Source organism: Trichosurus vulpecula, chromosome 5, assembly GCF_011100635.1.
Source record: "Trichosurus vulpecula isolate mTriVul1 chromosome 5, mTriVul1.pri, whole genome shotgun sequence".
Taxonomy (NCBI): Eukaryota; Metazoa; Chordata; class Mammalia; order Diprotodontia; family Phalangeridae; genus Trichosurus; species Trichosurus vulpecula.
The window spans coordinates 265,946,944-266,090,195 of NC_050577.1; the positions used below are offsets into that span (position 1 = coordinate 265,946,944).

The 143,252-nt window shown below is 43.2% G+C and overlaps 3 protein-coding genes, 2 non-coding genes and 1 pseudogene across 9 annotated transcripts; 4 read left to right on the forward strand and 2 right to left on the reverse strand.

Annotated features, from left to right (window-relative positions):
* Positions 1 to 2,479: 2,479 nt before the first annotated feature.
* Positions 2,480 to 3,772, reverse strand: LOC118851284 (annotated as a pseudogene).
* A 10,326-nt stretch (positions 3,773 to 14,098) lies between these two features.
* On the forward strand, positions 14,099 to 20,224 carry ATP5F1B (ATP synthase F1 subunit beta). The gene is made up of 10 exons (XM_036759816.1): positions 14,099 to 14,305; positions 14,758 to 14,940; positions 15,243 to 15,417; positions 15,906 to 16,027; positions 16,651 to 16,835; positions 17,472 to 17,630; positions 17,759 to 17,881; positions 18,549 to 18,761; positions 18,996 to 19,197; positions 19,997 to 20,224. Exons 1-10 carry the CDS (start codon positions 14,179 to 14,181, stop codon positions 20,092 to 20,094), a joined length of 1,587 nt encoding a protein of 528 aa, XP_036615711.1. The 5' UTR covers positions 14,099 to 14,178; the 3' UTR covers positions 20,095 to 20,224.
* On the forward strand, positions 15,038 to 15,114 carry LOC118852478. Its single transcript, XR_005010555.1, has one exon. It is a non-coding gene; the product is annotated as a small nucleolar RNA SNORD59 (small nucleolar RNA).
* Positions 16,473 to 16,545, forward strand: LOC118852477. Its single transcript, XR_005010554.1, has one exon. It is a non-coding gene; the product is annotated as a small nucleolar RNA SNORD59 (small nucleolar RNA).
* Positions 20,225 to 23,279: 3,055 nt separating the features above from the next.
* Positions 23,280 to 57,639, forward strand: BAZ2A (bromodomain adjacent to zinc finger domain 2A). 3 transcript variants are annotated; one of them, XM_036759710.1, is made up of 30 exons: positions 23,280 to 23,392; positions 27,629 to 27,713; positions 37,552 to 37,689; positions 39,503 to 40,096; positions 40,997 to 41,182; positions 41,817 to 42,035; positions 42,475 to 42,678; positions 43,184 to 43,244; positions 44,306 to 44,414; positions 44,644 to 44,745; positions 44,917 to 45,127; positions 46,327 to 46,388; positions 46,760 to 46,825; positions 47,794 to 48,009; positions 49,081 to 49,335; positions 49,436 to 49,650; positions 49,912 to 49,986; positions 50,164 to 50,350; positions 50,480 to 50,539; positions 50,660 to 50,804; positions 51,043 to 51,683; positions 51,942 to 52,164; positions 52,250 to 52,405; positions 52,532 to 52,686; positions 52,928 to 53,214; positions 53,419 to 53,551; positions 53,658 to 53,804; positions 54,202 to 54,431; positions 54,774 to 54,917; positions 55,005 to 57,639. In XM_036759710.1, exons 3-30 carry the CDS (start codon positions 37,554 to 37,556, stop codon positions 55,168 to 55,170), a joined length of 5,385 nt encoding a protein of 1,794 aa, XP_036615605.1. In that variant the 5' UTR covers positions 23,280 to 23,392; positions 27,629 to 27,713; positions 37,552 to 37,553; the 3' UTR covers positions 55,171 to 57,639. The 3 variants fall into 3 exon arrangements, with proteins under 3 accessions (XP_036615605.1, XP_036615607.1, XP_036615606.1); XM_036759712.1 differs by having other exon boundaries at positions 23,302 to 23,392; positions 27,561 to 27,713; XM_036759711.1 differs by lacking the exons at positions 23,280 to 23,392; positions 27,629 to 27,713 and adding an exon at positions 28,249 to 28,404.
* Positions 57,640 to 57,884: 245 nt separating this feature from the next.
* RBMS2 (RNA binding motif single stranded interacting protein 2) lies at positions 57,885 to 103,437 on the reverse strand. 3 transcript variants are annotated; one of them, XM_036760039.1, is made up of 15 exons: positions 103,288 to 103,437; positions 103,106 to 103,168; positions 78,962 to 79,128; positions 73,274 to 73,332; positions 72,346 to 72,437; positions 70,878 to 71,035; positions 69,519 to 69,598; positions 69,282 to 69,391; positions 67,893 to 67,939; positions 64,742 to 64,838; positions 64,486 to 64,536; positions 64,045 to 64,155; positions 63,432 to 63,512; positions 63,120 to 63,206; positions 57,885 to 62,843 (listed from the first exon to the last, which is right to left on the reverse strand). In XM_036760039.1, the coding sequence occupies exons 3-14, from the start codon at positions 79,102 to 79,104 to the stop codon at positions 63,126 to 63,128; spliced, it is 1,110 nt and encodes a 369-aa protein (XP_036615934.1). In that variant the 5' UTR covers positions 79,105 to 79,128; positions 103,106 to 103,168; positions 103,288 to 103,437; the 3' UTR covers positions 57,885 to 62,843; positions 63,120 to 63,125. The 3 variants fall into 3 exon arrangements, with proteins under 3 accessions (XP_036615934.1, XP_036615935.1, XP_036615933.1); XM_036760040.1 differs by having other exon boundaries at positions 73,249 to 73,332; XM_036760038.1 differs by lacking the exons at positions 103,106 to 103,168; positions 103,288 to 103,437 and adding an exon at positions 101,931 to 102,076.
* Between the last annotated feature and the right edge of the window lie 39,815 nt (positions 103,438 to 143,252).

Genomic DNA, 143,252 nt, shown 5'->3' on the forward strand with positions numbered 1-143,252 from the left:
TTTTTTTTATCATAGCTTTCAGATGGTCTGATTATTCTTATGTTTTCTCTTATTGATCTTTTCTCTAGATTAGTTGTTTTTCTTATGAGATGTTTCACATCCTCTTCTATTTTTCTATTCTTTTTTATTTTGTTTCATTATTTCTTGGTATCTTATAGTGTCATTCACTTCCCCTTGCCCAATTCTAGTTTTTAAGGAGTCTTTTTCTTCCTTAAGATTCTGGATCTCCTTTTCCAGCTGGTTGACTTTTTCATTTGTAATTTTCTTGGTTTTCTTGGATTGTTCATATTTTTTTTCCCAATTTTTCCTCAATCTCTCTTGATTTTTTAAGTCCTTTTTAAGTTCTTCCAAGAACTCTTTTTGGACAGATGACCATTTGACATTACTCTTGGGGTAGGAGAGGCTTTTTTTGCTTCAGTATCCTCCTCTGAAAATGAACCCCGGTCTTCTCTATTCCCATGGCAGCTGTCTATGATTAGGTTCTTTCTCCTTTGCTTGCTCATTTTTTGTTTTATTTTGTGATTTTTAAAAAAGAATTTTTAGCAGCTTGTAATAATGACTTCTAGTCCTGGGATGTGGAGGAATGGTGCCTTTGGCTTCAGGCCCTTCTTACTGTTAGTTTTTGAGCTTCGTCCAGGGCCCAACCTCTGCACTCCTTTCCCCCCTCCAAGCCACATCTAGGACCCTCAGGCACACTATGTTGGAAATGCTCTTGCTCCCTGAGCACTCTCCAGTGACTGTAACCTTCATTTCTCCCCTCTGGCGTGGAACCAAAACCATTGCTTCTGCACCTGTGCCTTCTCACCTTCAGCCACAGCCTGGGATCGCACCTGGACAGCACAGTTGGCCCTGGTGTCCCTCAGCAGCAGAGGGTCCTCCAGTCTTCCCCTGTTCAAATGTCTGACCCCCCCACATTCTCTGTGAGGTGAGAATTCCTGTGGCTGTGACTGAGGCTGAGGCTACCTCCCAACCCAGCTGCCCGGGGCTTGTTATTTGTTCTTTCAGCGATACAGCCTAGAGGAGTTTTTACTTCATTCAGGCCCAAACCTCCTTCCCGGGCTCTTTCCTCTAGTCTTCTCAGGTGTCCCAGGAGGACCACTGCTCTGCAGAACTCTTGTTTATTTTTGCCATTCTACCTTCACTCTGAGGTGCTATTTTGTCTTGTTTGTGGGGGAAATCTGGAGAGCTTGGAATTTTCTGACCTACTCCAACATCTTCCCAGAATCTCCTCCCCATAAGTCCCCCTGCCTAGTGCAGTTTCATAAATGTTAAGTTTGAGATACTGGTAGGACAACTTGGTGGAGATATACAACAGGTAATAGCAAATGCAGGCCTAGAGTTGGGGGGAGAGAGGAGGGAAATACGGGCAAAAAAGAAACAAGCAGGACAGCTTTGAAAATTTCATGTGAAAGGATAATATACTTAAAAGGAAAAGCATGCTGTACAGAGTCTTAGAGTTTCATGTTTCATCTTCTCCTCTTGTAAATGAAAATACTAATTGTGTTTGGTGCTTGTTAAACCCAGAATTATTTCTTTTTTTAAGTTAGGGCTAGGTTTATGAATTTGGAAGTCCTTTGGCAGATGTTCACTGAAGTCATGCGAGTTTGATAAGATAACCAAAGAAAATCATAATTAAGGGAGAAGTCTGCAGGGCTTTAGTGTACATCTATGCCTAAGGAAGAGTAGGAGTCCCTTCTAGGATTATACTCAGCTTTATATGGTAAGTTATTTTTGGTTGTAAACATATCTCCTTTGCCTTTTGGAATATTGTAATCCAAGATTTCTTCTTATAGAGAGTAAAAACTGCTAGGTCTTGTGTGATCCTGACTTGTTCCTGAGTACTTAAACTCCTTTTTTACTACTTGTAGCAAGAAATTGGAAAAAATGGAAGACATAGAAGTTTTGGATTTTGACTGTGACCTTCCTGTAAGTTTCTTTATAAGATTTCTTTCAAGAAGCCTTGTTGGACAAGAGGTTTTTTTCAAGAGGTTTCTTTATTCACTTTGTCCTCTGGATCTAATAGATCTGGGTAGCTTTTATTTATGACTTCTTGAAAACTGTTGTTCAGAGTTGTTGTTTTTTTTTAATGATGATTTTCAGGGAGTCCAATGATTCTTTTTTTTAAAGATATTTATTCAGTATCATGATCAGGCTATAATATTTAGCAAACAACAGCAAGAATATAAGAAAAATCTACATTGAAACCCTTTGTTGAATGCTTTGCACTTTTCACAAAACAGAAACTAAAATAACTTGTTACACACTTAGTCACAAATATAATCTTTTTTTTTTTGGCCTAAACAAAAAGAGTGTTATCTAAAGCATGTCTTCTTAAAGCAATTGGGCCTTGCCACCACTGTATTTGACTTCATTCACAAATTTCTTGTGATCTGCATCTTTCCTGTCCCATCTCTAGTGTTCCTCTACTGTCTACTAACAGTAATTAAAATCTTGTGTTACTGCTGTAAAACTACTGCAACTACTGGAACCCCGTAGCCACTTTGGTCATGTGGTTGGCAAAATACTGGCCCCCACCATAAGGGCTGGAAGTCTTTCTTACAAAATTTTCTTTCATGGCACCAAAGGTTGAAGACTATCGTAGTTACCAAAGTCATTATAGCTTCCAAAGATACTTCTATCATTGGCAAAACCATTGTAGCCAACTCCACACTTTTGCCATATTTTCCACCATGACTGCCACCACCTTCTATCATGGCCGAAGTTATTTTTACCAAAGCCACTTCTGTGGCCACCACCAAAGTTCTTTTGACCTCTCTGACTGGAAGAATCCCTGGCCATTTCTTGCTTAGAAAAAGCTTGCCCTACTTCACAGTTATGGCTACTCACAGTTTGGTAATTTTGAAAGACAATCTTATCCACAGAGTCATGGTCATCAGAAGTTATGAAAAAGGCCCCTCTTTTTGCTGCTGCTCCAGTCAGTCATGATTTAAATCATTTCAATTTTTCCGTATTGTCCAAAATTGTCTTTTAAGTGTTATTCCTCGATGACTTGTTTAATGCCATCCGCAAAGATTTTTTTCACAGTTAAGTGGGCACCTGGTCTTTGAGGGTCCTTAATGGAAACTGCTCTCTTTGGTTCAACAACAGGCAATAAAAATTAAGCACCTACTATGTGCCAGGCGCTGTGCTAAGTGCTAGGAATACAAATAAGAAAAAAGAAAGTCCCTGTCCTTAAGGAGCTTATAATCTAATTAGAGAAGACAAAACACAAAAGGAAGCTGAAAAGGGGAGGGAGGGGAAAGGGAGACACCTGATATAAGTTAGAAAAGTCAGTCAGAGAAGTCCCAAAGTAGAACAACCAGGTGAGAAATAAGAAGATAAGTTGAACTCTCTTCTTAAATGGAAGTTTAGAGTTCATGGCCCCACTCTCCAATCAGAGAGGTAGAGGGTAGGGATGAGGCAGAGTACTAAAGCTGACGGGATCTTATAAGTGATGAAGTTATCCCAATAATGAGCTTCTTGGACGGTAGAGAAGTCAGTCAGAGAAGTCCCAAAGTGATACAGGCGGGTAAGAAACAATTCCCCCATCAACTTAGTGAGGTCTTAACATTCATGGCTGCATCTACCTCTTCCACTGTAGCATTGGTAACAAAACCAAATGCCTGGTATCTGCATCTTTAATTACCATACAGCAAGAACGCCGATGCTCAAAAGGACTAGTTAGACTTTCATCTGTCCTCTTGAAGCTCAAGCCTCCAGTGAAAAGCTTTCACAGATGCTCAGGCTCCTTGAGGGATTCCTACTTTGACATGGCAAAAAAGGTGGTAGATACTTCAGCAATCCTTCAGTAGCATCAAGAACAGAAAGCTTGTCCAGTGATTCTTAATTTATTTCTCCTTGTTTTCTAGGTGAGTTGTTTTTATATAAAATATTTTACATCTTCTTATATTTTTTCAATCTTTTGATTTTGTTCAAATATTTCTTACTCTTTCATGGAGATATTTATTCCTAATTTTCAATTAGAAATTAAATTCTAATTAGAATCCTAATTTTCAGAATATGGGGATAAAGTTTTCCACTTTCTCATCTAAACTATTTATTCGCCTTTCAATCCTTTCTTCCATAGCTCTTATTTAATTTGTTATGTCTTATTTCATTTTTTCTAGGTATTCGCATAGTCCTTATAAAAGATCCATTGTTTTCCTTTCAAGTCTTTGCTTGCTGTTATGGTTTTACTCTCTTCTAGTTGGATTTTTAGTTATTTCTGGATTTATAATAATTCTAATAATGGAGGTAGCTAGTGGTGCTGTAGATAGAGTACTAGGCCTGGAATTGGGAAGACCTAAGTTCAGATTTGCCTCAGACATTTTAGCTGTGCAACCCTGTGTAACTCACTTAATCCTCTGTATTCCTCAGTTTCCTCAACTGTAAAATGGGGATCATACTAGCACCTACCTCCCAAACTTGTTGTGAAGATCAATGATATAATGATGATATGATACAATATTTGTAGCATAGTGCTTGGCACAGAGTAATCACTATATACACATTTATTTCCTTTCTCCCCTCAATTTATTTCCTTCCCCCAGCTTTCTTTGAGTCCTAATTAAAATCCTTTCTTTTTCAGGAGGCTTCTCCCAATTAATTCTAGTGCCCTCCCTTTATGAATTATTTTCCTTTTGTCCTGTAAGTTGCTTGTTTGGATGTATTTGTTTGCATATCATCTCCTTTCCTTAGGTTGTGAGCTCCTTGAGGGCAAGGACTGTCTTTTGCCTCTTTTTGCATCCACAGTGCGTGGCACACGCTAAGTGCTTAATAAATGTTGATTGATTAAATTCTTCATGGTGGTCAGTGTCTTCTTTAGTTTACTCATCTCTGCAGGCTTAGTTACTGAACTGTGTGCCATAGCCAGGCTCTGCCTTTTACCATACGTTTGAATGGGGGTGGTCCTGACCCAGGTGACCTGGGTTCCTGTTCTGACCTCCACCTCCCCGGGTTAGATCCCCTTGGATCTTTGAAGTTCAGGTTTGCTGGATCTTCAAGGAGCTGTATGGTAGATCAGAACAGAGGGCTAGGGAATTTGAAGTCCTCAGGTGTCCTAGATCACATGTTCTTGCACTCACACTGATCACTGCCACTCCTGGTGACTTTCAAGGTCCAATTTCTAGGTCTCTGACCACCTTAGGGCTTTCTCAGGGGAGCCCTCTGTTCATTCTGTCTCTGGACATAGAGCCCTGTACACTACATTTGTCTCTGGCCTCTTTCTGGTCACTCTGGAATAATACTATCTTGTCCATCTGCTGGTGCTTCATTTTTTATTGGCCTCTGTTCTCTTGCCCATTGGTTTCTGGCTGACTTTTTGTATAATTCTGGGGCAGATGAGGTCTTTTACTATAATTGCTCATTGGAATTCTTGATTATTATTTGATCTTGTGCAGTTTGTAGATTTTTTACTGGAACAAAAACCATGAGAGCTCTGTTGATTGTCTCCATTTGGAGAGGCAGAGCCAAGATGGTGGAGTGATTGTCTCCATTCAAGCAGCCATCTTGGCCAGATGCCTCCAGTTTCCCCATTTTATAGTTCAGGAAACTAAGTGTTAGAGAAGTTAAGTGAGTTGCTAAGGGCCAAACTATTCATAAAGTGTCAGAAGCAGGATTTAAACCCAAGCCTTCTCGATTCCAGGGCCTTCATTCTTGCCACTTTGCTGCCACTCTGTGCCAAGGACTTGAGATAGGGTGGTAGGTGTGTATGTAGAAAGAAAGGAATGGATGTGAAAGATATTGTAGAAGTAGAACCATAATTGTCAGTTGATTGGATATGTAGAGTGATGAAAAAAGAAGTATTGAAGATGCCTCCAAGGGGATGGTTTCTAAAGTAAGACAGAAAGTCTTTTCTATTTGGAAAGTTCATAAGCAACTTGTCAGTCTTCACGACAAGACATTTCATCTTTGTGCCTTTGCACAGAATGTCTCCCCGCTCCTGGAATGTATTCATGCATTACCTTTACTTCAGAGCATCCCTGGCTTCCTTCAAGGCTCAATTAAAGTGTCATCTCTTACATAAGAATTTTCCTCATCACCTTAGTTACTAGTGTCTCCCCACCCCCCGCCTCCATATTACTTCGTATTTATCTTGTACATGTTTTGTATTTACTTGTTTATGTTGTTTCTTCCCTCCAATAGAATGGAAATTCCTTGAGGAAGAGGAATTTTCATTTTTGTCATTGTAACTCTTAACACACCTAGCACAGTGCCTGTAATAGTAGGCACCTAATAATTTGATAAGTAGGCTTATCAAATGAATGAATTCTCTAATAGATAAGTGGGTATGAATAGTTTCTCTCTTTTTTCTTTTTTAATTAATTTAGTTTAAACTTAAATACTAGCACTTAAATACAAAATAAGAAAAGAAAAAGAAACATTATAAATTTGAATAAAAAATTAAGGGGAAAAAAAGCATTGCCATGTGCACAGCAGAACATAAAAAAGGATTCAAAATATACAGCAATAAATTTCTATTTCAAGAAAGTCTATATTATAATTACTATGCATTGTGTTCAGAGCTGTCCATCTTTTCTTTGCTTCCTTGTAAGTTTTCTTTTGTTCTCTGCTGTTCTTTTTTCCCCCTTCTCCCCCACAAGAAGACTACAATTAAGGGCAGATATGTATGTATGTATGTAATATATACAAACACATACACGTATAGAAACGCATATACATATACAAACATACATGTATACACATAAAGATATATACATGCATATACACATACATACAGACACTTACATATACATATACTTAGATATCTATAATCATACTCATATATAGATATATACATTCATGTGCATCGATGAAAGACTGTACTGTATTGATTTGTCCTCTGTTTCTCTGAGAGTACATAACCTCTTTCTTCATAAGTCCAAGTCTTTCTGTAGTTTTCTAAGCCTATCCACTCATCATTTCCTACACCACAGAAATATTCCAACCTCATGCTGTCTAGTTATTTCAAATAGTCTAAGGTTATGAATAGCTTCAAAAGAAGAATTTCAAAAGTTTCAATAACCACATGAAAAATACTCAAAATCATTAATAATAAAGCGTATACAAATTAAAACAACTCTGAGTTTTCATCTCTTACCCATCAAATTGGCAGAGGTGATATTTATTTTGCTCCTTTTGTCCCAAATTGTGATTTCCTCTCTACTGGAAAGACTTGCCAATGGTTACACTGGGCAAAGATGATAAATGACAAAAAAAAAAGAAAAAAGTATATGGAGGGACATGGGAAAACTTGTGCAATAATATGCTGTTGGTGAGTTGTAAACTGGTTCAACCATTCTGGAAAGTAATTTGGAATTAGTGGAGAAGAGTCTTTAAATTATTCATAACTTTTGAGTCAGAGCTTCCACTACTGGGTATATATTCCTAGGAATTCAAAGTCAAAAAGAAAGATCCCATATATACCAAAAACATTCAGAGTAGCACTTTCTTGTAGTAGCCAAAAAAAAAAAAAGGAAACATTGCAGTTGCCCATCAGTTGGAGAATGGTTAGATGAATTGTGGTATATGAATATAATATTATTGAGTCTTAAGAAATGAAAAATATGAGGAATAGAGAAGCAAGGTAAAACCCATATGAACTGATGCAGAGTGAGGTAAGTAGAACCAGGAGAATAATATATAGAAAGATTATAATAAAGTAAATGTTAAAACAATGCTAAAAGGCAGCAGAACTCTTCTGATTGATTAAAATGTTCAATCATGGCCCCAAGAACAGAGAATGAAATATACTTCTCTTTCCCATCCTCTCAATTGAGAAGTGGGAGATTGCACGTGGGAAACAGAGCTTATCCCGTCAGATTATGTTGGTTTTGCTTAACTTTTTTTTATGTTACAAGGGAGGGTTCACTGGTAGGGGTTGTTCCAGGAAAGGACTTTGACCTAACAATAAAAGGTTATTAATAAATCATTTTCATAAGAGTGAATAACCAGAGAGGAAGTGGAAGTGGTGAATGTCAAGGACTTTTTCTCTGAATTTAGTTATGAAGAAAGATATTTGCTGGCAATGCGAAAGGACTCCAAGTCAAGGGAAGGTTTTTAAAGAATTGAGAAGACTAGCTACAAATAGTGGTACATGCCTATAATCCCTGTCACCAGCGAATCTCAGGGGCTTATGGATCACTTGAGCTCCAGAATTCTCACCTTCAGTAAGCTAAATTGATTGGGTGGTTTTATTGTTCTGTTATTTCTGTTAGAAAAGAATGACTAGAGGGTGGCGAGGGTAAGGGAAAGAAAGGTTGGGGAAAATTATCTCACATAATGAGGGTGCACAAGTAGACATCTTGAACTTGGATCTCCTCTGCACTGGTCAAAAGAAGGAAGAATACAACCATACACACACAGAGAGATACATTTCACACAACAAGGAAATCGGAGGGAAAGGGAAGAAGTAGAGAGGGGGGATTTGAGGAGAGGCAGTTTAAGGGAGAGATTATTTCTAATCAAAACACACTCTAAGAATACATAAAAATATTTGTAGCTCTTTGAGGTGGCAAAGAATGGGAATCTTTGCCAAAGAAGGGGTACTCATAAACTAGGAAATGGATGAACAAGTTGTAGTATATAAATGTGGTGGAATACTACTTTGCTGATCTCTTATCAGCATGATTAATGACAATTCCAGAGAACTAATGACGAAATATGCTACCTACCTCATGATAGAGGCGTGAAGGACTCAGAATGCAGAATGAAACATTTTGTTACTGGGTTATGTCAGTCGTGTTTGTGACCCTTTTTGGGATTTTCTTGGCAAAGACACTGGAATGGTTTGCCATTTCCTTCTCCGTTCATTTTACAGATGAGAACTGAGACAAAGAGGGTTAAGTGACTTCCCCAAGGTCACACAACTGGTATCTGAGGTTGGATTTGAATTCATGAAGATGAGTCTTCCTGATTCTAAGCCTAGTGCTCTATCCGCTGCGCTATCTGTAGAAATTTGTGACATATACATATATATATAATGAATTTTGTTTTTCTTGTATTCTTAGTTGGGAGTAGGGGCGAGTGGGTGTGTGGGTGAGAAAGGAGATTTTGGCTGATTAGAATCTCTTATACCTCTTTTACCATTTAGCCAATTCTGATTTTTAGGGAGTTTTTATCTTCAGTATTGTTTGTACCTCTTTTACCGAATTGTTAATTCTCATTTCATAATCTTCTTGCATAGCTCTCATTTATTTTTCTAACTTATCCTTTATTACTCTTATTTGACTTTTTAAACTTTTTTTAAAGCTTTAAAAAAAAAAATTCTTCTTGGAATTCTTGTTGGTCTTATATCCAATCTGTATTTTTCTTTGTAGGTACTTTTAAGTCACTATCTTATTTAGTCTTCCCTATCACCATAGTACACTTCAAGTTCCTAACCCAGGTTTGAGTCTGATGGCTTGTGTGTGGTTGAGTTTCCTTAGAATGCTACTGGTCTCAGTCACAGTTAGCATGCTAGGAAGTTCTGCAGGTTCAGAGTAACTGAACTGTTGACTTCTCCTTGGTTTTAGTTTCCTGCCCTGGTTTATTCCACTTCAGTCTTATGTGTGGGACTAAAAGTTAGAACTAAGTACCCCATCTGCTCTTGAGTTCAGAGACACACAGTTATGTTTTAGAACTTGTTCCTTGCTCCTTACCCAGGTAGGGCCCGACTCCTCTCTGTCCCTGGAACTGTAATCGTTAGCTGGGTACCAAGCAACAAAATTGCTAGATGGTTACTTGTTCCTGCTCCCAATATTAGTACAGGAGTCCTCTGGGAGCTCTTTTCTGCCCAGGCGTTTAGTCTCCTTACTGTCCCTGGATGCTAAGCTGCTCTCTGCTGCCATAACTTGGAGCTGCTTCCACTTTGATGGGTACCTGACCAGCTTCCACCCCAATGTCCAAAAACCTCTCTGTCTGTCTTTCTAAGCTGCCCAGGGCTGAAAAATGACCCACTGTAGCTTTTTCTTGGCTTTCCCCATCAGAATTTGGTTTGGCACATTTTCTAGGTCATTGTGGAGAGAGTGTGTTGGAAGAGCTAGGCAAAAATGTTATCTTTCACTCTACCTCAAAAATATGTTTATTTATTTTTAAGGAAGAGTAAGGAATAGGGGGATATGGAAGGAAACTGATCACAGAAATAAATTTCAGAGTTCAAAGTAGAAAAATGGATTTTTGCTCATAGATCATTGAGTAGGTATCCTGTAAAGTGTATTCAGGGATGTGCTGGAGCCAGTTCAAAAATAAGGAAAGACAACTGTTAAATTTTCATTGTGAACATTTATACTTCCCAAAATGGCAAATGCCACAAATCAGAGTGTAATTTATTGTTTTTATTGATTGTCTAGACTTTAAAAAGTGGTTGAGAAAATGTTAATAATGCAGATTAAGCTTAAACATGGGTACAATTTTTTCCCCCAGAGAGCTGGCTGTTGAGTATTTGCTAACATATCCCTGGGTATGAACATCCCTATAAGTGACTGAGTTGAGACAGAGCTCATGGAAATTGATGAAGCTGATGAACAGAGAGGCCAGCAAATTAAAGTTCTAAGATCTACTTTCTCCTTGGGAATCTATTTACTGAAATGTTCATCTGTTAGCCAAAGTTGTGATCTTTTTTTTCTTTTTCAAAGTTTTCTTTTCTTTTCCTTACTCTCTAAAGTAGGGATGGTCACCTAGCTTTGAGGTGACAGCAACTTCACCTGGTAAGTGATGGGAATCTCAGGATCTTTATGGATCAATATGATTTGAACTAATAATGAAACACAGAGGAGAATACTTAGATGGACCTACTGCAAATAATAATAATCAGGCCCCATTATTATCTTACAGTTTTCCAGATCCTAACAAAGATCCCAAACAGAAGCAGATTCAAGCCTAGACTTGAAGTAAAAAGGTAAAGAGACTTCCTGGCAAGGTCACAAAACAAGTCAGTAGAAACATTATTTGGGAACCTATTCTTCTTACTTTCCAGCTCTATTGTCCCCTTCAACACTCAACTTTGCTGCTTTCCTTTCCTAATGACTAACTGAAAGGAAGAAGAAATTGTTTTTCAAGAGTTAGAGAGGTATGTTAATACTTGAGACTGACAATATGGTAAGACTGGTATCTATTGACTTGCCTTGTATGTTCACAGTTCAATTAATTAATTTTAATATAATTTGTTATTTTGATATATGCATATAATGCATATATGCATTTGATATATGCATTGATATATGCATGTGATGTATATGATATATGCATTTGATATCTAGTATTTAATTGGTTATCTTGACCTAACATTTGTTTCGAACCTCTCTTACTTGGATGGATAACCCACAGAACTCATTCATCAGTAAGCATATTTTTGACAGACATTGTAGACAAATAATGTGCTAGGCCCAGAATGGAATAGGAGGAGGAGATCAAATTGGATTGCCTTTGGGAAATTATGCAATGATTTTAATGACCTCAATCTTTTCCCTGAAAAAAATGACCTATCTTTTAAAAAATGTTTTATTACTTTTTTTAAACATAATTGTCACTTTGCCCCTTATCCCAATAAAGTCCTCCCTCAGAACAAATAAATACATATCAATTTGGGAAGTCCAAGGGTCAGGAAGCCCATTTTAAGATGAATATTCTTTTGGTGATGCTCTGTGACTGCCAGTTATGAAATACCACAATCTCCAAAGAGTTACATTTGTGGGTCACCCAAAATACAATGGAGAGGAATATGGTGGGCAATTTTAAACTGAAATCTATTGCCAGCAAAGGATTATGTGGGAGAAATAGCGCAAAGGATATCATCAAAGTAACATATGACCAGAAAAGGAGTCAAGTCTTTCACAGACTAAAAGTGAAGCATACCTGATAGATCACAGGGGTCCATCCAAGATTCTTAGGGCCTTCCATTGGATTTCATGAAATGTCAGCTCTTGAGCAAGGCCCCCAGTATGGTAAATGAAGCTCTGTGAAAGATTTATGGGAAGTCATGGACACATCATATGGGATAAAAAGGCACAGATGGGTTATGATCATTGGAGGGAGCAACCACATGAATGAGATCACAAATAATAATAATATATGATATATAATTCTTTTTTTGTTTGTTGTTTTTTTTTGGAGGGAGGAAGGTAGGACAATTGGGGTTAAGTGACTTCCCCAAGGTCACACAGCTAGTAAGTGTGTCAAGTGTCTGAGGTCACATTTAAACTCACGTCCTCCTGACTGCAGGGCCGGTGTTCTACTCACTGCCGTCACCTAGCTGCCCTTCAATGATACATAATTCTTTACAATGTACAAAGCATTTTACATAGATTATCTCATGTGAGCCTACCACCTAATTTATGAAGTAGGGACTACATGTGTTCTTTCTCTATTTTATGGATGAAGAAGTCGAGGTTCAGAGCAGGGGTGTGTTGGGGTCAGATCTAAACAGTGGAGAGCAGCAATGGTAAAATTTTCAGTGAGGACATTTACACCTTCCAAATAGGCAAAAACTACAAGTTAGGGCTTGATTTATTGTTTTGTTGCTTGTCTAGACTTAAGAAAGTGGTAGAGAAAATGTTAACAATGCAGATTAAATTTAAAACTGTGTAGTATGCATTTCCCTCCCCCCTTCTCCCACCCACCAGTTGATTAAATATTTACCAGCATACCACTTACCCATAGGATACATAGGCAGTATGTGAACCCAGGTATTCCTGACTTTCTATCCCACTGCCTCTTTCTAGATCTATGGAAGTGTAAAGTTAACTCAGTTACTATTCAGTATTGTATATTGTTTTTGTTTGTCTTTGTGACATATCCCTAGATACTACCTAAATTTTAATGTCCTCACATCATGGCTAAATGAATCAATTAATTTACTAATGTGTTTTATTTATTTTATTTTTAACATAGATTATATAAATTGCTATTGTATTTATTTACATGTTATTTAAAAATAAATAAATACATTTGGATAAATTTATGAACAGGAATTGGCATAAAGGCTATTAATGAGGAAATGTAAGATCTGCCACCCTGGTGCGGATGGGTTCCCCTGCCTCAAGTCTCTGCCTACCCCAGTCCACTCAGCAGCCAAAGCCATGTTCCTAAAGAACTGGTCTCACCATATCACTCCTTGCTCAATAAACTCCAGGGGCTCCTATTTTCTCTTGGAGTAAAAAATAAAATCCCTTGTTTGGCTTTTAAAAGCCCTTCATACCCTGGCCCCTTCCAACCTCTGCAGTCCTTATGCTTTACCACCCCCTACAAAGACTCAAAGATCCTGCTACACTGGCCTTCAGCGCACTCCCATCTTCTGACTTCTTTCACTGGCTGTTTTCCTCGTACCCTCAGCCCGGGCCCTTCCTCGCCCCCCCACTTTTATTCCCCTTCCCCAATGGTGTCTCCCCCATTAGAACGTGAACTTCTTGAGGGCAGAGACTTTTTTTTTTCATTTCTTTGTATCTCCTGAGCCTGGCTCTGTACCTGGAACACAGTAAATGCTTAGTCTTCATTGACTTGAAGGAAGAAGAAATTGAGGCGGGAGTTCTCGGAGCAACGAGATTACAAAACCCCTGAAATATATATACACGAGTGTGGCCACAGCTCTAAAGGCTGCCCTGTCAAGAGTCAGTCCAGCAACACTCTCTTATTAATTGTGCTTTTTAAAATTACGTAGCAGGCACTGTGATAAGGTTGGGGATACAAGGAAAGGCCAATGGGTTGCGATTACTTTTTTCTAACGTCATTACAAAGACAGACTAACAGCCAAGGAGGGCTCAGGGACGTAACCAAGGTCAGCCTGACTACCGTCTTACTATACAATCTTATTTCAAGGGCCAAATACCCTAAGAGGGAAAGTCTCGTGAGGGCCCAAGGTCCAAAGACAACCCACGTGTTTCCCAGAGTTCTTCCTCTTTAAGGGTGGTCCCGCCCACTCCTAACCTCAACTGACACTCATCTGGACCAATTACTTTCTAATTCTCCGAGAGTTAAAGCCAAATTGCAGGCATTATCCAATGAAAATTAAGTATATGAGAGTGGCAACGGCTCTGACCAACGGGAGAAGGGCTGATAGAACTTGTCCTATGGAAACTTGGCTTAGAGTGAAGAGCACGGAACTAAGCCAATGCTAGCGCCGGACCCTGTTGGAGTTCCGCCCCGCCGCTGTAGAGTCGGCAGCTGCGGAAGGTTGCGGCGCTCAGTCTCTACCCAGACTCCGCCATGTTGGGGTTGTTGGGCCGCGCTGCCTCGGCCTCGGCCTCGGGCGCCCTTCGGGGCCTCGGCGCTTCGGCACCGTTGCCCCAAGCCCAGACCTTGTTGCGGGCGGTCCCAGCCGCGCTCCAGCCGGGTAAGTAAATATCTTTGGGGGTTGGGCCCGTCCCGTCAGTCCGTGACCTTGAGTCGCGTCGGGCCTGCTGGCTGGAGCCCGAGCCCGAGGGAAAGGAGGGCGGGAGATGAGGGGATGGCAGCGGGACCGGGGCCGTGCCCTGCCCTCCCCTGTGTGAAGGGCATTGGGTGTGGGGAGAAACAGAGATGGCCCCCGGCCCCGCGTCCTTCATCTCCGGGGCCTAAGCCGTGGGCGCCGCAGTGACCTTCCCTCTCCACGCTGGAAGCATGGCTCCACGGAAAGCGGGCTTACCGGTGTGGGAGTGGGGGTGGGAGAAGCCCAGGCCCGGATGAACAGTGCGGGGCTGCCAAGCCACGGGCCTGCAGGAGGCCCGACCCCGTCCCACCGGCCGCCGCTTGGTCGGGGCCGGGACCCCCGGTGACCTCTAAACGACGTCCTCTTCCCTTCCGCAGCCCGCGACTATGCGGCCATGACCTCCCCCGCCTCCAAGAGCGGGGCTGCCAGCGGGCGCATCGTGGCGGTCATCGGGGCCGTGGTGGACGTGCAGTTTGATGAGGGACTCCCTCCCATCCTCAATGCCCTCGAAGTGCAGGACAGGGAAACCAGGCTGGTTCTGGAGGTCGCCCAACATCTGGGTAAGTACAAATCTCTCCTGGGTTCAAGGTTACTTCGGGCCGGGAAAGACTTGATATTGACATTATATAGACCGCAGCCCGTGCCCTAATAAACCTCTCTTCGGTGATGATTTTTTACTTGATGACTTTCGTTCTTCTGAGTTTGCTGAAGCCACAATTAGAATCTGAGCAAGAGAGTTCAACCTGGCCTGGTATGGGTTATTCACTTATTTATTAGGTTTTTTTGGTATGCTCTTGACAGAAAGTATCAAGTAATAGGATTAGATGCATCTATGAAACTGTTTTCTGTCCTCCACTAACAGGTGAGAGCACAGTCCGCACCATTGCTATGGATGGTACTGAAGGATTGGTCAGAGGGCAGAAGGTCCTGGATTCTGGTGCCCCAATCAAAATCCCTGTGGGGCCTGAGACCCTAGGAAGAATCATGAATGTGATTGGAGAGCCTATCGATGAAAGGGGTCCAATCAAAACCAAACAGTGAGTTCCAGTAGCTTCAGCTTTCCACCAAGAGTTGTTGCTGTAGTACTTACCTATCTACACAAATTATATCTTAATGCAAGCTATTAGTGTGATGACTCCTTCCTCTATGACACTTAACAATTGCTCCATGAAGAATATTTGTTTAAAATGTATGAATGTAATATAAAGTAAGCAATTGATTTTTAACACAATTGACAATTGAGTACGATAAGATTGAGAGATAAAGGTATGGAAACCTGAAGAACATATGCATTTAAGATGTGATTTTTTTTTTCTCCTATTTGGGGGTTTAAGTATGATGATGAGTTTGCATTATTTATCCTAAATTCTCAGAACTTTAGTCCATCCTCCTAGGTTTTTTTCCTCCATGAAAGGGAAAACTGGTATACAGGGGCATTTGTTGATGTGTGCCAGAGAATCCCTTAGCTAGGAGGTTATCGCTAGAGAGAACAAACTGATTGCTTTCTGGATCTTCTTCTGCACAGGTTTGCTGCTATTCATGCTGAGGCTCCTGAATTCATAGAGATGAGTGTAGAACAAGAAATCCTGGTCACTGGCATCAAAGTTGTGGATCTTTTGGCGCCATATGCGAAGGGTGGCAAAATTGGTATGTTAGATGTGGGAGGCATTTCAGTGTTTATCTGACAATTACATGGCATGGACAGTGTGGTAGGGGAGTAAAAAGAGACGCAGATTCTAATTCTGACTTTGCCACTAGTTAATGTATTGATCTTTGCAAGTCCTGTTACTTGTCTAAACTTCAGTGAACTTGGGTGTTAAAAAAAAAAAGTCGAAAGTCACATTTTAAAGTGATTTTAAATGTGGTAACCAGTTACAATGATGACGATTTCAGTGACAAGCATTTTCTCAGCCTTAACTTATGACTCACATTTAAGCAGTGTTTGATTTGATCAGGGATGATGTGGAGAGCTTTAGGTCAGATTCCATTAAGGTGAAATTGCTTTAGTTAGGCAGATCTTCTGTGTAGCTCCTCTTTCTCTTTATTTATGTTAGGTGTTATATTTTGGAGCAGCACCAGACTTGTTAGCCATCCTTCACTGATGAGTAGCTATCTGACTTTCGTTCTTCTGATTTTGCTGAAGCCAGATGCCACTTCTGAGGAGGAAAACCAAGAATAATTTAGTGTTAACTGTTATCCCTTCTTTTTAAATTGGAGGTTATGATTCTTGGAATTTAAGAATTATTTGAGTGTTCGTCTTCTTTCCACAGGTCTGTTTGGTGGTGCTGGTGTGGGAAAGACAGTATTGATTATGGAACTAATCAACAATGTTGCCAAGGCCCATGGTGGTTATTCTGTGTTTGCTGGTGTTGGTGAACGGACTCGAGAAGGCAATGACTTGTACCACGAGATGATTGAGTCTGGTGTCATCAATCTGAAGGACACCACTTCCAAGGTGATCCAGATGTTGCTTCTATAACCTGGGCCCCTTTTTTTTTTCTTGGAGGGGGAAAGGCAGGGCAGTTGGGGTTAAGTGACTTACCCAAGGTCACATAGCTAATATGTCACGTGTCTTGAGGCCTGATTTGAACTCCTGACTCCAGGACCAGTGCTGTACTCACTGCGCCACCTAGCTGCCCCAACCCAGGCTCTTCTAAGAGTCCATTATGGACTTCTGTTTTATTTGTAACTATCTCATCTTTAGAGTCTTCCATGTTTAGTCTTTATATCAAAATTATTGGTACTTAGTTGTGATGTGCCCATTCTTTTCTGTGACTTCTGGTAACATTTTACAGACCTTACTTATCTTTTGCAATTTGGAAGCTTCAGATTACTCATTTTTATAAGTTTTCTTAGAGGGATTTGGTTTGGATCATATAAAGACGCACTTTGTTTTGACTTTTCCAGTATCTTTAGTAAGAGGCAGGTACAGGTTGAAAAGTAATAGCATCTCATTCTCATAACTAATACTCAGGATTCTATACCATACACAGCTTTTGTTGACTTGTTCTTGGACAAGAGGCTCTGGACTATTATAGGTTAGAATCAAGGTAGTTTTTTTCTGCTTTCCTGAGTTTTATGTCCCCCACAGGTAGCGTTGGTATATGGTCAAATGAATGAACCACCTGGCGCTCGGGCTCGGGTAGCCTTGACTGGCCTCACTGTGGCTGAATACTTCAGAGACCAAGAGGGTCAAGATGTACTGCTTTTCATTGATAACATCTTCCGATTTACTCAGGCTGGCTCAGAGGTAAGAGGGATGAGAGGGATGAGTAATGAGAGATTGGAGGGTGGGGAAGGGGAAAGCTAACAGGGTGAACTAAATGAAGCTACAGGTGTTTTAACATCCTTGGTTCTCTCTCCCTTCTTTCCTCCCAGGTGTCTGCTTTACTAGGCAGAATCCCCTCTGCTGTCGGTTACCAGCCCACCTTGGCCACTGATATGGGCACCATGCAGGAAAGAATTACCACAACCAAGAAGGGTTCTATCACCTCTGTGCAAGTAAGAGAATTTTAAAGTCTGTTACATATGCTGTTACCCAACTCCTACTCCTCCATTAGAATGTTAGAATTGGAATTGAGGTATTCTTTTTTTAAAAGTTATATAAACATCTAATTACATTTTTGAGTAATTTCAAGCTTGAAGGACCTTAAAGGATCTAATCCACCCTTAAACTAATGGATGAGAAAATAGATCCAGAGAGGCTGAATGACTTAACCTGGATTAACCTTGGGCCTCAGGGCCAGGATTTCACAGCAGAACCTGTGGTGCCAAATCTGGTGCTTTTCCATAATACTATGCTACACCCACAAAATTTTAGATACCTGCAAATGTGTGACTCTGTATGTAGGGTTTTATCACCTAAAGCACAACAGGGAAGTACACACTGTATCTAGCTAGGTCACATTCTGTGGTGCATAAAAGTGAAGAGGAAAGCAAAAGGAATAGTCTCTAGGGTAGCCATTGGTTCCTTATCAGGATGAGCCTCTTGAAATCCTAAGTTCTCTAGGCTTGGGCTCTGCCATAATCAGCTCATTGAAGTATTATCTATAAAGTAAAGGAGGTGACTAGATCTCCATCTTTGAAATAATATTAGAAGAACTTGAATTCTTCTGGGTTTGAAAAAAGATATTGTGCTTCTTAACGATGTTTAATTGCTCCAAATTAGGCCATCTATGTGCCTGCTGATGACTTGACTGATCCGGCTCCTGCCACCACCTTTGCCCACTTGGATGCTACCACTGTGCTGTCCCGGGCCATTGCTGAGCTGGGCATTTACCCTGCAGTGGATCCTCTGGACTCCACTTCCCGGATCATGGACCCCAACATTGTTGGCAATGAGCACTATGATGTTGCTCGAGGTGTGCAAAAGATTCTGCAGGTGAGCATCCCTGGAAGGGAGGAAGGGTAAAAATTTGCATCAGTAGAAATAGGGATTGAGTGTCAAAACCATTAATGCTGCAATATTGGGATAGGAATGAAGTATTAATAATGCTTTGAAAGATCTAAAAATATGTAAGTGTAAAGTTCTAGGACCCTTGAGGATCCTTTCTAAATGAAAGGAATTCATGTATCCCTTTGCTGGACCAAGCTTAAATTGACATTTCTCCCCTAGGACTATAAGTCCCTCCAAGACATCATTGCTATCCTTGGTATGGACGAGTTGTCTGAAGAAGACAAGTTGACAGTGTCTCGGGCCCGGAAAATCCAGCGTTTCTTGTCGCAGCCATTCCAGGTTGCTGAGGTTTTCACAGGACATATGGGGAAGTTGGTGCCGCTGAAAGAAACCATTAAGGGATTCCAGCAAATCTTGGCAGGTAAGAAAGCTGTTGAGTTGGATGTTCTTTGTATACCGAGGCATCTTACAAAGATAACTGGCTTCTAGAATGTATGCACAATTTTCCCATTTAACTCTGTGAAATGATCCTTTCACTTTTAACCTTTATGATTCTTTAGTACTTTGGTTTTAATTTGCTTTTTTTTTGTTAATATCTTTCACACCCTCTTCTATTCTTGATGCTACCATCCTTACTGAGATCTACTGTAACATTCGTTCTAGACTGCCTATCTTCCTCCAGTCCCTCTCCTTTTTTTTGTTTTTAAGTTACAGGTGACTCCCCTCGCCTCCCCCCCCAAAAAAAAACCCCAAATTTTCTAATGTTCAGATCTGATCAGCTTTAGAAACTTGTAGTGGCATCTTCTTGCCCATCAGCTAAGTACTTTTCTCATATCATACCCTTGATCACAGGCCCTCACTAACAATCCAATCTACTTTTTTCAGCCTTATTTCACATTATCAACAATGTTCCCATACGTTGTTGTGTTTCCTGCCACCATGTATTCACATGCAGCTCTTCTTCAACTTTTGTCCTAGTACTTTCTTATTTATATAATTTATTATCTTCTTAGTCTTTATATCATTTATTACCTGAATGTTAGGCATCTCTTCTCCCCTTGCCCCCACTATCTGTTAATTAAGATCTGTAATTTTTTAACTCCATGTACTTAGCATAATTATTTCCACTTAGTGGATGTTTTAATAAAACTTTCAATTTGTTGCCCTAAAAGATGAGGATCTTTTTTTTCTCTCACTTTTGTTTTCTTTACCCGTACCAGGTCAGTATGACCATCTCCCAGAGCAGGCCTTCTATATGGTTGGACCCATTGAAGAAGCTGTGACAAAAGCTGAAAAGCTGGCTGAAGAGCACTCATGAAGGGTCACCTTCATCTGCTACACATCCATCAGTTTCAGTTGTCTGAGCAAGCTACACAAGAACTTTGGTTGGAAAAGCTATGTACTGTCTGAAGAATATTTAAACTTTTGAATAAAATGTACATCTCACAGCCCGTTTTATGTGTCTGGGGAGAGAGTCCTAAAAGGGTGGAGTGGATGTTAGGATTGTATGAGATGAGTTAATCATCATGTTCACTTTTCTGGTTTTCCTATCCCTATCCTTCTCTAAGGCAAGATGAATATACTTCATGCCTAGGCAAGGTTTTCAGGGCAAAGCATTAAAGTACTAAGGTGGGTCACTACATTTGGCTCAAGATTCTTTCTTATATCTACAAGAGGGGATGAAGAAGAGAGTCCTGTGAAGTGGGGGAAGTTTGGCCTTATGCCTTCCTAAGCTAGAAACTGCCCTGAGTAGCTAAGGTTGCTAATGAAACCCAGATGGGTTGAGTGACTTCAAAATCGCAAAGGATGTTAGTGGCAAAGTCAGGAAGCTCCATTTTCCATTATTTCCTTTAATAAAGGTTTTTAATAAATAATGCTTTTATTAAGTCCCTCAAAAACTGACACCTCTAAACCCCTAATTAAAATTTTACTTTTAAGCACACACCATCGCAGCTAATTACTAAATAAAATCCCTTTCATTTGTTTAGACCCTAAGTTAGAATCCTGCTTCACTTAGTTGTATGACCTGCTCAGCCTCAAGTTTCCTAACCTTTAAATATGAATGATAACAATCCAGTACTTTCCAGGAATGGGAGGTTTATGTGGGAACATAAAATCATAAGATGAACAAAGCACTATGTAAATGATAGCCTGCATTATTTTAAGGGGTTTCTGTTCAAATGGGAATTTTTCCTGCGTAAACCTCTGTAGGAAAAGAAAATTAAAGGGTAGGGCAATAGGCTGGCCTTGGGAGCCTGGAACCTGTGCACCGAAGCCCCTTAATGATCTGGGTGGTACTGATCAACCTTTTGTTCCCCTGGCGGTTGATCTTTGACATTTCCACAGGTTTGGGGAAAGGTGAACTGTAAGTGCACTGGTGATGTCATATCTATAAGCCTCAGCCTCTCCCTCAGGAAGGCTATAACTACTTTGTAATGATAAGACCAAAGGAGAGGCCCACAGCTGCTCAGGCTGCAGTCTTGTCAGCTCCACCGTTCACCATTTTGAAATCCTGAAAGAGCCATTTGCTGGGCTCAGGCTAATGATTGTTTACAAACCAGATGGGGCTTTTGTCCTGAGGAGGAGCCTGGTGGCTGCAGACTCCACCCCCTGAGCCGGATGGTAGGAAAGGGAGGAAGTGAGGAAGAAAGGGCTGGGCTGACATTAACTCCTTTCTAGTCCTTTGAGGCCGGGGGTGGGATGGTGAGGGCTGCCAAGGAGAGGAGCTAGGAGTGCTGAGGGGACCCAGTGAGGTTCCTTTCCTATGTTCCATTGACATTCCCAGTGTATGTATCTTGTATTTGTATTTAGGACTGAAGGTGGAGCCCCAGAGCTGTGCCAGCCAGCCTGCTCCCATAAAATGTGAATATGGGGAGTTTGTGGGAGGATCTTATTTCCCTTTGGTTCCTACCTAACATGACTCCTCCAGAGAGGGCAATTTTCTAAAGTGCTGGTCTCCGGGTTTCGTTATTCCAAGTGACCTGAATGCTGAGCTGGTCCCTTAAAATTCAACAAGCATCCCCCTTCCCCTTTCCACAACTAACCTTCCCTCCCACTACGCCTCTGGAGTTTCACCACAAATCTTACCCTTTTCTTAGTTGCACCCAGAGCAAACCCCTCCCCCAATATGTCATTGAGGGACATCGCCCTCTAGGAGTTCCTTCTGAAAAAGGTTCTCAGCCCGCTGGCTTTCTGAATCTTTCACTTGTTAGCTCAAAGTCTGAGCCCTCTACCAGTAAAGGGAGGGAGAGGAGGGGGGCTTAGAGGAAACACTGTAGTGGGCAGCTCTGTAGTCCCAATATGACAGCCAACCCGACCTGAATGAATATGCAGAACAGGCCCTGGGGCAGAGCTTCAGGATGCCTAAAGGCATAGGACCAGAGTAACTCCCTAGGCTGACTCAGCAAGGGTGGGGCCCAACCTTTGCTCGGTTTGGGAATGGGGGAAGGTGGAGAAGTGAGATCTGGGATAGCTGGTCCCATGCTATGTAACTGCCAGCTTTAGGGAAGGGATAGCCTTCGAAAACCATGGTTGTTTATTGAAAAGAACCAGAAAGTGTTGGTTCTGGATTTTCTTAAACATCCCTCTGTGAGTTGAATGCAGCCAAGATCTTAAAACGGTTTATCATTGCTTCCTTTGCCTGCCAGTTCTTTAAGGAGGACCTTACTTTTGGCTAAATTTCTCCTAGGGTCCTTTAGGTTGTCCCCAAATTCCGGCAGGCTTTGGGGCTGGCATATATCGCTCATCTCTTGGAGGTAAGTTGCAAAAGGGCGGCCTGTGGTTAGGGGGAAACCAAGAGCTGGGAAGAAGCCCATTTTCAAGGTCCATCGGCTCTACCCCATTTGCCCTCTTCCTCTCCCGAGGGCTTTGAGGTCACTGGGTGAGACGCAGGGTTGCGGCTGGGAGGACTGAGAGAACTTTGACCTTTGAGTTTCCTGATTCCAACGCGTTTTAAATCCGGTCTCATTAGCAGGGTTCGGAAAAGAAGGAAGGGCAAGGATGGGGGTCCTCGCTCATCCTATGACCCCCCCCCCAGTTGTTAATGCCCCCTCCAGGGCCTCGCTTAGACTCCACCCCATGACAAAGGTCCCACGTATTCCCAGGACCTTGGGGTTTGCTGGGTTCCATAAAACACTCCTTTTTCCCTTATCCAGTCCAGGGGCCGAGGCCTTCGGGTCCTGGGGGACAGAGGAGAGTAGGATGGGGGGCCCGGAAGGAGGATAAGGGCCCTCGAGCCGCTCGGGGATCATTTCTCAGTCTCTCCCCTAACCTTCCCACCCCCTTGCTCGACCACAAATCCCCTCTCCCGTTCCCCTGCTGGCGTCCATCCCTGCCCCATCTTCATTCCCTGGCTCTTCCATCTTCCCCGTTCCCCCCCCGCCCCCCGCTGGGTACTTTACCCGACTGCCCCCTCCCCCCACCCGGTCCCCGCCACGAGGCTCCTGCCCCTTTAAGCGCCACCCCCCATCCCCTGTTCCTTCTCTCCTCGTTGCTGCTTCTGCCGCCGCCGCCGCCGCCGCCGGCCCGGGGCTGAGGGAGGAGGAGGCGCTACCACCGCCGCCGTCGCCGTCGCCCGGCTCCGCTCAGCCACCTGCGCCTGCCGGGCCCCTTTCCAGGTGAGACCCGGGACCTCCCCCTCATCCCTCCCCGACCCGCCGCAAGCCCCAGAACCCAGAGGTTGGGGCGCCCCTTGCTTGGTTCGGGGATTCCCTGCCCCGGGGTCTCCTCCGAGCCGCCGGAAATCTAGAGTCTACTCTCCACCCCCGCGGGATCGGCTCCCGGGGTCTCCCCTCCACTCTCCGGAGTCTTCCCAGCGTATAGTCCAGGACTCTTCCCCCTCCCCCACGCACGAACATGGACCAGCACACACGCACGCACACATACACACACTTTTCCCACTAGCACCAGGAGATCTCCGAGGGTTGGGGATTCACCTCCCCCTCTCCCTTTAACCGGGATCAGCGCTTCACTCCCAAGCTCTTTCCCACGCGAACCCGCTCCCCTCCTTTCGCCCCCCACTCCTCCCGGTGCCGAGGATAACTCGCATCCCACCCGGCTAAGCGCTTTCTCCCGGGTGCGGGAAGCCCTCCTTCCCCCCCCCTCCGCCCCCATCTCTCCCTTACCCCGCTCCCCCAAACCTTTCTTCCTGGGACTTCGTTTCTAGAGTTCTACGTAGCCTCGCTTAACAACCCCCCTCCCCTGATGCCATGATCAAGACCCTTTGTGAAAGGGAGGTTCCGAACTCAGCACCTGCCCTGGATCTGAACTCCGTGAGCGTAATGACCCACTCGTTAGTCCGAGAAAGGGCTTCTGCTTTTTCCTAAGGGGATTTACCCAGGGGAAGGCCTAAGACCCAGCTTGACCGCCCTCAGGTGCCGTGGGTTTTCGGAACCGTTTAACCGAGCGGGGTGTTCGGGTTGTCAGTTCCTTTTGAAGCTAGAAGTTGGAAACCAGATATTCTGGTGGAGAGAATGGGAGGGGGAGGTAACTTCCCCCATAACTTTAGGGGCTTGGGAGCTCAGTGATATTCAGAAGCAAAGTGAGACCCCTTCACCCCCACCCCCCCACCCCAGTCTTCTGTTGTATCGCTGTCAAGGCTGGGGCAACGGAGAAAAGGGAAGAATTGTAGATCTCTGGATGTGCTGGTGAGTCGAACACCCCTTTCTCCGCGCCTCCCCCACCCTCACAAGAAAAAACCCAAAACAACCCAGACTGTTGTCTTGGCTTGGTGAATGCGTCTTTGGAGAGGTTTAGGAGAGGAGACTTTTCTCCCCGGGACTGGCAGTAACCCCGGGCGTAGCTTGAACTATTCTCTCCGTACCTGGGGAGGGAAAAGGTGGAGGAGGTCTTCTTTTACAAATTATTTGACCTCCATTACAGATTTCCACCCCCACCCCAAGTTCAGCGGTTCTCCAGCTCAGGCCCCTCTTTTTCTCCTCCGGCTTTCTTCTCACCCCTCCCCCTCCAAGGTTGGGAGTGGGGGTGCTGGGAGCAGGCTTCAGCCTGCTCTTCTGAGTCATGAACTACCAGAGCAGCCAGGGAGCTGAGCCGGGCTGGGGTGGGGGCGGGGGTGTCTACTGCTGTGTTTGGGGCTGGATGCCAGAGGAACCTCTACAGTGATGGTGGACAAAGGGGGAGGCGAGAGGGTTTGGGAATGGGGGAAGCTGTGCCTCTCTCCCAGCCCCAGCCATCTGGCTCCAAACTGGAGCCATTTCACAATGGCAGCTGACCCCAGAGTTGGGTGATGCAGCAATAACATGGTGGCAGGGCTGGGGCTGGAAGGAAAGAGCAGGTGCTAATCTTCTTCCATGCCCTCCCCTTCTCCCACTCCCCCCCCCCATCAGTTCTTACCAACTCACTGCCTGGGCTTGGGGCAGGGAGTGGTTCATTCTGTACCCAGGCCTCCAAAGTACGTACTGCAATCTCCTTTCTCCACCTGCACCCTAATTTTTCTGGCTTCTTAGGTACCAGTTTAGTAGAGAAGGAATGGGGGGGGGGATGAGTGTCTGGTAGTCACACCTGGGTCAATGGAGGGGAGTGTCTTGGAAATCTGGGATTTCTATCCCAATCTAGATGGAGGGGAGGCAAAACTGCTGTCCTGGTTAGCTAGTGGCAGGTAGGAATGAGACACCCAGCTGTGAGCTGGGCAGATGGCTTTGCTTCTCCCCCGCACCCACATCCATCTTTCCTCAAGGAGATAGATATGGCTCCAAGTGAGAATCCCCTGTGGGTGGATGTGACGATTGTGGTCAGGTCTCTATCTGAGATGGAAGATCTCCAGGATCAGCTACTGGCCCATTTTCTTGTCTAACCCTAGGAAGACCTCATCCACTCTAGAGAAGCAGCCCCATGCTCCTTCCAGTCAGTGTACTTAGTGGTGGTGGGGTGTTGTCAGTGGACGGGAATAACACGAGGGGGGGTCAGGCTGGAGACAAAGCCTAGGACCTGGAGAGGGTGGGGGCTGCCTGGTTTCCAGGGCTCCGAGTCTGACTTGGGCTCAACCTGCTCGGCCTGCATTCAGGTAGGTGTGTATGTGTGGGTGGGTGGGTGGTTATGGTGGTGGTGGTGGTGGTGGTGGGAGGGGTGTGGCTATGCCCTGTCTGATAGTCACAACCTCCACCCAGTGTTCCCTAGGCCTGTCGGGAGTTCTGCCCCCAGAAGCCAAGCGTCTGTCTGAGTCCTATCCTTGTGTCTAGTCCTAGATGGTAGGAATTTGAAGGGCAAATTCTGCTTAGCCCTACCTTGTATTCCTGTGAGGACTGGGGTGGAGAGGAGGAAGTATCGATGGCCCTGGGGAAATGGGAGGAGAAGGCTGAAAAGTTTTCTGTCTCTTCCCCTGCTGTCCATGTTTAGGATTCTAACTACATAATCTTTCACCTGCCATTTTTTGGTGTTTTTTTTTTCTAGCCTTGGGGGAGGAGGGGTGAGGTAGGTCGAAGGATTATGATCATACCCCTTACAGCAGAGGGGCTGAAAAAGCTTTTTCTAGAGCAGAGTTTTTTTTTTTTAATTTTAATTTATTTTTGACATTCATTTAAAAATTCTTTTTGAGTTTCAAATTCTCCCCCTCCTTCCCAATGCTCTCCCATTGAAAAGGTGACAATATGATATCAATTGTACATTTGAAGCCACAGAAAGGGGTTTTTAACCTTTTTATGTGTCATGGACACCTGATAGTCTAGTTAAGCCTATAGAATCCTCAGCATCAGGTCTGTAAATGTATAAAATAAATCCAACACATAGGATTACAATGGAAACTAATTGAGTGGAAATACATAATTTTTTTTTCAAAAAAAAATTCAGAAACCCTAGGTTAAGAATCCCCGAGACTAGATAGATGCCCCTCTACCCCCAGGTTAAGGTCCCAGAGCTGTTTGGGACTGAGGATCGGAAAAGTCTTGGGATGATCCCACAGATTTACCTGGGAAAGGAGAAAAATTAAATTTTCTTAATGTCTTCCTCCTACTCCCCCTCCCCCACATTTCATTAGGCCCTTATCAGCCTCCCTGGCTCTTCCTCAAGTTCCCAGAGGAGTTGAGGTGGGTGGGGGTTTACTCCCTTAGAAGTTTGAGAGATTACTGTTTCTGGTTGAGGAGAACGTAGCTTTAGATGGCTTCTACCATCCCTTCTAGCTCTTAAGTCTGATCCTAATCAAAGTCTAGTCTTCCTCCACTTCCCCCTGTCTATGGAAAGAGGAAGGTAGAGAAAGGGGTGGTGGGGGGGGTTGGGGGACACCGGTCTCGGTCTGCTTGAGCCACATAGCCTCTTGGGGCCTCCTGCTGCCTTGACTTCCTCATCCACATCCTACCTCTTTAGAGTATTGGAAATTTAACCTTGTGCAAGGGAGGTAGGTTAGGTGTGTAAAAAGCAACGCATTGGGAGGTGGGAGACCTAGATTCCAGTGCTGGCCACTAACTGTGGCCTTGGTTAAGCCTGTGCTTTTTCTGTAGAAAAGTAAGGTGTGGAGTTTGACTAGCTAATATTAATAAGTTCATTTGGAGCTCTCAGATTCTGCGATATTGGACCTACTCAAAAATTTAAGGAAGGGAAGCAAACTGTAAGCCCCTGAAGGCTGACCAGTTTGTGTGATCATGTGTATGTGTGAGGGGGAGGGGAGAAGATGGACTTGCACAGTTCTATAACCTTGTTAGAGAAAGCTCCAGAGCCCTTGACGCCCAAAGAGAGGATGGATATGCGGCGTTTTTTTGTTTCATTTTTTGGGGGGGGAATCTCGCTCGCTAACGTCAAGATACACCCAAGTTTTTCCCTGGCTGCTCTCCCCAGTGACAGCCCTGAATAGGACGGACGCTGGGCTCAGGTGCTACAACCAAACCTACTTTCCCCATACACAGGAAGCATCTCGACTCCCGGGGTTCTGCTGATGTCATCCGGACAGTGGTTAGCCAGGAAGGGCTAGTCTGCCCACACCGGACCTAGGTAAGCGCGTTAGACAGACCTCCTCCCTCCTTTTCCTTCCCCCAAGCCTTGCTGGGAGAGACCTGCTCACCTTTTACTGCTCCTCTCCCTTCCCTCCCCCCCACCCCACCTGCCCCTTTGTGAAATTTGGTGAAAGCTTTTTGGGTGGTGAAGCGGCTGCCTCTGCCTTCTTTTATGAGTCTGGGGTAAGAAATTGGCCTCGGGCGAATGGGCTCCGCGGCGTTCCCAGTTTGGAGGACACCGGGTAGGGCAGGGCGGGGGCTGGGAGTAGCTCGCGGCGCTAGGACCCAGCGGCGAGGCGGAGGGGGCGGGGGCCGAGGCCGGTTCTCCGCGGTGGGAGGGGGCGGCGCTAGGACCCGGGGTGAACTGAGGCCCCGGCGGCGGGCGGTCCCCTCCTAGACGCGGCGGTGCCGGCGGCTCCTCCCTGCCCCCTCCCTCTCCCCCTCTTCTCTCTGCCCCCTCCCTCCCTCCCTCCTTCTCTCCGCCTCCTTCCGCGGCTCCTCGGGCTCTCCCCCGCCGGCCATGTTGGCTCCGCTCGGGCCCCGCGGTTAAGCCGCGTCCCCGCCCCTGCCGTCCCTTCCCCTGGAGAGCGGCCCCAGTGCCCGTCGTCCGGCCATGTGAACGCCCGTCCCCGGCCCTCCGGGGAGACGCGAGCCGGGCGCCCGGCCGGAGGACCCCGCCGCAGCCTCAGGTACGGAGGGGAGGAGCGCTCTGGGCGGAGGGGGCACCGCCACCCCCCCCCCCCGCCCGGGCCAGCCGCGCGCTCCCGGGGTGCGGCGTGTGTGGGGGGCACAGCTCCCTCACGGCCGGGGTCCCCGGGCGCCCCCAGCCCCCCCGGAGCTCCGGGCCGGGGCTTTCCAGGAGATTTCCACTTGATTCTCGGGGATCCGAGTGGGTTTCCCGCCCCGCCCCCCATGGGGAATCCCTGAGTATTTGCTGGGGGGGGGGGAGAGAGCGCGCGCGAGAGGGGGATTCCCCGGGAGGGGGGGGGAAGGGAAGGACTCCTCTTTGAGGGTGTTCCCCAGAATGGGGCAGGGAGCAGAGTGGGGCTGGGAGGGTACCCCCTTTAACTTGGGTGGGTCTTTGTGTGCCGGTTGGTATCAGCCAGGAATCCCCTGTCCCGGGAGCGGGGAGGGTGGAATTGAGACTGGGCTTTCTTGGGGGTGGGGGGGGCGCCTAGAGAGAATTAAGTAGTGATCTCTCCAACCACGTAAGGTATCCCCAGTATACCTGGTAGTAGCAAAGGGTGACCCTGTTTCTCGAAGAGTCTAGATTTCTAGAGAGCTCATGCTATTGGGGGGGGCGGGGGTGTGTGTGTGGGGTGGTCTTCTACTCTGGGAATTTGTTGGGTTGGGGGGGGTGATGAGTAGCTGCCACCTCCCTCTGTATACAAACAGCCCCTCCCCCAGCCTCCTGGCAGGAAGTGCTCGGGAAATGGCAGCTGTGCATTAGGTTGCTTCGTCTCTTGTTTTGAAATGTCCTTTTTAATCAGATTTGGTTTCATTTTCTGGGGCCTCCTAAGCAGGCCCAGGCCCTGTCCATCCCACCATGTGGCCTAAGAGTCCTTGCCACTGACTTTTGCCTTTCTTCCTTCAGCTCGGGCTCCCCCGCCCCCGGTTCCGCAGTTGGCTCATCCGTCTCTGGTTTCCCCTCTTCGGAACATTTCTGTTAACTGCCTTTCAAATTATTTTCTTTTTCTTTTTTTCTTTTTGGACGAGTTTGGGATGTGAAAAAAGCCGACTCGGTCATCCCCTGATGGGAGCTTCCTGTACTTTCATCATGACTGATAATAGTCTTCATATTTAGGGCATTTGAGCATCTTCCCTTTTCTCCCTTTTGATCTTCTGGACCCCAAGGGGGAGAGGGTCTGGAATGGACTCCCCGCGGTGAGGTGGGGGTGCAGGATGAGAAGTTTTCTGCTGGAGTTAAAAATTTAGGAACTTAATTTTGAACGGGATTTATTTCTTTGGGGAAAGGAGTATTTAAGAATCTTGGAAAGTCGGGCTTTGATCTTCGCAGGCTTCATCCAAACCTGAGGTCAGTCTGTTGGTGCCAGTTAGATATCTTAGACGGGAGGAGAGAAGGGAGCCATTTTCACCCTTCTGCAAACCTAACTAATTAGGATTACAAAGGCAAGTATCATATGACACTCCTTCCCCTAAAGGACATCTTTCCTCGTGTCTCTCTTGGATTGCAATAAGTTGTTCTTGTTTTTTTGGCAAGCCATGTGCCCTGGTACCTTTGCTTAGTCAGGAAATAGCTAAAAAATAGGTTGGTCCCAAGATCCTCAGATGGGTAGGATCTGGTGATGAGGAGAATTAGGCTCCAGAACTCTGGTAGATCTTGCAAGCTGCTTCTTCTGGTGTTTAAGACATCATTCCAGTCTTTTCTTTCCTCAACCTCCCCACATAGAGGCAGGTACCCAGATCAAATGTCCAGGAGATAGTAATGAATGAAAATAAAAATGTTGGCTTGGAGTGGGGGGGTGGGGTGGGATGGAGTGGGTGTACGTTTGTCTGGCAAGCACCATAACTAATTCCTGTAAAATAACATCCCAATTGACATTAGACTGCTTTGATTTCTGACATTCTGGGAACTATACAATCAGTCTTTCTTGAGCTGTTTTCTTCTTTCAGATACCTGCCCTTTTGCTTGACTATTCCCCCCCGTTTTTTACGTGCATTACTAGGGAATTCCTTCTCAATGCCTTCGTTGTGATTATTGCTTTATTCAGTGTTAATTATTGTTTCCCCTTTCTTGGTCTTAAGCCCTTCTCTCCTCGGTTCATGCTGGGATTCCTAGGTTGGTACTTGATTGGTTAGGAACCTCTTTATTAGAGGGTGTTTTTTTGGTGGGGGGAGGAATTGTTGATGGTTTTCTGAGGTTTTTCTATAGGAGTAGAGATGGAAAAGAAATACTTTTTTTTCTGTGAACTCTTTAGAAAAGCTAGAAGCTGATGTTGGTAAAGTAGATACAGATTCCGTATGAGATTGTATTAGCCAAGAGTGAAGCAGGAAAAGGGTCAGTCTCCATACTCAGAACTTCTGAGTCTTGGGATTTATAGAAATGGGGAGCTCTCCATTTTCAGTGGTTTTCTTAGCGTTCCAGAGGTCTTTGATTTGGACCTCAGAACTCATCTGATCCAACCCAGAGCTGAATAGGAGTCTCTCCTGTGATGTTCCTGCGGGTCATCCAGTGGAGACTGAATGTTCCTTCACTCAGGAGGGGCCAACCTCTGAAAGCAGTTGATTTCACTTTAGGACGGCCCTCCTTGCTAGAGATGTGGAGTCAAGGCATTGTATTATAGCGAAAACAAGACTGGATCTGGAGTGGATCCGGCTGGCATCTGCATCTTTACTGCACGTGTCATCTTGGGCAAGTCATTGAACATTTCTGGGTCTCAGTTTCCTTTTCCGTAAAATAATAGAGATGGTCTTTCTAGCTCTGAATCTGTAATCTCATGAGCCTAGTAAAAATCTGCATCTTTCTGGCTTCTACCTATTGTTCCAGCTCTGCCCTGGGGACTGAATAGAGTGGACTTTATTCCTCTTCTAAATACTTGAAGACAACTATATTATCTTAAGACTTCCCTTCTCTATTCCAAACATTTGCTGTTGTTGAGTTATTTCAGTTGTGTCTGACTCTGTGACCCCATTTGGGGTTTTCTTGGCAAAGGTACTAGAGTGGTTTGCCATTGCCTTCTCCAGCTCATTGTACAGAGGAGGAAATTAGGGCAAACAGGGCTAATTAACTTGCCCAGGGTCACACAGCTAGTAAGTGTCCAAGGCCACATTTTAACTCAGGTCCTCCTGACTCCAGACCTGGTGCTCTATCCGCTGCACCCCTTAACTGCCTCTATCCTAGCAGATTCACAGTATGATGTAGTTCCCATCCTCTCCTTAATTTTAAACAGTTTTAAATTATTTTGAATCTCTCCTCAAGGGAGAGGTTGAAATTGGGCACAAAGGTACTAAATTGGCCTGAGAGTCAGGTGGGAAACTAGAGTACCCTGGCTTGTTTTGTCCTGTGGTCCCGTGGTGAGTTGTAGACTATAGAGATACAAAAAGCATCAGTGTCTCTGGTTTTGTATCACCGATTTGTGATCATTGTAATTCCTAAGCAGTTTGGAAGACCCGGCTTTGAAGAGAGAATATTGCCATCTGTCTTATTATCTTGGGAAGAGTGTATTGAGCCCAGGCTGGAGACTCGGGGGTTGATCCCTGTTTTATCACTCGCCTTGGAACTTGGTCAGGTCACTTAACCTTTTGTATTTTCCTGCCCAAAAAGTCTGTGGTTCTATGACGTGGAGATGAAATCCCCAATTCCAAGTTGTCCTCCCCAGCCTGCCCATGCATATAACCTTGGTTAAGTCATTGAACCTTTTTGGACCTTGATTTCTTCATGTGTAAAATGAAAGGGTTGCTCTCAGACCCCTTCTGGCTCTCAATCTGTAATCCTTTGTTCATATGTCCTCAATTCATAGCCTAGGATATAGTGCAGGAAAGGGCTTTTTAAAAAAAATCTCCATCAGTGTATAAATAGTTGTAATTCTTTATGTTTTATGTTTATATATAGACAGCAGAACCTATAGGAGACCAGATACTAAAACAACAGAAACCTTTTCCTAGAAGAGGACAGCTGAAGTTTAGTCTAATCACTTGACAGTAAAAACCTGCATTGGGTTAGTTTTATTCATTCCCTGCAGTTTGGGGGAATAACGACTAGAAATGGTTTTTTTAGTCAAAAGATGATTCGACCTTAACCTCAGACTTATCAGAAGACAGCAGTGGGATGTGGGTTGTGCGGCTCTGGTGGTGGAAAGCAGAGAGAAGCAGAAGCATTTGAGTCTAAATCCCAGCTCTGCTCTGTCCATTTGGCAGGTCCATCTCTGGGCATCTGTAAATGAGATCTTGGTTTCACAACCCAAATGTTAGGGGCCTAAGTTAGGCGTGTTTAGCTTTGATTAATCGGGCCCCTTTCACAAACCGTGATATTAAGTGATGTGCATAGTGGGAAGTCTCCAGTGCTTGGACAGCCCTATTTGAGTGTCATCCTGATGGTTATGACTGTAGGAGGGTGCAGAGATTGGTCTGGGGTGACCTCTGCTGTTGTGTGGTTCCAAGGACATTTACCTAGTGCAGTAGTGAAGCCCAAGTTAAGCTCTTCTTAGCTGCAAGTTCTATTTGATTCTGATTTCCTCCAGGAATCAGGATTGCTGCTTGTTTGGTTGATACTTTTTTTGCTTTCAGCATGCATTTTCAGACTTCTCCTTGATTTTTAATGTCACACGCTAGGTTCCAGCTAGCTTGCTTAGAACTTGGCAATGTTGTCTGCTTTTCTTTTTCAAAGATTTTTCATCTTTAAAGAGCAAGGTTTGAATTTTGGAAGCTTTGGGTATAACTAGAGCAAATCCATGCCCACAGTAGATGAGTAGGTTGTTGATGAGAAGGAATGTGGTTTAGAGGTAGATTATGTTTTGTCAATGCCTGTATAGTTACCTGGGTCTCTAGGCCTTGGCATGTTGCTTGGGAGTTCCTTTAGTACAAACTGCTTCTTCTCCTCCTCACCTTCTTTAAAAACAAAAGCTCCCCTTTTGTTTTCAATCAATCAGAAAACATCTATTAAGTGCCTACTCTTTGCCAGGTACTGTGTTAAGTGTTGGGGAAACAGAGGCGAAAGATAGTCCCTGTCCTGAAGGAATTCATGGTCTAATGGAGGAGACAACATGGAAACAGATAAATGTAAACAAGTTATGTACAGAGTAAACAAGTTATATACAGAACAAATAACAGAGGGAAGATAGTAGATTTAAGCAGGGGTTAGGAAAGACTTCCTGTACTAGATGGGATTTTAGTTGGGACTTGCTAGGGGATTGGGACTGGTTAAAGAGAACACACTTAAATGAGAGTGTGCCTGGGTCAGTCAGGGAGGGAGCTGGGGCCCAGAGCTGAGGGGAGACTAGCCTGTCAAGGGGAGAGAGCATCTTGAGTCCTCTGGTATTGGAAGCCTGCAGCTGTGAGGAATCGAGCCCAGCAGGGACAGGGTTTCTAGATAGACAAGCCAAAGCAATCTTTAATGCTTTAGGAACTATAAATGGAAGCTCTACATCTTTAGGGGTTTCTTTTCTGTCTAGTTGTGGGGGAGAGGGGTGGGGGACAGTTCTGTACCCACCGCTAAGAGGCCATTGAACTTCCAGCTTTGGTATCAGGACATGGCAGCTGAAGCAGGGGGATGTGGAGGATTGTTACACGTACCTTTTGCTGTGAGAGAAAGAAACTTCTAATCTTTAACTAATAAAGATGACTCCATTGATATAATTTGGGGAGTTTTTGAGGACAAGGGAAGCACTTTTAGTTGAGCTGTCATTGTGTCTTGGGGGTTACAGTGGATAGAGCACCAGGCCTGAAGGCAGGAAGATTAGAGCTCCAATTCAGGCCTCAGACGCTAGCAGTGTGATCCTGTTTGCCTCAGTTTCTTCAACTGTAAAATGTGGATAATAACAGCACCTGCCTCTCAGTGTTGTGAGGATCAAATGAGAGAATCTCTCTTGAAGTGCTGAGCACAGCGCCTGGCCAATAGTGGGCGCTGTAGAAACGCTGCTGGGAGACTTGAGGCTCAGGCTTGCCTACAGTAGGGGAAGGTAGCTGTGTAACCCATGTTGAAGTCTGAATATTTCTTTCAGCAGTTTGTGCATCACCAGCCTTTTCACCTTCATATTCTAACTTTGGCCACCTTTTTGAGAAGAAGGCAGGCTTCTCAGGGCTGTGGTTAGTGCTTTTCTGTTCTCTGTTTTAGGGGGCGAAGTTCCTTGACTCTTGGAAATGAAACTTCTTGTCCTCTTAAACGACCCATTTGCATAGGACTACTACTGGTAGGGTGCTTACCTAGTTTCGTTTCCTGGTCATGAGGACTTTTCTTTCTGTAGGATGCTTTTGTGAAAGTTGGGCATTGACTGATTTTTGCATTCATTTGGCTGTGATCCCTCTAGTGCAAAGGGACATGCCCTCCCTGCTTTCTTTTCTTTTCTTCTCTGCCCATTTCTGAATCAACACCCCTGCTCCACGCCCTCTCTTCCCCAATTACTGGTTCTAGAGAGGAAGACAGAACTTACTTTCAGGCTTTTGTTGTGAGAATCATCTTGGATAGGGTTATTGATGCTAAGTAGCCTTTGTATCCCTATATTCTGGGTACCATTAGCATAGTCTGAAACCTGGGAGTTATAAAGGAATCCTAAGTAAGGAGGGTCTGGCTAAGGGGACCCTGCCCCTTCTTTGGTTGGGAGGTCTGTTTATAGTCACATTGGTAGTATTTCAGATTAATAGGATAGCCTTTCAGACCTGACATCTATCCTTGTCTACACAGCACAGTATAGAAGCAGTCAGTATATAATCATACTCCTAAAAAAAAATCTCCTTAATGAAGTAATGTTCATAATGAGCTGTCCAGAGAAGCTGGGGGTGGAGAATGTTCAGCTCTAGGCCACCAAATAATTTCCTATCCTTTCTTTTTATCTGATTTCTATGAGCAGCTGCTCATATATTTTTTTTTAATGTTTAATTTATGGAACAGGAAATGCTGTATCTTCCCAGAGCAGCAGGAGGAAGGTCACTAGTTTCTTGGGGATTTGGATGGGGGAATGGGAAAGTGAACTGTTGGTGAAGAAGAGGGAGGAGCCTGTTGCATGTACTTGGTTGAGATCAAAGATGTGTATGGGAGTCAGAGAAATACAGTTTATAAAGGTGGTTAAGAAAAGTTGATGGGTTTTGTTGTCAGCAATTCACATCTCTAGTTCTTGCCTTTGGAGTCTCTAGGTCCTGCAATGGACTTCCTGAATCCTGTAGCTGAATGGTACAAGTAGCCCTGCTCAGGAGCTAGGGTATAATAAAACCAGATCAAAATAAAATTCCATCTAGCTTTTGAGTTCTGCTGGTGCTTAGACTGTCTGTTGAGGGACAGGTAGTACAGGAATAATAAAGGATTGCAAAGGATGTTTAAAAAATCACTCATCTTGGGGCAGCTAGGTGGTACAGTGAGTAGAGCACCGGCCCTGGAGTCAGGAGGACCTGAGTTCAAATCTGGCCTCAGACACTTGACACACTTACTAGCTGTGTGACTTTGGGCAAGTCACTTAACCCCAATTGCCCTGCCTTCCCCCCTGCAAAAAAAAAATCACTAGTCTTATTTACATTTACATTTAGGAGCTTGACAGGAGGAACCAGTGTCTTCAGTGTTCTGGGCTCCTTTGCTTTAGTTATGGTTTTGGTTTGATTTGTCCTGAGGACTCTTTTCCTTCCACTGGTAGAACGGGTGTGCCCTCCCTGTTCAGTTACTCTATGCCAGTGCCAATAGAGACTGGATCAGTGTGTCAGAGCAAGCTGGCTTTTACCAGCAGCTGTTTCCAGTCCTCTACTGAGTGCCTGCTTTCCTCCCTCTCTTCTGTGTTCTTTTCTAACCTTTAAACCTCTCTTACATTTCCTTCCTATTTCCTCTTTCCTCCCTCCGTTCTCTTTGTCTTCTGGATTTCCATTAGACTTAAGCTTATTCTTTTCATTTTTCATTAAAGTCCTACTCTATAAGTCTTGACCAGTCGGAGGAGGAAATCCTGGGTTCCCAAAGACCTTACTGCATTATCAGGCCAGAGAAACTCATGAATGCTATGTGCTAGAAAGGCTTCTTCAGCCTGTATTTGTGGAGGGCAAGTGGACACCAGTGAAATAATAGATCATCGAAGTATTAAAATAACATTTTCAGAATCCTTGCTTTCCCATGTTCTTTAAGAAAAAGATAATGTTACTGTGGATGATTGGATAAAAACACCTCTTTCTCTGCCACACGCATAACTATAACCCCCTTTGTATGCCATGAAAGCCACCGTATGCCATGGACATATACGAATGGTGTTCTTCATTATGTCTTCTCATGTAACTTTTCCCCACTTCTGATGTTCTTCTCCACCATGGTCTTGGAGAGCAAGCCACTTTCCTAGGGTAGGGAATCTTCAGATGAGAACCAAGCATGAGGGAAGGAAGCAGCCCTGACCTAAGAAGTCAGGAGACCCGAGTTGGAGTCCAAGTCACTTTGAAGTCTAGACCTCTGAGCCTTAGGTAAATGAGAGGGTTAAACTAGATCACGGTTCTTCCAGGTATAAAAAATCTCATCACTCTAGAATTGGCTTTTCCTGCCTGATTCCTATCTCCTAAATACTGGCTAATTGATTGTTCCTTTTCATGTTTCTGATCTAGCAGTTTGGTAGTACTGGTTTCTCCCCTGGGATATATGGGATTGTGGACAAGATAACTAAGAAAGCTAAAGTTGGTATTCTAACATACAACATGGTCATGTGTCAGATTATCTAATCTACTTTGACACTCCAGTTGACCCTAGCACCCCACCCCCCCAAAAAAAGAGTTGCTTTGCTATTATCTGCCAGCTTATATCTATGGCTCTGATCTTGCCCTTGAACTGAAAAGAGAAGTGGCATGGACCAAAATAATGTGTATAAAGCAGATCCCTGAGACGGAGAGTATGAGCTGGGCTTGGAGCTAATGAGGGAATCTTCCCCGACTCTGGCATCATGTCTCCTCTTGCCAGCTTTTCCTGTTCCATCCCCAAGCAGAGCTGGTTTTTGGAGGTTGTTTCTAATAGGGGTTTGCACTGGTGGTGATGATGGGGGGAGGATTGTTCCTTCTCTCTCCTTTGGCAGTGCTGAAGTGGGAGGCAAGTGAGTACACTGTAGATGGAGGGAGGTTTCTTCCCCAGGAAGTACGTAGGTGGTAGATTCCAGGTGACATGACTTTGTTTAACCTCCAGTATTTTTTTTTTCTTTCCCCTCCCACAGAAATGGAGGCAAACGACCATTTTAACTTTACTGGCCTTCCCCCTGCACCTGCTGCCTCAGGACTGAAACCCTCCCCCTCCTCAGGGGAGGGCCTCTACACTAACGGGTCTCCCATGAACTTCTCTCAGCAAGGGAAAAGTGAGTGTGAGGGCGAGATTGCCTGGGCCTGGGAGGGGCTTCATTCCTTCAGAGCAAATTATGGGAGATTTGGCTCCTCTTCTATACTAGTGTGGGCTCATGAGCTCACTCCTGCCAGGGGGAAAAGGGTTCCACTAGTAGAGCTGCTAGGAAGGGATCTAAGAAGGGGAGGAGTGCAGGGGGAAGCAGCAGGCTCCCATCCATGGTCAGTGTGGCTCTAACTGTTTGAGGTAGTAGTATCAGGCCTCTGTGATTTGCCTTAGGTTCCGCAGAGGAGGCTGGAGAAGGCTTCCTGGCTTTTCCATCTCAAGCTGTTCTTGTGGTGGCTCTGTCCCTTTGCTTCTTCCCAGAGGCCAGGGAGGGGGAGTAGTGCTGTTTTGGCTTTAGTGGACAGAGCAGAAAGCCTGCCCCAGGGCTCTTACTAGCTGCTATGATCCTGGACAAGGCACTTAGCTCTTTGTATCTGTTTCTTCTCTTCCATCCTAAGGGGGTTGGAATTTAGGACCTCTAAGGTCTCTTCCAGCTCTAAATCTGATTGAATGATAGCTAGCTGGGGGAGAGGGGGAGGGCAGAAAATATAGAGATGAGCCTTGGATACCCTTTTTTTTTTTTTTGAATGGCAGCTGGGGTAGAAGAGATGAGTTTCTCAGTCCTCCGAAGTTTGCCTGACCCACACAGAGAGACACATGGAGAAAAAGTAGAAGCTGTGAGCTCTTGTGTCCATCGCAAACCCTGAGAGGGTTTGAGTATTCAGCTGGTGCCTCATTAAGGAGTGTATACTTCTGAATGGAAGTGTTGCTATTAGGATCAGGTCTTTGCCTGGATTTGACTGATCAGCTGCTCTGCACCCCAGCCCTGCCAGGAGCCTCTAATCCTCCTCAGATCCAGGCAAATTGCACTTGTAGGCAGAGAAGCGCCCAGGCTTCTTCTGGAAGTACAGAGATTCTAGTGCCCAGCTTCTTGTCCTCCCCTCCATGGAAGGGGTCTCTGAGCATAATTTCCTGCAGGGTTGGAGTATGTGCCCCTTTAGTCTCTTCATGTCAGGGCCTCTTACCTGCCTGTCTTGGTGCCTCTTGTCTCCCTTCCCTCTGGCTCCCGGCTGCCAGCTTTCCTGCCTGTTGGCAGTGAGAGCTGGAGTCTACATCACTGGTCACGAAGATTCCCCCCTCCTCCCCCTGCACATTCCCCTCCAGTGGCTGTGAGGAGGGGCTAAGCCCAGCCCCCTGAGCTGCGATCTTGTCGCTGGGGTGACTGAGAAAGCTATTCTTAGCCTGGATCTGCATGTGCTGCTGAGGTGGAGCCTGTCCCTACTGGCAGCTCGACTGCTCTTGCCAGGCAGGAGGGGGAGGGATGAACAATCCAGCCCAGGGAGGAGAGAAGTGAGCTCAGCGGTAATTCTGAGGGCCTGCAGTGGACTCCACATAGCCCTGTGGTGACTGCTGGGTTCTTCTGGGGATGAGGAGAAATAGAGGTCACTGTGGGGAGTCTTGTAGCTTTATATTAAAAAATAGAGTGCTGAACACGCAGAGCAACCAGCTTCTTTCTGGTGGCTCCCATGGGAAGCTAAGAGCTCCCCAACCCCCCACTTCCCAGTGCTTCCCGAACACAGCACCCTCAGCAGTAGTTGCTATGCTTACAGGCAGGAGTATCTGGGTATGGCGTTCCCTGGAGACAAGAGGCCAAATATAGCAGAGGGGAAATCCCCCCTTCCTGTCTCCCCTCCCCTTAGGCAGTGCTCTCAGTGTGGGGCTCTTTTGGCAGGCACATCTTGGTGAGAGATAACTGACGCCTTTCTTTTCCCTCCCTCTCACAGGTTTGAATGGTGATGTGAATGTTAATGGCTTATCTACTGTATCTCACACTACTTCAGGGATTTTGAACTCTGCTCCCCACTCCTCTGGCACTTCACACCTCCATCACCCCAACGTGGCCTATGACTGTCTCTGGAACTATCCGCAATATCCACCTGCCAGTAGTGGCAGCAACCTTAAAGATCCACCCCTTCTCTCCCAGTTCTCAGGCCACAGACAATATCCACTCAATGGCACCATTGGGGCCAGCCGGCAGGGCTCGCCCCCAAGTCAAAACACTAACCTGCGGGCTGGTAACCAAGAGTTCTGGGCCAATGGAACCCAGAGTCCCATGGGACTCAATTTTGACTCACAGGAACTATATGACTCTTTCTCTGATCAGAATTTTGAGGTGATATCCAATGGACCCCCTGGCTTCTTCACCTCCTCACCACCCTCTCCTATGCTGGCCTCCAGCGTCCAGACTTTTGCACCTTCCCAGGATCCCGAAAGTGGTGAACATCCTGGCGAGGCAGCCGATAAGGAGCTAGCCCCCATCGTAGCAGAGAATGGCACTGGTTTGGTGGGTAGCCTGGAGCTGGAAGAGGAACAGCCAGGTACGGGGATGGGCTGGGAGGGCCAGGGAGAGGAGGGAGAGAAGCAGGGCTTTGGGGCTGTGGCCTGTTCCTGAGGCAAGAAGAACCCGTCTTTCCCGCTCTGCAGTGGAGGCTGATTTGCATGTTGGTGATCAGCAGAGCCAAGCGGCTGGTGTTCTTGTGGCAGTAGCGGCTGCTCAAGAGTAGGAGGTCGAATTATTTCAAGCTCACGAGGAGCCGGCAGCCTGGGCAGGGCAGGTGGGCAAGCCAGGAACCACCACTCCCTTCCCTTACCCCTCCTACCCCAAGAATCCTTGCAAGTGCCTTCATCAGAAAGCCAAGGAGGGGGTTTGGCATGTGGCACTGAAGAGGGTGAGACAGCATCCCAGGAACAAGGTCATAGGGCCAGGCAGTCCTCCTGAAGGAGGTGGTCAGCTTGCCTTCCCAGTTTCTGCTATGCCTCTGTGATCAGCTGGCATTCAGGGGAGAGAAAGGAACAGTCCAGAGCTCAATGTTTTGCTTGTGTGCTTTTCTCTATCCCATCTGTCGTTTTTCACTGGGTATATGTGTACATATGAGGTAACCCCTCCTTCCTACCATGTCCCCCATTCTCGCCATAATAATAACCTGGCTTACCCCTGGCTCTTCCCAGCTGCTAAGTGCCAAAGTGACTCTCTTCAGAACCAAGTCGTTGCTTTCTCTATCTCTTGTTCCCTCTAGATGAAAAACTCTTCTAAGAACATGAGAGTGAGGTCTGTCTATGACCTCATTCTGCCCTGCCCTAGGTGAAGCTGCTGTCGGGCATCTCTGCTTGCCCAGAGTTAGTGACCTTTTGCTAAAGCTGTTCTGCCTGCTCCAGGTTGAGTGAGCTCATCCAAGGTTCTGACCTGGGCTTCTTTACCTTGTCTCGGATTCTCCTAGAATTGAAGATCTGTGGCTATCCCAGCTCAGCCCCTTCTGTGGAATCACTGCACCAAGAGGTCTCAGTCCTGGTCCCTGACCCTACAGTGAGCTGCCTGGATGATCCCTCACAGCTTCCGGAACAGCTGGAAGACTCACCTATCCTTGATGAAGATCCATTGGAGCCCTTTGACTCACTGGCTCCAGGTGGGCTTGGAGGCTTGGGGCATTATACAGCCGCCTACCTGCTGCTTGGGGAGCATTGACAGTCCTGGGGGAAGCACAAGGAACTTTGAGGTTTCCAATCTCATGAACATTGCTGAGTGATACAGTGGTCTAAAAATGACCAATAGAAATGTTTGGGTAGATCATGCTTGATCTGGCTTTGTGTGTTTTGCAAGGAGGCTTTCTGCCCTTGTTGGCCGAGGATACTGAGGTGGAACAGTTTGTTGGACAGGGACCTTTTAACCTTGCTGGAACTATAGGAAAGGAGCTGAACTCTTATACTTAATAGAAGGGGAGCATTCTAAACTTGGAGACAACTGTTTTTTCTCCAAGGAGTCAAAGCTCATTCAGACTTTGCCTGGACCACTCTCTTCTATCCCATCCCCTTGATGTGTGAGAACAGATAGCAGTTAAGTACTGCTCTTGGGTTGGTACAGAGCTGCTGGCTTCCTGGCCTCCCCCTACCCACATACCCCTTAACATCCAGTTAGACTCATCCTTTGATTTGATATCACAGTCTTCACAGCCGTGGCGATCGGGATAGAAGGAGCAATACTAGGCCCCAGAGGATTGTGTTTAAATATCTTGCTCTTCTCCTTTCTTTATCTATCAACAGAGCCAGGGAGCGGTGGGCTCTATGGGATGGATGACTCAGAGTTGGTGGGTGAAGAGGACAAGCTGCCCCTTGGAGACAGCCCTGACATCTCAGCCCTTGAGTGCCCCTCCCTCAACAATTCCGCTGCCTTCAGTCTCTTGGCAGATGACAGCCAGACTTCAGCCTCAATCTTTGCCAACCCCACCTCACCTCCTGTCCTAGGGGAGTCTGTCTTACAAGGTGTGTGTCTGGGAGATTATTGGGTAGGAAGGGTAAAGAGAGAACAAGGGAGGATGATGATATAAGGACTGACAGAGGCTATGGGAAAATGTTGAGGCTTTGATAAACCTACTTGTTGGAAGGTAGAAACAGAGAGGGCATGGAGGCAGTTGTGGAAGCTGGGTCTCCATCCCTCCTTGCTCAGGAGAATTTAGGAGTGTGAAGCTATAAGGTTAGCAGAGAGGGGAGGGATTCCAAGGGCTCTGATGGCTCCAGGTCAACAAGCAGCTTATCAAGTGCCTATTATGGACCAGGCACTGAGCTAAGCAGCAGCCCTCCAGTAACCCACAGTGACATCCCCAGAAATGAAAGCAGAAGTAGGCGTAGGTTTGAGGAGGTGGGGGATTGATAGCATTCCTCCCTTCTGATGGGAGTCCTTGTCTGGCCTTTTGGGTTCTAGATGGCAGCTTTGAGCTGAATAATGGGAGTGATCCAGAACAGGAAGAAGTGGAGACGAGCTCGACAGCTGTCTCCCCGGGCCTTGCACAGCCGGCCCCAGCTCAGCTGTCCCCGGCGGACACGGACACAGACAGGAGCAGTGGTCCTGGGTGCCCCCCTGACCTTGGAGACAAGGCTGAGGGAGGAGGCAGTGCTTCTGGCAACGGTAAGTGCCTCAGATTCTGCTGTCCCATTCTGTCTGTGGCTCTGACCAGTCCGTTCACAAGGAACAGTCCTTTCTACCCAGCATGGTTGGCTGACTGCTTCTACCCCTCCTTCCATCCATGCTTGGGATGAGAGTTTGAGGGCACCCTCAGAAATCATCCTCAACTAAAGAAGAGGGTCGATGCCTTTCATGTTGTATATCACAGTCATCCCTTTCTGCCCCAAGTGAGTCTTTCCTTGTAACAAAGAAAAACCGGTAACAAGCAGCCAATAGAGATTGTGTAGCCGGCCCCCAGCCTCGTCCCTTCTTCTGGGCTAAGATTGTCTGATTTACAGATGAGGAAAATGAATCTTAGAGGGAGGACGTGACTGCCCAGGGTCACAGAAGAAGCAGCAGAAAGCTGGAGCTCAAAGTCGGCCCTCCTAACTTTTGAGTTCTGGGTTCTTTCCCATACACTTGTCTTACCAGTTTCCTTCCCTTTGGTTTTGCCCACTTTTCCCCTCAGGAGATGTCCTTCGGAGACGGATTGCCACCCCAGAGGAGGTTCGATTTCCCCTTCAGCATGGGTAGGTGCTCCAGTCTTTAATTTTGAAAAGCCCAAGAGGAGGGGGCATTTTCTAACCCTGGGAACTCCAGGCTGGGTAGTTTGGGGTGGGGTCAAGGCAGGTGTCTACAACATTTTATTTTCTGCCATGAGAGACTAGTTTTCCTGTGCCTTTCCCTGCCCTTCCTCTTTCCTTACCACATGGCAGCCTGTCCTCCACCCCCACAGTTAGCTCTGCCCAAGGGGCTCATTCGTCTCCTCCCTCAGGCCTGGCAGGTGGCCCCAGATCTCTGAGTCATCCAGTCAGGCTGGGCTGGGGCAGCTTCGGGGTGGAGTGGCAGCAGATGTGGATTTGGGCGGCTTGTTTTAGAGGTCTGTGGAGGAGTAGGGGCAGGAGTAGGATAAGACTGGAGGGAGTGAGCTAGCTGACCACCTTGGGTCTGGCATTGCCACCTCCCTGGCTGCTCCTTGTTCCCTGGGCCTCCCAAGCCTGTGCTGTGGTTAGAAGTTTGTCTGGAAGATAAGGCTCAGCTGGCTGCTCATAATGATGCTCCTTGGAATGCAGAGTCCTAACCAGACCGTGTCCCCTGAGTCACTACCTGGAGTCAGCAGGAATCCTTCTCTCCCACCTGGCTATGTCAGTGCCCTTTTCCCTTTCTCCTTTTTGATCATGCTTCCAGTTTCCTCTCTAAATCCCAGTGACTCTGACCTGTAAGACACCAGGAAGGGCATTTATAGAGCCTGAGTCTTGGCTGGCTGGCTGGAAGAGGAGGTGTAAAGTCCCTCTCGTGAGCATGTCCAGCAAGCCCCCTTCCATGATACTACTGGAGTGAAGGGTGGCATTGGAATCAGGAAGACCTAGGTTCCGATTCCACCTCTGACACTCATGTCACTTGAAGTCAGTTGTCAAACTTTTCTGAGTCTCATTTTCCTCCTCTGTAAAATGAGTGGGTTAAACTAGATGGTCTCTGGGGCTCTGGCCCCCCTTGCCAGTAGACAGAGGGTCACAAAGAGCTTTCTGTTGAGTGCTGGGCGCAGAAGGGTGGGTGACGCGGTGGCAGGGGCCATGTGCTTCCCTGACAGATGGCGGAGAGAGGTGCGAATCAAGAAGGGCAGCCACCGGTGGCAGGGGGAGACGTGGTACTATGGCCCCTGTGGAAAAAGGATGAAACAGTTTCCAGAAGTGATTAAGGTAACGTAGCAGTCACTGGCTATCTTCTGGGCAGGTGGACGTTCACCTAGTTAAGGGACATGGGCACACGTGCACACATTCACCTAAATCTGTTATGCGATGTGCATGTGTGTGCGCGTAGACACACGCACACACGCACACAGTCTGCCCTAGGGAATGTGGTAGAGAGTCAATTACTGGGGACCAGAGGGGGCCTGCTATCCTCAAAAATGTCTCATTCTCCTCCCAGTACCTGAGCCGAAATGTGGTACACCACGTCCGCCGGGAACATTTCAGTTTCAGCCCTAGGATGCCTGTGGGAGATTTCTATGAAGAACGGGACACCCCTGAGGTATAGTTCTTAATGCACTTCAGTTGGCCCAGCCCCCTTCAGCCAGGCTTGGAGGGTCTGTGGACTTGGGGTGGTGAGATCAGAGGGCCATGGCACTAGCATGAATGTCATGCCCGATCCTTTCCCTTTCCACAACTCGTGACTTCAATCCAGTTGTTCTTCCTGCTCCAGGGCTTGAAATGGGTACAGCTCTCAATGGAGGAGATACCTTCCCGCATCCAGGCCATCACTGGCAAGCGAGGTCGTCCCCGCAACACTGAGAAGGCCAAAGCAAAGGAAATACCCAGAATTAAACGAGGACGTGGGCGGCCGCCCAAAGTCAAAATCACCGAACTTTTGAGCAAGACGGATGCCAGACTCCTGAAGAGGCTCGAAGCTCCAGGTGAGAGCAGTCACACACACCCTCCTCCGGTGGGGCCAGACCCCTTTGTGAGCACTCCTGCGTTACTTCTCAATGTCACTTGGGGTTTCCAAGAAGCCCATGGGGCACATGACTCTCCCTTCTCCCCCTGCTTATGATGTGGCTGTAAAGTCACTTAGCCTAGCCAGTTTTCTTGGCTGTTGGTGAAAAGGTGCCGACTTCCCTGGCTCACTGGTTGTGGAAATTCGTGCATTGTTGATGTGTTCCTGGGCTGCTAACTTACACTTGACCCCACTCATGCATACTGGCCTTCCCAAAGAAAACTCATTAAAACTCTTGAAAAAGAGAGTTTTAATGAGACTTAAGGGGTGATAACTGGATTTTTATTAAATATCTTAAATATTTAATTTGTGCCTGAGAGAGAACTTTATATCAAAAGCATATCTTCTAAGAGACTAGATGTACGGTCCTGACAAATTACTGTTTTAGAAAACTTGTCTCTTCTTTGGGGGGAAATTTAGGACCATCAGTGGAGAAAATTCGAGCCATAGAACCTGAAATTGCCCCTTTGGATACAGGACTTAGCGTGATTTCAGTTAGGATTTGAAGCATGTCCGTGTTTGCCCCAAAGAGCAGAGGGAAATGCTTTCCTTGTCTTGGCTTTCCGCTGCCCCTTTTCTCCCACAGGTTGTGCTACTTTAAGAGTCCATCTTGCTTAGGTAGATGGATTCCTGGGCCCAGAGTCAGGAAGACCCAAGTTCAAAACTGACCTTAGACACTTAATAGTTGTGTGAACCTGGGCAAGTCACTGCCTCTGTTAGCCTCATTTTCCTCATCTGTAAAATGGAGAGAACATACAGCACCTGCCTCCCAGGGTGGTTGGAGAATCAGATGAGATCGTATTTGCATAGTGCCTTTCCACATAGTAGGTGCTACATAAATGCTTGTTCCCTCTCCCCATCTTCCCCTTCTTCCTAATAAAATGCCATCCTCAATGACTTACAAAGATGCCTCCAGTTGCCTCTGAAGATATTTGAGTTCTCCGAGCTGTTCAGAATGGTCTTCTCGCCTGCATCTTGTGACCTGGGCCACTGTGGCTTCTTTTGAGAGCTCTGGGGACCCATTTTGGTTGTGGGAAAACTCATCCCTAGGACTAGAGCATTGGTCCTAGCAGGCCAGATCTCCCCATCTTAGCCTCTCTTCTCCCTCTGTTTGCACAGATGCCCCAGGTGATGGAGACAAGGTGAAGATGAGTAAGATCAAGAAGAAGACAAGAAGGAAGGTATATTGGAGGGGAGGGAGAGGTGTGCTTCCTGCCCCTCACCCACCATCACTCATCACTATCAAGGATGAGTAATAAACCCCCTTCATTGTTCTGTCACCTGTAAAACCCAAGAATGTTGCACCAAGGGTTCTCCAGGGGTTTCCTGTTCAGTCCTCCTTTTGTTGATTGCTAGTTTAAGCAAAGTCTGGGCAGCTTGATTGTCCAAGTTCCATGCTGGGGAGGGGCCGTGTGATGTGGCCAGTGATTTCTAGGAGGGGGAATTTGGTCTCCTCTCATTCATTCCCATTGTTCCATGTGTGTTTGGTATCTGTAGCTCAAGCAGAGATAGCAGAGGCTTGGCAAGGGACTCACTTCTTTGTGGTTTGCAGGCCAAAAACCAACGAAAACAAGAAGCCAAAAGCTCCAAGCAGAAGGAAATGAAGAAGAAATCCAAGGTAAGTGTGAGTCTGGGTGCAAAGGGAGGAGACAGGAGGCTAGAAGGTGATATGACTGAGGAAGGCCTTCTCTGTCACTGTGAGGGTGGGCATGGTCCTCTAAGCCACCCAGGCTCACCACTTAGCTGTCCCCCTTGCCTCTTCACTCTCCTCCCCTCGTCCTCAGGCTGAGCCCAGTTGCTGGCTCTTACCTCCGACACCACCCCCACCCTGGTGCACTAGCTTGTTGGGTAAAGGTCTCTCTCCATTCTAGTCCATCCTTCGCTTAGCTGCCAGAGGGATCTTCCTGAAAAGTGCAGGTCTGCCCGTGTGACCCCCCCATCCACTCAGCTCCACTGGCCCCCTGTCATCTCTAAGGTCAAATATAAAATCTTCTGTTGGACTTTGAAAGGCTATTATCACCTGGCCCCTCCCTACCTTTCTGGTCTTCTTTATATCCTACATCTCTCATGCGCTCCACAATCCAGTGGCACTGAACTTTGCTTTCTTCATGAAAGAAACTCCCATCTCCTGACCGAGGGGTTTTCCCCAGCTCTCCCCCACATTTGGAATGTCTTCCTCACCTCTGCCTTCTGGCTTCCTACAAGTCTCAGCTGACATCCTGCCTTCCGTAAGAAGACTGTCCCAATCTTTCTTATTGCTAATGTGGAACTTCCCTTTGCTGAAGATCTGTAATTTATCATTTATACATATGTGTGTATACGTGTATATGTGTATATGTGACATATGTGAGGTATACACATACATACACACAAATGATATATATGCAGACACATAGATTCATAATATACATGCATAATCTTGTTTGTACAGAGTTGTGCATGTTATCTCCCACGTTAGACTTATGAGCTCCTCAAGGGCAGGGACCAGGACCGTCTTTTGCCTTTCTTTGTATACTTAGCACAGTGCCTTAGCACAGAGGAGGCACAATCTGTATGGATCTTTCTTTTTTTTCCCTGAATAAATAGGCTGAGAAGGAGAAGGTAAAAGCAAAGACGGATAAACTCAAAGAGAAAGTCAGGAAAGAGAAGGTTAGACCAAAGGAGAAGGAGGAGGCCAAACCATCCTGCAAAGCCGAAAGGGTGTCGGGCCCCCAGCGGCGCCTGGAGGAGCGACAGCGACAGCAGATGATCCTGGAGGAGATGAAGAAGCCCACGGAGGACATGTGCTTGGCTGACCACCAGGTGACTTAGGATGGTGGGGGTCCAGGGAGGTGCTGTGTTTTTTAAATAAGTTTTTACTGATATCTTTTGTGTTTATGCCACTTTCATTTCCCAGTATGTTCCTCCTCCCTCCTTGTATCTTCTTTGAGACTAAGCTTGGTCGTCTTCATTTCACAGTATTCAGTTTCAGTGGTCTTTGTTGCTTGTATGTGTTGGTTTCCGGGCCCTGTTTACTTGTCTTTGTATCCGTTCATATAGATAGGTCTTTCTGTGTGTCTGTTTTCATCATACTCATCTTTTGTAGCACAGTCATATTTGATTTACATTCGTGTTTGTTTAGCCCTTCCCCAATCAATGGTCGTTTACTTTGTTTCCAGTTCTTTGCTACCACAAAAAGTGCTGCTATAGATACTTGAGTGTGATGTGCGGCCTTTCTTCTTGTCCTTGACCTCCTTGGGGTAGTAGTAGCATTGGAGTTTCTGGGTGAAAGGTTCTGGACATTTTAGTCAATTTCTTGGCATAAGTCCAGATTAATTTCCAGTGTGCAATACCAGTAACTCATTAGGTTATCCATCTCACCGTAATTCCTTATAGAGACATTAAAAAGTGGGGGGGGGGGGCGCAGTGTGTGCACCTCCATACACACACACAGCTTGAAAATCACCACCAAACATGACTATATTCATAAACAAAGAGAGCCAAGAAAAGTAGGATTGTATATGAAAGAGTGGAGCTTTTCTAGCTCAGTCTAACTGAACATAGTAGGGCCAACACTGCCCTGCTTTATGTCCCCTTCGCAGCTTGTCATCTCCTGGGTACTTCTGTCGAATGTGTCCTTGATGCTATTTTTTCCCTCGCTGTCACTGCTCTGCAACTCTTCTGTCCCCCCTCCCCCCGCCCCACAAGAAAAGCCTTCCCTTGTAACAAGGAAATATAGTCAAAACAAATACGTGTTTTTTCAGTCATGGCTGAAAGTGGATGTGCCGATGTTGTTGGTGAAGGGCAGTTGGAAGGAATCTCCTCCTGGCTCTTATCTTCCTGGTCTCTTTGACAAGGGGCCTGTGCCCTTTGCCTTCCTTCTCACTTCCACAGCCCCTGCCTGACTTCTCAAGAATTCCCGGTCTGGTGTTACCCAGCAGTGCTTTTTCACACTGCCTGACTATCGTGGAGTTCCTGCACAGCTTTGGCAAAGTGCTGGGCTTGGATCCAGCCAAGGATGTGCCTAGCCTGGGAGCTCTGCAGGAGGGGCTGCTGTGCCAGGGCGAGGCCTTGGGCGAGGTGCAGGACCTGTTGGTGAGGCTGCTTCAGGCTGCTCTCTGTGACCCTGGCCTGCCTGCCTATTGCCAGGTGAGGGCCTGTCGTGTCAGGATGGGAGGATTGAGAGCCAGGGTGGCCAGCTTTTCCCTTCCTGTTCTCATTTTTCCTCGTCCCATTTCCTTTTCTCCAGTCACTGAAGATCCTGGGAGAAAAGGTATCTGAGATCCCACTGACGAGGGACAACGTGTCAGAAGTGCTCCGTTGTTTCCTTATGGCCTATGGGGCAGAACCAGCCGTCTGCGACAGCCTCCGCACCAAACCTTTCCAGGCGCAGACGCCCCAACAAAAGGCCTCGGTGCTGGCTTTCCTCGTACACGAACTCAATGGCTCCAACCTCATCATCACGTAAGGAGTCATGGTCTGGCCTCGGTTTCAGGAGGTGGAAGGTTCTGGGTACATGCAGCCATAGACTGAGTCAGGACAGATGAGCCCGTGAGGGGCCCTCCTCTGCCTAACACCGCCGCAGTTTCTGTTTTCCAGTCTATGTCTTACGTGGATAGCAGGATTTGATTTGTCTGACTCGGGGGTGGATAGAGGGTCCTTCCCAGCCTTGTCCTTTTCATCCTCATGAGCCCTTCCTCAGACCTCATCTCTGTTCCCACACAGTGAGATCGATAAGACCCTTGAGAACATGTCCAGCTACAGGAGGAACAAATGGGTCGTTGAAGGCCGGCTTCGGAGGTAGGGCTAGAGCAGGCGGCGGGCCCTGGGGAGGGTCCTCTGGTTTCCAGGAGCCATGGGGCTGAGTCGGGCTGGGGAGGAGGTGAGGAGGGCTGCTTCTTTCGCTCCTGCTGCTAGGGTCAGTTTTCTTTATTACTCTTTACCTTCTCCTTTCTGCACCCCAACTCACACTCCCAGGCTGAAAATGGCTTTGGCTAAGCGAACCGGGAGGTCCGAGGCAGAACTGCTGGGTTCGGAGGAGAGCTTAGGTCGGAGACGAAGCTCCCGGATCCCAGAGGAGACGAGCGGTGTGGAAGAGGAGGAAGAAGAAGAGGCCATGGCAGCATTGGCCTCCCAGAGCCGGCGGGGTCGCCGAGATGAGGAGGTGCCGTTTTGGAGTGGGGAGGTGGGGTGAGGGATATTTACCTTTCTTGGTACAGAGACCGTTTTGTGAGCTCTTCACTTCTTGATTCACTTTTGACCAACATCTTTGTCTCTGCCCTCTCCTCTCTAGGGTGATGCCCAAGCATTCAGTATTCCTGAGCTAGAGCGACAGATAGAAAAACTCACCAAGGTAATGGCATCCTTTGCTCCAAATTCCCAGCTTGGGTGGAAGTATTGAGGCCTACTTTGTGACATTGCTGAGGTAGCCCCGTGCACAGCTAGCTACAGCTTTGGGTTCATCCTTCTCTAGCGCCAGCTGTTTTTCCGCAAGAAGTTACTCCACTCATCCCAGATGCTGAGGGCCGTTTCTCTGGGCCAGGATCGATACAGGCGGCGATACTGGGTGCTGCCATACTTGTCTGGGATCTTTGTGGAAGGGGCTGAGGAAGCCACAGGTTGGTGCTTCCATCTTTCTAATAATGGGTCTCTGGGCAGGCTGGGGCTCTGGCCTTATGAGCATCCTTTCCCATTTTAAAGGGTGTGTGTATGTGGGTGCACACATGTGTTCTCTCTAAACTACTGTAACTGTCACAGAAAACTTTGTGGGAGAATGGAGAGAAGGGTCTAGAACCTGAGGAAAAAGTGGAGGGAGATGTTAATTTTCTCTTTTGAACTTCTCATTTCTCTCCACAGCTTTGGAGGATGTGATAAAACAGGAAGCTGACTGCCCAAAGGGGGCAGCTCCTCCAGCCCTCACCACACATCCTTTCTCGCCAGTGAAGAGGGAATTGGCTGAAGGAAATGTCAGGACTTGGTCACCATGTGCTCGGGCCAGGGGTAGGCCCAGAAAGACCAAGGCTATCCCTGAGCAGCCTGAGATTCCCACATCACCTGTGGCAAAGGAGGAGCATGAGTTTGCGCAGGCCCAGGAGCCGGTCCAGGAGCAGACCCAGGCCCAGGTTCAGGAGCAGGCCAGGGAGCAGGCCTTCAATGGGCTTCTAGAGCCAGAGGACTCCCCTGTGTCCCTGGGCCAGAGCCAGCATGATCTCAGCCAGTCAGCCTTCCTTTCCTGGCTGAGTCAAACCCAGAGTCATGGATCCTTGCTGAGCAGCTCTGTCCTCACGCCTGACAGCAGCCCTGGCAAGCTAGAGCCTGGACCCCCGATGTATCCCGAGGAACCTGAGCCCAGCCAGCCTGATCCCCCCAACCCCCGCGGCCCTTGGTTCAACCTGCTCCCTCGGACACCCTGTGATGCTGCTCCCTCAACGTCCCCTTGTGCCTCAGAGGATGCTCTCACCCCTGATCCACCAACACCACCTGCTTCCTCTCAGCCAGTAAGAACCATAGCTTAGCCTCTTCACCTCTCCCCCACCCCAGGCTAGAGGGAGGGAGTATCCACAAGTAGGTGGGTAGGTGGGTGTCACAGCTTAGGACTAGACCCTTCTCTCCTGCCCGCGCCCATTCCCCCCCACCTTCCCTTACCTCGTCCTCCCTTTTCCTCCCTCCTCCCCCTTCTGTTTTTTCCCTTCCTCTCCCTTCCTTTTCTTTCACTTCACTGTTTATACCCTGACCTTCCATATTTCCCCAAACAGATGAATGGACCCAGTGCTGCCAAACCTTGTTCCCCAAAGCCACTCTCCTCCACCCCGTTGTCTGTCTCAGCTCCCAAGAGATGGGCAGGTGGCCTTGGGAAAGGGCCTCAAAACCAAGCAGGGCTTGGGCAGCCTAAACGGAGGGGTCGGCCCCCCAGCAAGTTCTTCAAGCAGATGGAACAACGATACCTGACTCAGCTGATGGCCCAGCCCGTGCCTCCAGGTGAGCATCCTGATGAGGTATCCAGCCACATGTGGTGTCTGTCCTCTGTTAGCCAGTGCCCTCATGCTCCTGGCTCTCCCTGCAGAAATGCGAACGGGCTGGTGGTGGATTCGGGATCCAGAGGAGTTGGAGGCCACCTTGCGGGCTCTCCACCCCCGGGGCATCCGGGAGAAGGCTCTGCACAAGCACCTCAGCAAGCACAGAGACTTCCTGAGGGAGGTCTGCCTGAGGCCTCCTACAGGTGAGCACAGCTGGAAAGCCCCTTGAGCTTCCCTGCCAGGGCACCGGGGCCAGCACAGTAGAGGGAGGATGAGGGACATCAAGATGGAAACCTGATGGCAATGGTTGAGCTGCACTCTCCTTTTAGACCCCATTCTCAAGCCAACCCGGCTGCCCACGGTGTCTCAAAAAGAGCTTTTGTGCTGGTCCCCGGCTGAGAAGACCTATGAGGCAGACCTGGCAATGCTGCAGTGCGTGGAGGAGCTGGAACAGCGGGTACTACTGGCCGATCTGCAGATCCGGGTATAATGGGGAGCCTTGGACCTTTGTTGGGGGGAGGGAGAAGAAGCCAAGCAGGGATTTCCCTCTTAAATAATGGTGAAAATAATCTTTAGCCTTCCCTCACCTCTCAGGGAGTTATGAAGATGAAATCAGATTAAATCTGAAGGTCTAATTCTTACTGTCAAGGTCTGAAGGGTCCATCTCTTCTAAGAGAGCCCCTACCTTCTCCCTTCCCTCTAACCTGCCTTCTCTCCTCCCTCAGGGCTGGACGTGTCCCAGCCCAGACTCTGCCAGAGAGGACCTGGCATACTGTGAGCACCTGCCCGACCCCCTTGAGGACATCACTGCCCGAGGCCGTGGGCGGGAGGGACTGGCCCCTCCTCGGGAGGACACCAACCCCCTCGATTTGGCCGTCCTTCGGCTTGCGGCGCTAGAGCAGAATGTGGAGCGAAGGTACCTTCGAGAGCCCCTTTGGCCGCTCCATGAGGTTGTGCTAGAGAAGGCATTGCTGAGCCCTGCGGACTCCACTGCCCTTGGGACCACAGAGATGTGAGTAATGCTGTTATGTTGAAGGAAAAAAGTTTGGGGAGCTGCTTCCCCCAGCGTACCCTATTTTTCCTTCTTGGGGAAAAAAAACTTTGTATTCCTCTCCCTTTTCCCCCAACAAAAACCAAGTGGCTCTTGCCCCCCTTTCTGTGGGGAGAAGGGAAGTGACCAAAGGCTATGTCCCCATTTCTCCCTCTCTGTACCCAGAGCATATGAGATCACCCCGCGGATCCGGACCTGGCGGCAGACCCTAGAGCGGTGCAGGAGTGCTGCCCAGGTGTGCCTCTGCCTGGGTCAGCTGGAGAGATCCATTGCTTGGGAGAAGTCCGTCAACAAAGTGGTGAGACGCTAGAAGAAAGGCCTGGGGAGACGGGCTGAGAGGCGGGTGTAAGGAGGAGCAGCAGGCAAAGGCCTGGGGCTCACCCTCTCCCCGTGGCACTCCTCAGACCTGCCTGGTGTGCCGCAAGGGTGATAATGATGAATTCTTGCTGCTCTGTGATGGCTGTGACCGTGGCTGCCACATTTATTGCCACCGACCCAAGATGGACACTGTTCCTGAAGGGGACTGGTTTTGTGCTGTCTGTATGGCCCAGGTGAGGCCCTCTGTCCTTTCCCTACCTCTGTCTCAAACAGAACCTAAAGGATCTGCCACTCCCCACAAGGGAGACTCCAGCCTGTCCACTCAGACCTTCCATCTTGTCAGTATGGCGTTTAAAGAGCAGGTGGATGTGGGCTTTGGTAGTGACCTAAGGCAAATGGAAATCATTCAACTTCTTTTGTACCTCAATCTTCCTCATTTTCAGTGAATGGTTTTTGACCTGCCTTACTCATTGGCTTTTTAGGTAAATAAATCAGGTTGAATTGAAACTGCTTTGAAAAGTTCAGACTTGAAATAGGAATTGTGATTAATGATAGGATGGGACTAGAATCTGTAAATAATAGGAATGGTGTTTTCCTTGCTACTTTGGATCCTTTTTACTTCCTCAACAGGCAGAAGAAGAATACCCTCAGAAGCCAGGCTTCCCAAAACGGGGCCAGAAGCGGAAAGGTGGACCACTGGGTTTCTGTGAGCCTGAGAGCCGGCTACGACGTCGGCCTCGGGCTGTGTCCCGGGGCCGGGACGGGGCAGCCGTGTCCAGATACTCTGGGGAAGGGCTGTCCTCCTCCAAACGCCGCCGCCTTTCCATGAGGCACCACCATAGTGACCTCACTTTCTGCGAGTAAGTGAACCTGGGTGATAGTGATGGGCTAGAGTAGAAGGAAGTGAAGATGGGGCATTTGGGGCCTGCTCTTGTTGGAGGGTCGAGATCCATCAATGGCCCTGTGGCCTGGAGGCCACAGGTGGCCCTCCAGGTATTCAAGTGCAGCCCTTTGAATGAATCCAGCCTTCACAGAACAAATGCCTCCTTAATAAAAGGATTTGTTTTGTGAAGTTTGGGTTCAGTTAGAACTGCACTTGAAGACCTAGAGGGTCACCCGTGGCCTCGGGGCTGCAGGTCCTCCTGACCCCAGTCTAGGTTGTCAGGTTTGATCCTCCAATGTGCCTGCCTCTCCGGCTGTAGGATCATCTTGATGGAGATGGAGTCTCATGATTCAGCATGGCCCTTCTTAGAACCCGTGAATCCTCGGCTAGTTAGTGGCTACCGGCGCATCATCAAAAACCCCATGGACTTCTCCACCATGAGGGAACGACTCCTTCGGGGCGGGTGAGTGGCCCTTTCCTCTCTCCTCTACTTTTCCATTTTTTCTTTTTCCATTCCATTCCCTCTGACGTTGTCTCCATTCCCACTCAGGTATTCTAACTCTGAGGAGTTTGCTGCTGACGCCCTTTTGGTCTTTGACAACTGCCAGACCTTCAATGAGGATGATTCTGAGGTGGGCAAGGCCGGGCACATCATGCGCCGCTTCTTTGAGAGCCGATGGGAGGAGTTTTATCAGGGAAAACAGGCCAATCTGTGAGGCGAGGTGGGAGGACGGGGCAGGACACTACGTGCCTACTCCTCCCAGTACCCCCACCTCCAAAACCCTGCCATTCTCGCCTGCTGATGCTGCCTGGGGTCTACACTTGAGAATCAGACGTGGCCTGATCTTGGACTCCACCTTTGGGCAGCTTCCTGTACCCTCATTCCCCAACTTCACCCCTTTTTCCTCTTCCTCTCCCCCTCAGAGGGGTAGGGAAGGGGGTCTTCCTGGACTGAAAGCCAAAAAGAGAAAGAGAATTTTTTTCCTTTCTGTTTTATTTTCTAATTAAAAAAGGGAGGATAGAAACACCTCCATTGCCCTTCCCCACCTTTCCTGCCCCAGCACTTGGGGCTATTTAATGATAGCAATAGTTCTAGTGAATGTGTGAAACCAAGAAACACTCTGTACTGTGTGAGGACCCGTAGTAACGGCCAGTAAAGTGGACTTAACTCCCAAGTGTGTCAAGCCGGATACGGGGCCCTGGACATGCTGCTTCCACGTCCAGTCCTTCCCCCAGTCCTTTGCCCACTTCTCCAACACTTTTTCTTCCAATTTCTGCCTTCCTTCCCTCATCCAATAATATAAAACTATTGTGTACGGGTTCCTCCCTTCCTTTCCCCAAATTCTTAAAAAAAAAAACAAAAAACAAAAAAGATCTTTCAGAGGTTTTTTTCTCCTTAGCCCAGCCTCACCTGTACCAGTGGATGCTTCTCTGTCCTTACCTCCAAATGTCCAGCCTTCTCTGGGGCTAGCTAGCTGTGGGGGGAGGATGGGGAAGTGTCTGGCTCCATCAGCCCCATTTTTCTCCCCCACCTCCCCTAAACCCAATCCTCCCTCTTGGGAGCTCCTCAGGGACAATTACTGCTGAGTTCGGCCAGGATAACTTTGGGCCCATTCCTTCCTGCCCAGAAGATGGATTGACTGGCCTCCCCTCCTTGTTTGTTGCTGCATTGTGTTTTATCCTTAGCTTCCTTCACCCCTTTTCCTCTTAATTGCTTTGGAAATATACAAGGAACAGTTTCACCCAATGGGCATTTTTTCTCTGCCCCTCTTCTGCTGTCTGTGATTCCTCCTTCCCACCCCGGGGCATCTGTTTAGGTTTCAAACTGCAGTTCTTTTCCAGGATCTCTGATCCTGTTAACTTTGTGTCCCTTGCCCCTTTACCCAGGAAGGACCTAAAGCTTTCTGTACCTTTTAGTTCTGTTACTGCTTCCTGGCCTGTCCTCCTCCTTAGCCCTGGATGGGTTACCAGGAAAGCAGGATGCTTGAGGGGCAGCTTGTGTGTGCACCACTGTCCCTGACACGTGACCCCACTCTAAGAGGAAAGCTGCCATCTGCCCCAGCCATAACCATGGGGTCCTGGCCCTCTGCTCTCCTGCCCAGACTTGGCTCCTCCCATCAGAGATTACGGGTACTTGCACTGGGGAGGAGGCCCTGGGCTCCAGCAGAGAGCCAAGACACCCATATCCCCCAAGGAACTTTGCTACTGGTTGGGAGGAGCCAGTTGAGGTAGAGCCATAGTCCTGGTTTTGCTCCACCAGCTGCACTGAATAACCACTGAGGGATGTAAGGGAGAATGGGTCTACATTCTCCCTGCCCTTTGGCTTCTCTCCTTTTCCATCTCATTTCTCAAGTCGCCTTTTCTGTCAGATAAACCTCAGAAATTATTTTGAGATTTTTTTTTATTTTAAATAAGAGGTGAATTGAAGACTATTTGAATTGACTATATTATGCATAAATATTTATATTTTATCTAAACTGCGCTGTAACAAACTTTGTGTTAAATGTTTGGAATTCTAGGTGAGGGCTCTTCCCTGCCCTCCATCTACACACCTCATCCCCCTCACAGGGTAACATTTTTCCTGATATAAAAGCCCCTGAATTAATTTCGAACTGGGTGGGGGGAAGAGAATGATGGTTTGGAATTCATTGTGTTCCGCTTAGTGTTCTCTTCCCTCCACCCAGATCCCCAAGGATCAGGCACTCTTTGAGGTGGTAGGCTGGCTTGAAATTTTGGGGCCTATTTGGTTGGGGGTAAAGTGGTCCACTTCCCACTTTTCCTTCTGCCTTCATACTTAACAATTTCAAGTATTTAGGGGTAGGCATATTAAAAATCAGCTTCATCCCCACCCTCAAAAAAAATAATCCTGTCCCATCTTCTACCACATCAAAACGGGAAGAATCCACATCATCAACAAAAATTGTTCCCATGTTCCTTTTGTGGCAAAAAGGGACTAACTTTTATATAACCAAATGTGGTGTTTTAGTGACTTTTTGATAATGTACAGTTTTTTTGTGAATTTAAATTTATTTCTTTCTATATTTTTAGGACCAATCTCATTTTTAATAAGGTTGAAAAGGAAAAAAAAAAGTCTAGAAAACTCCTGTTGTTGCCATGTGATGTTCCACAAGTGCAGCTGTAGAAAAAGTGCTTGTCAGTTGAATAAAAACCACATTTGATAGAGACTCTGTGGTTCTGTCTGTTCTGGGGGAGGGTGATCGGGAAACCTCAAGTCTCCTATTGAACTGACAGAAACAACTCTTACAAGACGGTTGGGAATGAGGGCCACCTGATTCTCTTCCCTTGGTGAACTTTAATTTGGTCCAGGCACTGGCTTTCCACAACCCTGTTATGAAGATGTCTGTCTTGAGCAAAAAAGCGTACCACCAACCTACCTCCTCCCCTGATCAGGACACCGAGGCTGTTTTTTTTTATCATTTTATTTAAAAACAGAATTTGAAATGAGACAATTTGAGCTCCACAAGATTGCAGGGAGGGGGGTACATTGGAAAATTTAGGAGATAAACAGAGGGATAATAAGCTAGAGTGCTTTCAGCATAGAAGCAGGCAGAATACAAAACTAGAAACTCTGAATAAACAAAATCAAAAGGAAAAAAACTTTAAAAAACCTGTACAAAATGTTTCTAAGTATAAATTAAACTTATTTCTGGTCTACAATGGGTATATATGAGATGGGGATTGGTGTGGGGTGCATGGGATTAGCATAAAGATGGTCCCCTGTTGGCATCTCCATCAGGACCTCGGATAAGCTCAACTCAGTTGGATACCAACTTCTCTTCCCCTCAGTCCAGCTCGAAGATAGGAGAGGTAAGTGCCCCAGGGTGCATAAAAGAGGTCTCTGGAATAAGGCTGTTTTTAAAGCCCAACAGGGGGAATAAGGAAAATGAGATGACAAAGCCCCTGTTCCTGTGTTGGTGGTCAGCCGGGGAGGGAATAGCTACTGCTGCAGCCCTTACACTTTCTCCCTTTCTGGAGCTTGGCCCAGTTAGAGTTAAGCCACTGGTCAGGAGGGACCCATCAGCTCCGCCTCGACTTCAGTGTTAATTGGAGGGTAGGCACCAACGCTAGACTCATCCCTATTAGATTCTACAGAAAGTGGCAGCAACTAAATTTTATTTCTTAGTTACAAACCCTTCCTACCCACGTTCTCCTTACTCCCAAGCCAAGCCTGAAACAGGTGAAGGGCTGGAGTAGGGGCCTAAGCAGTTGGTTGTGCCCTTGTTCTGAACAATGAACTGTGAGATTTGTGAGGTAGATGTGTAACGAGGAGAAAGAACATTGCTGGGTGCGTAGTGGAAAGTGAGGAGGTGGTCAGAACAGGCGTGGAAGCTGGGAGAGCATGGCAGAGCCCTGCCATGTCTATACATTAGCCATAGGTAGGACTCCCTCAATGGGAGTAGAGAGGGCAGGACAGGGGAAGGCAGAAGGACAGCGCCAACATGGCACTCCCAAGGGCTGGTGAGGAAAGCCCTAGCTAGGGCTTAAAAGGGAAGAGGTGGGAGCAAGCAGGGATAGCCACAACTTAAAAGGGAACTAGAGTGGGAGGTGGGAAAGTGGGGAAGAGGAACAAGTGACTGGATAAGGGATGTCAAGGCACAAAGAATCTAAGCCTCCCCTGCTTCTGACTAGCTGCTTCACCACTCCTAGGCCCATCAATACCAAGGGGGGCAGGGGGATAACCATTCACCTGTTTTTATTGCTCAAAGCTATGGGGGGGGGGCGGTGAGGGGGGTAACTGCCCTTGGTAAGTGCAGCCCGCGTAGCTGGGGTGCGATGCCACCACCGCCCAGCAGGTGGGGCACACAGCAAACGGCAGTCCAGGTCCCCTTCCCAGAATAGCCGCAGCTGGTCCGATTCCTCCCAGCAGAGCAGTCTAACCTCCAGCTCTTCTCTCACATCCTCAATGAAATACCCAGCTCTCCCTCGGTCCTTGAGAGGTGCCCTCCCTTCTACTTTAGACTGCAGAGAGGCAGGCTATCTCAGGGATGGGAAGGTAGAGACTGGAAGCACCAGCTTTTAGCACCAAAGGGAGAAAGCCCATTTGTTAGCAATGGGGAGAAGTGATGGGGTTGCCTGCATAGCTTCTGAGTCTCATCTTGCTTACCTAGAGTCCACATGCCTCCATCCCTAATATACAGGTTCTCCTCGAGAATCTGGGAACAGGAGGCTAGACTAGGACATGCTTAACTTTCTTTGGTTAAAGAAAACAAAATCTTAAAAAGAAATATTTCGCTTTTTCTTCCCCATTTCCACCCCCAAGACACAGTACTTTCCATACATGACACCCCTTCCCTCAGACCAGGTCTAAACAGCAATGTGGTCTCTGCACTGTCCCCGGGTTTGGGGCTGCTGTGATCCAGGCCCTAAGGGAAGCAGTGGCAATGCTGAATCAGGTCTGGGTCTCTAAAACCCAGGAAAGGATGTCCGGTTCAGTGACGTTCCTATTTGGCTTTCTTTAAAAAAAATGTGCACAAAAAGATACATAGAAAACACATTTTAAATACGAAGAGCATCTCTGTAATCACAGAAACTGAGCACACTCTTGGAAGCCAGGGGACGGGAGTTACGCAGAGACCCTCTACCATCTACCCCCTATCCCTCAGCCACAGCCCCTGACAAAAGAGAATCGGGACGTGAAGGAGCAAGGCCGGGCCAGGCCCCTGAGTTCAGACCTAGAGCTTCCTTTAGCTGTCCCCACTACTTCGGTTTGTGGCTTAGGGGTGAGGCGAAGGATTTCCCTCCTCTCACCCTATTTCTCTGCTCCAGTCATCCTTTATCACAACTAATCACACGGAAAAAAAAATTCTAGCCTCTCTCCTACCCCCCAAATATGTCAAGAGGAACAACTCAAAAGCACCAAATAGAATCATCACCACCACCGACCACCAAGAAAATCTGAAGTCAGTGGTCAGTCTGTATCCCCAGATCCCCAGACCCTTCGTCCAGAAAATAACATTAAAAGGAACCAACGAGAACGACAAGGGCAAGCTCAGAAGGAAACTTAGTGATTCTCCAAAAGAACCTGAGCGCCACTATCTGGACACTTACAAAACCAAACAGGTGGTGGGGGTAGGGTTAGGAAGAGTGGATGATGGGAGACCCCACTGCACCTCTATCTCCTTCATGGACAAGGCCAGGCCCTCAACCACCCCAGGTTTCATTGAAGATGTGCCTAAAATCAAGCTATCAGGACGCTTAGACAAGGTAGGAGTCACATAGTCGTCTTTCCTTTCTAGCACCCAGACTGTTCTGACAGGATAGCTGAATGCATGGGGGCTGGACTTGCTTTTCATTGACAGTGACAAATGGAATGAGGTGAGGGAAGACAGGAAGCATAGGAAAGACAAGGTTGCACCCTCTGGGCAAATATGTCCTGGGACTGAGGGTGCCTCAAGTTTAAAAAGCACCCAAAAGAAACTGAAAATTGGCAAACCAGTATCACCCCTCCCAAGGTTGAACAAAGGGACAGTTTGGAGGCCCTGGACTGGAGCCTATCATGGAATCTCAGTATCTGGTGCTGTCACATTCTCCCTCCAGCCTATTGAACACCCGACTTTTCATCATGCATCAATCTTATCTGGTTTTCTGTCTTTGATTGTCTAGTGCAGAGGAGCTTGGCCCATAGGTGGAGAGGACCCAGTCCCTAGGGCTGGAACAGAACCTCCCTTTCATAGTCTTACAATGTAATTATGAAACTGGACTCTGGGTGGGAAGGGAAAGGCCTGTTCCTTGAGGTGGGCAGGGGCATGATACTCCCACTGTTTGTTTCTCTGGGCACAGAGATAAATCTTGCAATAGGAGAGAAGGTTGGATAGGTGGAAGAAAAAATCATGGGCTTTTTTTCCTGGAGTTCTAGCCTCACAGGAAAGATGAAATGTGGGGTGGGGGGTGGTTATTGCACGTTTCCAGCCCAGATACCTGCTGGACTTCCAGAAGAAGGAAAATGCCTGCAGATGCCCAGAACCTCAGGAGAAGGGCAAGCTTACCAGGACAGTGCAGGCTGAACTACACAATCAGAGATTGGTGTATCCTTTTCTACCCCTACCCAAAAGCGCACACACACACACACACACACACACACACACTCACACACTCTCTCTCTCTCTCTCTCTCTCTCTCTCTCACATGCAACTGAAAGCTTGCTGTTAAGTCAGTACATGCAAAGAGGTTGGGTAATGGTCTCCCCTGGCAGCATCTCTAAAGGTGGGTGTCAGAAGGCACTGTGGATCCCAGGGTCAGGGGTGGAGAATTACCAAGTCCTGTGGGGCAGTATCATCTACACCAAGATGAAGCAGCTGGTCAGCTGATCCATGCTTGGCAGAGAAGGTGGGCAGAAAGGCAGGGGACAAAGAGGAAGAGGAAGGCAGCACATGTTCTAGCTGTTGGGGCTCTGAGCACAGCAAAAAGGGGTGGAGAGAAAAATCGAAAGGTGACAGGCCCACAGCTCCTTTCCTGGAGATGGCACAAAAAGCCAGCCAGAGCAGCAGAGTTAGGATTCCTGAAGAGCTGAAGCCAAAGATGATTTCCTGGGATGGAGATGTCCCCATAGCAGCAAGAAGAAGAGCAGAAGTAGTTAAATTCATTGTCTGATGTCCTGGAGGAAACCTTGTCTCTGTCCAAATGGACTTGGTGAGGGGTGTGGGGCTTTGTCTCTGGAGTGCCCAAGGTCACATTTCTCTTCCCGGAAGCCAAAGCCTGGTGTTCTCTCCCAGAGGCAGGTGATCAGGGAAGAGGAGCAGAAAGGAGGCAGGAGGATGGACCCCCTCCACTGCCCAAGTCGTGCTCTGCTTTGTTCTTATTTCACAAAATAAAGTTCCATTTCAAAAACCCAAAATCCCTAAGTTAAAAAGTCAAAGTGGGTGGGTTCTGCAGCATGGGGGTAGGAAGAAAGCACTGTTTGGGTTAGGATGGACCTTGGGGAAGAAGCAGAAAGAGAGGGGCAGGCACAGATTCTGGGAGCTTTACAAAATAAAATTCAAAAACTGCATATTTTCTTTAAAAAAAAAAACCCTACAAAATAATAAAAACAGAAAAGTCTGTAACCAAACCTATCAAGAAGAACCCACAGCCAATGCCCCAGCAACAAGGCTTTCCACTTTCTTTCAAAGGAAATTTTTAAAAATAGCCCAAACAATAAATCCCAACACAACACAACAATTTTTCTCATACGGAGACATGAATGTCCAGTCACTAGTTGGTCTCCTTGGGGTGCGTAGAGTCTGTTTGTGGTTTTAAAAAATATTTTCTTTGCAAAAGAAAGAAAAAAAATCTGACCTCCTTGAATGCAGCACAAAGGAAAGGTGGCTTTGTAACCCCAGGCTCCGCCAGTGATGCGGGGTAGTGGTGGGGCCTGAGAGCCCAGGCCCATCTGTAAAACATATCAGTCTTTCATAATAATGATGGTCAGTCCTTCTTGGAGTTGGCAAGTCTACACCACGATCCCTCATTCTTTACCCCCAACTACTTCCAACCTATCAGAGCTGGAAACAGAGCCATAGGACACGCAAGACCTGGAGGATCCACACAGCAAGGATAGGTGAGAAACAGCCGTGAAATACTAGACTGCCTGGGTCTTGGGACCTCTTCTAACAACCTCTCTCTCCCCACAACTCTGGCCCTCCTGCCCTCACCATGTGGCTCTTACCCACTGTTACTTGCTGTACTGGAAGGAATAGGCGGCATGATCGGAGGGAGGGTCCACCGCTACTTGACTTTGCTGGCCACTGTTCTCCTGTATCACAACCAACACAGTGAGGTCATCCTCTCCTGCCCCTACCCTCCCACAGACTAACATGCACCCAAACTCTAGTATTTCATCCCCCAAATATGGGGCAGCCCACTCTCCTTACCACCACCCTTGTTCCATCCCCAAGGCTAATAAGTCTGTATGATCAACATCCAGGCCATGATTACTGGCAAAAAGATGTGAGGAAGAGAGAAATCACAAAGCTCTTACCTCAACAGGAACACTGGAAGAAGGCACAGGCGTGTACTGGGGGATATAAGCTCCTTGCATAGCTGCAGCTGTGGGCATATACTAGGGGGAAGAACATCAAGAGGACGGAGGAGACTCCTGGGTCTCCTCTTCTTTCCCCATCCCCCACTCTGGCCTTTCAGCTACCCAGGCCTTCCTCATCTACCAACCCTGGCTTATTCATTGTGCTCTCTAATCCTAAGCTTTGTTGTGCAAACTGGCACCTTTCCAGAATGAGGTGGCATAAAAATGCAAGAATTTGTCTTCTTCTTTTAAGGATATCTGGACAACCTGCAGAAACTTGGAAAGTATCCTATTTCTGCCTGCCTGTACAACTTGATGAGGCAGGACTCAGTTGAAGGAGATAATGGGAGGAATAATGATGAAGAGCCAGATGCATATTTTACACCTAGTGGGTTGTCTCTGACCTACTCGCATGATCGTGGGTTCTATCATAATGAAAAACTATGGTTTTTTTATTTTTATACATAATAAAAGAATTATCTAGATTGTAGGGAGTCTAACAGATCCCAGGAAATTTTCATATTGAAGTGACTGTCCATCCCTCCCCACCCCCAATCCTCCATGGCTTTACCGTGCCCGTGCTGCTGAGGGAAAGGTGGCCCAGCTGCTGGGTAAGAGGTCCCATCATTGAGGCAGGCTGGATGGAAATGGTGTGGTCCATCCCTGGGGTCAGGACTGTGCCCTGGGGGAATAAACAGGAAGATAGGAAAGAAAAAGGACAAGGTTAGCTCCAAAGTCTTCAGACTCAAGACTAGTGAACAGCCTGAAATGAAGGCTAATAATGGCCCCTGGAGAACAAAAAAAGCCCTGTTAAGTAGCAGGAACTGAGAAAGATGAGCATCAAGCAGTGCTGTAAGAAGAGGCTCCCTGACTCCATTGCCTGGCTGAATGGGGAGAGGTAAGGCTACTTGGCTAGGAATGTTTTAGTTTTTGCCCACTTTCCTCAGGGTAATGCCTCCCACCCCCATCCCCGCTCCCCCAGCCTCTTGCAGGAAAGACTAGAGACACTCACTGCAGGCGGCATGAGGTATGACTGGTGGTGCATCCAAGACGGGCTGTGAACCTACAGAGAATGGACATGTCTGAGCCACCCCGTCTCGGGGGAAAGGGAAATGTAGTCAGTGGCAATTGCCTACTAGGCCCAGCCAGCTCCTGAAACTAAATATTAGCAAAGCCAGGATCGAAAGTCCAATACAACTCTTCCCACCTAAACCACCATGTTAAACCAAGAAAATGCATATTCCCCCCCCTTATGATGATGCTTTTACCTGATACGAAGATACAGGAGATGGGAGATAGGGGGTTAGTGTGGTCTGGGCAATCATCCTGTTGGGAGTGATGCTGTAAGGTGATGCTGTATAAAATCTGTAGGAAAGAGTCATACTAAATAAAAGGGTTATGGGTAACCATGAGATGAAGGGTTCCATACTGAAGTTTGGCAAGTTCTCACTATCTCGGCCCACCCAGGTATGTCTGTTTCCTTATAGTCCTGTCATTAAAAAAAAAAAAGATGCCTTTTCTCTTTACTTCACACTCATTCTGGATTCCCTCCCCTCCCCGAAAATCAAGCTTCCTTATAACATAGAAATTTACCAAAATCACAAAATACAGTGACCACATCTAACAATACATACTACTTTCTGCTCTATGACTCTTTCACTCTCTGCTGTGAAGGAAGGAGGTATGTTTCATCATCTGTTCTCAGGAATCAGAAACGGCTCAGATCCCTTTCAGTTTGACATTTTTTTTTCCAGTTTTCCCCCAGTTGATGGGCACTCACTTTGTAAGAACAGTTTAGTCACTTTTCTTACATAATTCCAAACTGACTTCCAGGGCTGCTGGTCTAATCCACAATGCCACCAAAAGTGCATCCACCTGCCCATGGCCTCTTTCAGGGACCATTCCCATGTTTTGTCATCTCTGCCAATTTGCAGGGAGGGGAACAATTGTTTTAATTTGCATTTCTCTTACTATTAATGATCTAGGTCACATTTTCAAAGGATTATTTCTAGTTTGCAGTTTTTTGGGAAAACTACTGGTTCATATTGTTTCACTACTTTTCTGCTGGGAAACAGGCCTACCAATTTTACAATTTTCAAACCATTTTTTCCCAATTTGCTACATATAAAGTATTATCTTAAAGTTACTTTAAGATGTGTGTCTCTGAATAGTCAAATGTCTGAATAAGTTTTCAAGTTGTTATGAACAATTTGCATTTCTTCCTCTGAAAATGTTCATGTCCTTTAACCGTTTCTCCCCTAGAGAAGTTACTGTTCTTCTTCAAGTTTTCTATCAGTTCTTTGTAGATACTAGCTTTATCTACCACAAATATATTTTTTCTTTTTATTTAGAAAATTTCTCTATAGCACCATGTCATATTTCTATCTGCCAGATATTCCCCCCGGATGACGTGATGGTGCTTTCAAACTCAACTCATCACACCTTCCTTTAAAAATCTACCACTCTCAAGAACTGGAAATCGAGGGAATGCCCATCAATTGGGGAATGACTGAACAAGTTGTGCCATATGAATGTAATGGAATGATATTGTGCTATGAGAAATGGGGAGCCGGTGGACTTCAGAAAAACCTGGACTTAGATGAACTGACCCTGAGGGAGGGGAGCAGAACCAGGAGAACACTGTACACAATAACAGCCACACTGTTCAATGAGTAACTAAGATAGACTCAGCTCTTCTCAGCAATACAATGATCCAAGACAGCTCCAAAAGACTCATGTTGAAAAATGCTGTCCACTCCAGAGAAATAATTATGGAGTCCGAATGCAGATGGAAGCAGACTATTTTCACTTTTCTTTGGTTTTTTGTTTTTTCTTTCTCATGGTTTTTCTCTTTTGTTCTGATTCTTCTTTCACAACATGACTAGCATGGAAATATCATTATGATGATCATACATGGGTAACCTGTATCAGGTTGCTCACTGTCTTGGGGAGTGGGGAGAGGAGGGAGGAAGAAAAATTTGGAACTCAAAATCTTATAAAAGTGAATGTTGAAAACTATTTTTACATGTCATTGAAAAAAAATACTATTAAATGGGGGGAAAATCTGCCACTCTCACTAACTTCCCTCCTCTATGAATGGCCCCCCATCTTCCTAGTTACTCTTAGTCATCCTTGACCCTTCCCTCTCCCTCAACCCCAGACATGACATCAGTTGCCAAGTTTTTTTGTTTCCAGCTGCAATATCACTCAAATTCCTTTCTGCATTCCCACCTCCTCAACCATAGCTCTTACCTATTCTCACCTATGCTATTGGAATAACCAGCTAACGAGTCTTTTTCCATTTCATCCATTCCCTCTCCCACCTATCTTCCATGCCTAAGGAAGGCACTGGCACGATCATGCCATTCATCTGCTCAAAAATCTTCAGCAGTTCTTCACTGCCTACAGAAAAAAGTTTAAACTCATGGCTGACCACCGGCATTTGAGCATCCAACCTGCCTACCTCAACATTTCTTACTTCACAATCATCACCTATTATGACTATTCCAAGTTCCAGCCAAATTGAACTTCTCTCCATCTCTTATGCTTGTCCTAGCCTCTCTATGGCTTTTTTCTCTGCCATCTCTGCTTCTCAGTGCTTGGCATAGACTCTGTCCTTTACTCCATCTGTTCAAGTGCCACCCTTCCTTAAAGGCCCACTGAAGATACTACTTCTTTTACAGACCCTTTTGGATGCACTTCCACCCTCCCTTCAAAAAAAGATTCTCATTAGCCAATTCTCCTTTGCTCTTACTACAGTCTTCTTTGTATCAAACCATATCCCTCTCAACCCTGACAGCAGAGGACATGCCATTTTAAAAGTTGTCTCACACATAGTTAGCACTTAATGTTCCTTGAATTTTCATGCAAAACATTATGAAAAATAATTTTAAAAAATTTTTTATAATAAAACCCAACAATTTTGTCCCATCATGTCATTTGCAAATAGAGATATTTTGATTTCTACACTGGCCATCCTTTTTCCTGTAGTTTTTTTTTCATGCCTTACTGGATTGCTAACTTGTCTAAAAGGCAAGTGTGGTGTACTAGAGAGAATTAGGAGTCAGAAGGCAGGGACTCCCACCTCACTCTGGAGGGAGGCTCAATAGAGGAGACTCTGCAAGTCATTGAAACTTCCTAAGTTTCATTTTTCTCTTCTATGAAGTGAGATACTCCTATCCTGCCACTACCTGACTCAGAGGGCTGTGAGGAGGAAAACAGGTAAACTTTACAGCACTATATAAATGTCAGTTATTATATTTATTAAGATTACATAAAATTAAAAGTGATTGTACACAGCCCTGATTTACATGTTTTTAAGGAAATGTCTCTATTTCTCCATTCTGTATGTGAGCTCTTAGATCTGAATCTTATCCCTGAATGTAACAGTCATAGTGTAGAGTCCTGAGGAGGACTTACCCATTCTGTAGAGCTGTGGCAGGGTCATAGGTCAGTGCCATGCCACCCTGTAAGAGAAAAGCACAAAGATCAGCCCGGGAGTATTTGGGTGAGGGGCAGAAAAATACTCAGACTCTATAGGCACTAGAAATCTTTAGTTTCCAGATGATTAAGACAGTCAAAAGTTAGGAAGCCTGGATTAAGGCTTTCCCTAAAATGAGGGCTGGGCAAGCCCAATAGCAGATATTCTGTTGTTCATCCTTCATACTCAAAAAGCACTGAAATGACATCACTATATATTAGAGTCAAGGTATAGTACCCGACTGTGGCTGATCCCACCAATATAAGCTCAGAAGGCTTTTACTATAGGTCAAGTACAAATTTTGGAACATATGGAGTGGAGATGGCTCCAAATTTGTGCATCTCTCATTTCTTTTGAGCTACTGCAATTCTGCTTTGCTCACAGAGCACAGTGTCTTCTTTGATGTGGGCACACCATGATGGATGGTCCTGTATCAGGGTCTCCCATGTCTCACAATAGATGCTAAAGTTCTTCAGAGAAACCTTGAGAGTATCCTTGAACTGCTTCTTCTGATCTCCAAATGAGTGCTTGCCTTGTCTGAGTTCCCCATAAAATCTTCTAGGCAAACGTACCCTTGGCATTCGAACAGTGTGGCCAACCCATTGGAGTTGCACTCTCTAGAGTCTGAATGTCTGGCAGTTAAGCTTGAGAGAGGCCCTCAGTGTCCAGTACCTTATCCTGCCAGGTGATCTTCTGAATCTTCCTAAGACAATTCAAATGAAAGTGATTCAGTTTCTTGGCGTGACACAGGGAGACTGTCCAGGTTTCACAGGCATACAAGGATGAGGTCAGCACAGTGGCTCTGTAGACCTTCAGCTTGGTAGACAGCCTAATACCTCTTCTCTTTCACACTTTCTTTTGGAACCTTTCAAACACTGTGCTAGCTCTGGCACTGAGTACATCAACTTCATCATCTATGTGGACTTCCCTGGAAAGTATACTGCCAAGTAAGTGAACTTGTCCACAGCATTCAAAACTCTGTCTATTTGCTGTAACCAATGGTTCCAGAACGGAGTAGTGTGGTGCTGGCTGGTGGAGAAGCACTGCTTCCTTGGTGCTGACGTCAGGCCAAAATTAGCACAAGCAACAGAGAATCCATCCATGCTCTGCTGCATCTCAGCCTCAGAGGATGACCTGAGTAGAGCCTTTGTTACTGCTCCGAAAGCAGAGAATCTTCTACAAAAGCTTTGGAGTTAAGTAGCCACTCTCTCTCAAGAAGATGCCTGTTACCTGTTAAGCCTCTGGGTTGATATCAAGTATCTCAGAAAGCAAGTTAACAGACCGCCCATCCCACTTTACTGTCTTCATGTTACTCCTGCATTACTCACCACATCACCATCTCTTGGCCAAGACCGGCCATTCTGCACATATTTCCCCTGGTTCTGGCGCTTCTTTTGTCCACCATCAGCAAATTTGCAGAGCAAAGGATCAGATGGGGCTGTCAAGAGGAAAGTGGACAGGAAGTTGAGTTCTGCCCCTTCTTTACCCATGCACAACTATGCTTCTATCTCACTGCGGAGTGAGCTCCCCGTGGACTTCCCAACCCTGATCCTCATCTCCCTTACCTGGTACTCCAGGGGGTGTCTTAATGTATTTGCCATTGAAGTGGGTGATAATGGCTTCACACTTCTCTGTGGACTCCATCCTACAGAGGACAGGAGGGAATGGTTAGGCTTTGGCTTCTCTGACCTATAAAGACTCTCCCTATCTTTGATATCTGGCCCAGATCCTCTAAGGGCAGGAGTTCCTAAGCTCCCAGGCTGTCTCAAACACATCCAGTCATACTCACAGAAGCTCAATGTCCTTCTCTCTACACATTCTAGGAAGCGAGAGAAGTGAAATCTTTCCAACGCGATGAAACAGGTGATTTAAGAACAAAGACTCATGTTCTAGTCTTAACTTCGCCTTTTAGCAGCTATTCTTATCTCTAAATCTCTGAGTCTCAGTTTCTTCATTTGTAAAATACGGGTAACATGTACCCCACTCCCTCTCACAGGGTTTCAAGGACTAAATGAAGTAAATGTGAACACACTTTTAAAATGATCAAGTCCTACATAAAATATAGGATTCTCCTACATGTTAAAGCACAACTCTGACACGTTTTCCATCTGACTGTGTAGCTCAAAATCTAGGGGCCCTCCGGGTGAGCTAGGAGGTAGAAGAGTCCAGAACAGGATATTTCTGGGGTGATGACAGTCGGGAGAAGAGGGCTCGGTGACTGGACCCTGGAGCACTTAAACTAGGAGCTGGACAGCGTGTGATGTGAACAAGACTCCACATCCTGGTGAAGTGTTCTATCCCTCTTCGATACAGGGCTGAGGGACTCAGTGGTGACCAGCCTGAACAACAGGCATCTATGCAGAAGGCGCCAGAATTGTTTCTAGGTCTGGGGGAAAGGGGCACACGACAGAGAAACAGGAAGCAGTTGGGGGAAGATTAGGAGCCAAAGCATTTTTGTGACGAAATCTGACCTATTTGATTCACAAGGCAGTCATGAAGAAAATGATTTATAAACTTTCAGGGGCTAAAAGTGGCAGCAAGAAAGACTGGAGGCAGAGGAAACAGAACCTTGAAGCCTCTGACACAAACAGGTGGCATGACTCTGGTGGCCAAGCACTTCACTTCTACCCCAAGCAACTATCTAAGACTCTAAGTTTAAAAACAATTGCCTCGATTCATTGGTAGAGGGAGTTCAATCACCAGGAGTTCTTTACGCCTATCAAATCACAGGTCTGAACCAAAAAGGGTGATGCAAATATGTAAGCTATTACAAAATAATTATACATGAATAAAAATTAAAACTGCCACCAAGTATTTCTGAATGAAGGGTTTAGGCCCCTGCTTGTTCCTGGATTCCCAGTGCCTTCAGGGAAGGTCAGGTTGACAGCAGACTTTCCACACTGTTTGCTCTCAGGGCCTCTTACCTTGCAAAGCCAACCCCTCTACTGGTCCCACTTGTGTCTCGAAGAATTCGAGTAGAAATGACTTGCCCAAAAGGCTTCAACATCCCCTCCAACTCCTGCTCATCCATAGTCACTGGGAGGTTTGAGATGTATAAATTTGTAGGGTCCTGTTCCTGTTGCTATGAAAGCATAAATGTAAGAAAGGGTAGGGCATTCTCCTCCCACTTCCCACCCCCACCCCGATATTTCAGGAAAAAAAATGTAAACACCAGGAGGTTTTTATAACCATTCCTCCCTCCCCACTTCCCAGCTACTAGCTCTATCCTGGAATAATGATGAAAGGAGGAGACTACTTATTATTTCTAATTCAGATCTCAACTTCAGTGACACCATTGAAATTTTTCACTCCTCCTTTAGGAGCCAAGCAGGGTACCAGGCCCTGTGCTCCTGTGCAGACAATCCCAGGGAGCAGGAGACTCCAGGAATGCCTGATCAGGCTGGATTGTTTTAAGAATTCCCCCTCCCCCATCTTCCGGCCACATCAGAGTTCCTCTGAGCAGGAAAGCATGTTCACTTTCTGATGAAGAAAGGGCAAAAAGAGGAAAAGAAAAAAAGGAAGGGTAATGTGCCAGGGGCTACACTAAGGCACAGACTGGCTTCATTCTGGACAGCTCCCAGAGCTTCTTACAGCCACTCTCCAGATAGCAGAAGTTGGAGTGCCTTTCTGAGGGTTTTTCCCAGGGTATGGGCATAGCCCTCTCTACATAAAGGTCTAATCCCAAGAACTTTGGTGGTCAGCCAGCCTGTCCAAGGGCCCCAATACCCTCAGCTTAAGACTTTCTCCTATCTTTGCCTTCAGGGTTTCCTTTTCCTTTAATTCACAGAGGAGAAGTTAGGCCCCCACCTAACAATAAGCATTACAAAGACAAAATTCTCTACCATGGAGGAAAAAAAAAAGGAAAAGACCCCAGTGCCCACAGCCTTGCAGAAAAGAGTAATTCCTGGTCAGGATATGTAAGACAGCAGAGGAAGAGACATTTTCTGCCTCCCTTTACCTCCTGCAATGGTTACCCCAAGCTCAGAGGGAACAATGTTGAGAGGGAGGAGTGAGAGTGGAGAACATCAGCTCTGAATTGCACAGCTGGCTTCAGAAGAATTGCAAAACTTCCACAAGATACTGGAGGCAGAGAAGGGAAAGGTCATCAGTTCCCTAGCCTAACAGAAAGAGGTAGTGAGGGAAGTGTGGTTTTATGAATTGGGGGTCTGATCCCTTGGTGGAACTGAATTTCTGTTCCTCAGCCTACTCTTGTCTGTATCATCCATAAAGTCATCCTCCTTCCTACCAGCGGGAAGACTGAGGACCCAGGAATGAGCCATCCTCAATCAGGGCTTTTTGAGTTCTCAGGAAACTTTGAGCTTGAGACCATCCACTGGGCTATCCATGCCCCCAGGGAGGCTGGAGGTGCTGAGAATAAGGAAATCCCCTTACCTTTGCCATCTGGGCCTGCACCCCGCTGGCCTTAAGCGCAGTCACAGCTTTCTGTGCAGCTGAAGGACTGTCAAAATCTACAAAGCCATAGCCTAGAAAAAGGGGACCACATTAACTGTAGAGGGGACATTAGACAGGTAGAAGGAAGAGTTAGTTATATAGTACAAGTGGCAGAAAGCAAGGGAAACTGAAGATTTCAAATGCTCTCCATAGACTGTACAAACCCTTGAAGATTTCTAACAACGTATGAGAGGATTAACCTGTATGTATCTCCCCCACCAACCCTTCACTCCTTTCACATTGGAACTAAAAATTTCAGGAGTTCTACCCAATAATATCCTACAACTGGGAGGGGTTTCCTTTCTAGCTACCCTGTCTCACCCCTGAAATATTTAGGCATGTTAGGAATATAGCTTCTCAATGGCAAGAGTAAGCAACAGACCATCTATTATGGTAGCCCCGATGATCAATACTACCCTCCTTTCACTTTCTCAACCCCAGCCCAATCTATCTAAACACAACTAAGTTACTGCCATAGATAGTCTTTGCCTCCAGAAACACATATCTGCCTTAACAGTCACAGAAGGAAATTAAGCTGCTAGGCTAAATCTTAATTCACATGCCCCTGCCCACTTCTACCACCAAGCCCAGAAGAAAAAAAAAAACACAGGCAAGGAAGAAACCCAAACAAAGAAGTTTCTGTGTAGTATATATTCAAGTCTTCTATGCCTGAGTAACCACAATGGCATTCATGGCTAAAGCAATATAACCATCAGGAATTCTAGGGACTAGCAATCAGTTCTAAAAGGCTGGCAGGCTAAACTAATTCCCTGGCACTGTGCTTGCTAATCTAGGGGCAAAGGAGATGTACAAGGAGACAACCACTTTAAAAATACTACCTACCCCCAAGGACGGTCTGTCTTCTCACCTTTGCATTTGTTTGTTGTCTTGTCCAATATGGCCTTAGTAGAAACAATTTTGCCATATCTAGGTGGGGAAAGGGAAAGAAGAAAAGCAAAGTAATTATTTGGGGGCAAGAATAGGAGTAAACTCTGAGCACTGAGATAGGTTAATGAGTCCACCCTCACCTCCCATTCCAAGCATAATATCTATGAGGACAACTGTTCTCCCTACTGCAGGCCTGCACAACATACAGCCCTAGGGCCACTTTTGGTGCCAAAGGATTTCCTGTGGCCTTCTAAAAATGTAGAGGTTGTAAAAGAAAGTAAAGATGTAACGAGTGCTTTGTTTGTGCCCAGCTTAACCTGCCTTCCACTAGTCACTACTGTAAACATCATGTAATCTGGCAGGTGGGTTGCCACTGTGGTTATCCCTGTTTGTCACGTGACTCAAGGCAATCAACCACTGTCAGTCCATCTCTAGTCTGACATGAGCTATTTCATGATAAATAAAAATCTTAGGTAATAAATGTAATTAATTGATATTATTGAAATTTCCCTTTTTAAAAATATAGCTTATTTGCAAAATAGTTTAATCATTAATTATACCTTTACTTGGAAAGTGAGCCACTAAAAACCTATCTGCAGCCTGAAGATTAGCCTCTCTTAATTTTGGCCCCTACCTACTACCAAGTTGTGCAGGTCTGCCCTATTGGTTCTAGGTAGCTATTTCCTGCATGGAGAAGAAATCAACTACCAATACCACCACATATCTCTATATCCTTAAGAGAGATCTCATGAATGAAATCAGATACCATTTATAATGGACGATTATAAGATCGAGGATTGGGGAGAGAAGCTACAGCTTCTAGGAAACTAGTCAATCAGTCTACAAGCATTAAGCATTCACCATGTAGACACTCTGACAGTGCTTGATACAAAATCCTTGAAGCTATTCATCTAGCTTAGGCCATAGCACATCCACATTCTCACACTCCTTGGTCTGGCATTTAAAGCTCTTCACAACCTGACTCCAACCTACCTTTCAAGTCTTCTTATACATTGCTTTATGGTTAAGCCAAAGGCCTTCTGCCAATTCTTCATGGATGACACCCTGTTTCCTGTCTCTGTGGCCTTTGTATTGGCTGTTTCTACACTCAGAATGCAGTCCTTCCTTTTGTGGCAGAGGACCTTAGTTTTAGACTCAGCTCAAGTACCACTTTCTTTAAGAAGTTTTTCTTCATTTCTCTAGCTGCTTAGTGCCTTCCCCACCCAAATTACCCAGGATTTATTTTGTACATACCTGTATAAGTAAATGGACCTCTATGGATAGCTATTTTCCCACCCCACACGTAACTCCCAAAGAATGTAACCTCTTGTTTCCCTTCCATCTTTGTATTTCCATCTTGGATCACAACAACTGGCACTAGGTAGTCATTTAAATGTTTGTTGATTGATTGATCTTCCAAGGCCTAGAGCCACCAGTCTTTTCAGACACCAGGAATTCCAAATGGCTGCCCCTCAGGTGACCTTGCCTCCAGAGCTTACTCCACCTAGGTCCCAGGATCTCAACTTTCACTTTTTTCCAAAGGCCCTACTAATTGCTTCAGGGTCTCCCAGACTTGTAGGTTTCTAATTCCAACAGACCAGAGGGGAGTGTGTAGGATTCAGGACTGAGGTGCATTAGCAGCCTTACAGAAGTTCTCCTAACCTAAATACCCCTGCATATTCATTCCAAAAGATGGAGGAAGGAATCTTAAAAAGGCAGAGCAGGGGTCACAAATCCAGCAGAAGAGAAAATACAGGGACAGTTTAGGAAATGTGACCCAGATCAAGCATGTTCCCACCCTTCCCCCAGGCCCTGGAGAAGGGACAGAGGACTCAATTATTCTTTGGTTTCTCTGGCTGAAGTTGATGGCTTCAATAGGACTTCTGTTTCTGGTGGGGTAGGGAGGAGGTGAAGAAGAGGGAGACAAGCAGAGCCCTGAAGGCTGAGGCCAGCCATTAGATTGAGAGTGGGAATGTTTGGGGCAATCCCAGCCCCCCAACTACCACAACACTTGAGTGCTCTCCCGACTGCAAGCAGCTGGGAGGGACACAAGAGAAGTCAGGCTGTAGACAGAAGGGCACAGATGCTGCTGTCCTACACAGAATCTCGGGTGGAGCAGGAGCTTTTGAGCCAAGAATTTCCAGTGCAGCTGGTTAGAGTTGGGCCAATGTTGCTTCCTCCTTAAAGGATTCCTACTATGAGAACTAAGATCTATAATTCCAATCCCCACATCACTTCCTCCCCAACCTGAGGTTAGGTTCTAATTTACCTACAAGTGAGGGATACTGTCCTTGCAACAGCAGGAACAAGGACAGGAAATCCTTCTAATTCAACATTTGTTAATAAAAATGTCTACTCCGTGTAAGGCACTTGGAATAGGGACTGAGGTTATAAAAGAGAAGGGGAAAATCCAGACCAAGTTGTAGTAAGAAATGACTTTCAGCAGGGGAAGCTAGGCTGCAGCAGGTATGGATTCATGGAAGAGAAGGCTCTTAAGCTGTGGCCGTGAAAGGAAAATAGTTTCAACAAAGATGCTGAGGGGTATGTTCCTGGGCATACATAAAATGGCCTACATAAATGTATGGCAGTGGGAAAAGAATTTTAAGATTGGAATTTAATTAATTAATTGGCTAGAATAAAAAGTACATGAAGGTGAGTAGACTGAAATAAGGCTGGAAAGATATGTTGGAGCCATTTTGTCAAGTGTCTTTAAGTCAGGCTAAAGATTGTGTATCTTGTTTCATAGGCAATGGGAAGCCACTGAGAGTTTTTGAGCAGGAAAGTGACATAGTCAGACCTATGTCTTAGGAGACCATTTTGGGCAGCTGTGTGGAGGAGAGATTGAGTGAAAAAAGAATGGAGGTGGGGAGACCAAGTAGGAGACTATTAAAACAGACCAGGTGAGAGGTAGTAGGGGACCAAATGAGGAGAGCTTGATCACGTGAATGAAGCTCTCTTCACTGATCTCCTCTTGATAGCTACATGAGATGCTGGGAATGTGGAGCAGACCGGATGTAAGGGGTGAGGGAAAGGGAGAATTAGAGATAACTTCAAGGTTTCAAGCCTGGATAACAGCAGAATCAACAAAACAGAGAAGTTAGGAGAAGGCGCATTTGGGCTAAGATAATGGGGAGAAGATACATTGAATTTTAGACATGCTAAGTTTGAGGTACCAGTAGAAATATACAGCCAGGCAGCTGGAAATGTGAGATTGAATCTTAGGGGAGTGACTGGGGCTGTATATGTGAACTTAGAAGTTAATCAGGTAGCAATTGAAGTCAAATTTGCTAAGGACAGAGCTTCTGGGATATAGTCATACTGAAGGGGGTAGCAAAAAGATGAACCAGTGAAAGAAGATGACAAGGTAAAAGAAAGGTCAGACAGTAGAACCAAAAGATCAGTGTCAAGGAGGTAGAGTGAAAAGAAAAGAAAAAAGAAAAAGAAAAAGACAACGTCAAATGTTAAAGAAAGGTCCAAAAGGTTAATGGCTAAAAAGTCTATTGGATTGGCCAATAAGGCTAGAGAAGGACAACACCTTGCTCATTTCCCCAGACTACAGTCTACCTGCTCTTCTCAGTCTTCCCCTCCTTATCATCTGTCTAGGGCCCAATTCCCTCACAGTCTAATGTCTCTAAAAGTCCAGAGCCAATATTATTGTATAGTAAGAAAAATGAATAAGAGGGTCAGAAAACATGAGGGAAATTCAAATGAGTTTCGGAAAAACCAAGAAAGGTTCCAGAAAACAGATGAAACATACTTTGCTCCTCAAACCAAAGAGACAGGAACTAGTAGGACAGAATATTACATACGCTGTTAGATGTGGTCAGTGTCAGATGTTTTTACTTAACTGTTTTGCTTCATCGTAAGGGAAGATTCAAACTGGGGTGAAAGGGGCACTGAAATGACTGTGATGTAAAGACAAATGGCATCAATAAAATACATTAAGAAACAGAAATAACAGAGAACGCGAAACCTTTCTTGGTTTCTTACTTCCATCCCATACACAGCTTTTCCAAGAGAATATGAAAATGTATGTGTGTGTGTGTGTGTGTGTGTGTGTGTGTGTGTGTGTGTGTGTATAAAGGGTTAGGGACATTAGTTGTGATGAAATGGAGAGTTGTTTTCTTTCTGTCCTTTGGGAGGTGCAAAGATGAGCCCAGGATTTCTACAACATAGTATGTTGTAGCACTTAGAATGTAAAGGTGCATAGTGGAAGGGTGGTGGGTACGCTTTATGGCCCACTAAGTCTAAAATGGGTGAATACAAAATGGCCTTTTCCTAAAAGGCCTGTTCCCCAATCCCTTTTTGTGCTAAGTCCATCCCTGGATCCCCAACTAAATTCCCCCCCTTCCCCCTGAACTCTACTCTTTTTAAGAATGGACCAGTCCCTGGAGCAAGTGTGCTGGATCTATAATAAACTGCTAATATTAGTGAGAAGTAAGGAGTCATAGCCTGAGTTTTTAAGGGTCATTGACACTGGATGTTCTGACCCGTGTCCCTGAGGCAGAACTTTTAGTCATTTTGCCATTAGGGAATCCATCTCTTTTACTCTGGCCTGTGTTCAAGTATTTGAAATGTAGTCACATGAAGGACGGATCAGACATGTATTGGGCTCCAGAGGCCAGAACCAGAAGCCACGGATGGAAGCTGCAAAGGGGCAAATTCAGGCTTGATTTGAGCAAAGCTTCCGAACAACTAAGCTGTCTCCAAGTAGAATAAGCAGCTCAGAAAGGCAGTGGGCTCCCCCTCCTCGGAAGTCTAGAGGCTGCATGACCACTTGTTGGGCAGGTTACAGTGGGGGTTCCTTCACGTATAGATTAAGCTAGATGGCTCCTGAGGTCTCTTCTACCTCTCAAATTCTGGGAGACTCTGTGAGTCCATCACCTAAGGTTCTTCTGCTGCCTTCTCTCTGCATGCTCCTTCTACTACTCACCCTCTGTCTACCTTTTCCATTTCACTCTCCCTGCACCCCAACTCTTTTCAAATTCCTGATTTGAAACGTATGTTTTCCTGCCAAGTGAAACCAAACAGGGCCTTTCTGAGCTCTTATGATTCTTCCTGCATTCCTGCCAGGGGTGAGCTGAGGCTACCACCTACCTCATGACTCAGAGTTACTTTGCAAAACCTTGGAGGGACCTTAGGGGGTAGCCATAGACTGACAGCCTGTTGGTACTCCATTTTTGATTCCACCAATCTTCCCCCTCTTTCTCTACTCCTTTTTTCCTTCCAAATTAATGCTTCTCTGGCGAGAGAAGTTCTTGATCAGCAGGCTCCAAGCCTACAACTAACTAGGAGTCTCTAATTTTGTCTAACCTCCTCAAATGCCCTCCAGCCAGCAGAAAAACAATAGATAGATCCAGAGGCTAGTTTTCCCATTCAAGACAATAGGGTGAGAAATTTTTCCACTGTGGTTCCCAGTTTTGGGAAGATATTGGAAAAAAAAGACTCATGGACTGGGCTTCAAAAATCAGCCCCCCAGCCCTGTTTCCTCAGAAGAGCATAATGAAGGTTTGTGATTTCTGGGGGAGGAGCAAAACTGAGATTCAAGAAGGAATGGGAAAGAGGCAAAGAACTATAGTGCTTCAGGGTAAGGATATCTGGCAGGAAGCAGAAATTCTCCCATATCTCACTGCCCATGGGAGCCTGCCCACACGGTGCCCTGACTTACGGCTGACAGAGCTTGACTAGGTCCTGGTCCGTGGTGCCCGGTTGTAGCCCTCGGATGTAGAGATTGGTTTTGCTCAGTTGGTCACCTCCACCACCCCCACCGCTGCCACTGATGTTGTTGCTGCTTGGACTAGGTGGTGCCATCTGCTGAGCCACGGACACATAAGGCTGTGGGGAGACACAAAACACAGAGGATCAGAAAGGTTATGCTGGCAGAGGTTGGGGGGTCACTCAGGGTAGTGGAGCCTAGTCCCCAGGAAAGGTGATCTTGAATTTCAGAAGAAACTGTAACCCCAGAAATCAACAGGAAAGAAAAATCTAGATGTATTCTCTATTAAGAGGGAAAAAAGCACAACTGCTCTACCTGCTTCTTACTATTTCTAGGAAGATAAAGATAAGGCATAAGGTTTTTTCTTCGCCTGTAAAAAAAATACCACTTCTAAAACCTACCTCACAGGGCTGTTATGAGTAAAGAAGCCTTGTAAATAAATAAATATATATATGTGTGTGTGTGTATATTATATATATAGTGTGTGTACATAGGTATGTATATGTGTATGTATTTATAAAAATATATGTGTTATATAAATGTGAACTGTTATTACTGTTATAAAAGATTTTGGAAAAGATATTTTGCATGAACACCAATACTGAGGGAGGAGGACTAATGCCTACTTCATAGGTTAACTGCATTCATCGTGAAAACAAACTAATTTTTTCAGCCCAGAAAATAAAAGGAGAGAACAGATAGGATATAAATTTGTAAAATCATAAAAAGCATGAACAGGCTGAATATGGCTTTGTTAACCAAATCTAGAATATTAGAAACTAGGAGGTACCCTCTACACTTAATTGTTTATAGCACAGGCAGTGGATATTATTCGATTTGTTAGCCCCAAGAAGGTGTACAAGGTTCAAAAAAGGCTTTGATAAACTCACAGATAATAGAGTAATATAACATTAAAGGAAAGTAAGACTTGAAAGGTACATTCCTAACCTTTAAAGGCTGTCCTCAGGAAGTTCAGCCACAAAACTTGGTGCTATAATTAGAGACAAAATTTAAAGCAAGCTGTATATTTTCCTTATCATGATTTTATTGCATATACTTACATTTCAAGGGATATCATTTGACCAACCATACTGTATAAATGATTCTGTGCAATTTAACACTATGATATGACTCTATTCTTGTTGAGAGTACTTAAAGATGTTAATCCCAATTCAGTGTTATTCCTGACACTAGACAGTTTTTATATCCAATTTATGAAAGGTATTCATTCATGAAGTCATATGATTTAGAGCTGAAAAGAAGCTTGGTGACCAACTAGCCCAACTCCTTCATTTTACAGCAGAGGCAACAGCAGCAGAGCCAGAGGGTTGAGGAAAAAGAGAGGAACTTGCCAAGGTCACACAGGTTGGGAAGTAGCAAAACTGGGATTCCAACTCAGGCATTTGACTATAAACTCAGTCTTCTTTTCACTAAAACTAGAGTGTAAGCACAAAGCAGGAATTCCCTAATCACCTCCAATAACTGGTGTAGGGAGCCTGATTTATCAAGGATTAGTCTTTTCGGTCACGTGTGTATGGCATTGTACTAGGCACTGGGGACACATATAAAAAAAGGTCATCGTGTCCTCAAGGATCTTATAGTTTGACAAGTATGCAATGAGCACAATGATGACTAAAAAAGAGATCCAGATGAAGTGCTGTAAGAAAATTTGAAAAGAATGGGATCTCTTTTAGTAAAGTGGGGAGGGGCAGGGATCGAGATCAAGAAAAAAGATGGCAACTCTGCTAGGTCTTGAAGTAAGAAGGATCTCGGTAGGCACTGGTGGAAATGCATTCCAGACATGGGGGATGACCTATTTGAACAGACTGAGGTAGGAGTTACCAGAACAAGACTGAGAAACTGGTAGGTCCAGTTTGGCTGGAACGTAGAGTGAGCAAAGTGAAATAGTATGAAATAAGGCTAGAAAAGTACTATGAGGCCAAATTAAGGAGAAACTTCAATGCCAGTTGTACAAGTTTGCACTTTATGGGGAGCCACTGAAGGCTTTTAAGCAGGGCAGCGACATAAGCAGACCTATGTATTAAATGTATATCGGAAGGCCAAGTATTCCCCTGCCCACGCATTACTCTGTTGTTCTCATGTTTTGGCAAAGAAGAAAGAAGATCCAGCGCCACATTGTGGGATAACCCAAAGGCTTCTGTGGCTCTAGCAAGAATCCTGATCTCTCTCTCTCTGTCTTCATTCCTGTCTCTTTTTTCCCTGGCTCTGAGATTGGGATTTCCCAGTTATAGGGCTGTATGTGCCAGAGAGGTATTTATTACTCCTCAATGACGACAGTGAAAGTCACATGATGCAGTCAACAAGGGCAGGGGCAAAGTGAATGTTTGCGGTTTTCTGACAACAGGACAACAGCCATGTACACAACACCTCTCTGGGTAGGCCCTAGAAATGGGCATTGATATATTATTCTAGCCACCCTAACTGAATACCGATTTAATCCTTATAACTAAGCTACTAGCTACACTACTAATTCTCGTCTTATCCTTTTAACTAAAACAATTCAAAATCTAGTAGGGCTAGCCTAAATTTTTACTCACATCAGTATTTTATCATTCAATTTGACACAGGAAGAGGCCAGAGAGGTCTCTACAAAGATTCACAGTTGCTGTTGTTCAGTCATATCCAACTCTTTGTGACCCTATTTGAGGTTTTCTTTGCAAGGATAATTGGAGTGGTTTGCCATTGCCTTCTGAGGTTAAGTTAACAGGGTAGTATTTGCCCAGGGTCACACAGCTAGCAAATGTCTGAGGCCAGATTTGATCTCATGAAGATGAGTCTTCCTGACTCCATGCCCAGTGCTCTATCCACTCACTGCACCATCTAGCTGTTCCAAAGATTTATAACCTACATTGTAATCAGAACAATAGAGTTCAGAAGATTATTTCAGATTATTCACTCACCTTAGCTAGGTGGTGCTGGGCCTGGAGTCAGGAAGACTCATCTTTCTGAGTTCCAATCTGGCCTCAGATACTTAATAGCCGTGTGACCCTAGACAAGTCACTTAACCCTGTTAGCCTCAGTTTCCTCATCTGTAAAATGAGCTGGAGAAGGAAATAGCAAACCACTCCCATATCCTTGCCAAGAAAACTCTGAAATGGGTCATGAAGAGTCAGACACCACTGAAAGATGACTCAACAACAACTCAGTACCTCCTCTTCCATCCCAGGGGAGTCACGACTATGGATCAATTGGGAAGCTGAGCAACTAGAGCTGAGAAAAAACATATTTAAGTGTACTCGTCAGCTTTCCCAATAGGGAGTACTTCTCAAATGGCAGAACTTTTAGAACAAATGCAAGAAGGTCAAGGTAGAAGAAAGCAAATTGGGGTAATAATAATATTAACAAAAACAACTGTAATAATAATGATAGCTAAGGTTTATATAGGACTTGCTATGTGACAGGCACTGTGCTAACAAACACCTTGAGAAGCAGGTGCTATTATTTTCTCCACTTTACAGATGAGGAAACAGGCATATAGAAGACTTACGTGACTTGCCATGGTCACACAACAAAATAAGTGTTTGAGACCAGATCTGAACCCAGGTCTTCCTGATTCCAGGCCTGGTGCTCTACCTACTGAGATCTGGACTTAAACTTTAGTTTTGACACTGTGAGCTTTAGCTACATTCCAAAAATCAGACTTTATGAAGAACAGCCTTAGTGTAAGGCCAAGAAGAGTCCTGGGAAGAAAAGATGCAGCCCAGAAATGAAGGTATCATTCTACTGTTGTTCCCAAGAGCTTTCTAAAACTGTAGTATAACAGGGGCTTGAACAGTAAAGAGAAATGGCACACTCACTGCAGGAAGAAAGGAAGAAGTTACTCCTCCCACACTGGAGAGAGTGCCTACGTAAGAGATCTTCTGGTTTCCCAACGGTTCAGTAAGAGGGAGACTCTGAATTGTTAATCCATGTATATGAGAATGTGGCAGCATGACGTAGTGCAGAGACCTGGGCCAGAATTTTGTTTCTGGTACTTCCAGGCTCTGGGACCACAGACAAGTGTCATATCCTTTCTGAACTTCTTTTTCTTCATCTGTAAAATTGGAATAATTATCTCTGCAGTCCACACCTCAAAGTGTTGTTGTAAGGATCAAATGACATGAATATGTGAAATGCTTTGCAAATCTTAAAATACCATAGAGATATTAGCCATTACTACTATGCAAGACAGGAAAAGGAGTCAGGGTTTTTAGGAAAAGAGAGATTATTATTCCTCATATGTTCTACATTTTTGTCCTATATATCCTTTTCTCAGATTTCCTAGCCTTCCATACTCTAAAGCTAATTATGGCTGTTTGTTTTTTAAAGACTCAACAAAACTTTCCTCTATTCAAATTCACTGAGGAGGGAAGATCAGAGCAGCATAGTATGAACCATTTACAAAATCAAACAGTAACTGGCCAGAAGAGCCATACGACACTCTTTAAGGTCACTTCCAACTGTGAAATTCTATTAAATTGCTGCCTTTACTCTGAAGGTATCAATCTGAGTATTTCTTACTCTCACCATTGTTATTATGCTCTGCTGATCAACTGACAAGGTTGCTAAGGGACCACCAGCTCTAGCACTACTTTCTCTTCACATACATTATTGTTGGCCTCGGGTATAGGCTACAGTGGCCAAGACATCCTGCAGTTACATACTACACAACACCATAGGCTTGGTCCTCAGAACAACACCAATTTGATCGCAAAAAAGAGGTTAGTAGCTCTTCTCGGCTAGCAACCTTGTCAGTGAATCAGCAGAGCGTAAAAACAATGCGTTAGTGGTAATTACAAGTAACTCCATACCTCGCATTTGTATCATGTCTTTGATTTAAAAACTCAAATCCTGTGATCCTTTGAATCAGAAGGACTGACCATCTTTGATCAGAGTAGTTGTTAAACTGAGGGTCTTAACCTGGGGAACTTAAAAAAAATTTTTTTTGATAACTATACTTCAGTATCACTGGCTTCTTTTGTAATACCATGTTCTTTATTTAATGCATTTAAAAACATTCTTTTAATATAGGCCTCACCAGACTGCCAAAGAGATTCGCAGTACAAAAAAGTTCAAGAATCCCTGCTTTAAATGAATCCTCCTCTCCACCTCCAACCTCCTTGGATTTCATGTTCCTTGGAAACAGAACTTCAAAGTCCATTACTACCACATGGAATAGAAACAGGTAATTGTTCTGCTGTTCATGGGAGACCTATTTGTATACAAACTGATAGATCCCCAGGATAGTGTCTCTCCCTCTGCCTCTCTCCTGGAATTCCCAAGTCAATGCTGCTAGGCCCTGGCTGCTTGCTCTGTCAGTGGACAGTGGATGTACCCTTCTAGACAATAGCAAAGTTTTGCTCACGCAGGCCTGAGCTTGCTGCGTTCCTTGTGTAGCCTTCCAAGGAAATAATAGTATGCTAGTTTTCCAATCAGTGCCAGAGAACCCATTCCTCCCACCTCACCGTCTCAACCCCCGTTCTATATCTGCTTTTAATGAACTTGTATTTAAAACCACCAGTTTTAAAAAAAAATATCAAATACAGGTTCCATTAGCAGTCTTCCAGTTACCATCTCTGAGGCTATTTTTGTTCACTTCTCACCTTCAGGAATCACAACTGAAATCTCATCCTCCTCTCCACCTCTCTCACAGTTAGTCAAACAGTCAATAAGGATTTAAATACCTACTATGTGCCAGGTACAGTGCTAAGTGGCTAAGTGCTAGGGATACAAAGACAGGCCAGAGACAATCCCTGCTCTCAAGGAGCTCTGTCTAATGGAGGATATTCAAGATAATCATCAGAGGGAAAGCACTACCATTAAGGGGCATCAGTTAAGGCTTCTTGAAGACAGAAGGTAGGATTTTAGCTGGGACTTGAAGAACTCTTAAAAGCCAGGAGGAGATGACCTATTAATTGTTTGTATCCTCTGTGTACAATCACTTGTATATAAGGAGTTTTACTATCTTCTGTTTAATAAGTCAAATTTGGGAGATGTTCATATCACGCCTTGCCTCCCATCCTCTGATCATCTCTTCCCTAGTTCTGACCAGGTCACTGACCCTTAGGGACCTAACTGAGGAGCTATGTCAATTCTGGCTCATGCCTTTGTTCTAAACAGCTCAAAGTAGGCAAGCCCCAGTGACACCTTCATGGTGCTATGTGGTACATGTTCTCCCCACCGCTCCTTCTGACTGTTAATTCTCCCAAATCCTACAAATCTGGCCTTTCAAAACTGCAGAGCCTCTTGAGTTCCAAGTACATAGTCAAAACTTGGGCCACTTTGTGACCATTAAGTCTGCACCTCTGAAGCGCACAAAGAGGCCAGACCTGAACTCCCCTCAAAGGAGTGAGATGCACTGTTAGAAGTGACAGAAGAAACTGAGTCCATCCCTATGTTATGGGCTGGTGGCGGGGAAAAGGAATCATTCCTGAAGTGGCCAATCCAGCTCTTCTAACCTGAATCAAATTTGTTTTTTTCACAAAGAAATGATACTGTTTTGGGAACATCACCTTGAAACAGCAAACTGTCTTCAAAATTGCCTGCTGCAGCTTATGAACTTTAACATACACACGTAAACACCCCACCCCCACCCCCCTATACAATGATGCAGGAGCATCCTTCCCTGCTGAGTTTTTGGCTCAACACTGGGACACAAGATCTCTGCCTCTCAAGGCACTATAACAGACACTAAAACTGAATGGGGCCAGCAGGAGAAAGACTTCATTTTCCACTCCCAGCTACACATTAATTCTGGGGCAGATTCACAGAATGGGACATAGAGGGAGGAGGGATTCAACTCCCATCTGACCCCCTTTTCCGGTAGCAGGAACTTCATGTCCTGCTGACTCACAGGAAGCCAAAAGGCAGGAAAGGATCAGCTTCTCTTCCCATTCTTTAGAAGAGACCATCTCGGTGGTGATAGAGCTACTGTCTCTCATATAATCACAGATTCACAGTTTTTCCGTATTCTGCTTCTGATTTGATTTGGTAGCCTCATGGACACCTAAGCACAGTACAAATAACATTACATTATAGTAAGAGACCTTGCTTCCAAAAAATGAGTCTCAATTACTCAAATTTTATAAACACACCCTCCGTAACCATCAGATAAACATTTATGTGTTAAATTACATAATTTTAATAAAACAGAATAATGTTTACTTCTAGATGATGAAGTCCTTGCTTATTCAAAATCAACCCCCCAGATGGCCACAGCCTGGCATGTTACTAAGGCTCCCAATGTCTTTTGGTGCCTCGTTCTCCAGCTCACAGACAGATTTTCAGAACTGTGTGATTTTGGGCAAGTCAATGTATAACTCTGTGCTTCAATTTTCTCATCTGTAAAACAAAAATATTAAATTAAATGATCCCTAAGGTCCTTTTCAGGTGGTGGTGTAATGGATGGAATGTTGGGCCTGGAGTTAGGAATACTCATCTTCCTGAATTCAAATCCAGTCTCAGACACTTAATAACTGTATGACCCTGGGCAAGTCACTTAATCCTATTAGCCTCAGTTTCCTTATCTGTAAAAGGAGCTGGAGAAGGAAATGGCAAAACACTCCAGTATGTTAGCCAAGAAAACCCCAAATGGGGTCATGAAAAGTTGGATACTGAAAAACAACAAGGTCCTTTCAAGTCTTAAATCTATGAATTTCAAATACTCAAATGGACTAGTAATCTTATCATCTTATATATTCTAACAATGCAAAGCACAGACAATCCACATCTGCTCAATTTGAAGGACTCTTCTCTATTCTCAACAAATATGCCTTCCTTGAGTCATCCCAACAACGTGAGAAAGCAATATGTGCATGTGTTAACTCTTGCTCCTGACATGTAACCAGCTCATCATCTACTGGGTTCAGACTATTTTAAGTCAGAGCACTTCCTGGGTTCTCTTTCTTAAAGCCATAGGGTTACTTATACTCATTCACTTTTTGTACCAAAGAAACACTTCAGATGCTGCCACAAGTTAGTCTGACCTGGCACAGGCTTAAAAGAAAGCACCTATACACATTCCATCTATGGATCTGGAGTTCAGTATCAAAATATAGCTTTCCTTAGAAACCTGTAACCTATGCCAGATTTCTAAAGAAAGCTATAGCCCAGGTTTCTAAGGAAACTATAGGATTAATATGTTTTCCTGGGTCCCAAATATAAATATGAACCCAAAATATATCCAGGACAAAAAAAAATTTCCCTCTGTCCTAAAACTCACTACAAATGCTTTCATTTACCACAACTTCCTCTGTAGCAATTACTTGCTGCCAGACTGGGTTTTAAATGATGAATCTCATCACCTTTTAGCTAGTCTCTCTAGCACCAAGCAAATCTGGCACCAGGTCCCTAACACCCCCTTCCTCTAAGAACAAACAAACAAGCTCCCATAATTTCCTTGAATATCAATGCTGTCCATATATCTTCCAGGGATAAGTCCCTGAGCCATTTGCTGAGACTCGAATATTCTAAACCAAAAGAATGCCAGAATCCTTAGTCAAGCACAAACCACCACTATGTTATCTAACTAGAAACCTATTCACTGCAGCCTCCTGGCTTCAGATCTAGAAGAGTCTCAGGCAGAAAAATTCAGCAGTTCCCCATCTTCCCCCTCAGGCTGGATGAAGGTCTTCCAGACTGTGAGCAAAGATCCTCAGAGGAAAATACAAAATTCTGGCAGCATCCAAAGTGCTAGGCAGACTGAAAAACAACTATCTATTGTCCTGTATCCTAAGTTTCTCTCACTTCTAGAAAGAAAATGGCCCTTCAGTGGGAGAACTTAGGAGCTACCAATAACAGTGTCTAGAAGGTAGATCACCAATTTTTAGAACTGGAAGGAACCTTAAATATTACATTCTTGAAACCCATTATCTCTTAAGATAATCATTCAAGGAATAAAGACAGCAGTGTACACTGGAAGGAGAAACAGAGTCCTAGTTCTTTTACTTTACTAGCCTTAGGCAAATCACTTAACCTCATTTTTCCTTCCTTGTAATTGCTGCTGTTTCAGTTGGGGTTCAGTCATGTTTGACTCTCTGTGACCCCATATGGGGTTTTCTAGGCAAAGATACTGGAGGGGTTTGCCATTTCCTTTTCCAGTGGATTAAGGCAAACAGGATAAGTGACTTCCCCAGGATCACACAGCTAGTGAGTGTCTGAGGCTACATTTGAACTCAGGTCTTCCTGATTCCAGGCCTGACACTCTATCCATTGGGCCACCTGTGCTGCCTCCTTCCTCTGTAAAAACAGGGATTAAAAATATTAGCAATAATATCACTTTTAGGGCTGTATCTGAAAGAGATCATGCAAATGGGAAAAGGACCTACAGGTACAAAAATATTTATAGCAGCTCTTTTTGCAGTGGCCAAGAACTGGAAACTGAGGGGATGCCCATCAACTGGGGAATGGCTGAACAAGTTGTGGTATATGAATGTAATGGAATACTATTGTGCTATAAGAAATGGGGAAGATACAGACTTCATAATAATCTGGAAAGACCTACATGATCTGATGCTGAGTGAGAGGAGCAGAACCAGGAGAACATGGTACATAGTTACAGCCACACTGTGCAATGACTAACTTAAACAGACTTGGCTCCTGTCAGCAATGCAAGGTTCTAAGACAGCTCCAAAAGGCTCATGATGGAAAACACTGTCCACATCCAGAGAAAGAACTACGGAGTCTGAATGCAGAGTGAAGCAGACTATTTGCTCTCTCTGTTTTTGTTTTGTTTCTTCTTTCTCGGGCTTCATTCCATTGGTTATAATTCTTCTCTGCAACATGACTAATGTGAAAATACACTTAATGTGAATATATATGTAGAGCCTATGTCAGATTGCATGCTGTCTTGGGGAGGAGGTGAGAAAAAATTTGGAACTCAAGAGCTTGTGGAACTGAATGTTGTAAACTAAGAATAAATAAATAAATTTTAAAAAATACCAGCAGTACCTATTTACCAGAGCTATTTATTGTGAGGGTAAATAATAATAACTAACATTTGCATAGTACCTCATTATATAATTTCAGCCTCATAAAGGCCTACGAGGTAAGTGCTACAGATATTATTCCCATTTTATAGCTATAGAAAAAAAGTGAGAATGGGAGGTTAAGTGATTTGCCCAAGCCTAGTAGCCATATGGCCAGTAAAGTATCAGATCCTCAAATGAAGTAATGCATGACAATGCTTCGCAAAACTTAAAACAAAATGTGAATGTAAGTTGTAATTATTATTATACAATTGTTCTTGTATAATAATACTGCAAAGGCAGCAATAAAAATTACACGTCTGAAGACTGCACACCCTGAGGGTCCAAATGATTGGCCAAACTCCTTTTCGATCTTAAATAAAATCCATATTACATATCACTATTTTCTCTTCATAATACCAAAGCATTGGTTGGGGACAGTAGTATCTAGTTTCAAACTGCCTCAAAAGACTCTTAAAGCATTTTGAGTATATCACTCAAGAAAGCCTGACCTATAACCGTCTCCACAAAGCGGGTTAGAGAATTGAAGCACTTAAGGCCATGGGGTCCCCAATTCCTGGACCTAAGTTCTAATTCCTAGCAGGCTTGGAAGAGCCTGTGATGGAGGCGTACAGAGAACTGCCCCTTAGAAAAGCATTACAGAGTTTATAAGAACTTCATGCCCCAAATTATGTTTAGGAGGAGTGGAGATGTATATATCAAAGGAGAGGGAAGCCTGGCTATGCAAGGGGGATGCTAAAGCCTGTTACAAATAAAGAAACGGCCAGAGGTTTGACTCTTGGAACTGAAAGTGTAAGAAAATGAATTTTTTGCTGTTCCAGCATTTGCAGATTCCTATGTGAGCACTTCCCTATGGCCATGGGGTCCTCAGCCAGATAAAGAGGTAATGGATTTAATATTTATAGAGAAACCACAATGTGTTAGGGGGCTACAAATTTTTTTTTCAAGATACAATCCTTATTCTCTTGAGACTTATAGTTTAAGATGCTAAGACAGACATTTTCTTTCTTTCTATTCTTTTAATAAGGACTTTTTGAAGAACTGGGCCAATTTCTTACCTATCTCATAGAATCACAGATTTAGAGCTGGAAGGAAACTTTGAGACCATTAAGTCCAATTCCCTCATTTTACAGATGAGGAAACTAAGGCACAGAAAGGTAAAGGGACTTTGAACTAGTCTTATTGACTCTAAGTTTAGGGCTCTATCTGCCATGCCACACTGCCTCTTTAGACTCAGAGGTTTCGGAACAGAAGAGGATTTAGAGATCATTTCCTTCAACCTCCCCATTTTACGGGTAAGGAAAATAAGCCCCATCAAGGTGAAGCAATTTGCCCAGTACCCTGTAAGTTAAAAAGAAATGTCTGGGCTATGAACATAGGTCCTCTGACTCTATATCTCACTGCCCCTGAAATGAGAGGCAGATTTATTAGAGGAGGCAGACCTAGTCTATGGTACAGGTTAGAGCATGGCACTGTTAGCAACATTCCATCACAGTGTATATATGGATACAGATATATAGATATGTATATATCTCTAGCTAGATAGCTTTGGGTAAGTAGCTTCACCTGCAGAGGCCTAGGGTTCCTCATTTGGAATGTCTCTTCTAGTTCTAGAAACTTCAAGGACCAGAGTCACCTTCATGCTACCAGTGGAGGAGGCCAAAAGAACTTGGACATATTAACACTATAAACAGAATAAAGTGCTTTCAGGCAATCCCAAAACTATTTAGGGAGTTTCACAAACAAATAGTAATAAGTTTATAAATCAAAACACAGCAAAAGCCATCAGCAAGGAAAAGACAAATGATCTACAATTTTACTACCTTTCCCCTAGCATACTAGAGACCATAGACAAGGACCATCAAAGGCAGTCACTGACTAAAACCAGGGTCAACAGATGTCCCTAGTAAGAACATATAATTACATTTCTAAAATTTATTTGAACCAGCAGCTTAAAAAGAAATCAGAAACCCAAATAAGTTTTTAAATATGTAAAATAGCTTTAGTCTACTGATGTGTGGAAATAAGACCAAATCAAGAGAACCAATTCTTTGCAATATAGCAAATGATTGCATCATAGTAGTATCATAGGATAATAGTTTAGAAATAACAAGAGACCCTGAGGTCATTTAAGGCAATCCCTTCATTTTATATTTGAGGAACATGGGAATGGTTAAGAGAGGTTAAGTGAATTTTCCCAAAGTCACACAGATACTAAGTGGCAGGACTTAAACCCAAATCCTCACTCCATAGCCATCACATTTCACCATACTCAGTTTAAACAACTTTTTAATAGAATGGATCTTGTGTTCTTCATTTTCAAAGGAGAGTCAAAACCATCCTTATTACCTGAAATGGCAAGGTAAGGGTTAGTGCTCTTGGAGATAGCCTTAATGCAAATTATCTAACATTAATAAGGTTCACAAAATAAATCATTTCTTTTCCCACTGTTCTATCGTTGTTTGTCAAATGGGGCAAATGGGGCAGAAGCAAAGATACTCTTGTTTACTTCAACATCCCTCTAGCCTTTAGGTACAAAATTCCAGCATACTTTATTTGATATAACATATTGCTTGTAAGAAATTTTACAGGATCACAGAATTGGAATTCAATAGCTCTGAAATTAGAGAACCTGGGTTCAAATCTTACCCTTCACAAAAACTACCTATAGCTGACACTGAACAAGTCACAACCTCCCGGGGCCTCTGTTTCTTCATCTGTGAGGTTCCTTCTAGTTCCAGATGTAGTTCACCCCATCCTTCTATAATATCCCAAAGAAGTAATGACCTATCACCTGCCAGAAGACCAGTAATGGGGAAATTAATGCTTCCTTAAGCAGTTTTTCCTTAAGCAGCTCTAATGGTTAGGGATCTTAAATCCGCTTCTTTGGCACTGAATCCATTGCTCTTTAAGTTCTTCCTTCTGAGGCCAAGCAGAGAAAGACTAACCCCTCTTCCACAGGATAGTTCTCAAATAAGAATGTACTGTTGTAAATGTTTAACAATTGGTTTTCTGGGGGAAAAATTGGGTGGATGACAAACTTTTAAAGTTAATCTAGATTAGTATTTTTCATTACATTCTTAATTATAAACAATAAATCAGGCCCTGATTTGTAGCATTGGTGATTTCCAAGATGTAAATGCTCATTCTAGAAACTTATCAGCCAGATGAAGCCAGCAAAAGCCTGCTCCATCACATCCCTTCCCTAAAAATACTTGAACATACTTGTCAAGTCCGCTCCCCTCTCCCCTCAAGTCTTTTCCAAATCAAATACTCAGTTCCTTGAACCTGTCCTTCATATGCCATTGTCTACAATCCTCTCATAATCATGGAGGCCCTGCTTGTCTTGCCCAGAAATGAACAAAGATCTCCAGATGCTGCGTGACCAGGGCAAAGTATGAAGAAATGACTGCCTCCTCGATTCTAGACGCGATGCTTCTATCCATACAATCTAATGTCATGCAGGGTAGGTCTTTTGGGTATCATGTTACTCTGTTGATTCATACTGAGCTTGTGATCCACTAAACCCCCTATGTTTTTATCACAAGAACCACTGCACTTAAAGCTCTTTACATCTTGTCCCTTTCCTACTTCTCCAAGCTTCTTACACTTTCCTCCCACTTACATACATGCCATGATCCAGCCATAATAGCCTACTTGCTTGTCTTAAAAGACCCCCTTTCCTGTTTTGGTGCCTGATCTTATGGCTAGAACACTCTTTCTCCTCCTCCTCACCTCCACCTCTTAGAATACCCCACTCCCTTCAAGGCTCAGCTCAAATGCCACTTTCTGCAGGAGGACTTTCCTGATTCCCCTACGTATTAGGGCTCTCCTAAGATCACTTCCATCTTCTCTATGTATCTTAACTGTATCTGATTATTTACCTGTTGTCTCTCCCACTAGAATGTGAGCTTCTTGAAAGCAGGGACTATTTTTGCCTTTCTTTGGCTCCCCATCTTAACATAACACCCAGCACAAAGTATTTAATAAATGCTTATTGACTGAGTGAATGATGACTCCCTCAGCCTGTATAGCTGATTTTTTTTTGGAAGCCAAATATAGGACTTCACTTTTATTCCTTTTAAATTTTATCTCAGAAGATTCAGCCATAGTTACAACCTGTCAAGATCTTTTTCTGTCATCTAGGTGTGTTTTGCCAATGAATAACTGTAAATGCAGTGGGGAGCTTGATATTCAAAGGAACTCGGAGATTACTTTATAAAAGGAATAATCCTTTGAGAATAATCACCTTCAAATTTATCAATCTTATTTTTGCCTTTCTTTGTATTTTCTATTCTTAGCACAGTTCCTGGAAAATAGCAAGCACTAAATAAATGCTTCTTGAATTAACTTGACATATTCCTCCTTCAAAGAATTAAAAATGAGTATCATAAGGGCAGTCAAGACATGGCAACTGAATAAGTTGCAAGATGAGGAACTATAAAGATGAGGAGGAGTAAAAAACGTGATATCAAGGGGTCATATTATAGGAAGGATGACAGGCATACTCCGCTGTTACCACAGTAACGTTCAGAAAAAATGAGGAAGCCCTCTAACATGTTGGGTGAATCTGTTGTGTTGAACTTGGGGTAGAACATGGACAAGTGCTGCACAGAACGGGCAGGCATGCATGGATTCTAATCTGCATTGTTGGAGGGACTTTCTAAAATCAATGAGAACACAGGTCCATTTGAATATGTGGGTATTCCTCCCCTAAAAACCTATTGAACATGGAGCGGAACACCTGGGTTCTTAAAGTCTGAATACAAGTTCTTCCAAATATTACTACATTGGAAAGGACCAGCCATGATCTGCATGTCTGTCATCCAAAGACTTTCTTAGCTAAGTTTAGAGAAGCTTATCACAAAAAGGTTAACCACCAGGTGACATTTTTTTTTTTGTCACAAAGACCAGGCTGTGGTAAAGTATAGTAGAAAAAGTACTAGAGAACTATTCTCATTAGACAAATGGTCAAAGAACATGAAGAGGAAGTTCTCAAAGGGAGAAATCCATGTTAACAAGAGCCATATGAAAAACAGGCTCAAATCATTAATAATTTTAAAAACTCAAATTGAAACAACTCTGGGGCTCTACCTCACATCCATCAGATTGGCAAAAATAACAAAGGAAAATAACAATCATTTGGAGGGGCCATGGGAAAGTTGGCACATTGACACACAGTTAGTGGAGTTGTGAATTAATTGGTCCAGCCATTTTGGAAAGCAATTTGGAACTAAACCCCAAAGTTGTCAAACTGTGCATACCTTTTTCACCCAGTGATATTGCTATTAAGCCTATATCCCAAAGAGATCAAAGAAAGAGAAAAAGGATCTGTATGTACAAAAATATTTATATCAGCTCTTCCTGTAGTGGCAAAGAATTAGAACTAAAGGAAGTACCCAGCAACTGGGGAATGGCTGGACAAATTATGGTTTGTAAATGTAATAAAATATTATTGCACTGTAAGAAATGACAAAAGATTATTTTAGACAAATCCAGGAAGGTTTACGTGGACTGATGCAAAGTGAAGTGAACAGAAACATTGTAAAGAAAAACAACTTTGAAACACATAAAAACTCTAATCAGTGCAATGACCAACCACAATTCCAAAGGACTGGTAATGAAACACAGTATCTACCTCCAGATGGAAAGGCAATGAACTCAAGATGTTGAATGAGACATACATTTTCAGATATGGCCAACATGGGTGTATATTTATTTAACTTTATCTGATAAAATGATTTTATTTCATTTTTTGACATGGAGGGTAGTTGGAGGGGGTAGAAGTAATGATGGAGGTCACCAACATTTAAAAAAAAAGAAAAAGGAAAGTAAGAAAAGAGGGTCACTGAAGCATTTTAGAAATGCATATAAGAAAACCATGGATGACCAACAGGAAATATGGACAAGCAGGACAGCTATGAAAATAACATGTTGATTTTATTATATTTTTTAAAAGAAAGACTTCATAAACAAATTTGCTACCCCTTTTTCTGCTCTCGTACACACAAACTCCCAATAGACACTACTTCCCATATACTCCCCCAAAGGACCCCCCCACACACACACAAAAGTGCTGGATTTGAAGGTAGAGGCCCTCGGTTCAAATCCTGGCTCTGCCACCTATGCTGTATGATCTTGGACAAGTCACTTAATTACTCTCTGTAGGGTTTCTTCATCCGTAAAATGAAGAAGTGAACTACTTGACAGTTAAAGTCTCTTGCAGTTCTAAATTTACGGTGTCTAAAACACAAAGAGGCTGTGTTTTATTTTAGCACAAAAAGTAATAACAACTTGTTCATATAGCACTAAAATTTACAAATTCCTTTCCCTACAACTCTCTGAAGAAGGGGGTACTAATGAAATCTTCCTACACTGAAGTGTCCCAGCTCAGGACTACAATAGGAATAAAATCCACTATCCCTCAAATGAGAGGCACATCTACATGCATTTAAGTATTACTTCCCTAGTCCAACCTCTTCTGCCTGGTTTTTCAAAGCCTCTAAAACTACTGATCATGTGTACAAAGGTGAGGCAGGTGTAGTTGACATCAATGACATCACAGGTGATACCTTGACTCATGGGTGAATTGGATTTAAGTGAGGGGATACAGCGGATGAACTTGGCTTCTTCCATGCCTGACCAAGCTCTAAGCACTCCACAGCACCTGCTTCAGCTGCCTTCATGGCTGTGGGAACAAAGTGTTCTCATCCACCCATTATACTGGGGAAAGTCTTCCCTTGCTAGGGGTAGCCATCCCCCTAACTCAGCAGCAGGTTCAAGGCCTGTCAGTTACCCTCTACCTGCTTTGGCCTCTCTGCTGAGATGGTTCACCTGGGTGTGGCCACTAAGCATGGTACAGCTCCTTGGAGCCACAGGTGAGAGAGCTGGGTGACTCAGACAGACACTAAAGGTGGATGAGTAGCCCTGAAAAGGGCTTGGAAAGCCCTCACAACAGAGATGCTAGTCCTCCTGAACATGTCATATACTCCACTTAGGCAGCTAGGTGGCCCAGTGGATAGAGCCCTGGGCTTGGAATCAGGAAGACTCAGCTTCATGACTTCAAATCCAGTCTCAGATACTTGCTAGCTAGGCAAGTCACTTAACCCTGCTTGCCTCATTTCCTCATCTCTAAAATAAGCTAGAGAAGAAAATGGCAAACCTCTCTAGAAAACCGCAAAACAACACTCTGACCCTGGTCCCCTGATTTCAAGTCCAGGGCTCTTGCTGCCACACTATGCATGTTATTTGATTTTATGCTACCTATTCAGCCTTAATACAGAAGCATCCTTCCATTCCAACAGATCCAGTCACTAGCCTGTACCGTTTCCTCCAAACATGCCAAGCCAAGGTCTTCCCAATATTTAAATGCTTTCCTTCCACCCGAAGACTTAACTATATACTACTTACCCTTCAGAGCCAAGGTTATATTCTAACATGTGTATGAAACTTTCTCTACTCCAGCATTTACTACGTTCTCTCTTTAATTTTTTAAAACACTAGACAAGCATGTTATAGCCAACAGAAGTCAGGCCTTGAAGTCACGAAAACCCAAGGTCAAGTCCTATCTCTGTAACTCACTAGCTGAAAGGCAGCAGAGTACAAAGGACTTAGAGTCAGGAAGATCTGGTTCCAAACCTACCTGACACTTCACTTGTTCACTGTGTGACTCCTGGCAAGTCACTCAGCCTCTCTGTACCTTTAGGTCCTTCTCTGTAGGAGGAGGTTGGATGGGTGGCCTCTAAAGTTCTTTCTAGTTCTACAGCTAAGATCTTATGATCCCATGTGACCATGGGCAAGTCACCTACATCTTTCAGTGCCCCAAGCAACTCTCTAAGGCTATAAATTGCAGGAGTTGCTGATCTACATGAAGTCACAGGTTCAGACTCCAAAAATATCCCAGGACAAAAACAAACAAAACTCTTGTGTTTATAATCGGAACCATAAGTTTTGCCTAGCCCCGAACTGTTTTTGAATTGTTCCAAATAGATCAGTTCTGTCCCACAGGCTGACTGCAAGCTCCTTGAGTATAGGAATCATACTTGATCACCAATCAACAAGCCTTTACTGAGGGCCTATTATCTGTGTGAGGCACTACGCTACATGATAAGGATACAAACATAAAGAATAAAACAATGTCTACCTTGGAGGAGCTTATTTATGTTCTAAGTAGATACAGAATAAAGAAACTATAAATAACTATAAGAGAGTTCAATATAAGGTATTTATTAAGGGAGGGCATTAGGAGTTGGGGGCTGAAGAAAGTTTCATGTAGAAAATGGTACTTAAGCTTCATTTTGAAGGAAGACAGGAGTCGTATGCATATGAGAACTAGCATAGTATTGGGCACATAATGAGTGTTCAGTAAAAATACTTGTTAACCACTAGCTCAAGATTAGATTGCAAGGTCAAGAACAGGTGTCTACATTTATTTTTGGCATAAAACTATAGCACCTAATAACAATGAGATAGCTTTTTTCCTACAAAAATCTGTAATTCTGACTTATTCTTAATACATAAGCTCTAATCTGCATTATTACTATTATTATTATTATACCAATAACAAAACTGCAAAGATGCATCCATAGTCTTGCCTCACCACTGTCGTGAATAATACTGTACATTTTCAAAACAGTTTATCAGAATTAAGAATAGGATTTTGTGGCTATGAAGTTAACTGGACCGTTATGAGGTCCTACAACTTCACCTTATTTATTCATTTATTGAGCATCTACTGTATACAAGAAATTGCACTGGGTCCTACAGGGGAAATAAAGATAAATAAGGCATAGATCCCGCCTTCAAGAAGCTCATATTCTAGGAGAAATAAGGCATATATAAAAAGAACTATAATACAAGGCAGATGATATGAGTCAAAAGAAAAAGACATGAAGGAGAAATCGGAGAAGTCTTCACAGAGGAGACAGTATTTGAACTGGGCCTTGAAGGATGGATAAAAATCTTAACAAAAAGGCACATTCCAAAGGGAATACACTCAGAGACCAAAAAGCACTGAGTTGGTCTGAGGGTATTCCTGCATATGCAAGAATGTATGTTGGAGCTAAATCATGGAGGGCCTTGAATGCCAAGCTAATGAGTTTGGATTTTATTCTGTAGACAGCGGGGAGCTACTGAAGGCTTTTTAAAAATTTTTAACAGAGAAGAGATATGATCAGAGTTACACATTAGGAAAATTAATCTGACAAAACAGAATGGAAAAAACTGGAAGCAAGGAGATCAGTAAGAAAGCTATTGTAATAGCTGGTAGTAACTGACATTTCTAGACCACTGGTAATATATAAATTTATATGTTAAAATGTACTTTAAATACATGATATCATTTTAACCTTACAACAACCCTGCAAGCTAAGTACTACAGATATTTTCATCACCATTTTACAGATGTGAATAATAGTGCACAGATGATGAAACATACTTGAAGAAGTTAAGTGGATTATCCATAGTCACACAGCAAGTAAATGCCCAGAAGCAGAGTTCGAACCCAGGTCTGTTTTGATTTAAAGAGAGGATTTTCTACTACACTGTCTTATTAAGGTCCACTGAACCAGACTAACGTCTAACTCTGGGTAGTCCCTAAGTACACAGGCAAGAGATGGTATAAGGGATCAAGAGTACTGAGCTCTTGGTTGGGTTTGGTGTGATGATGGCAACTAGAAGAAAAAGTGAAAAAACAAAAACAGGAAATAACTTCTCTCTGTTTTAAAAGAAAAAAATTATTACAATTATGCCTCTTTCCCCTTCAACAACATCCCCATTCCGACCTCTTTTGAAAGATTTCTCTAACACAGCAAGGATCTGCGGAACATCCACAAGTCAGCTCCAACTTTCCTTCCCCATTAGATATTCTTACATATTAGTATTAAGAAGGAAACTGAAAATTAAGCAAGATACCAGATGAAAGGCATGTCTTCTCCAGTTAAACTGAGTTAGTTTTCATTTCTCCTAAGGAAATGGTTGTTGATGCCACAATGAGTTAAATTACAATAACACATGCCAGGGAAATGATGTCAGTGAGGGTGTGGCTAGACCCTTTACAAGTTTGAAATTCCTTTAGTCCTGAACATTTCCTCTTTCAGTCTCACCTATTCTTAAACCACCAAAGAAGCAGCTCCTTTAAACACTTGGGAAGAAAGTTTTTACATCCTGGAACCCTGGTCTGCTTACCTCAGCCATTCTTTTTGAAGAAGCCATGGATAATTTGAAGGCCATTAAAACGGACCTGGGAAAATGCACCACATTAAATTATTTTGCTAAGTTCCACTTGGAAAAACCTATATATTTTTTTCCTTTGGTCAGGGGCTAATTTACTTCCAAAGAAAGGAAAGCTCAACATAACATATAAAAAGAGGATTTTTTTCCCCTCCAACCTCCCACACAAATAAGCTGTCAGAAAAATGAAGGAACTGTATTCATTTAATTCTAGCATTTAGTATGTTTTAAACATCTGATAAATATTAAACACCAGCCAAAAAAGAGAATGGAACTACATGGTGGTTAGGTGCTTATAAGTATGCACATTCCTATATGTAAACTTTCTTATATTTAAAATGCAAATATTTTCCTAACTTATACAAATTTGTCTTCCTTTGCATCACTAGGATTTAGCATAGTGCCTGACACATAGAAAGTACTTAATAAATACTTGTTGACTTGACCTTTAATTTTAAATAATACAGAAACACCTTTCTAAATACAAGTTTTCCACAAACTCCACTAAGGTATAAAATAGCAGCCTTCCAAGCAGAGGACAGTAGCAATTTTTTTTTTAAATTTCCACAAACTAAAGATGACTCATACAGATGGTAAATAACTTTGTAAAAATTTTGCTTATTTAAGTAAAGCAGAAGATACTTACAATCATTCTGCAAGGGGTTGGAATTTGAAGTTTGCTTTTTTGTTTTAATATTTTAAACATCTTGGAAGGGTCACAGGACCTTTGTAACATGTGGTACTTGAGAATCATTGAGATTTTACTGGAACTGACATGTGGCTTACTGACACCATTAAAACTTTGGGTATAAAAATGCACAGATAAAATGAAACAAATGCATTCCTAAACATTCATACACTTCCCAACACACAGACTTGAGTACTAATCCCCACACATCTATTAATCCCTGCATAAATACAGAAACAAAGTAATGTACATATATCATTTAAGTATAAATGTACTTAAACAATGATAGCCACAGACCTATACACACACGAATAAATGGTCATAGATACCGACAAAGTGATTCACTTGTGTATAGTAGGTGCATCATGATGACAGCATATAAGAACATAAAAGAGATTTTGACTACTATTAAAAGTTACTCTATTTCCATTCTATAGTTACAACATTTCCATTCTAAACTTTTCTGGTCAGTATATTCCTTGAATTTTTACTCAGGCTCTTCAAATTATAGGGATGCATTTCCGGGTTTAAATCTAGTCACCTAGGACACCTCCTAGGCCAACTTGCAGCACCAGGAAAGGAACTTATCTGCATATTTCTGAGAAAGGCTAGACAAGGGGCAAGGAAATAATTTTAGGTGGATTCTAACATAAGAGCCCCCAAATATGAGCATCAACCAATTTTAAAAATCCATTACAATAGTGGTTTTGGTGTAACCTGAAACTTGGATAAACCACAAAAGATACTGTCAACGAGCTTATATGAACTGAAAAAGAAAGAAGGATGCCCTCTTATCAAGACAATCTTCAATAAATCAACAAATATTTCCTAATATAACTGCACAATAATGTTTCCTCTCAAGAAGGTAAATAGGGAATGGCACATCATCCAACCCTAACATCTACTGAGCAATTCATTCTAGTCTGGAAACCAAGTAACCAGGCACAAATACTCACGCCCCCTACTATGGCCCAATCTTGAATGTCAAACCTATAAAAATAACTCTTAACTTTCAAAATTCACTTAAATCCTATTTCACCAATATCTAATTCTCTATAGGGAATCTCTTTATAGGCCTGGGAGGGATCTAAGGCACAAACACCTCTATTCTCTACCAAGACAGTGAAAGGCATCCTAGTACATCCCTCTCTTTGGAGGGCAGTGTCAAAGTGCTGACCCAGAGTATATATCGTATTCCCATTGCAGTATAGAGTCCCTTCTAGACAAATTGTGTGCCCTATAGTACCAAGAAATTGCATATAAGGACATCCGCCTGGCATGTGGGCATGCGCATCCACCCCTCTTTGACTGCCCATGTGCCCAGGCACAGTACCACTGACAGCACAGAGTTAACCACAAGGTTGCCAGGGATCCCTGCTGAGCCTGGCTATCTGCTGAGCTCACTGCCCAGGCTTCTGGGACCCAGAGAAGCTAGAAGAGCTCCTTGCTTTAACTGGAGATGTGTCATCACTCCAAACCTTCCTTATAGGATAAAGTAGTTATCTAAGTCTGAAAGACAATGTTGAGCTAACACTAGAACTGTCCTAATTTTACTGAATATTTTCAGTCATTCAATAAATTGGTGGCTAGGATAAGAAAGCCTGGAGAATGGGGGTTGGGGAGGGGGGTGGAATGAGAGGCGGCAGAGAAGAAATGGTTAAGCAAAAGGAGAGAATAACCTTCCCAGTCAGTGGGGGACAGGGCCTGGGATGACAGATCATCTCAATAGGGTGCTGGCACATCAGGAAGTCAAAGTTACTTCATTTCACAAAGAAACAAACTTACAAGCCTGATTTCTGATTTCAATTTCTCCTCCTCCCTCTGACCTTACTTACATACAGGGACGGAAGATCCCTGGAAATCCTAAACCAGGTGACAAGAGGGGACAATACGCAAGGAAAAGGGGCAAACAGAAATCTCTTTCCCTTTTCAGAGCAAAACGCTAAAGCCAAGGACATTGCCAGATCCCAAAAAAGGAAGTAGCTTGGTTCTGGGGGGAAAAAAAGCTTTTCCCTACCTTCTTGTTGCTCTTGTTATAGCCAAAAGTCGTAATCCCAGGCCTGGAAGGCACAGATAGCAGCATTTTGTCTTTAATGTTAGAAAGCAGGAAGGGAGAGAAAAAGGGAGGGAGGGAGAGAGAGAGGGAGGGAGAGAGAGGAAGAGAGGGAGAGAGAGAAGAGGGGAGGGAGGAGGGGGAGGGGGAAGAGAGAGAGAGAAGGATGGGGGAGAGGAGGAGGAAAGGAAGGGGAGGAGAGAGGAGGGAGAGAAGAGGGGACAGAGGGGGAGAGAAGAGAGAGAGGAGAGAGAAGAGAGAGGGGGGAGAGAGAGAGAGAGAGAGAGAGAGAGAGAGAGAAAAGAAGAAGGAGGAGGAGGAGGAGGAGGGGGGAGGAAAAGGGGGGGGATGGTAAGCTAGGGCAGCTGGTTTACGTCACCAAGGGAAGTAAACCCAGAGCCTGGCTGGGATACTTCCACTGGGTCCTAATGCCCAGAATTTTTTTTTAAAGGAAAAACAGAGAGGAAAGAGGTAATTTTAGGAAGAAGGGGTTATACTAATCTCTTCTATACCTAGACCCCACTATTTCATGGTACTTTTCCTTTTAAGGCTTTCCTCAGGGACCAAGTTCTTATTCTGAAAGGGAAAAGGGCAGAATGAGTAGATTATGTTTGAAGCACTCAGCTACAAGGAAGGATTTCACTAGAGTTGCTTCTTGACTTTATAGGTGACAACTGGGACACAACTCTGGGGAACAAGCTGCCAGCAGCTATCTTGAGAAAAGTAAGGTGGCTGAGGGCTTCTCCTATGCCTTATATTCAAAGTGACCCCAATAACTTACTAACTCTTCCTGTAAGAAAACAGAAACTGAGAGCAGGTAAAGGGGCAGACATACAGAGAGAGTGGCCAGGATCTAAACATGAAAAAAGGCTTCACTTCCCACTTAATAACTAAAAATCCTCAGGCAGATACATTTTTCTAATGTATAATGTAGCTATATTAATGCCCATCATTGCTACTTCATGCTCAGCTATGGTTTTATCAGGAATTTCCATATCAGGTTAGTCTCTATCACAAAAACTTGGTGTCTCTTTCTGGCAACAAAAAACTGACACTTTCTTCTCTGACACTTCCCCTAACCCAGAGTTTTAAAACTGTAGTTGAAATAGGAATAAATATCTCACCAAGTAAACACTCACCAAAGTTGGAGCCAAAATTGACTTTCATAAGTTTGAGGTGTCTCCTCCAACAGGTCAGCAGAACTGTAAGGAAAAATCGCTATTTTGAAATTACATAGTACAGAGTAAGAAAACCTCTGTTAAGGTCAGCAGAATATGAACTTTGTGAGTCAAGGATCCAAGAAGGTTAAAGCGGCACTCACCTCTTACAGTTCCCAAACCTCACAGGAATGTCCTTGTAAGTAATTGACAAAAGAAAATTGCAGTTTCACTTGTAGACTAGACAGGGGAAGTGCGAGAATTATAGATTAATGCCCAGGACCTTCCTACTTGGGCCAACTGAACAGAGGCCACTTCAAATACTTTCATAAGGCCATCCCAGAGCCATCATAACTGTTCTCTTGGAACATACCCTAACCTAATCCCTGTCTTTTCTTTCCTGGGAAGATGCCCAAGCCCAAGTTGCATAGGTGGTTGCCTGCCTTTTGACTTCGTCCATGTTCTAGTTTTCTTCTTACCTCTTTGTCATGATTTGTGGGATAGACAGCACTAGTGAACGGAAGAAAATATCCACATATACCCCACCCCCAATCTCCAACTTTCAGCTTGAAATGAACAGGAAGTGCCTGCTCAGTTCAGGGGACACAGGAAGGGTGGGAGCAGGCTAACTGTGGGAATATCAACTAGGATTGGAACCAGAGCAGCAATAAAGGACAGAAACATCTCTTAGACTTACTGCATTAAAAAATAAGCTCATTTTTTCCTCTTTTACTTAAAACAAAAAGCATTTAGTAAGAGCTAGGGGCAAGAGATACAAATATATGAAGACTCATTCCCAATCATCCTAGAGACAGCTATCGTCACAGGGAACTAGTCAGAAGAGTTTATTTTAATCCTCTCAGCAAGGATGTACAGAGGTCTACCTCCTTGGGAGATGTCCCTTTTCTAACTAACAAAGATACATACCCCACCCCACCCCCAATCTCATTAAGGTGATTCATCAATTTGATAAGAGACTCTTCTGATCAACTCCCATTATACTTATGTGCCAGTCCAATTATTTTTTGGATCCATTACTCAGTCATGAAATATTACAGATGCTTTCTCAGAAACATCACCATTCACCCAAATCTTTTCAGATTCCAAAGTTTTTCTTAACTTTAAAAACTCTGGTATCTTTAGTGCTATGGCCCTTAACAATGTGAAGCAGAAACTCTACCACTGAAACACCTGTTACCACACAGCAAGCAATCTCTCTAATTTAATTTTAACTTGATGTACTAGAAATTATTCTGTTCAACTGCACTTTAGGTCCTACTGATTTCTCAAGATTTATATATGGTTGTATACCATTTTCCATCCAGACCTAGAAGCCCTAAATACAGTTTTCATCTAAATATGTTGTGCTTGGGGCTGGGGGTGGAGGGGAGGGAAGCAGAAGGAAAGGGGAGGAGGCAGGGAGTGTTAGGGTGAGCAAAATAAGAATCCATTCTAAAAAAGAGTCTCCAGGTTAGTATTATAATGTTGAAAAACAGTGAAGAGTCTTATTCCAAGCCATCACCACCACTACTCACTAGAAAATGCCTTTTAAAAAATCAAGGCAAACTCAAGAACAGACATACTCCTGTTGAAAAAGCAAATACACTTTTCTTATGTGGGCCTAACTCTGTTCCCCTGGGAATGAGTAGGATTGAGCTAACAAGATCTATTCTCTATGTGCATATTATAACCCAGATCTGGTGCTTTGGAAGTGAAAGTTTCCAAAGACTATATCCTAAGCACAATCAAAAGTTTGCACTGCAGGAAAATCTTGACTATTTCACAAAAGTGGAAGATATAATCCGTCCTGCACAGTAGCCAAAACAATCTTTTTAAAGCATAGGTCTAACAATGTCATTTACCTGCTCAAGAATCTTTAGGGGTTCCCCACTGCATTTAGGATAGAACTCCTCACTTTAGAATTTATGGACTTTCACAATCTGGCTCCAGAGTAGCCCTCCAAACTTGTTTCAGGTTATTCTCCCTTCGTGAACTTCAGGCCAAACTGGTCTACTCAGCTTTCTCCTCCTTCTATATTTCTGCATATGCGGTCCCCTACTTCTCTTAGAATCCTTAAGTTTCGTCAAGATTCTATTAAGGAACAAACTGTAAAGGAAACTTTTTCTGATCCCCTAAATTGTTGTTGTTTTTTCAGTTGTTTCAGTCATGTCTTTATCTTCTTGACTCCATTTGGGGTTTTCTTGGCAAAGATACTGCAGAGGTTGCCATTTCCTTTTCCTGTTCATTTCACAGATGAAGAAACTGAAGCAAAGAAGATTAAGTGACTTGCCCAGGTTCACACATCTAGTAAGTGACTGAGACCAGATTTGAATTCATGAAGATGAGTCTTCCTGATTTCAAGCCCAGCATGCCACTTTGCCACCTAGCAGCCCACCCTAAATTGACAGTATTCTCTTCTCTCCCTTCGCAAATCATCTCGCATTTATTTTGCTGTGTAGAGATTATGTCTTCTCTTCCCCAGCCCCCTCCCAGCAAAATGCAAACTCCCTGAAAGCAAGAATTATTGTTTTTTGTTATCTTTGAACCTAACTTAGTACCTCATACTACCCCCCACCCCCATCTGCATGTGACTTTTTGGTTGTGGGGACATCTCCTGATGTGAAAACTCTTTCTACAACTACAGAAGGATGTAGATTGGCTACCCCTCCATAACTCATAATTTTAGAGAATCTCCTGAGGCCCTGAAAGATTAACTGACTTGCCCATAGTATGTGTCAGACTCAGGGTTTGAGTCTTCTCAAGTCTTCCTGAATCCAAGGCTGTCCCTCTCTCATTAGCCAGCTATCATAGTAGGTCTTTAATAATGCTTGTTAAATTTAACTGAATACAGAAATCCAGGGATCACATCGGCTTAATTACTCTACTGCCTCATAATCAACAATGTCGATTATTTGGAAATTCTTTGCATAATTTTCAGCTTTCTGGGAGTAGGAGGAAAATCTCTTATCACTAGCAGAGGAAACAGGATCGATATAGAATACAAGAGCTCTGAATCTCAAATCTAATTCTCATGGTTCTTTAGAGGGCTATAATGTTCATCTACCCGGGGGGGGGAACAAACCTCTCTCCTGTAACCTCTGATTTGCCTCTGAGCTTTACATGTAAAGGACTTTTTGGCTACTTTCTGACTTACAGCTGCCCCAACGATGTCAGATGGAGAGAAAAAGAAGAAACATGCATAAAATACACTAGCTTTGCAGTCTATACCCATTAAATAGGTCTGGGGTCCCAAAGTACACCGGAGCTAGATATTTGGATTGCCTAGCCAAAAATTAACTATGTCAAAGTCTAAAAGTTATATCTTTGAATTAATTTTTTTTAAAAAAGATAAAGCATGTGACATTATGTGATTAGACTGAAAAATCAAGCTAGAGAACAATCCCATTTCCTTATACATGTATACCTTAACCACCCTTCTGCCTTGACAACAACATGTCCACGTGCCCCAAAACCTGACCAGTTTCCCTCATTCATGGCTCACAGGAATAAGGGTTATCAATGATTATAAAGGAAGTTTGTTTGTTTTGTTTTTAACGGTATCTGAGGCATATCTCCTGTGAAAATGAAGAGTTTGTTTCAGATAAAATGAGGGGATTTCCCAAGGAGAGCAATATTCTTAGGAGTGAGACTCTGGATGAAACAGGTTTCCAAAGTCTGGTTGAGTGTGTTGGGGGCTAGGTAAAAACTTTTTTTCTGTGAAATGATTTCTGCCACCCCACCATTGGCCCCTAGGTTTTCCATCTGGGCTGAGAAGTCAGCGTGTATTACCTGCAGATGTGCTGGACTCTAGCCAGCCATTCAACAGAGCCCAGACTGATGTGGAACATGTGTCAGGGAGCAGTCAGATGCAGCCAGTTTGCATTGGCCCACTGACAGCATTAGTGAGGCAATTTGGATATATAGCTCATGAACCTGAAGAAGGGTGCTGACTGTACTGGGAGGTCAAACACATATAGGAAATAAGATGACGGCTTTTCACGACATTCCATATAGATTATCTTTCTTACTGTTGATTGGTTTATAGGGCAAAAAAGTTGAGGGGAGTCCAAAACATAGGATTCAAATAAAATTATTTTGGCTTTGGACAGACGCATTGAGAAATTTACATATCAACCTCATGCAATTAACATTTTAAAATCCTACAGTAAAACAAAGCTCTGTCCTGCCCTCTTCTGGCCGCCAAAATAATGGCCAAAATAATCTAAACAAAATAAAGTACAGAAACTGGAGGAGTTGGACTCTATCAGCATTTATAAAACACCTACTATAGGCCAAATACTGCAGTGGACCTACAAACACAGACCCGAAGAGTAAAAGAATCCTTATTTTCAAAGAGCTTACATTCTATGGGGGAAGATACTGACTTTTATATAGCTATATCTCCAATGGGGACTGAGAGTCTATAAAACCAATACTGTATATCCACTCTGTTGATGTGTTTTCCAATTCCTCGGAACCAGAGATTTCTATACAAAGAACCAAACAGATTCCTAAACAAAACTCCAGGCCAGGATTTCTCTGTACCAGGCAAAGGCAGAGAATGTCTACTAAAGCAAATCTATCATGGATGCAGGAAACTTCTCCAACTCATTCCAGAATTTGGTATTAAGTGGAAAAGAAGGCCCACACCCTCTGCATAACTGGAATGCACTCCAGTGAATGCAGTGTTATTCTTGGCCATACCCTAAATCCATAGTCCTTTGAGTCACTGTTTCTGTTTGGCCACAGCTATTAGAATTATCTAGTTAGTTCCAATGAGATCCCCAAACTGAGTTCAGTTAGGGTATCAACTCTTTAAAGAGAGAGGACACCGAAGAAGGGCAAGATACTTATTTGCTTCTTTTCTTCAAAGAATCACATAATGATTCCCCTTTGACTGCCATATCCTACACATATTTCCTCTAAACTTCTGTCAAGACTGAGGAGGATGAGGAGCAAGAGTAAAATTATTCTGTAATTCTAAGGAGGCAAGTTCACCTATTTATTCCAAAGATGACTCTGTTTAGCTTCAAATTCCATATGAGGTGACTGGACTGGACAATATCTATAGAGCAAAGGGCAGGATCATGTCTAGAAGCTGTAGTTGAAGAGAATATCAACTGCTGTCTTAGAGGAAGTGTAATATGATGTTCTAGACTCGAAATTAGAGGAAAGTTTAAGTCCCAGTTTTGTCAATGACTTGATCAGGGATAGCTCATAATCGAATCTCTGTGAACCTCAGTTTCCTCAACTATAAAATGGGAATAAGAGTAAGAAGAGTTAACATTTATAGAATGCTTTAAAGTTTGCAAAGTACTTTACGTATATTATTACTATCTTATTTGCTTTTCATCACATCCCTATGAGGCAGGTATTATCATTAACCCTCTTTCACAAATGAGGACGTTAAGTGACATGCCTGGCTTACCCAGCTAGTATGTGTCTGAGGCGAGGTCTGAACTCAGCTCTTCCTGACTCCAAGTCCATTGCTCTATTTACTCTGCCATGATGCTTCTCTCAATAATAATACTTCTGTACAGATCAAATAAGAAAACTTACATAAAACACTTTCTAATTATAATGTACTATAAAAGGCAAACAATCACACAGCTAGGGACTGGACTTGTGATTTTACTGATACTGAATTCCCAGGTGAGAAAACTACCTCTACCAATGCAGGTCAGCACCTTCTCTGCAATTTATAGTCAGAGAGAGTTGCCTAGAATATCAAGAGGTTAAACATCTTGTTCATCATCAAAGACCCAGTCAATATGTATTGGGTGTACTGGACTTGAATCCAGGTCTTCTTGTCTTTGAGGCTCTAACCTACACCTTAGCTTCTCAAAACAACCATACTTTTACACAATAGTATTCAATATTCTAGACTGATTTTTGCCCCCCCTATGCCTCAGTGTATAGTTTGGAGACAAGAAAAAAATTGGGAATATTTATTTTTCTTCCTTTAAAGACTTTTAGCCAGGTCCTGTAACCTAAACTGAAAGAAAGGTTTAAGGTGAAGAAAATACTATCAATAACAATGATAGACTTAGCTCTTCTCAACAATACAACGATCCAAGACAATTCCAAAAGACTTATGATGGAAAATGCTCTCCACATACAGATAAAGAACTGTGGAGTCTGAATACAGATGGAAGCATTCTATTTTCACTTTGTTTTTTCTTTTTTGTCATTTTTCCCTTTTGTTGTGATTCTTCTTTCACAACATGACTAATGTGAAAATATGTTTAACATGATTGTACATGTATAATATATATCAGATTGCTTGCTATCTTGGGGAGGGGGGAGGGGAGGAAGGGAGAAAAATTTGGGACTCAAAATCTTACAAAAACGAATGCTAAAAAGTATCTTTACATATAATCGTAAAAAAAATAAAAATACTATTAAGTACAAAAAGGAAAAGAAAATACTACCAAAATGTCAACATTCTCTTCCATATCATAATGCTGGTAGTCCTTTAGTAGTGTAACAGACATGGAATGGTCTCAAAGCACTGAATTATATCTCATAAAGATGCAGCTTCACAGACAAATATTAATGGGAGTTCAGTGATAGGTCACAAATAGAAACATCTAGAATTTTTCTTCCTTTATCTACTTAAGGATTACTTGAGAGAGCTATGCCTTATGCTGAAAGAGGATCTGACTCTCATTTTTATTACTTTAATGTGTCTCCAAGGAAGTCAATTCCCAAGGAAACTTTAGAGAAATACTGCCACCTCCTGGGCAGAAACAAATCTTGTCCCCTCAGAATACCGTTTCCCAAAGTGATTTTATCATATAACACTTTAGGGTTTGAAATATGTTGATAGAAACCCACAAAATGCTACAAAACTACACATGCTCATTCTGGAGACAGGGAAATGAAATAAGGATGTAGTTAGTAATAGTTGCAGAGAAGGTGCTGGTAATGAGATGTGGTAATGGTGATGGTGGTAAATTTGAGAAGAAATTAAAGTCTACTTCCATAAAAAAAAATTATGCCAACCAAGTCCAACATTAAAATGGGCTACCTCAGGAGAAAGGTTCTACATCACAAGAAGTATTTAGAGACTACACAATAACTTGTCTGGGATATACAATGTGTGTATAGACAAACATACATATATGTGAATATATATTGGACTAGAAAACCTTGGAAGCCCCTTTCAGCTCTAAAATTCTATGATTCTGTAAATATTTTGGCATGAATGTAATACAGTTAATATTTTAGAGAAGAATATCTAAATTCTCAAGGAACCCTCATAACTTGGGGCACTGTGCCTTAAAAAACTGACCTACATACAATAGGATTTTGAAATCCAATTGTTTATATATTTCTTCTCTTCTCAAGACTCTCCAGGAATATAAGACTGAAGCCATCTGTTTCAACTCTTTTTTTTCACTTTTCTTAATCTTAAAGTCCTTCCTTGCTCTCTAGTCTCAAAGGACTACATGTCCCTCTTTTGTGAGGGTAATCCTAACCATACCATTGATCCCACCTATTCCCATCTCCTTTAAACTTTGTTTTATTAGTCTGTCCCCCTCAAAAAGCTCCTTTTCCTTATCCTAGACAAATGCTCTAGTTTCCCCATCTCTTCCCCTCAAAAAACCAACAAATAGACAAAAACCTTTTTGCTTCACCCTGCTACTCCCTCTTTACTTCTTTCATACATGGTTCCACTCTCATATCATCTTAGAGAGGCAGCTATTTCCAAAATGAATGGCCTCCTTATACTATATCAAATATCTTATTTGCTGTCTTAATCCTCTTTGAACTCCCTTTGGTGTCTGACATTGCAGACTACCCCATACTTTGAAATACCCTCCCCTCCTATGATGATTCCTGTATCTCTTCCTTTCTGTTTTACTGGTTCAGTTTAATCCAATAAATAACATCTTTGCAACCCTTAAAGGTACCTCAAGGTTCTATTCTTGTGCCTCTTTTATCACTCTCTGTTGGTGATCTCATCCTCTCATATGACATGCAGGTGACTCCCAAATCTATTTACCAACTACCAATTTCTACCTGAAGCTCCAGTCCCATATTTCTGATGCCTGATGGCAATTTCCATACAGAGTGAGGCACTTCAAACTCAACAAAGGCACTATAGTGGAAAGAGCAAGGAATCTGGAGGAAGAAGCCCTAGTTTCAAATATCAGCTCTGCTACTCACTATATGAGTTTCTTTGGGCAAGTCACTTAATCTTCTCTGGATCTAAGCCCTCTCATGTACAAAATGGGAGGGTGGGATTGGATTGGACGATCTCTAAGGTCTCCTCCAACTCAAATTGAACCTATCTGTCTGTCTTTCTCCCTAGATTCTCTATTACTGTGTTTCTTGGTAAGTTATTTTTATTGTGAATGTCATAGTCATAAAAAACGAACATTTCTATATAAAAAGAATGATTAAATAAGAGGACTTAGTTGTGTCTGAAAATGTGTCTCATTCTGAATTATCACCTCTCTGCTGAGAGATGGAAAACATACTTCATAGTCTTTTGGAGTCATGACTGGTCATTGGATTGATCAATTATATGTCCTTCAAAGTTGTCATGAAAACATTAGTTCATACAAGGGGGAAGGAATAAGCGTTTATATAGAGTCTCCTGTGTGCCAGACACTGTGTGCTAAGCTCTTTGCAAATATTTTATCATTTGATCCTCACAGCAATCCTGCAAGGTAAAGGCTGTTATTATCCCTTTTTTTACAGTTGAGAAAACTGAGGCAAACTGTTTAAGTGACTTGCCCAGAGTAAAAAAAAACAAACTAGTAAATGTCTGAGGTTGGATTTAAACTCAGATATTCCTGACTCCAGACTCAGCACTATCTACTACACCACTTAGCAATCTTATATTCCCATTTATCTGAATCAGGGGTGGGGAACCTGTGGCCTCGAGGCCACATGTGGCCCTCTAGATCCTCAACTGCAGCCCTTTGACTGAATCCAAACTTCACAGAACAAATCTCCTTCATAGAAGGATTTGTTCTATAAAACTTGCACTCAGTCAAAAGGCCTTACCCAAAGACCTAGAAGGCCCCATGTGGCCTTGAGACCCCTGATTTTCTGAATCCTTTCCTTTTTTCATTTCTTACAGGGCAATAATATTCCACATTATCTATTACTATTGTTTGTCTAACTAACCTCATGGTCACTTAGATTTGTAACACGAGAATCATTTTAACTCCTCCTCTCTCACCTCACATGTACCACATTTCCCATATTTAGAAGTCCCTCATGTCCTTTAGATCCCAATTCAGATGTCACTTCTTCCATAAAGCGTTCCCTGACACCCTGTATTTCTCCACGATGAAAGTGAGTTCTAACATTTTTTTCTATACCAGTGCTGCCCATTCTTATCTTCATATTATTATTAACTCCAGGGCCTAGGGTGATGGTAAGCTGGGATAGTAAGAGAGAGTTCATCATGCTCATCCTCTTTCACTGAATTTCAGGGGAACATGAAACTTACAATAAGCAAGAAGCTCCCTAGGAGAACAGAATAGCATTGCTACTTGTTCTCCAATGAGAGAAGAACAGAAAAAACCTGTCCTTGTTCAATCACAACAGCCCAGTGCACGACACATATCTCTTGGTAGTCATTCCATGCAAGAGTATCTGACTTATTTCTTTTCCATTTCTTTTCTACATACAATAAAAACAAGTGACCATAGAACACTGTCTACCTGAGACTTTTAAATAGGGGGTAGGGATGATGGTAGATGGGGTTGATAAAGAGGACCAATTTTGAATCTGGCCAGTAAGGTTCTTTCCAAACCTGCTTAACCATTCAGCTTGTCATGGAAGTGGTGTGAGGGTATTCAAGGTCACTGGGCTGGTGGACTGAATATGTATCCCTTTGTGGGCAAATTGTATATTTTAATCTCAATGGTTAATAAACAAAATGACTCTTTCTGATAGTCTTTAAAGAAGGTGGCACATGAACCAGAAAGGCTATTTGTATTACTGAAATGCTTCATGTGATTCCCACCAAATCCACACAGAGCCTATATCCATGCCACATTTCCTAATAATTTACATGGATCTATCTTTGGCATTTAATCTTACTCTCACATCACAATCATTTGTACACATGTCTTTTCTTCCAGCAAGTCCCATGAAGGCCAGCCCTGTGTCATGTACAGTATCCTCAGTACTTAACACAGTGCTATGTATAGGTTCAATTAACATTTGTTGAATGAATAAATGTTAAACAAATGGGACAAATTAGTCTAGAAATCCAAGTCCTGAAATCCAACCTGCAAACTGCTGAGCAGAATAGGCATAGCTCAAGATTTGTCTTGTTTAACTTTGAAAAATTAATAATTACATAGGCATTAGTACTCCTTTCATGGATGTAGATCTAAACCTCTCCACATCTTATCCTGTAGAATTATTGTATATAGTTTTCCAAAAATCTACAGAAAAAGACACCCCCCCCAATGTACTTTGAATGTCTCAGAATCCCAATGCAGCACTGAGGCTGCCTACCTATCTTTAATTTTTGTTATATGACTAGCCCATTCATTTTCCCATCATAAATGTTGGCAATGATACCTTTTATATCATTTCTCAAATGCAAGCTCTCTAAATCCAGTCTCAATAGGGTATTTATGTGTTAGGGCAAAACATGAGCCACTGAGTCCAGCTCCATGCCAATAATTCAAAATAGGGGAAGGAACATACTGATCCTAAAAGGTCAATGTTTTAGGAAGACAGATTATATCAAACACTAATTTTGCTGACACCACTATTAATTTGCCTTCTGATCTCATAGAGAACTCTTCTTTGCATGAAATACTCTCATCCAGCCCCTGCCTTTCCTGTTTTTGTCTCAGCCTCAAACCCATAGATTTTGATATTCCTAAGAAGCCCTGACCCCCTAATCAAGCCTGACCTTTCATTTATAATACCCTTGGCTCACAATCTGAATTTCATCTCTCTCCCAGAAGGGATAGCTAGGGGGTCCTCTTAGCCATAATTACTGATTATGTTATTACTGATAATAATGGAAGACCATGGCCATATTGGCTGAGCCCTTCTACTATAAAACTGACTGGCCTCCCATCTCTGCCACCTAGAGAGTCTCAGAGACTTCAAAGTTCAACAAAAGGAGCAGACCTCTGCTGACTTGGTTATATGTTGCAAAGGGCATTCAACTGTACAAGGAAGGAATTCTTAGTTCTGAAAGTGACCACAAGCCATTCAGATTCTTCTGGATAAACAGAAGACCCCCCAGGAGTTTTAGGTTCAGAGCACGCAGCGTATAGGCCTTTATCTCCAGTATTTCCCATAGCCTGAGCCGAGGCAACCATCATGATGTTCAGCATAGTGGGAACGCATACTTAGCTACCTGGTACCTCCTAGTATGAAATAGCCCCCTAACGGACAAAGGGGGAAAGTTCCTTCAGGAGCTCAAAGTCTAACATTCCTTTTAGAGCCAAGATTGCCAGACAATGGGTTTGTTAGCTCTAGGAGGAACAAGAGAGGGTATAGTATATAGAATGCTGGACTTGTAATCAGGAGCACCTCAGCTAGAATCTATTCTCAGTTACTAGCTTGTGACTCCAAGTAAATCACTTAACCTCTCTGGTGCTCAGTTTTCTCATCTGTAAAACGAAGGGGTTGAATTCATGGAACTCTGAAGTCCCTTCCAGCTCTAGATGTGTGATCCTGTCAAGTCAAGTCAAGAAGTGCTTACTATGTGCCAGGCTCTGTACTAAGTGCTGAGGATACAAGGAAGGTGAATGATGAGGGTCTCTACTACTTCTAGACTTCTCCTTTCCTTCCATCACTTAGCAACTTCTCCTCTTTTGAGATTCACTATCCACACATATCACCCCATCTAGATCTTAGTGGCTTTTACCTACTAACTCCCAGAATACTCCCCCTACTTTGATCCTTTCAAAATTATTTCAGTGACTTATTCAGAAGATCCTTTTTTTTTCCTCAACTCCAACCCTCCTACTAGGAGGCTTAGAAATAAATATTAATGTTCCCTCAAATACCCCAACCTCCCAGTTGTTCAATGTGCTCACCTCCCATGATGACTCCTTCATTCCATCTTTGCCACACACACAGATCATTATATCTTTGATCCTTCCATCATTCACAAGTGTTCCATTTCCATGATAAAGAAACTGGAAGGTCTTTTATGTGGTCGCAATCTCTTATCATTCCTTGTCTTCTGACTCCCAAACCTATGCTTTGTCCCAACCATGACCTAAAATCTCTGCATCCCTCAGAATTTTGCCAGGTTATACCCCTACTTTGGCTATATTCTCTTCCCTTCCCAAACTCAATCCCTTAAGAGAACCAGTTCAACTCTTCTCTCACCTTCATTCAAGAATTCATTGCCTCCTTATTACCAATCACTCCTCACCAAAACCCAACCCTGGATAACCAAACACATTCTTTGTTCTTAATGCTACTGACTGAGCTGGAAAACACCAAATCCATGCTGATTTGACTCACTACAAATGTGCTAGCTAATCTTAACTGGGCTCTTATTATAATGAAGCAATATTTTTCTTACTCTCTAAGTGATTTTCTATACAAATTCTTGTAATTTTTTAAAATTCTGAATTTAAACACCAAAAAAGCACATCCAGACATACAGCAGAACACAAAAAGAAATCTATGTGATAATGAATCTCTATTAAATACCAACTGCTTTTTAAAAAGTATAATAAATTCTACATATTACTTTCAAAACTGTCCTGCTTATCTGTGCTTCCTTCTGAATTTCTCTTATGTGCATCTTAAGCATCATTAGTTGCCCTCTTTTTTATCATCACGATTGCTACCCCATCTCTGTCCCTCTCCCCCCACCCCTGCCAATTAAAAAGTGAGAGAAAGAAACAAGGGGAAAAACTGTTGTAGCAAATAAGCATGGTCAAAATGAATCCCAAAGTCCATCAATTGAGGAATAGCTGAACAATTTGTGGCATATCACTGCAATGAAACATTATTGTGCTATAAGAAATGATGAGCAGGATGATTTCAGAAAAACTTGGAAAGTTCTACATGAACTGATGCAGAGTGAAGTGAGCAGAACCAGGAGAACATCATACACAAATTGTACAATGAACAACTATTAGCTATTTTCAGCAATATGATGATCCAAGACAATCCAAAAAGAATCATCAAAAATGCTATCAATCTCCAAAGAAAGAACTGATGGCATCTGAACACAAACAGAGGCAAACTGTTTTTCACTTTCTTTCCCTCTTTCATTTTTTTGTTCAAGTTTTCTTCCACAAAATTACTAATATGGAAGTATGTTTTACACGATTACACATGTATAACACATTAGATTGCTTATCATTTCAGAGAGTTCAGAGGGGAAGGAGGGAAGTATAGAATTTGGAACTCAAAATTTAAAGAAAAACCTACTGTTTACATGTAATTGGGGGAAAATTATTTAAAACAAAAACAGAACAACAAAAAATCAATTCCCACAGTAGCCATGTCTAAAAATGCCCGTCTCTTTCTGTACTTTATATCAATTATCCCTCTGCCAGGTGGTAGATAGGTAATATCTTTCATCACAGATCCTCTGGAGACATGGTTGAGCATTCAGTTCTTAAGTCTTTTAAAGTTGTTTTTCTTTTCAACAATGCTGTCTTTGTATAAACTGTTCTCCTGGTTCTGCTCAATTCTCTATGCCTCAGTTCATTATACCCAGAATTCTTTGAAATAATTTATTTCATAATATCATAGAGGGCAATAATATTCCATTATATTTTTATACTATAATTTGTTCAGCCATTCTTCAATTGTCTTAGAAGCAACGTAGGTGGCTCCTTTAGATTCTAAAGATTCTTCTCTACCCCTCCCCCTTTTAAAATTCTCCCTCCCTTTCCTTCAGAAGGAAGAAGTGTGTTTTGCTTGGAACTATTCTCTCTGAAGTATTATCCTCCCTCTAAACTGGGCCCCCCTTTCCTATTTCTGCTTGCTTCCTTGTTGAGTTTGTTATATTTCTACCCCAAACTGTATACGTATGTGTGTGAACATGTTCAACCCTTCTCCCTCCATTTTAAATAAAAGTGAGGTTCATCTGGTGCTCATTCTCCCTATTCCTTCCTCCATGTTTGTATAGTTTTCTTCTCATTCACCCCAATTATGAGAAATAGGCAAGTACCACCCTCTTCCTCTGTTCTATATGAGTGTATTCCTTTTGAATCTACCCCCAGGTCCTCTTATCTTTTGAAGATATTAAGGTTCTGAAGGGAAACTTGTTTCTTCTCCCCCTATTAGAAGGGCAGGGCTATATCATCACCTACCCCCTTTTCCAGTTGCTCAAATAAATTTACCATTAAAGTTTTCTCTGCACTCTTGTATTTCTATTTAAAAATTAACCCTAATCGTTTCATCAGAAACATCTGAAAGTCCTCTATTCCATTAAAAATCCATTTTTTTTAAAAATGTGGGAGTTCTGGATTTTGGCTATGACATTCCCGGTACTTTTCCTTTTGGAGTTCTCTTCAGGTGATCAATGTATTCTTTATCTGCTTTTCCCCTCTGGTTCTAATAGATCTAGGAAGTTTCTATTTGTGATTTCTTGAAATGTAACATCAAGCCTTTTTAAAATCTTAATTTCCAGGGAGTTCAATTACTCTTAAAATCTCTCCTTAACCTGTTTTCTAGGTCAGTTGTTTCTGACATCTGATATCTTATATTTTCTTCAATTTTTTTCAGTCTCTTGATTTTGTTCCAATATTTCTCATGAAGTCATTGATTTATTTGTTATATTCTAGTCTTCAGGGTATCTGTTACTTTGGTAAGGTTTACAATTTACTCTTCTAAGCTGTTTATTATCTTTCTATTTATTTCTTTTGGAGCTTTTACTTCATGTTTGTAATCTTTTGCTCCATTTCTTCTAGGTATTCAGGCAGTCCTTGTGGAAAATAATTTTTTTTCCCTTTGAATTTCTGCTTGAAGTTGTTATGGTATTACTCTTTCTTTTGGGGGTATTTTTAGATTTGTAATAATTTTTGACACTAGTTAGTGTTTTCTTTGATTATTCATCTACCTAGCTTTAGTTCCTAAATTAGGGGTTTGTACTAGTGCTGCCAGGCCCCCTGTTATACTCTTAGATGGGGTGGTCTGCTCTTCTGGATCTTACCTTGGCTTCTCATGATGACTCTATCTCCTGAGGTTAATGCCCCCTGGATCTTCAAGACCTTCTATGATATCTTAGGATACCATGTTAAGGACCTCAGAGCTCTTGATCCTAAGCTATCCCATGCTTAGCACCATGGAAACAGTGGTTGGGGGGTGTCCCCAAATCACTACCCTAGAGGTTTCTGAAGACCCTAGGGCTTTCTTAGGAGAACCTTCCACTCTTGCTGCCTCTAGGTACAGAAGGTTGAGGATTACATGTGAACAGTATGGTTGTAATGGAGCTCACTTTACTGGAGGGGACCCCTTTCCTAATGTCCATGAACTTCTAGCTAACATTTTGGGCAGTTCTGGGTGGAAGAAGTCATTTACTGAAGTTTCTCAATGGATTTCTTGATTATTATTCTGTCTGGTACGAAATTCTGGGTTTTGCTGGAATCAGTATATGGGAGTTGGATGGTCTGCTTCCCTCTTAGGCAGCCATCTTGGCAGGAACATCTATCCCACTCTCCATAATAGCTGTTCCAAACCTTTTCTTCTCCCCTCAAGCCAGCAACTATACTTCGATCCCAAGACCTCTCAGCTAAGCTCCCTACCTCATACTTAGAAAAAAAATCAAAGTTTTCTGCCAACATCTCCTTTTTCCTTCCTCCTTACCTGACAACCTATCCTTCTCATCTCATAATTCCCTGATATCACCCACCATTTCCTCCTTTAGCCTTAGATGAAGAGGTAGCTTTAGTAAAAATCAAATGCCACCTGATTTCTTTCCCTTTTGCATTCTCCAGATTGGACCCACTATCATCATGATCTTTCTTCCTAATCTTTAATTTCTCCCTCTCTACTAGTTCTTTCCCTGGTACCTACAAATAGGCCCAAGTTTTCCCCACCCTAAAACAAGCAAAAAAACCCCAAACCTTCAGTAGACTTAACTATCCCCATTATTGTCCTATATCTCTCCCTGCCTTTTCAGTCAGTCAATAAGCATTTATTAAGCACCTACTATGTGCTAGGCACTGTGAAAATACTGAGGATACAAAGAAAAACAAAAAACAGTCTCTAATCTCAAGGAGATCAGAGACTAATGCGGGAGACAACAAGAAAACAATTACGTTCAAACAAGATGTATATAGGATAAATAGGAGATAATTAACAGAAGGAAAGCACTATTATTAAAGAGGATCAGGAAAAGCTCCTCATAGAAAAGGGGATTTTAGTTGGGCCTCAAAGGAAGCCAGTGAAACCAGGAGGAAGAGATGAGGGAGAGCTTTCCAAGCATGGGGAGCAGATAGTGAAAATGCCTGGAGACAGGGTGTCTTATTTGAGTAACAGCAAGGAGGCCACTGCCCCTGGATCGCAGAGTGGGACAGGCATTTCTGGAAAGGTGGGGAAGGAAGGTATATGAAGACTAAAATGGTAGGAGGGGGCCAGGTTGTGAAGGGCTTTGACTGCCAAACAGATGATTTCATATTTGATCCTGGAGGTGTCAGGGAGCTACTAGAGTTTATTTGAATAGGGGGTGATGTGGTCAGATCAATGTTTTAGGAAGATTAATTTGACAGATAAATGGAGGATGAACTAGAATGGGGAGACCTATGGTAGGGAGACCAACCAGCAACCTATTGCAATACTCCAAGAATGAGGTGATAAGGGCCTGCACAAAGGTGGCAGCCATGTTGGAGGAGAGAAGACACAGTGAAGGTATAATCTACAGGACTTGGTAAGAAACTGGCTATGAGGAGAGTGAGGCATCAAGAATGACACTTAGGTTTCGAGCCTGAGTGACTGGCAGGATGGTGATGCACTCCATGATATTAGGGAAGTTTGGAAGAGGAGAAAATTTTGGGAAAAAAGATAAGGAGTTCAATTTTGGACATGATGAATTTAAGATGTAAGTAGGCCATCCTGTTTGAGATGTCCATTCAAACAAAAGTAGTATACAACTGGTGCTTCAGCTTCCTCTCCTCTCACTTTCTTCTTAACTATTTAAAAACCTGGCTTCCAACCTCATCACTAAACTAAACTCTCCAAAGTTACAAGTGGTATCCTAAGAACCAAACCTCCTTACAATAACTGGCACATAAGTAAGAGCTTACTAAATTCTTTAATTACCTATGTATCTTTCTCTCAATCCTCATGTTCTTTGATCTAACACACCTGACACTGGTAACCACCTTCTCCTAGATTCTCTTTCTCTTCTCCCTGGGGTTTTAAGACACTACTCTCTCCTTGTTCTCCTCCCACCTGCCCAACCACTCCTCAGGCATCTCTGCTGGTTCTTCATTCATGTCATGACCAGTAACTGTGGGCACACAGCAAGGCTGGGTCTTCTTCCCTTTTCTCTATACACTCTTGGTGACCTCATCAGTTCCCATGGACTCAATCATTAGCTCTGTGCAGATGAAACCTAGACCTATTTCTAGTCCTAGTCTCTTTCCTGAGCTCCATTCCCTCATCATCAACTGTATATTGAACACTTCAAACTGGGATGTCCTGCAGGCATCTCAAGCTCAATATGCCCAGAACAGAACTCATCCTCTTTCCCTCCCCCCAACCTATCTCTCTCCTCTTCCAAACTCCTTTCTACTGTCAAGGGTGCTACCACCTTCTCAGTCACTCAGGTTCATAATCTGTGTCATCCTAATGAATCACACAGTCACCACCCTCCTTACTTCTCATATGGATTACTGCATTTACTTCCTATTTGGTCTTTCTGCCTCAAGCCTCTTCCCACTCCAATCAATCCTCTGCAGAGCCACCAGAATAATTTTCCTAAAGAACAGGACTGATTATATCAACTCCCATCCCTCACTCTCAACCAATGAGTTCCAGTGGCTCCCTACTGACTTGAGGATCAAGTAGAAACTCCTTTGATTGGCATTTGAAGCTCTTCACAACATGGTCTCTCTCTACCTTTTCAATCTTTTTACACCTTACTCTCCTCTATACTTTGCATTCCAGCTCCCCTAACCTACTTGATGCTTCACACACATGCTTTTCCATCTCTATGCCTTTGCACTGGCTTCCCCCCTTGACTGGAATGACCTCTCCCCATTTTTGTTTCTAAGAATCCTTCCATTTCCAGCTTGTGTCCCTTTGTTAAGCCTTTCTTGGTTCCCTCAGCTACTAGGGCTCCCCCTCCCCAAATCACCTTGTACTCATTTTGTATCTACTCAGATATCTGTATATTGTCTCCTCCATTAGAATGTAAACTATTTCAGGACAGAGATTTTCACTTTAGTTTTATAAGTTTAGCACAGTGTTGATCACATTATAGCTGCTTAAAAATGGTTGTTGATTACAATGACTCATCCAAGAGGTCTCACTATTACGCACCCTTTAAATCAAACTTTCAGGTCCAGCTTTGATGGACTCAGAGACCTCTGAAAACTTTGTGGACTATTTTCTGGGGCAGAAATCCTGTCAAAATCATTGATGGGGACCCACTTTAGTCCAGGCCAGTGACCCAGGAGATCATCAGTAGATCTAAGTGGGGAAATACCGTAAGGTTCTTGGCTTTGAAAGTGGCTTGCTTTCCTTCTTTCCCTAGTAATTCTGGAAACCAGCTGGACACTGCTCTGTAATTCAGCGATCATGTGATAGCAGAGTTACAGTCTTCACCCAGAACTGCTTATACACATTAATTAGACCAAATGTATACCACACCTAGCTAGAACCTAACCCAAAGTTCCTACCCTTGTACCAGAACAACTGAAATATGTTTAGTGAAGGCAGATAAATTATTCCATGAAGATGAGGTGATCACTTGTTTGATCAACCTAGTTCTAGGAACATTGATCCTGGCCAAAGGTACTTGTTGACTATGTCAGAGATGGTGATCCTACACATATTACCAAAAAATGGTTCATCTGGCCCCTTGACCCCTAACCTCCACCAGAGCCCTTATACAATTTATTAAAATCAAAAGCATAACAACAAAAATTTGCCACATCTTTAGAGTTCTGTACAATATCGCCAACAGAAACTAATATCCCACTGCATCCTATCCTTCATATGTGGCCTGATAGAATAGTTGACAGGAGCAAAGAGAGTAACCAAACTGGATCTTCAAGGAACATACAACCTGGTCTTTATAAGGAAAATAAACAAATGAAGGACAGCCTTCTATATTGCATAAGTTTTACAGCCACAAAATTTCAACCATACCTAACAGAGCTCATCCTCCAGTACAATGCATAGAATACCTTTATTCAAGACCAGCTGGCTGCCCTCCAAGTTGATATAACATCCATGCATAAGAAAGGGTCAGTCCTTGATGTACTTGGCACTTCTCTATCCCTCCTGGCAAAGCTCAGTGGACAATACTCTGTCTTTGCTACAAGGGCCTTAAACATGTGTGGTCCACAAGGGCACACACACCCCTAAGATTTTTGGTGACTTCAACAGCACTATGCCCTCAATTAGTATGCTAAGTCATATACATACATATATATGGAAAGGGTGAATATGACATAATTTGCCTTTAAATATATATAATATACAATAATACATAATCAATTCAAAACATTAAAAAATGACATGCTTGTCTGTGTTTTCTTCTAAATTTCCCCTTCTGATCATGTCGGTGCAGTTTTATATAGATTTCTTTGTTTTCTTATTTTTTCCTTGGCAATCCTACCATCTCTTCTCTCTACCCCTTCGACCCCCCCAAAAATAAACCCATAATTTTTGTAATAAATAAGCATGGTCAAGCAAAATAATCCACAATTTTCTATGTCTAAAAATATATTTCTAATTCTGTACCTTGAGTCCATCATCATATATATAGTTTAGTGACTTTAGGGACATAGTTATAAATTTATACAAAGTCTTCTGAAATATGTGTTTATGCCAATGCCCCTGTAGAGAAGACTTATTGAGATCCATGATAACTCTCTTCCAGCAAATTTCCTGATAAAGGTCTGATATCCAAGGCATATAGGGAATTGATGCAAATGTTAAAAAAAACAAGAGTCATTAACAAGCAGTTCTTCACCATGCAAAATAGAAAAAAAAATCAATGAAAAACGAACAATGCCCAAACAACAGTAGGGATGGGCAGCCTTTGAGTTTTTATATACAATGCTTCAGACAGACAATAAAATGAGTCAAGAACTGGGAAGGAGGAAATCATATTGGACTGCACTTGGGAAATTAAGTAGTGCTTTCTTTGAAAAAAAGTGTTAATTGAAAAAATTTTAACATTAATGATCGCCAACTAAAACAGGCATTTCTACATGCACCATAAAACAGAGGACTGACTGTACAAGAAACTGAGAGTCTCTACTATATAAACATTTTAAAGTCTAATCTTGCTGTCCATGTGACAATCCTTCAAAGATTTAAAGATAGCTACTATTGATGCCTAAAACTTCCCCAGTTCTATCAATGAATCCTCATATAGCATGACCGTATTTTCCCCACAGTTACATAGCTAAACCAATGTCAGAGTCTGGATCCAAACACACATTTCTCCCAACTCCAAATCTAGCACTCTTTCTATTATATCATATTGCCTCTCTGCTCTTGTAAAAGCCACCAAATGAATATCAATATTCTTCTGGCAATACAAAGAGGCTGAGAGTAATGGGACACCAAGATTCATTTCTTTTTTTTTTTCTGGATGGGGGAAGGCAGGGCAATTGGGGTTAAGTGACTTGCCCAAGGTCACACAGCTAGTAAGTGTGTCAAGTGTCTGAGGCTGGATTTGAACTCAGGTCCTCCAGGGCCAGTGCTCTACTCACTGCACCACCAAGATTCATTTCAACAACAAACATTTAATGAACATCTGCTATGCATACATGTAGATGTCTGTCTATTTATCTGTCTATCTATCTATCTATCCAATTACAGAGTAAATAAAAAATAATTTTGGTGTGAAGGAGAGCAGAAAAGGGAGCACTAATGAGGGAATTTAGTAAAGTCTCCTATAGTAAGTGTCATCTGAGGTGTGCTTGAAAGAAGTTAAGGATTCTGCAAAGCAGAAGTGAAGAGGGAAAATATTCCAAAGGTATCCAGGTAGAAAATGGAACATCTTACAATTTAATTCAACTCAACATGAAGCTATTATTTGCTATGTTCTAGGCACTGTGTTAGGTACTAGGGATAAAAACACAGCAACAAAACAGTCCCTGTTCATAGGAAACTCACCTTCTACTGAAGGTAAACAACATGTATACAAATAAGTAGATACAAAATAAATATAAATATATACAAAATAATTTGGGGGAAATTATATAACTAAGGGAATCAGGAAAGGTCTTCTGAAGAAGGTGGTACTTGAGTTATACCATGAAGAGAGCCTAGGGATTCCAAGAGGTATAAGTGATGAGGGAGAGCATTCCATGCAGGGAAGACAGACAGCCTGTGCAAATGAATGAATAAAAAGGCATTTATTAAGTACTAATTATGTGCCAGGTATTGTGCTAAGCACTTGTACTAGCAATTTTGATTTGAAGATCTTTCCCACCCATTAATAGGCTACGTGACCTGCTTATGTCACAGGAAGCGTAAGTTACATGGTAGAAGGAGCTTCCTAATAGGAAAAGGAAGTTATGTGCCAGAAAATGCAGAAAGAGACACAGAGAAAGATGCTATGGCTGCTGGTGGCTGCTAATGGCTGCCCTTGTGATTGTTAGAACTGAACAGGCTGACTAAGCTGTACTGCAAATTTGTTTTGGGGAGACCCCAGCAGGGGATCAGAGAGGTTCTGGGATGGCAAGTTTCCAGGCTGTGATATGGTGTTTTAAGTTCCTTGCTGTTAAGATAAAGTGGGCTGACTGGCTGTGGGAGCTGAACATTTGGTTATGGGATATGATTTTCTGGTGTCTGAATAAATGTTATACTTCTTTTACCTTCTTTATGGAGAGTCTCTCATACTTTGTGACACAGAATTACATAAGCATTTTGATAATTATCATCTACATTGTTATTATTGCCTTACTGTTTCATTTGGCAAATAGGAGGATGGGATCGCAAGGTATAAGATCTCTATTGAGAGGTAGAAGGGCTATAGAAGAAGAAATGGTCCCAGGATGGGAGGATGTAACTTATTGCTCCCTTGCAAAGGAATGGTCTAAAGGCACTGGTCTCTGTGAGGACTGGAAGCAGAAGCTACAAGGTGGAAGATGCAGAGATTTGAAGCAATGTCTCAGGGAAGTTACTGTTGAGCTAGGAATGGGGATCCCAAGAGCAATCTCTAGATGAGGTTGGATTTTACTCACAGCCTATCGCACTGTATCTGAACACAGAGACAGATGATTAGGAGAAAGATCTCAGGCTCAGACAGTTGCTGAAACATCTGAAAATACTCAGTCCAAAGCAAGATGGAGAAACTCAGGTGGCAGAACAGCAGGAAGCTAACAACCTTACTGTAAATTCAGCTAGAAGGCAGAGGGAGCCAAGGAGGTCAAGAGTGTACCTCAGTTCAGCTGAGGTCAAGCCTAGCAGTCAGTCAGGTTACCATGGTAACAGAGGGAGAGCATCTAGACAGGAGGATACAATGTCAAAACTTCCAGCATGAAGCAAAACTTTGTTGCAAGCTACTTCTCATAGAGACAGTAAGATAGGAACATACCAGACTTCTCAAAGAGAAGTGCGCCCTATAGAGCAGAGGAGGCAGGAAACAAAAGTTGATACTATTCAGTTTAGGTTGGTTTTAGAGGATTTGACATAGCAGGAAATCACATATATCTTGAGTAGGTTCACCCAGAGAATGGGAGAATCGTTAATATCTTGGATGGTGAGAACCAGTGATGAAGGGGCTGCAGGAATGTCTGTAGATTCTGTGGATTGTATGAGATTCATAAGTATTAGTCAGAACTCTTTTGTACAGCAAGCTTTTAGGGATTATCACTAGAAAAGAACTAATCAAGCAACCAATTTGTTGGCTTTGGATGCAACGGACTGAAAAGACGAATATCCTGCTGATTCCATGTGGCCTACTCCAAATAGACCTTGATATTCAATTAGGGACTGTATGAGACAGTTAAAGGAGGAGGTGATGAAGACTGCTATTATGTTGGGGAATGCCGAAGTTTATTATGAAACTCCCCTGGGAGTCTCTCATAGGAATAAGATAGTTAAGACAGCACCCCCCACTTATAAACATGTGATTCTAACTCAGCTGACTGCAGAAATAGGGAACCCTTTTTCAGAGGTGCTGGATAAGATTTCACAGTTAAGTGACTTAGGAGACTGGGGAAGAGACAAGTTTCCTCAGGAAAGAAGGGTACATACCCAATGGATCCAACCTCCAATGAATAGAGTGACAAGGAAAGAGATGTTTACTGCTCTGTTGAAAACAGGGGTGGATTTTAGAAGAATACATGGTATTGCAACTAATGAGCTATACAAAATGTACCAAGATAAGGGGCTTAATAGCAAAAGGAACAGAGAAGTGAGAACTGCCCCTACAAATCCTACAGATCTTTAACCCTTGTATCCAAGTGAGTCACACTTTCAAGGAGACTGGGGAATAGGCCGAACCCCAGCTCAGATTAAAGAAACACACAGACGGGATTAGAGACCCCATATTAATCTGACTATATACTGGAAGAATGGATCAAATACTGTAACTAGGGCATTGACAGACACTGGGGCAGAGGCCACCTTGATTTATGGAAATCCTGACAAATTTAAGCATGGAACTCCTATTACAATTACAGGACTAGGAGGGGCAGAAATATCAGCCAAACAAGTTAAACTGATGATGAAAATTGGACAAACGCCTAAGAGGGACTATACCATGATCACTGTACCCATTCCTGAATACATCATTGGAACAGATATATTGAAAGGCATAACTCTGAATGTGCCTGAGGGGAGATATCAATTTGCAGTAAGAAAGATAGGAATTAATACAGTTTGGGTGGGAAAAGTAAAGATAGAACCAATCACTTTACCTGAACCTTCTAAAATAATTACTTTGAAGCAGTATTATGTGCCAGGTGGGCAAGATGAAATTGCCAATACTATAAAGGAATATGTTGAAGCAGGAGTGTTAGTCCCTACAACCACTCAATGGAATAATCCTGTATGGCCAGTATGAAAGTCAGATGGAACGTGGAGAATGACAGTGGACTATAGACAACTGAATAAAGTGACTCTGTTCCAGATACTGTTACCTTAAGAGAAAGGATCCAGAAATATGGTGGTACTTGGTACACAGTTATTGATTTGGCCAATGCTTTCTTTATGATCCCAATAGACTCCAAACAATGAGACCAGTTTGCTTTCATGAGGCAGGGCCAACAATATACTTTTACACGATTGCCACAAGGATATCTCCATAGCCCAACTATTTGTCATAAGATATGGCTGAACATTTGGATGAATTAATGTTACCTGATGTACAGCTTACCCACTACATAGATGTCATTATGATACAGAGAGAAACTGTAAAAGAAGTGGAGAAGAGTTAGATACTTTTAATTGAGCATATGAAAAGCAAAGGATGGGAAAATAACCCTGCAAAGATTCAAGGACCAGCTCAAACCATAAAGTTTTGGGGTATACAATGGAATAAAGGACTGCAAGAAATTCTCCTACAAGTTTGACAGAAGATTCGACATTTTCCTATCCCCACCAATAAGAAGGAGGCACAAAAGTTCATAGGAGTGTTTGGATATTGGAGACACCACATTCCACATCTTGGACAGATTTTGAAACTTTTATATAAAGTTACCAGGAAAAAATATGAATTTGATTGGGGACTTAAACAGAGGAAAGCTTTTTTTTTTTTTTTGTAATTTAAATTTATTTATTTAACATATTTAGTTTTCAACATTGATTTTCACAACAGTTTGAATTACAAATTTTCTCCCCATTTCTACCCTCCCCCCACTCCAAGATGGCATATATTTTGGTTGCCCTGTTCCCCAGTCAGCCCTCCCCTCTATCACCTCCCTCCCCTCTCATCCCCTTTTCCCTTCTTTTCTTGTAGGGCCAGATAAATTTCTATCTTATTTTTTAGTTGCATGCCAAAATTTTTTTTTTTGTTTTTGAACATCTGTTTTTAAAACTTTTAGTTTCAAATTCTCTCCCCTCTTCCCTTCCCACCCACCCTCCCTAAGAAGTCGAGCAATTCAACCTAGGCCACATGTGTATCATTATGTATAACCCTTCCACACTACTCATGTTGTGAAAGACTAACTTAATTTTGCTCCTTCCCAACCCATCCCGCTTTATTGAATTTTCTCCCTTGACCCTGTCCCCTTTCCAAAGTGTTTGTTTTGATTACCTCCACCCCCATCTGCCCTCCCCTCCATCATCCCCCCCCCTTTTATTTTTTTTTATCTCCCTCTTCTTTCCTGTGGGGTAAGATACCCAACAGAGTATGTATGGTATTCCCTCCTCAGGCCAAATCTGATGAGAGCAAGGTTCACTCATTCCCCCCTCACCTGCCCTCTCCCCTCCTCCCACAGAACTGCTTCCTCTTGCCATCTTTATGCGAGATGATCCACCCCCTTCTATCTCTCCCTATCTCCCTCTCTCAGTATGTTGCTCTCTCATCCCTTAATTTCATTTTATTTCTTTTAGATATCTTCCCTTCATCTTCAACTCACCCTGATATATATACATACACATATACATATATATATATATACACACATACATACATATACACATAGATATATACATACATACACATTCACTTATATATATACATAAACATATATATACGCATATTCCCTTCAACTACCCTAATACTGAGGTCTCATGAATCATACATGTCATCTTTCCATGTAGGAATGTAAACAAAACAGTTCAACTTTAGTAAGTCCCTTGCAATTTCTGTTTCTTGATTACCTTTTCATGCTTCTCTTGATTCTTGTGTTTGAAAGTCAAATTTTCTATTCAGTTCTGGTCTTTTCACTGAGTAAGCTTGAAAGTCCTCTATTTTATTGAAAATCCATATTTTGCCTTGGAGCATGATACTCAGTTTTGCTGGGTAGGTGATTCTAGGTTTTAATCCTAGCTCCATTGACCTCTGGAATATCGCATTCCAAGCCCATCGATCTCTTAATGTAGAAGCTGCCAGATCTTGGATTATTCTGATTATGTTTCCACAATACTCAAATTGTTTCTTTCTGGCTGCTTGCAGTATTTTCTCCTTGATCTGGGAGCTCTGGAATTTGGCGACAATATTCTTAGGAGATTTCTTTTTGGGATCTATTTGAGGAGGCAATCGATGGATTCTTTCAATTTCTATTTTGCCCTGTGGCTCTAGAATATCAGGGCAGTTCTCCTTGATAATTTCTTGAAAGATGATATCTAGGCTCTTTTTTTGATCATGGCTTTCAGGTAGTCCAATAATTTTTTAAATTATCTCTCCTGGATCTATTTTCCAGGTCAGTGGTTTTTCCAATGAGATATTTCACATTGTCTTCCATTTTTTCATTCCTTTGGTTCTGTTTTATAATATCTTGATTTCTCATAAAGTCACTAGCTTCCACTTGCTCCAATCTAATTTTTAAAGTACTATTTTCTTCAGTGGTCTTTTGGACCTCCTTTTCCATTTGGCTAATTCTGCCTTTCAAGGCATTCTTCTCCTCATTGGCTTTTTGGAGCTCTTTTGCCATTTGAGTTAGTCTATTTTTTAAGCTGTTGTTTTCTTCAGTATATTTTTCAGTATTTTTTGGGTCTCCTTTACCAAGTCATTGACTTGCTTTTCATGGTTTTCTCGCATCCTTCTCATTTCTCTTCCCAATTTTTCCTCTACTTCTCTAACTTGCTTTTCCAAATCCTTTTTGAGCTCTTCCATGGCCCGAGACCCATTCATGTTTTTCTTGAAGGCTTTTATTGTAGGCTTTTTGACTTTGTTGACTTCTTCTGGCTATATGTTTTGGTCTTCTTTGTCACCAAAGAAAGAATGCAAAGTCTGAGACTGAATCTGGGTGCGTTTTCGTTGCCTGACCATATTCCCAGCCAACTAACTTGACCCTTGAGTTTTTCAGTGGGGTATGACTGCTTGTAGAGTTAAGAGAACTATGTTCCAAGCTTGGGGCGATGCGCCAGCTCTGCCACACCAGCACTCCTCCTTCCCCAAGAACCCCCGACCTGGACTGGACTTAGATCTTCAGCAGGCTGTGCACTCCTGCTCTGATCCGCCGCTTAATTCCTCCCACCAGGTGGGCCTGGGGCCGGAAGCAACTGCAGCTGTGCTTCTGTAGCTGCCCCACCTCCGCTGCCCCTGGGGCGGTAGCCGAACCTCGAACTCCTTTTTTCACTCTGTGCCTAGCAGCTTTTCCCACTAACCTTCTCTGTTGTCTTTGGTGTTTGTGGGTTGAGAAGTCTGGTAACTGCTGCAGCTCACTGATTCAGGGTGCTAGGGCACACTCCACCCGGCTCCTGGTCTGGTTGTTCTGCGCCACCCACGCTGGGCTCTGCTCCGCTCTGCTCCCAGCTCTGTGCGGGATAGACCTCATCTAGAGACCATCCAGGCTGTCCTGGGCTGGAGCCCTGCTTATCTCTGCTATTTTGTGGGTTCTGCAGTTCTAGAATTGGTTCAGAGCCATTTTTTATAGGTTTTTGGAGGGACCCGGCAGGGAGCTCACACTGTTCCCTGCTTTCCAGCCGCCATCTTGGATCTCAATCCTTTTATGTTGCAGCAGCCCTTTATTTTAACTCTCTGTGTATCTCTCATTTTTAAATGTTTTTATTGTGAAAATATAGTTTTGGATTCTGGTTTTTAATCAATTTAGATTTGAAGATCTTTCCCACCCATTATTATTATTAGTCAGAATTCTTTTGTACAGCAAGCTTTTAGGGATTATCATTTGCAAGGAGGTCAAGAGGGCACCTCATTTCAGCCTAGATTGAGTCTAGCAGCCAGTCTGGTTATGATGGTAACAGGGGGAGAGAACCTAGACAGGAGGATACAACATCAGAACCTGAGGCACAAGATGATACTTTGTTGCATGGTGCTTCTCACATAGAGAATGAAACATTGTTACACTCTCAGCCAGAAGTGCACCCCATAGAGCATAAGGGGCAGGAAACACAGGATCACAATATTATGTTCAGAGAAGTTTTGGAAGATTTTACACAGCAGGAAATCACAGATAATCTTGAGTAAGTTCACTTAGAGAATGAGAGAATCGTTAATATCTTGGATGGCGAGAATTAGTGATGAAGGGGCCACAGGAGTGTCTGTAGATACTGTGGATTATATGAGATTCGTAAGTATTAGTCAGAATTCTTTTGTACAGCAAGCTTTTAGGGATTATCATTTGCAAGGAGGTAATCAAACGTCTGTTAGTTTTGGCTGCAACAGGTTGAAATAGAGAATACCCTGCTGATTCTATGTGGTCCACCGCAGATAGACCCTGGTATTCAATTAGGGACCGTATGAGAAAGTTAAAGGAGGAGTTAATGAAGATTGCTATTATGATAGGGAATGCCAAAGTTTATTGTGAAACTCCTTTGGGAGTCTCTCATAGGAATTTCAGAGTTAAAATGGCACCCCCTCACTTATAAACATGTAATTTTGACTCTGCTGATTGCAGAACTAGGAAACCCTCTTTTAGAGGTGCTGGAAAAGATTTCACAGTTAAGTGACTTAGGAGAATGGGGAAAAGATAAATTTCCTCAAGAGAGAAGGCATTGATAGACACTGGGGCAGAGGCCATCTTGATTAATGGAAACCCTCATAAACTTAAGCATGGAACTCCTATTACCATTACAGGACTAGGAGGGGCAGAAATATCAGCCAAATAAGTCAAACTGATGATGAAAATTGGACAATTGCCTAGGAAAGAATATACTATGGTCATTGTACGCATTCCTGAATACATCTTTGGAATAGATATATTGAAAGGCATAACTCTGAATGTGCCTGAGGGGAGATACCAATTTGCAGTAAGAAAGATAGGAATTAATACAGTTTGGGTGGGAAAAGTAAAGATGGAACCAATCACTTTACCTGAACCTTCTAAAATAATTACTTTGAAGCAGTATCATGTGCCAGGTGGGCAAGATGAAATTGCCAATACTATAAAGGAATATGTTGAAGCAGGAGTGTTAGTCCCTACAACCACTCAATGGAATAATCCTGTATGGCCAGTATGAAAGTCAGATGGAACGTGGAGAATGGCAGTGGATTATAGACAATTGAATAAAGTGACTCCTCCTTTGTATGCCACTGTACCAGATACTGTTACCTTAAGAGAAAGGATCCAGAAATATGATGGGACTTGGTACACAGTTATTGATTTGGCCAATGCTTTCTTTATGATCCCAATAGACTCCAAACAATGGGACTAGTTTGCTCTCATTTGGCAGGGCCAACAATATACTTTTACACGATTGCCACAAGGATATCTCCATACCCCAACTATTTGTCATAGAATTGTGGCTGGACATTTGGATGAATTAATGTTACCTGGTGTACAGCTTACCCACTACATAGATGTCATTATGATACAGAGAGAAACTGTAAAAGAAGTGGAGAAGAGTTAGATACTTTTAATTGAGCATATGAAAAGCAAAGGATGGGAAAATAACCCTGCAAAAATTCAAGGACCAGCTCAAACCATAAAATTTTGGGGTATACAGTGGAATAAAGGACTGCGAGAAATTCTCCTACAAGTTTGACAGAAGATTTGACATTTTCCTATTCCCACCAATAAGAAGGAGGCACAAAAGTTCATAGGAGTGTTTGGATATTGGAGACACCACATTCCACATCTTGGACAGATTTTGAAACTTTTATATAAAGTTACCAGGAAAAAATATGAATTTGATTGGGGACGTAAAAAGAGCAAAGCTTTTGAAAAAGCTGAAGCTGCTAACATTAGCTCTGGATTTATGGCTTATGCAAAGTGGACCGATGGAATTATAAGTGACTGTACAGGATGATCATGTGAATTGGAGTTTATGGCAGAAACAACAAAGCAGAAATGTACCCTTAGTATTTTGGTCAAGGAAACTACCTTCATCTGGATTACAATACACACCTTTTGAAAAGCAGTTGTTAGCTGCATATTGGACTTTGGTAGAGACTGAGCGACTGACTCTGGGCCATGAAGTGATATTAAGGATGGGAATCCTGATTATGACTTGGGAAATGAGTTCCTCAGCATCTCACAGAATTGGATATGTGCAAGAGGCTACCATAATTAAATGGAAATTGTATATTCAGAATAGACTGAAAACAGGCAAAAGTGGAGTTTCTGCTCTGCATGAATCTATGGCAAGCATCAACATTGATGGAAAGGACAAATTCCCTGAACCAAGGCAACAGTTGGTACAATCCTTGGTAAGATGTAATGATGGATATGATGGACTGACTGAAGAACAGAAGAAACATGCATGGTTTACTGATGGGACAGCAAAATATCTGGACCATAAAAGACATTGGAAAGCAGTAGCCTATAACCCATGTACTAAGAGAACTTTGGAAAGTAGTAGGATAGGTGGAAGTAGTCAATATGCTGAACTTATGGCAGTACATCAAGCTGTTAAGACAGAGAAAGGAGGACAGTGTCATATATTCACTGATTAGTGGGCAGTAGCTAATGGGTTAGCTTCATGGAAAAATCAAAATTGGGAAATTCATGGTAAACAAGTTTGGGGCAAAGAACTATGGGAAGATATATGGGACACATCTTTGGCTACTTATTTGTCAGGTTTTCATGTAGACGCTGACGTTTCCCTCACTACACCAGAATGTGAGTACAATGCACCTGCTGATCAACTAGCAAAGATTGCTACTGTACATAATGTCCCTACTCTGACACCAGTTGATGATCTGGTACTAGCAAAATTGGTCCATCAAACGGCTGGCCATTTAGCAGTCCAGGCCACACACCAGTGGGCACAAGATCAAGGTATTAGTATCTCTTATTCATTGTTAAAGCAAGTACAGAGGAATGTCATATATGTCAATTGGAAAAGGAACAAACTGTTCCTTGGGTAGTAACTGGAGAAGTAGCAAGGGGAAAAGTTCCAATGCAGATTTGGCAGATAGATTATGTTGGACCACTACCCCAAGATAAAGGATGCAAATTTATATGTACTTGTGTTGACACCTATTCAGGTGTACTAGTGGCTTGTCCTTATAAGAATGCAACCCAGAAGAACACCTATAAAACCCTAGATATTATAAGTCTATATTTTGGAACCCCAATGCAGATTCACAGTGACAGTGTGTCACATTTCAAAGGTAATGAGATGAAGAGATATTGTGTATTGAACAATATAGAGTGGATATATCATATTCCATATTATCCACAAGCATCTGGGTTGATAGAAAGAATGAATGGGTTGTTGAAAGAACAGTTAAGAAAGTTAAGTTCTAATACTTTGTATCATCATTGGAAGGAAAATTTGTTCACTGCCTTATGTAATTTGAATAATAAAGCATTGGGAAGAAGTACACCTCTAGTCAGAATGATGACCCCGAATCTGCAAATTAGAAAACAGCAAACACATAAGATTCAAATATTGAGTATTGGACTGTCAGGAAAGATGTCTCACCACCGTATCCGAGAATACCTGGTTTGGCAAGATATGATTTATACTGTTTAAAGAAATTTTGATTTGATAGAAAAGAGATGAGAATCTCTGTGAGACTCCCTAAGACAGATATTAGCTAAACCAGGATTAGCAGCTCAAGGAATACATGTATTGGCTGGACTGATAGATTCTAGTTATCAAGGAGAAATTATTGTGACACTCCAGAATTTAGGTGAAGAAACTATACAGTTGTGTAAAAATGATAGACTAGTTCAATTGATTATTATGCCTTGTAAAACAATACCCCTTGTGAAAACTGACCCTCCTTCCAAAATAACTATCAGAGGAAAGGTCCTACTGATAGAATAAAATTGGGAGCTCAAGTATGGGCAAAATGGAAGCCGGATGATGTTCCAAAGGCTACAGAAATTATAGCACATGGGAAAGACAATACTGTAATGGTGGTTTACTCAGGAGAAAATAATTATGTAATTGTACCCTTGACTCATGTATTCCGTCATGAATGAGGCTGTGATAGTCTCTTTGTTTCTTTTTGGCTTTTGTCTATTAAATTTGTTTGTGAGATTTGTTTCCTGCAGGCTTAGTACCATCCACCTGCAGATGCCTGATCCCTTAAGCCACATGTCACCCTCTGATGTGTTCGGATGTCACCCCTGGACCTGTCCACGACTGGGATGTGTCATCTCTGGACCTGACCACGACTGTGATGTGTCTTCCCTGGACCTGGTGTCAACCGAGTTCCAGATGCCAGCTTGCTAAAGAACTGATCTCTTGAATAGGACTCTTAGGGCAGAGACAGCTCTACATCCAGTTTCAGCAGGAAGGAGCTTTGGAGGACTAGATCTTTGCCCCTTACTCCAAGATTTTGAGCCCCATTCATTCGAGGGGGGAATGAAGACGCTGGTTTTTTTTTCCAGTTTCCTTTTCTTTTATTATTTAGTATTTTTAGTTTTCAACATTGATTTCCACAAGATTTTGAGTTACAAATTTTCTCCCCATTTCTCTCCTCCCCTACCCCAAGATGGCATTTTTTCTGATTGTCCCTTTCCCCAGTCTGCCCTCTCTTCTGTCACCCCACTGCCCCACCTTATCCCTTTTCCCCTTTATTGTACAGCAAGATAGATTTCTATACCCCATTGCCTGTTTATCTTATTTCCCAGTTGCATGTAAAAACAACTTTTTTTTTGAGCATTTGTTTTTAGAACTTTGAGTTCCAAATTCTCTCCCTTCTTCCCTACCCACCCACCCTCCTTGAGAAGGCAAGCAATTCAACATAGGCCACACATGTATCATTATGCAAAACACTTACATAATAGTCATGTTGTGAAAGACTAACTATATTTCCCTCCATCCTATCCTGGCCCTTTTTATGCAGTTTTTCTCCCTTGACCCTGCGTTTTTTCAAAAGTATTCACTTTTGATTACCTCCTCCCCTGATCTGCCCTCCTTTCTATCATCACACCTCTCTTATGCCCTTCCCCCCTACTTTCCTGTAGGATAAGATACCCAATTGAGTGTGTATGTTATTCCCTCCTTCAGTCAAATCCGATGAGAGCAAGAGTCACCCATTCCCTTTCACCTGCCCCCGCTTCCCTTCCTACCAAACTGCTTTTTATTGCCACTTTTATGTGAGATAATTTACCCCATTCTATCTCTCCCTCTCTCCTTCTCCAAATATATTCCTGTCTCACCCCTTAATTTTATTTTACTTTTTAGATATCATCCCTTCATATTCAACTCACCCTGTGCTCTCTGTCTATATATATATATATATATATATATATATATATATATATATATATATTCCCTTCAACTATCCTAATACTGAGAAAGGTCTCATGAGTTAGAAATACCATCTTTCAGGGGGCGGAGCCAAGGTGGCAGCTGGAAAGCAGGGAACAGCGTGAGCTCCCTGCCGAGTCCCTCCAAAAACCTACAAAAAATGGCTCTGAACCAGTTCTAGAACTGCAGAACCCACAAAATAGCAGAGGGAAGCAGGGCTCCAGCCCAGGACAGCCTGGATGGTCTCTGGGTGAGGTCTATCCCACATGGAGCTGGGAGCTGGGAGCGGAGTGGAGCAGAGCCCAGCTTGAGCAGTGCGAACCAACCAGACCAGGAGCCAGGTGGAGCGGGCCCTAGCACCCCGAATCAGTGAGCTGCGACAGTTACCAGACTTCTCAACCCACAAACACCAAAGACAGCGGAGAAGGTTAGTGGGAAAAGCTGTGGGAGTGGAAGGAGTTCACGGTTCAACTTCCAGCCCCGGGGGCAGCGGAGGTGGGGCAGCTACAGCTGTTGTTGCTTCCAGCCCACCTGGTGGGAGGAATTAAGTGGCGGATCAGAGCAGGAGTGCACAGCCTGCTGAAGATTTAAGCCCAGTCTGGGTTGGGGGTTCTTGGGGAAGGAGTAGTGCTGGTGTGACAGAGCTGGCACCTCCCCCCCAAACGTGGAACATAGAACTCTTTAGTCTACAAGCAGTCATACCCCACTGAAAAACTCAAGGGTCAAGTTAGTTGGCTGGGAATATGGTCAGGCAGTGAAAACGCACCCAGATTCAGTCTCAGACTTTGCATTCTTTCTTTGGTGACAAAGAAGACCAAAACATATAGCCAGAAGAAGTCAACAAAGTCAAAGAGCCTACAACAGAAACCTCCAAGAAAAATATGAACTGGTCCCAGGCCATGGAAGAGCTAAAAAAGGATTTGGAAAAGCAAGTTAGAGAAGTAGAGGAAAAATTGGGAAGAGAAATGAGAAGGATGCGAGAAAACCATGAAAAGCAAGTCAATGACTTGGTAAAGGAAACCCAAAAAATACTGAAAAATACACTGAAGAAAACAACAGCTTAAAAAATAGACTAACTCAAATGGCAAAAGAGCTCCAAAAAGCCAATGAGGAGAAGAATGCCTTGAAAGGCAGAATTAGCCAAATGGAAAAGGAGGTCCAAAAGACCACTGAAGAAAATACTACTTTAAAAATTAGATTGGAGCAAGTGGAAGCTAGTGACTTTATGAGAAAGCAAGATATTATAAAACAGAACCAAAGGAATGAAAAAATGGAAGACAATGTGAAATATCTCATTGGAAAAACCACTGACCTGGAAAATAGATCCAGGAGAGATAATTTAAAAATTATTGGACTATCTGAAAGCCATGGTCAAAAAAAGAGCCTAGATATCATCTTTCAAGAAATTATCAAGGAGAACTTCCCTGATATTCTAGAGCCACAGGGCAAAATAGAAATTGAAAGAATCCATCGATTGCCTCCTCAAATAGATCCCAAAAAGAAATCTCCTAAGAATATTGTCGCCAAATTCCAGAGCTCCCAGATCAAGGAGAAAATACTGCAAGCAGCCAGAAAGAAACAATTTGAGTATTGTGGAAACATAATCAGAATAATCCAAGATCTGGCAGCTTCTACATTAAGAGATCGATGGGCTTGGAATGCGATATTCCAGAGGTCAATGGAGCTAGGATTAAAACCTAGAATCACCTACCCAGCAAAATTGAGTATCATGCTCCAAGGCAAAATATGGATTTTCAATAAAATAGAGGACTTTCAAGCTTTCTCAGTGAAAAGACCAGAACTGAATAGAAAATTTGACTTTCAAACACAAGAATCAAGAGAAGCATGAAAAGGTAATCAAGAAACAGAAATTGCAAGGGACTTATTAAAGTTGAACTGTTTTGTTTACATTCCTACATGGAAAAATGACATGTATGATTCATGAGACCTCAGTATTAGGGTAGCTGAAGGGAATATGCGTATATATATGTTTATGTATATATATAAGTGAATGTGTATGTATGTATATATCTATATGTGTGTGTGTATATATATACATATACATACACACACACACACACACACACATATATATATATACATATACATATACATATATATACACACACACATATATATAAGAGAGAGCAGACACAGGGGGAGTTGAAGATGAAGGGAAGATATCTAAAAGAAATAAAATCAAATTAAGGGATGAGAGAGCAACATACTGAGAGAGGGAGATAGGGAGAGATAGAAGGGGGTGGATTATCTTGCATAAAGGTGGCAAGAGGAAGCAGTTCTGTGGGAGGAGGGGAGAGGGCAGGTGAGGGGGGAATGAGTGAACCTTGCTCTCATCAGATTTGGCCTGAGGAGGGAATACCATACATACCCAATGGGGTATCTTACCCAACAGGAAAGAAGAGGGGGGAAGATAAAAAAGGGGGGGATGATGGAGGGGAGGGCAGATGGGGGTGGAGGTAATCAAAATCAAACACTTTGGAAAGGGGACAGGGTCAAGGGAGAAAATTCAATAAAGCGGGATGGGTTGGGAAGGCGCAAAATATAGTTAGTCTTTCACAACATGAGTATACATAATGATACACATGTGGCCTATGTTGAATTGCTTGACTTCTTAGGGAGGGTGGGTGGGAAGGGAAGAGGGGAGAGAATTTGGAACTCAAAGTTTTAAAAATAGATGTTCAAAAACAACAAAAAAAAAGTTTTTGCATGCAACTAGAAAATAAGATACACAGGCAATGGGGTATAGAAATTTATCTTGCCCTACAAGAAAGGAAAGGAAAAGGGAATGGGAGGGGAGTGGGGTGACAGAAGGGAGGGCTGACTGGGGAACAGGGCAACCAGAATATATGCCATCTTGGAGTGGGGGGGAGGGTAGAAATGGGGAGAAAATTTGTAATTCAAACTCTTATGAAAATCAATGCTGAAAACTAAATATATTAAATAAAAAAAAGAAAACATAAAAGAAGAGAAAAAAATAAATAAAGGGCTGCGCTAGAATTTACTGTGCTGATGCAAAAAAAGCAGGGGTAGCAATCATGACCTCAGTTAAAATTAAAGCTAAAAGAGATTTAATTAAAAGATATAAACAAACAAAAGATGTAAAAAAGATATAATTTTGGTCTAACAATTAACACCATGAAAACATAGGTGCTCCATCAGCCACCACAATACCATCCATACATGGAATCATCAGTTATGGAGAAGTTTTGATTGATGTGGATAAATCCACTTACCTTGGTAGCATTCTTTCCAGGGATGTACACATTGATAATGAGGATGGCGCATGCATTGCCAGAGCTAGCTCAGTGTTTGGGAGGCTCCAAAGGAAAGTATGGGAGAAAAGAGGTATTAGACTGATTACCAAACTGAAGGTCTATAGGGCCATGGTGCTGACCTCATTGTTGTATGTCTGTGAAACCTGGACAGTCTATCAGCACCATGCCAGGAAAATGAATCACTTCCATTTGAATTATATTAGGAAGATTCTGAAGATCACCTGGCAGGATAAGATACCAGATACTGAGGTCCTTACTTGAACTAAACTGCCAAGCATTCAAACTCTGCTTCAGAGAGTGCAACTCCAATGGGCTGGCCACACTGTTTGAATGCAAAAACTATGCTTGCCAAAAAGACTATTTTATGGACAACTTATATAGGGCAAGCATTCACATGGTGGTCAGAATAAGCAATGCAGGGACACTCTCAAGGTCTCTCTTAAGAACTTTGGATTTGATTGTGTGACATGGGAGACAGTGGCACAGGATTGCTCAGCATGGCATGCCCACATCAGAGAAGGTGCTTGCTCTATGAGCAAAGCAGAATTGAAACAACTCAAAGGAAACACACGATGCGCAAGTTTGGAGTATCTACCCCAAATGTGCACATGGACTATTTGTACCCAACCTGTGGCAGAGCATTCCAAGCTCTTTTGGCCTGATCAGCCACAGTCAGACACATTGAATCTTGGCTCAAGTATAGTGATGCCATTTTGGTCCTCTTTGAGAACAAAGGACAACAACCAACCAACTAACCAACCATAAACAGGGAAACTGCATTATGTTAAAAGGTGCCATAGATAACGAAATAATATCAATATAAACTTATATGCACCAAAAGCTATCACATCCAAATTTTTAAAGGAAAAGCTAAATGAATTGTGGGTGGAAATAGATAGCAAAACTATAATAGTGGGGGACTTCAACCTTCCCTTCTTAGAACTAAATAAATCTAACAAAAAAAAAAAACCCAAGAAAGAAGTCAAAGAAATGTATAGAATCTTAGATAAGCTTGATATGATAGTGATCTGGAGAAAACTGAATGGGAATAAAAAGGAATATACTTTTTTCTTAGCAGTACATGATAACTTTACAAAAGCTGACCATATATTACGACATAAAAACTTTATAGTTAAATGCAGAAAATCATGCATCCTTTTCAGATAATAATGCAATAAAAATTATGTTTAGTACGGGACCATGGAAACAAAAATTAAAATTAAATGAAGACTAAATAACTTAATCTTAAAGAATGAGTGCTTAAAGAATAAGTCATAGATACAATAAATAATTTTATTAAAGAGAATGATAATAATGAGACAACATACCAGAACCTAAGAAATGCAGCAAAAGCAGTAATCAGAGAAAAATTTATATCTCTAAATGCTTATATCAGTAAAATAGAGAAAGAGCAGACCAATGAACTGGGTATACAATTTTAAAAAAAAACTAGAAAAAGAGCAAATTCAAAATTCCCAATTAAACAATAAATTAGAAATCCTAAAAATTAAAGGTGAGATTAATAAAATTGAGTGTAAGGAAACCACTGAATTAATAAATAAAACTAGGAATTAGTTTCATAAAAAAACAACAAAATACATAAACCCCTGGTTAATATGATTAAAAGAGAGAAGAAAACCAAATCGCTAGTATCACAAATAAAAAGTGAGTATATTGCTAATGAAGACGAAATCAAAGTATTTATTAGGAGTTATTTTGCCAAATTATATGCCAATAAATTTAACAATTTAAGTGAAATGGAAGAATACTTACAAAAATACAAATTACCTAGACTAACAAAAGAAAGAGAATATCTAAATAAACCTATTTTAGAAAAAGAAAATGAACAGGCCATAAATGAGCTTCCTAAGAAAAAAGGCAGCAGGACCAGATAGATTTACAAGTGAATTCTACCAAACATTTAAAGATCAACTCCTTCCAATATTAAATAAATTATTTGGCATAACAGGCAAAGAAAGAGTTCTACCAAACTCCTTTTATGAAACAAATAGGATGCTGATACATAAACCAAAAATATCAAAAACAGAGAAAGAAAATTATAGACCAATTTCACTAATGAATATGGACACAAAAATCCTAAATAAAATATTAGCAAACTACAAGAATATATCACAAAGATTACACAATGTGACCAAATGGGATTTATACCAGGAATGCAGAGATGGTTTAACATAAGGAAAATTATTCACATAATTGATTACATCAATAACAAAAGTAACAAAAATCATGATTATGTCAAGAGATGCAGAAAAAACTTTTGATAAAATACAACACTCATTCCTATTAAAAAACACAACACTTGAAAGCACAGGTATAAATGGATTTTTCTTTAAAATAATAAGAAACATCTACTTAAAACTATCAGCAGGCATTATTGGGGATAAGCTAGAAGCCTTCCCAATAAGATAAGGAGTGAGACAAGGATGCCCATTATCATTAACATTATTCAATACTGTATTAGAAATGCTAGCAATAGCAATGCGAAGAAGAAATGGAAGGAATCACAATGGCAATGAGGTAATAAAACTATCTTTTTTGCAGATGATATGATGATATACTTGAAAAACCTAAAGACTCAACTAAAAAGCTAGTTGAAACAATAATTTTAGCAAAATAGCAAGATATAAAATAAATCATCAGCATTTCTATACATCACCAACAAAACCCTGCAAAAAAAGTAAGAGATACAGCATTTAAAATCATTATAGACAGCATAAAATATCTGGGAATATACCAGCCAGGACAAACCCAGGAACTATAAAACATTTTTTATACAAATAAAGCCAGATTTAAATAATTGGAGAAATATTAATTGTTCAAGGGTAGGCAGAGACAATACAATAAAAAAACCATCCCAATTAAGTTGCCAAAAATTATTTTATTAAGCTAGAAAAATAATAGCAAAATTTATATGGAAGAATAAAAGGTCAAAAATATCAAAGGAATTATTTTTTTTAAAGTAAAGGATTGGGGATGGAGCCAAGATGGCAGCTTAAAAACAGGGACTTGCTTAAGTTCTCCCCCAAATCCTTCCAAACACCTGTAAAAATGACTCTAAACAAATTTTAGAGCTACAGAACCCATGAAATAACAGAGGGAAACAAGTCTCCAGCCCAAGATGGCCTGGATGGTCACTGGGAAGAGTCTATTGCATGATGCTGCAAGTGGAGCAGAGTATATTGGGCAGAGTGGGCCTCAGGGCCATGAATCACTGAACTGTGGCAGTTACCAGACTTCTCAACCCACAAATGCCAAAGACAACAGAGCAGGTCAGTGGGAAAATTGCTGGATCTAGGTGAGGGAAGTTCGAGGTCTGGCCCCAGCCCCCAGGCTGGTGGAGGTGGCTGCAGAGGCATTGGCAGCAGCAGCAGCAACAGCGTAGTGGCTGCTTCTGGCCCCAGGGCCACATGGTAGAAGGAATCAAATGGCAG

Coding starts and splice junctions, on each gene's coding strand:
- BAZ2A (XM_036759710.1), top strand. CDS start 37,554: ATGGAGGCAAACGACCATTTTAACTTTACTGGCCTTCCCCCTGCACCT. Junction 50,540..50,659: donor AGATAGAAAAACTCACCAAG/GTAATGGCATCC, acceptor ATCCTTCTCTAG/CGCCAGCTGTTTTTCCGCAA. Junction 53,805..54,201: donor GTGCTGTCTGTATGGCCCAG/GTGAGGCCCTCT, acceptor CTTCCTCAACAG/GCAGAAGAAGAATACCCTCA.
- RBMS2 (XM_036760038.1), bottom strand. CDS start 101,996: ATGCTGCTATCTGTGCCTTCCAGGCCTGGGATTACGACTTTTGGCTAT. Junction 64,156..64,485: donor CATACCTCATGCCGCCTGCA/GTGAGTGTCTCT, acceptor TTATTCCCCCAG/GGCACAGTCCTGACCCCAGG. Junction 63,513..64,044: donor CCCTCAGCAGCACGGGCACG/GTAAAGCCATGG, acceptor TCTTCCCCCTAG/TATATGCCCACAGCTGCAGC.
- ATP5F1B (XM_036759816.1), top strand. CDS start 14,179: ATGTTGGGGTTGTTGGGCCGCGCTGCCTCGGCCTCGGCCTCGGGCGCC. Junction 16,836..17,471: donor TGAAGGACACCACTTCCAAG/GTGATCCAGATG, acceptor TGTCCCCCACAG/GTAGCGTTGGTATATGGTCA. Junction 17,882..18,548: donor GTTCTATCACCTCTGTGCAA/GTAAGAGAATTT, acceptor GCTCCAAATTAG/GCCATCTATGTGCCTGCTGA.